Raw genomic sequence first — 144,179 nt, forward strand, 5'->3', positions numbered from 1 at the left:
AAGCGGATCAACCTGTATTTGAAAAAAACGCGTTATGCCAATTTTAGTCGCCTACATGACAAAAAAACAACAAAAAACATCCTGGTAGTTTTCTTGCCAGGACCTTTTCAGGTTTTTTCTTTTTTTATTCCATAAATAAAAACTTTATCCATTGTTTTTACAGAATTGTTTTCTCTAAATCTTTCTCTAATGTGAATTACTCTAAAACGTTGCCAGTTGTCATCAGCGGAGATGTTAGAACTACCTTACCTGAACGGCTCTGATACATACAGTTGAAAGATCCATAAAGAAATTATGGAAAATTCCTTATAATAAATACAGTACTATATACTGTGAATACAGTGGTAAATTTCTCCACTGTGAGATCAATAAAGTCAATCAATCGAATTTACAGACATTTTTTACAGTTTAGTTAAGGACTAAAAAGGGATTTTCAGAAAACATACCCTTTAAGCAACTTTGTCATTCATTCAGATGTATTATTTTGTTTCAGTGTCATAATTTTTAAGATGTTTGTTCATGTTTTTTGGGGATTCTTCTTTGGTCTGGTGGTTTTCTGGTGTTCATGCATTTATTTTAAGTGATTAGCTCTGTTCAAGCATCAGTAATTAAATAGTGTTATTGTTTCAATTTAGTTTATGTAATTAGTTATTTATTTTCGTCTGTGCCATTTTCTAAATATAGTTAGGTTGTTTAACTTCTCACAGGTGAATATTGTTTCTGGTTAGCTAGCTTGCCTGCTGACCATAAACAGTGTAAAGTGAACACCTTTGAGTCCACTCCACAGAACTCCCTCCGGACACTTTGTCCATCTGCAAAAAGCATTTGTGCCTAACCTTTAGCTTCCCAGGCTAATGTTACAAGATGCTACTTCAAAGGAGTGACCGATATCGATCAGGTTGGTGGTGTTCTGTCAAATGAGCATACCCCGTCACACCAGCAAACCCATATCCAATACACATGCACAAGACGTCAGATTTTTGTTTATCCCTTGAGTTTTGTATGAAAAATACACTTCAAACTACCACGACGGGCATGTATCCCTTTAGTCATGTACAAAAAATAAAAAATTTAAGGTGAGATCGCCATATGCTTCAAAAAACACCAAAAACTAAGTAATTAAATATTTTTTTCGTACACAACTAAAAGGATAAACTAAAGGGATGAGCAGGTATTGACTGTGGCTATGCTGATCTGACCGGGTATGCTGAACTGACAGAACAGCGGCCTAAATAAAACTCCCAAGCCTTCCTATACAGCGGGTACGAATACATGAGCAATGCAATGATTTCATACAAGTAATATGTAAGGCTGAATGTTGAGTGTAAAACTATTACTGTTGTATTGTCCTTGATTGGGTCACTGAGTGATGTCTAACATACAAATTAAAATAGCTTAAGGTTTGGGTACTGTTTTTATCGGCTTTGTGGCTCAGTTTAAATGACAGCAGTAGGTTGTTGGATTGATCCCCATGTCAGCTTAAAAGGAACAATTGCCTTACCTTTGATCTTTAAATAAATACAGCTCAGGAGGAACTAATGATACATTTTCTTTGTTTCTAAAAGCAGAGAAGATGTTTTAGCGTCACTAAATCAGATCTAAATTGGATTTAGCCTAGAGACATCAAAGGTATTTAAATTATTAGATTCCTTTTTAAGATAAACCCATATCAAGTTAAAACGAGTAACTTCAGTGTATCTTATGCATCATAACTATAAAAAGAAGTGAACAATTTTGCTGTAGAAGTAAAAAAATTATAAATGATGCTCAATTCATGTTTTTTCAGCTACCCTCAATCAATACATCTGTAGTTGCAAATACACCTGCTTGTCTTTTGGGTCTCCTAAAAAATTAAATATTGCCCTATTTTTTTATTTTAAAGATCTTAATATTATTCAGACTGGATAAAGAGTCAGCAAATACAACATTTCAAATCTTGTCACAGATTCTTATTTCCTTGAATGTATTTGAGGAATTTCACTGGGTCTTTTTATATGGATCTTCTTCCAGGGTTGCCTTTACTTTGTTACAATAAGGAAAAGCATAGAACCTTTTTTTCCACTGCATCCTCTGCTCAACCTATAGTAAATTGCACATTTAACTTATCAGATTTTTGTTTTAGGAAATACTTTCTTCTTGCTACTCTTTTCTAGGCAGATTTGAAAGATTCTGCAACCTGAGCCATGGGCATGTTGGCCTCTTCTTTAATAATCTCCTTCTTTCCTTTAAGTTTAAATAAAGGAACATTTCCTAGAAGGTTTGCAGTTATAAGATCTTCTCCATTTTCATTTGAAGACTAAACAGAGCTTTGAGAGGTGTTCGAAGCTTGCAACATTGTTTTATATCATAGACCTGTCAACAAATCTATCCATAACCATTTAAAGTTTGAATCGTTCCCAAAATGACCAAGACTACTAGTAGATACCAGTGGCAAAAATAAGCTAAGCTTAACTTTTGTTTTTAGAATTTAACTTTATTGTTATTACACTGTCATAAGTACAAAGTAATGAACTTCACTGTCTGCATTTAACCCATCCCCTTGGAGAGCAGTGGGCTGCCATTGTGCTGCACCCAGGGAGCAGTGAGGGGTTAAGGGTCTTGCTCAGAGATCCAGAGTGCAGACTGTGGGGATCGAACTCGGTACTTGCAACCTTCTCAGAGCACAAGCGCACTGCTCTAACGCCTATTCCAACACTCCCCTAACCCTAGGGCAATGGGCTCTATCAACCAGGGCGTTTTAGCAGTATAAATATTATTATGTTATCTGTAATATACAAAAAAGTTATATGAAATATCCCCACCTTTATTTATAGAACACAGATCAAGATAGTTTTATGAAGTGAAAGGTTCAAAAACAATTTATGATGAAAACAAATTTACTATTAAATTGTGTCTGTATAGACATATCCCACTGGTGCTTCATGTGAAGGTTTGAAGGAATCTTCATCACGGAGGATCTACTGCACCGATCTTCTCTTCTGTTTTAAAATACATGTTTAGCATGTATTTTTTTTTATTATGCTTAATATCATGCATGTCTTGAAATATAATAGGGATATATTTTAATCATCCTCAAGTTTTATTTTGTATTGTATTTGTATTTTAATAGTAAAGTTGTATTTACATACCTTAATATTAACCTTTGTTTATTTATTTTTTTGGGGGGAGAGTTTTCTTCTGTTCTGTGTATTTACGATTAAAGGTCATTTTTTAATTACTATTAATGTTTTTTTTAATTTTTCTTCAAACATTTAATGATTATGTACAATGAATATTTTCGTGTTTGTAGCATTGTTTTCAGAAGTGTTTCCTCTTCAGAACATGCAAACATATATGATAGAATGTGTGTTTTCTGTGTTTCTGCGCCATCTATGAATTAATGGCATCTGTCTGTTTATGTTGGATGCATCGTTTTCTTTGGTATATTATTTTTATAGAGAGATTAAGATGTATAAAGAGAAGCTTTATTGCAATTTGCCCAGTGTGAAAAGAGTTAAGAGGTCAGATTGTAGCCACAAAATAGAAAGAGGGTGGTAGCATAACTGGAACAGCTTCTGTTAATAATACTAATGCATTTACTCAAAGAAAATCATATGACAGAAATGTGTCATTATATTGTGCACATATATTTTACGAAGATTGATCTGTAACTGTCCTTTTTAATGAAACGAATAATTAAGTGATAAACATGCAGCCAAATAGAGCTCTGAACTCTTACAACCTGTTCTACTGTATTTGAATCTAAAACTAACAAAAGGTGAATCAGTCTCACAAAACACAAAGAGTAATAAAATATAATTCACCTCCAATAGATTCCTGTTGCACTTGTATGCAAGAACTTATATGCACTTTCCTTGACTTGTTTCTACCCCTGCCGGTTCTCCTGCTGACTAAACTGCTCCTAAATGTGACTCATAATCCATTAAAGTGGTCTTATGCCGGCACGTTGCAGCTTCAGCTCCTTCTCGACCAACCACTGTCATTTGACCTAAACCAACCTAGTCAGCTTGACTGGCAGTCAGTCTGAAACAGGACTTCTGGTTTGACAGCTTTTTATCTGTCATATACTGTGGTTCAGTTGTTGACCTTACTTAACATGAATGTGCAACGCTGGAGCTCGCATACAGGGACGATCCCATTGGTGTTCTCAAAATCAAACTCATAGGGGTAAAACTGAGCCCACATCATGGAGGAGATTTCTGATGGATGACACCAGGACTGAAAGCTCAGACCCAGAAACACCAGCCTGCAGGAAATCGAACAGCAGCACCTCAGGAAATGGTCCAGTTCAGTGGTTAAAGTTCACAGATGGAGCTGGGGCTAAATAAGGTCTCTCACATCAGCCTGTTTAATTAGACATCTGCAGGTTCATATGAGAGGACAAGCTTTAATGCATTTTCCTGCCTGCCATCATACAAGCGATCTAAAAAAAACCATAGAGCTATTTCTGCTGATGTTAATTTGGTCTGTGTTAGGGCTCCGGTTCACAGCTCGGTCAGCCTTCCCTGATACTATATTCCCGTTTGTTTCAGTAAAGGTTCTCCTGTCACATTGCATTTAGGTCGAGGTGCCTCTGAACTGTGAAAGCACCGCGCAGAGGGACCGGGCCTTGCTCCGGCTTCCAGGTCCTGGGCTCCGCTGGTTTCAGGGAGGACGTTTTCCTGCAAGACAACTGTGCTGAATAAAGATGTGGATTATTATGAATATAAATTGCAAAACAATGTATGTTAAATTTTTTATGGAAATCAATTATTTTTAAATATTCTATTTTACACATAGCAACAATGAAGGATTACGTTGGCAAATATTAAATATGTGGAATATTTGACTGCTTTACTGAAAAATCCTGTTAAAAGTAGTTTTATAGATGCAATATTTATAAAAATTAAAAGCATTTTTCTTTACCTAAAGATATAAATGTCATTATAATGCTAAACGTATACAAAAACAGGCATTTAAATTTGTTGAATCACAATAAATAAAAAGAAATAAGTGTAATTTGACAAAAAATATAAAAGTTTGTATTGGAATAGGAGTTACCTGGCTTGTGCAGCTGTATCCAGGCAGCAGCGGCAGCAGTCTGAGCATGTTTTCTAAGAAAAGGCAGCAGTGGCTCCTGTCTTTATACCAATCCCCCCCCTCAGTGGGAAGCTGAACCCTCCATTCTCTAATTTCATGAATTATTCATAAGGCAGTCAGATGCACAAATGAGCGTGCTAATTGGTGCCATTTTTTTTTTCCTAAACCATCACAGTTATTATTGTTATTATTCTAGATTCTGAAGCATAGGATTTAACATGAAATTAAATTAACTTAATGATGGGAGAAATATTTTTTCTAACGATCCCATTTTAACCCTGTTGGTAATTTACAAACACATTTTGGGGGAATTAATTTTAAATTTGAGCACAGTTTGTGAAGATGCAAACTCTAAATTGGCAATTTAGCTGTCAATTTGTGAAATGGTTCTATTTATTTTCCCTGTGGAGATATGCAAATATTTCCAAAGGTTTAATAGCGTTGTCATGCAGCATGGACCCAAATGAATAAATAAAAATAATCACTTTGATTTTTATGAGCACATTTCTTATTGGAAAAAAAAGGTATTGTTATAAATTTTTCTTCAATATGCTACTAGATCACGTTGTCCTCCTATATTCTGCAGTTGCTTAAAAAAAGCAAAGATCCTCTGTTGACATTTAAAATTGATGAAATAACCACACTTACCAGCTCAGGCTAAAGGCCCACTGTTCTGTCAAGCTGCCGGGTAGCCCCTCCTCCCCTCCCATCAGCAGGGAGGCACCAGGTGGAACTAATCTCCCAGCAATTTGGGCGTGCCAGGGACCTCTAAAGGAAAGGACCAAGAACTGCTGCATGGCAGAAATATAAGCAGCTCATGTTTGGAGACAGCCAAAATTCAGCTCCATTGTGACTGTGCATACAAGTCCTTCTACAAAACTCTGAAAGACAACCGGTAAGAGTCTTAATGCCCTTGATTCTCTGGCTGGACTTTCAAATCAAAGAACTTTATTAAGGTTAATACGGACTGTGGTTGGACTGTTGTTGGTTATTATTTGTGGAAATGTTTATGTTGGTAGGTTAACAAATTGATTTAAAGAAACGATGGTTTAAAAGTTGCATTTGTTTGTAGAAGTACATTTTGTTTTTTTAATTTGTATAGGATAACATTAAAAACTTTTGAAAATGTAGAAGTTAAAAACTATAGTTTGCTAAAATATTTAAATTAGCTAAAAATATGCTGTTTAATTTATTGGCTAAAATTTAAGATTTAATTAATTTGGCTAAAATTTATCAACTTAATTTGGCTAAGAAATAAAAAAAAATAAGTTACTTTAAATTGTTGATGTATTTAAAAAATGTTTTTTTTTTTTTAGAACATGGTGGGAAATATTTTATTTAAAAAGGGCTAAAATGCTTAAATTAATGGTGGGTACAATTTTGTATTATCTTAAATGACTAATTGTTTTGTGTTACCTTCTCTTTTTGAGGTTTTTCACCTGCCTATGTGATAAGTTAGAATAGTAGATATTATCAATTAGACCATAAGAGAATTTATTGAATTCATTATTTAAAAAAAAACGGTAATACATTAAGAAGAGAAATCAAAAGTGGGTAATCTGGAAAATCATCTGATTTAAAAAGGGTTAAAACGCTAAAAAGTGGTTTGCCTTACATGGTTTATTTTCTTCCTGATTGTGTAATTTGTGGTTAAGATGTGTGAATTTACAGTTTACGAGGCGATCTTGAACTAGACATGACGCTGTCTGTCTCCGCCCACATGCCTGGAGATGCCGCGGTCTTTTCCTCATTAGAGTAAAAGTTCTCGCTGAGGAAACATCTCTTCTCTTTGTTTTTATTCCTACCCATTTTCAGGTATGTTGTCACTGTTAAACATATTTAGCATGATTTTAGTAATCAGCTAACATGTTAAAGCAATGTTAAATGTGTTTGTTATAATTTAAGTTATTCAGAAGTGTCGTGATGTGTGTAAGTGTGGGCGTGTCAGTTGGCTCCCTGCTAGAACGCACCGACCATCACAAAGTTGTAACGGGTGTCGCCATTTTGAATCGTTTGTAGATGCGCATAAACGCTTTTGGTGGTGTATTTTGCACTTATTTCGGAGGTTTTGCACACATTTATTTTTGTAAGAGTTTTTATTACATTACTAGTTTGTGTTGAAGCATAAAGTTGTTTTTCTAATGTGTGAGGAAACAGTTACCTTTTAATGAACAAAGCTACTTATTAGTTGTTTAATGGGTAATATGATGTGCTTCATTTCTTTTATTAAAATAAACATGTTTTGGTTTTATAATGTTAATCTCAGAGGACCTGTTGTTTGTTGTAGGACTTATGCCTCAGGTAAATACTATATTAGTAAGATGTGTGCACTCTCTGTACCCAGGCATTTTTGCTGTAAGATTTTATAAATGTTAATTGTTGTAAAACCAATATTTGATTAGAGTAAAAGTTCTCGCTGAGGAAACATCTCTTCTCATTGTTTTTATTCCTCCCCATTTTCAGGGGCGTAACCCCTACTGCCAATTTTCAATAAATAAATAATGAAATGACTATTAAATGGCTGTTCATTGAGTGAAATCCAGTTGGAATGTAGAGGACTATCCTTTTCAAGTGGGGAATTGCACAAGAAACCACATTAATACTTGACAGTGAAAAACTTATAAAGACTCGAGGACCAAGTAAAAAAATTCCAGCCCAGAGACAGTTTTGTAAAGCTCACAGCAGAAGCTGGCAGAGTTCTTGAGGCCAATGATGATGTCGAGGGACAATATACTGCAGAAAATGCAGATGAAGAGGCCTTAAGTGAGCACCAAAGGTCTGACTTGGACAAAACAGCCACCCAGTGTGAGAGAAAACTGCAAGAGTTAAAAGACCTCCTACAAAAGACATTGTGGGCAAACTATGGGGAATATGAACTAACACAGGCAATTACAAATGCTGAGGATCAAGCAGATCATGTGGGAACTGTGGACCCAAGTAAAAACACAGAAGCTTATGACTTCATGATAGGACAACTGGACAAACTTGTGAAGTCAGCGAAGGCGATGCATAGAAATTGGAAGTGCTGGGCCCCCCTTGCAGAGCAAGAACAGTTCCAGAGTCGTATTAAAGGCCTTGAAACCATATTACTAAGACTGACTTTAAGAAAAGCAGACTTTATAGAAGCACAAGCCAGAGAAGAGCCCAGCAGATTAAGCACTGCTTCATTCAGTTATTCAGCGGCACCTGCCATTAAACTAAAGCCGGCTGCCCTCCCAAAGTTTACTGGTATCCGACGAGAGTTTCACCGGTGGAAAAAGGATTGGGAAGCGCTCCAGATGCAGGGAGAACCCACTGGATCCAAAGAAATAAAAAAATTCCAGCTACTTGACAGTTAAGATGAAAGGACCATAAGGGACCTTCGTCTTACATCTCACACAACAGCTGAAGAAATGTTCCGGGTCCTAGAGAACCGCTTTGGAAATAAAACCACAATTGCCCTTGAAATAGTGGAGGAGCTCCAGAGACTCCCAGCTGTTAAAGGCCAGCAGCCCAGGAAGATTGTTGAGCTCATACAATCAGTAGAGAAAGCTCTAATTGACCTGAATGAGCTTGGTAAGACCAGCGCCATAAAAAACCCTCTTGTAACAAGAACAATAGAGAGTAAACTTCCAGATGGCCTAAAAAAGGAGTGGCTTCTCCATGTATCCGGCAAAGATGATGAAGCCGAAGAAGACAAACGTTTTGACTACCTCTTGGCATTCCTACAAAGTCAAGAAGCCATCTATGAAAAGCTGGACCAGTTGAAGGAGGAGGAGTCAAAACCAAAATCTGAACCACGGCTAGCCCAGACTAGAACCTCCACTCAACCAAGCAATCAGACTCAAGGATGTGTGGTCTGTGGTGATGTGAAGCAGAATAGAAGATTATACTTCTGCCAAAAGTTTCGCACTCTCAAACTATCAGAGAGGAGAGATGCTGTCAAAAAACTGGGTGCATGCAAATAATGTCTGGAGATTCACCATGACAATGAATACTGTAAACCAGAGTTCCTGTGCAAAAGGCCAGACTGCAGGGAACAACGCACTGCTGAACACCATTATTACCTCTGTGCGAGAGCTGAAGTGTCCAGGGGAAATGTTGCCCAAAGACAGCACAGTGGGAGGACGTTACACCCAAGCCCAAGAAGATTTCATTAAGAGCCTGTCACCTGAACTTGCAGAAAAGTGCCGTCATGTCTTTTGCAACAGTGTGGCCACAACCTCTCTCATGTCTAATCAGCCTGGTCTTCTGTTAGAAAATGGATTAATGGAATGGCCTGTCATCATGATGATATTAAGAGTCACAGCCAATGCAGGACAAAAAGTTGGGACACTAATCGATCTAGCATCGGATACAAACTACATAACTCATGATGCAGCTGATCGAATGAATCTTAGAAGTGAAGCTATAACCCTTGTCGTACATGGTGTGGGAGGAATGAAAGTACAAGTTACAACAAAACGATACCTCCTAAAGATCCGGGTCCGTACAGAAAAGGGCAACTTCAAATCCCACCAACTCCTCTGTTATGGCTTGGACAGCATTGCGGACATCCACAAACGTGACAGCCAAAAGACTCCAAAAGTTTTTTCCAGACGTCCCTCTCAAAGAACTGGAGAGGCCGAAGAAAATACAGCTTTTAATAAGCCACAAGGAAGGGCGGCTTGTCCCACAGAAGATACGTACTGTTGGAGATCTTGTATTATGGGATGGACCATTGGGGGGACACACCAGTTGCCGGGACACACCCTGGTCTGTTTGAAAGGGCCACCATCACAGCGCACCAGTCCAGAACGCACTTTGCCAGGTCCATGAGAACAGCTGCGGTGATGTATAAAGAACATGTCTGTGTCTTACCTGCTGTCAAGCATTCGTGCACCGTGGCTGCCGCTCGCGAGTTTCTTGAGTGGTGGAGGTGGGATAGCATCGGCGCTGCCTGCACCCCAAGATGTGGAGGCTGCCGCTGCGGCAATTGCCAGCCCGGAGGCAAAGAAATGACCTTGGCGGAAGAACGAGAGTTAGAGGTGGTGAAGAGTGTCCTGACATATGCTGGTGCAGACAAACACAGTAATAGCACTCACTGGCATGCAAGATACCCATGGCTCATAGATCCATCGACATTGCCAAACAATATAAAAGCAGTGGAGGCAACCTTTCTCAGAACTGAGAGACAACTAGCCAAAAACCCACAATGGAAAAAGGCCTATAGTGCTCAAGTGCACGAGATGGTAGACCGCCGGGCTGCAAAAAAGTTGACTGAGGAGGATCTACTGACCTGGAAGGGACCTGTTTGGTACATAAGTCATCTCATTGCCCCTAACCCCTACTCAGTTACAACTCCAGTGAGACTCGTCTGGAACAGCAGTCAAAAATACCAAGGCCAGAGTCTAAACGATCTCCTGATGAAAAGTCCAGACGTCCTCAATCCAATCCGGGCTGTCCTCCTCAAATTTCGCCAAGGCTCATTTGCTGCCTTAGGAGACATCAGGAAAATGTACAATTCTGTCTGGCTTGAGGAAAAAGAAGTCCATCTGCACCGATTCTTGTGGCGTGATTCGGAGGATGAGGAGCTTGAACAGTACGCAATTACAAGAGTGAATATTGGTGACAAGCCAGCAGGGTGTATAGCACAACTCGCCATGAGAGAGACAACGAACCTGCCTCAGTTCAGTCACCTAAAGGACGAGCGCCAGGTATTACATGAACACAGTTATGTCGACGATATCTTGACATCCCACAACTGCCGTGAAAGACTTGAGGTCATCACCAATAACGTGGAGCTGATCCTAGCGGCAGGAGGGTTCGCTTTAAAGCCATGGGTCTTTTCTGGGCAAAGTAAAGGACAGAAGGAAGAGGCCTCACCAAATATTGTTGTCCTGCCAAATCAACTAAGGGAAGAAGATAACAAGGCACTTGGTCTCGGCTACATTGTGGATGAGGAAAAGTTGCATGTCATGGTGAGAGTCAACTTCTCCAGACGAAAAAAGAAAATGAGGCTTGGCCAAGATCTGTTGCTGGAAGAAGTTCGAGCTAGGACACCAAATCCACTGACAAGACGTGATTTGCTAAGTCAAGTTGCTGGTTTGTACGACCCAATAGGCCTGACCACACCAGCAAAACAAAAAGGGGCCATCTTGGTCCGAAGAGCATTCCAAGAGGGAAAACCAAAATGCAAAATTGTCAAAGATACATGGGACCTTGCCTTGTCTGATGAGCTCCGCAGAGATTCAATTCAATTCAGTTTATTTATATAGCGCCAAATTCACAACACATGTCATCTCAAGGCACTTTACAGTTCAACCAGATCATACAGTCAAATTGATACAAAGTTTTCTATCTAAGGAATACCAGTTGATTGCATTGACTCATTGACTCAAATACAATCCCTCACACTAAGCATGCTTGTAGCGACAGTGGAGAGGAAAAACTCCCTTTTAACAGGAAGAAACCTCCAGCAGAACCAGGCTCAGTGTGAGCGGCCATCTGCCGAGGCCGACTGGGGTTCAAGGAGACAGAAGCAGAGATACAAAAAGCAGCTGTAAAAGGCGGCCCCGTCCAGGAAACACACAGCCAGGCAGATGAGCTCCAAGGCATCTCCCATGCCAGAGGATGAAGAGAGCAGATCCACCCAGCCACGGCCAGAGAAAAAGGACCACACCTGAAGACAGGCCGATCTCCAACATCTACAAACAAGGGTGTTGATGGAAGCAGCACAGCTGATGTTTCTTTCCTGGATGACGTCACAGCCAAACAGGAACAGACGAGGCAAAGCTACTCTGAGGAAAAGCAGAGAGAGCAGAAGGTTAGAGATTGAACAAACAGATTCTGCAGAATAGGAGAACAGAGAGAGAATGAAGCAGAATGATGAAATGGGGGTCCCTATGTCCTCCAAAAGTCTAAGCCTACAAGTGCTGGTCATAAAATTAGAATATCATGAAAAAGTAGATTGATTTCAGTAATTCCATTTAAAAAGTGAAACTTGTATATTATATTCATACATTACATACAAACTCATATATTTCAGATGTTTATTTTGTTTAATTTTGATGATTACAAATGACAACAAATGAAAATCTCAAATTCATCATATCAGAAAATTAGAATATTACTGAAGACCAATAAAAACAAAGGATTTATAGAAATGTTGGCCAACTGAAAAGTATGAACATGAAAAGTATGAGCATGTACAGCACTCGGTATTTAGTTGGGCCTCCTTTGGCCTGTATTACTGCAGCAATGCGGCGTGGCATGGAGTCGATCCGTCTGTGGCACTGCTCAGGTGTTATGATAGCCCAGGTTGCTCTAATAGTGGCTTTTAGCTCTTCTAAATTGTTGGGTCTGGTGTATTGCATCTTCTTCTTCACAATACCCCATAGATTTTCTATGGGGTTAAGGTCAGGAGAGTTTGCTGGCCAATTAAGAACAGGGATACCATGGTCCTTCAACCAGGTACTGGTAGCTTTGGCACTGTGTGCAGGTGCCAAGTCCTGTTGGAAAATGAAATCTGCATCTCCAAAAAGTTGGTCAGCTGCAGGAAGCATGAAGTGCTCTAAAACTTCCTGGTATGTGGCTGCGTTGACCCTGGACCTCAGAAAACACAATGGACCAACACCAGCAGATGACATGGCACCCCAAACCATCACTGACTGTGGAAACTTTACACTGGACTTCAAGCAACGTGGATGAAGTGCCTCTCTTCTTTTCCTCCAGACTCTGGGACCTTGATTTCCAAAGGAAATGCAAAATTTACTTTCATCAGAGAACATGACTTTGGACCACTCACCAGCAGTCCAGTCCTGTTTCTCTTTAGCCCAGGCAAGACGCTTCTGACGCTGTCTGTGGTTCAAGAGTGGCTTGACACAAGGAATGCGACAGCAGAAACCCATGTCTTTCATACGTCTGTGTGTGGTGGTTCTTGAAGCACTCACTCCAGCTGCAGTCCACTCTTTGTGAATCTCCCCCACATTTTTGAATGGGTTTTGTTTCACAATCCTCTCCAGGGTGCGGTTATCTCTCTTGCTTGTACACTTTTTTCGACCACATCTTTTCCTTCCCTTCGCCTCTCTATTAATGTGCTTGGACACTGAGCTCTGGGAACAGCCAGCCTCTTTAGCGATGACCTTTTGTGTCTTGCCCTCCTTGTGCAAGGTGTTTATGGTCGTCTTTTGGACAACTGTCAAGTCAGCAGTCTTCCCCATGATTGTGTAGCCTATAGAACTAGACTGAAAGACCATTTAAAGGCTTTTGCAGGTGGTTTGAGTTAATTAGCTGATTAGAGTGTGGCACCAGGGGCCATCAATTTTGAACCTTTTCACAATATTCTAATTTTCTGATATGATGAATTTGAGATTTTCATTTGTTGTCATTTGTAATCATCAAAATTAAACAAAATAAACATCTGAAATATATGAGTTTGTATGTAATGTATGAATATAATATACAAGTTTCACTTTTTAAATGGAATTACTGAAATCAATCTACTTTTTCATGATATTCTAATTTTATGACCAGCACCTGTATAGCAGCATAACTATAGAGAGAGCTCAGGATAACCTGAGCCACCCTAACTATAAGCTTTATCAAAAAGGAAAGTTTTAAGCCTAGTCTTAAAAGTAGACAGAGTGTCTGCCTCACGGACTAAAACTTGTAGTTGGTTCCACAGGAGAGGAGCCTGATAACTGAGATGCAGTTTATCTATTTGAGGAGTTTGTCCAGTTAAGTAAAGTCAAGTTTCCAAGAGCCCTCACTCCACAAGATGCAGCATCAGATCCAATCGCAGTCACCTTTTCAGATGGTAGTGAAAGCTCTTACGGTGCTGTCCTCTACCGACGATGGAACTGTCAAGAACAAACAATAGTTCGGCTAGTGGAGTCAAAAGCAAAGCTAACGCCCCTAGACCACAAGGGGGACGCAGTCAAAGCGGAGCTTTGTGGTGCTGTCTTTGCAAGCCGCCTGAAGAAGTAATTTGAACAACACAGCCATATCAAAATCAAGCAGTGGTTCCATTTATTGGACAGCCAGACAGTTCTTGGAGCTATCCAGCGTGAGAGCTACGGGTTTCAGACTTTCTTCGCTAATAGGATCGGAGAGATTCAAAGTAACACAAGGCTAGAGGACTGGTGGTGGATCCCTGGATCATACAACATAGCTGACATCATCACTCAAGCAGCTGGGCCAACAGACCTTGATGTCAATTCAGAGTGGCAGCAAGGGCCAAAGTTTCTCTGCCTCCCAGAGAAAGAGTGGCCAGTTATGTCAGCAAGGGATGTGTCTGAAGCTGCTCGAGAAAGCATTAGCAAAATGCAAAAGAAGTCGTTCGTCGCAGCACTCACCAGAGCCCAAGTAAAAAGAAATAGACAAAGTCCTGAGCGAAGACCTCCCGCTGGTACAGCTGTCCAAAACTTACTGGATGGAAGACACTTCAGTAGCCTAAAAAGCCTAGTCAAGACCATTGCCATTGTCTGGAGAGCTGCTAAATTTTTTTTACCAGCAAGCAAGTCCGTGACAACCCTAAAGTGGGAGGCGGTTCCAAATGAAGGAGTCATCACTGCCATAGAACGTCAGGATGCACTCAGAGACATCTTCCTTGCTGCTCAAGCGGGAATGACCTTCCCAGCTACCACAACAGACCATTTGGTTGTGTACAGAGAGCCAGAGACAGGATTACTAGTCTGTGGTGGGAGAATTCATGGCTTCAAGGAAGATGGCATGGCAGTTCCCCTCCTACCCTCCAATGCATGGGTCTCCACTTTGTTGGCACAAGAGGCACACGATGAGGGTCATGAAGGTGTGGCTGCTACCCTGCTAAAAATGAGAAAGAAAGCTTGGGTCATCCAAGGACGGATAATTGCCCAGAAAGTAGTGGAACACTGCCTTTTCTGCAAAAAGTCCAAGGCAAAGAGATGCCAACAAGTAATGGGTGACCTGCCTCCTGAAAGAAGCAGCCCAGCAGCTCCATTTGAGTTCACCGCAGTTGATCTATTTGGACCTTACCTTGTCAAAGATGACATAAAGAAACAAGTCTCAATGAAGGTGTGGGGTGTCGTTTTCAGCTGTTTGGCCAGCAGAGCAATTCACATGGACCTTGTCAACACAATGTCCACAGAAAGCTTCTTAATGGCATATCAATGATTTACTGCAATTAGAGGGCACCCAAGGAAGATCTGGTCCGATCCAGGGACAAACTTTATCGGAGCCAAACCTGTCCTTAGAGAGTTGTACCAGTTCCTGGATTCTCAAGATAAAGCTGCAATAGAGGAAATGTCTGCTCAGCAAGGTACCGAGTGGGATTGGACAATTCATCCAGCTGACTCCCCTCATCGCAATGGGGCTGCTGAGGCTGCTGTCCGCATCGTCAAGAAGGCACTCAAGAGCCTGAGTAACAACACAAGCCTCAGCTACAGCGAGCTTCAGACAACTCTGCAGCTTGCTGCAAACCTCGCCAATGAACGGCCAATAGATGCTCGGGTGCAGAGCTGTGAGGACTGTGTTCAGTATGTGTCACCCAACACACTTCTCCTGGGTCGTGCCTCTTCAAGTGGTGACATCAGAACGTTTGACTTCGCAAGCTACCCTTACAAAAGACTCAGAGAAATGCAACACCAAGTCAACAAGTTCTGGAGGTCTTGGAGCCAGCTTGCCGGCCCAAACTTATTCGTGAGAAGCAAATGGCACACCTCAAGTCGAAATGTCTCCGTCGGAGATATTGTTTGGTTATGTGACCAAAATGCAGTACGAGGCCAATTCAAGCTGGTACGGGTCGTGAGCGTCAACCCTGATGCTAAAGGCATTGTTCGGGATGTACACGTTAAAGTAGTTCAAAGCTCCAATCTTTCTGCAACAGGACCCACATTGAGCCAACCATCGAGAGTCCTGAAAGAAACTGCCCAAACCACAGTCCTGCATAGAGATGTCCGACGCCTAGTTGTTCTGCTTCCAGTTGAGGAACAAGCCTCCGACTGGAGAAGGTCTTGACCATCAGTTTGCAGTTGCTGCGATCTCTCCATCATTTCCATGGAGAAATCTAGTGGGAGGTGTTCTGTCAAGCTGCCGGGTAGCCCCTCCTCCCCTCCCATCAGCAGGGAGGCACCAGGTGGAACTAATCTCCCAGCAATTTGGGCGTGCCAGGGACCTCTAAAGAAAAGGACCAAGAACTGCTGCATGGCAGAAATGTAAGCAGCTCATGTTTGGAGACAGCCAAAATTCAGCTCCATTGTGACTGTGCAAACAAGTCCTTCTACAAAACTCTGAAAGACAACCGGTAAGAGTCTTAATGCCCTTGATTCTCTGGCTGGACTGTCAAATCAAAGAACTTTATTAAGGTTAATACGGACTGTGGTTGGACTGTTGTTGGTTATTATTTGTGGAAATGTTTATGTTGGTATGTTAACAAATTGATTTAAAGAAAAGATGGTTTAAAAGTTGCATTTGTTTGTAGAAGTACATTTTGTTTTCTTAATTTGTATAGGATAACATTAAAAACTTTTGAAAATGTAGAAGTTAAAAACTATAGTTTGCTAAAATATTTAAATTAGCTAAAAATATGCTGTTTAATTTATTGGCTAAAATTTAAGATTTAATTAATTTGGCTAAAATTTATCAACTTAATTTGGCTAAGAAATAAATAAAAAATAAGTTACTTTAAATTGTTGATGTATTTAAAAAATATATGTTTGTTTTTTTTTAGAACATGGTGGGAAATATTTTATTTAAAAAGGGCTAAAATGCTTAAATTAATGGTGGGTGCAATTTTGTATTATCTTAAATGACTAATTGTTTTGTGTTACCTTCTCTTTTTGAGGTTTTTCACCTGCCTACTGCCAATTTTCAATAAATAAATAATGAAATGACTATCAAATGGCTGTTCATTAAGTGAAATCCAGTTGGAATGTAGAGGACTATCCTTTTCAAGTGGGGAATTGCACAAGAAACCCCATTAATACTTGACACCCACTGTTTGACTACTTCTTCCTTCTGCGAGCACAGATATGCTACAAAGGGGCTGCATGAAACCCTTTTTGTGCTACAACTGGGCCTTATCTCTTATTAATCTTTTTTATATTTTTAAATTATTAATAATTAAATGAGCATGGGCTTTAGCAACATTTCTAAATCCTACATGCACTTTTTTTATATCTTCAACAAGAAAAAGAAAATGAACTGTTAAAGTTTGATAGTTTTCATCTTTTTCAGAACTGCATATTTACTAGAGATCCACCTACAAAGGTTTTTCTTCTATGCCCATGTTAATACTGATTATTTGGACATCAGTCTAACCAATTCCAAATAAGTGTTGCTGTATTTTTTCCCCCCCTTTTTTGAAGCCAATATTTTAAAAAATTTTTCTTCCCCCATTTCCAAAATGTTACACAACTCTACACAAAAAGAAAAAAGAAACATTTACAACCAACTCAAACAAAATATTAACATTGGTTACGAAGGGGAGGCAGCTTCAGTACATGCACTTTAACCAGGATTTATAAGTCTAATATATTCCTAATGATGACTTACACTATCATTTGTTTTTAACCCTTTACAGGGCAGTCAGTGAAATACTTAGAAAATCTAATTTTCAAGCCAATGGTGTTATTGGAATCTAGGAAAAGAACGTATTTACCTTTGTAACATTCAAAAAATATGGATACTTTAATAGCAAAAATTAATGTCAATGTAATAACAAGAAACACCAACTTGCCCAAATATATTAAGAAAAATAGTTAAAGTGCTTCTATAAGAACTTCATGAAAAATACTCTAGGAGTGAAAGAAACACTTTTTTTGGTACAATATAACCTTAGAGGCATTAATGCTGATACTGGCACTTACATTTATTAGTTTATAAACCTAAATATAATTGTTAACAAGGCTTATTAACTTTTCAGCTTTACTTTTTAACTTTTCAATAAGCGTTTTACCTTTTCTTCCTCACTTAACTTTTTTTTTCAGCTTAATTAGGTAATATATAATTCAAGGGCTCATCTAATTGGTCAAATGCCAAAATAAGATGTAAAGCCATGTAGCAACATCTTTGCTGAATGGATATAGATCTTGTGCTTCTAGACCTCACTGAGGGAGGGGGGGTTTCCATTTGTAAAGGGTAAGTAATTGATCAAAAACGCTAAGTTGCCCTATAAAGGGTTAAGTATCCCAAATAAAGTGAGGGTCTAATACGCAGCAAAACATTTTCTGTAATTACGATAATTAATACCATTTTCTATCATAACTTTGACATAAATATTTTTGACACTACATGATTTCGCTCATTATTAATTGTATTTTATTTTTATAATTGTACAGTACCTGCTCAAGGACTAAAGGTCCAACTAATGCTTCTTTAAATTAACAACCATGAGAAGCTGGAATATTCTTGTAATAATTCTTGTAAAAAAGTTCAACTTTGTGTAAATAAACCTTTAGCAAATCCCTGGGTTGCACTGATGGGACAAAATAAATGGATATGGGTCCCCATATAGGAAATTTGTGAAGTCTTAATTGATCTTACAATGTGGTAATTAAAGGGGAGATTAACTTAAAAAGTGAATAAAACATTGACAAAATCTCAATACTACTATGAAGGACACTGTCGAACGCCTTCTTCAGGTCTACAAAACACATATGGACAGAAAGGGCAAACTCAGCAATAAACACAGTGGGGCGGTTTATTTGCTGACTGAGGCAGAATCTCAGAGAGAGATCTGAGAAATTTATCTGAGTGTTTCTTTCTTTCTCTCATAAAGAGTTGAGAGAGATACACTGTCCTTACCTGCTCTGTCTGCCCCTTGTTATTTAGTTTTTCGTGAGGCTCAAAGAAGATCACTATTTTACTACATCATTTTTTTCTCCTACTGAATTTTTTTTAAAATTTGAGATGTTAAACTGCGTTTTCTGTTAGTTTTGCGAGGCTCAAAGAGAATCACTTCTTTATCTGTTTTCCTTCCTGAACTCCTATCATGGTTAAAGTATTCTTTTTTTTAATGTTTCATTGATTGTTTTAGAACAAGTCTGTCCCGCTTGCTGTGTATGCTATGTGCGACTACAAACCAGACTATTTCCCAGTACGATTTACAGATTTAATTTTGCATTTTTGCCCCAAAGCGGATGTGGGATTTCTAACTAGATCTCTCTTCCTGTCAGACCCATGAAATTTCAGCTGAATTGCTGTGTATTTGGAGTAAAATAGACCTGGGGTCTATCTCATTCTGACCTATGGAAGTCTCCTTGCGTAAGATCCTGTCAGGTGTGATCATCCCTATCGACTTTTAATGAGCACTGAACGCCATGACCTCGTCCGACACTATTCTCTGCCAGATTGTACGCAAAATCGGACTAGGTGTGTTCTGGCCTTTATTTGCTAAATGAGAACAAACAGATAATATGTCATCTGCTCTCTATAGTTCGGTGCCTTGCGGATTTCAAATATAGATGTATCTAAATGATCACGGACTGATGTTTTCTATTTTGGATCACTGTGATTGGATTGTTAATAATTCAAAATCAGTGTGCATCAGTATATTTTTACACCCCTAAGTGTCATGGCCGCGGGAAGAGGGGTGCTGGGGTTGCTGCAGCACCCCCTATTGGCGAGAGGGAGATTTTTAAAAAATGCATAAAAAATACAATTCATAAATTTGTGCAAAGTATTTTGACTTTTACTATTACGTGTTTCTGGATTTGAATTTAATTATTTTTACGCCTAATCAACACAAGTTCATGGAAGTTACGTTATAGAAACATCAAGCAAGCTAGTGACCGCAGCGGAATCCCGCTTGCAGCAGCAGACCAGTAAATTAACATAGTCTAATGACAGACATGAGGAGGAAATATGGCACAGAAACACATTTCAGATTTTTTTGGAAAACCACCACCAGTGAAGAAGAACACTAGAGACAGAACAAGCACCCGCAAACCAACCTAGCATGTAACCAGGGCACCCTGCAAGTTCAAAGTAAGAGTAATGTGGCACTGAGCACTTTCATATCTATTTGTGCAGTTTAATGTAATCATAGTATTTTAGAGAGTGTTATTTTGATATCTGATCTATTTTAATCCTGTGTCCTTTGTGTAATGGATGTGGAGAACTCTTCAATAATGTTTACATAAAATAATTATTTCCTTATGGTTTACATAAAAGGATTTCGGAGCTAATAAACTCACATGTTTAGTAAACATTCACCTGAGAACTGATGATGTTTGTGTGTTACAGACCCTGGTTGTGTGCACTGAATTGTTTATGACAATAAAGTAGTGAATCTCATCTATTTACTTATTTATTTTTATTATATTTAAATAGGCCTATAGGGTCATAGGTCATTTGTCCAAAAAAAAAAAAAAAAATCTAACAAAAAATTCACAGCACCCCCTGTTCGAAATGACTTCAAGCGGCCCTGCAAATCACAAAAAGAAAACAGCAGGTGGTTTTTGCCTTAGTACAATTTGTAATCAATAGTCAAGGCAAAAACCACCTGTTAAGGCCTTAGAGCAGGGGTCATACATTTTTGAAAAAGCTCCAGGGAGCCGCAAGGGGGACGCTAAAGAGCAGCATGCAGCGCCGGAGCCGAGGGTTGCCGACCCCCGCCTTAGAGGATGAATGCTATCGTTTCCACTGACCTTAATGCAGCTGTTCAAAATGCACAGCAAAGCATCTATAAATTGAACATAAGTTGTATAGCCTATTCTTGATTAATACCCAAAATATATTTTGTAAACTTAAAAGTTAAACATTTAGTTAAAACAAAAATAAACTTCAAAATGTATTGCTGTTTTAAATTACATTTAATTTATAAAGGATATTGTTGCAGTTTTTCTTATAGTGAGCACTTTGAACATTTGGCTTTGGTTCTCTGATGCAAAGGACATGAGAGACACTTCTTTCCCTCCAGATATGAAAGGACAAAATACATTTTGATGTGTTGGAAAAACACCTATAATAGTCCAGGTGTGTGAGATGATTGAAGAACGAGACCAGAAACTCTCTTGAAAAGCAGGCTTTTCTGCACTTTGTTGGCATCACAGTGCATTAAATTGCACCTGCAGCAATAAAAAAGCCCCACTTACTCATCTTTCCCCCCCTTTTTATCCTTTCCTTCTGATCTGTCAGACAGCAGCAGCATCAGCCCCAGCAGCAGAGGCGGCAGTTGCGATGGCAACAGGAGCAGATGTCGAGGGGTTTCTCCTGTGTGATGGAGTTTGAACTGTTGAACTCTGGAAATAAAAAAAGAGTAATGGCAGTAATGGGTATGGATTTATGGGGTGAGTGTATGGGCTGCAGCTGGATTGGCTCTAACACAGCTTGGCACACCATACAGGTGCTGGTCATAAAATTAGAATATCATGAAAAAGTAGATTGATTTCAGTAATTCCATTTAAAAAGTGAAACTTGTATATTATATTCATACATTACATACAAACTCATATATTTCAGATGTTTATTTTGTTTAATTTTGATGATTACAAATGACAACAAATGAAAATCTCCAATTCATCATATCAGAAAATTAGAATATTACTGAAGACCAATAAAAACAAAGGATTTATAGAAATGTTGGCCAACTGAAAAGTATGAACATGAAAAGTATGAGCATGTACAGCACTCAGTATTTAGTTGGGCCTCCTTTGGCCTGTATTACTGCAGCAATGCGGCGTGGCATGGAGTCGATCAGTCTGTGGCACTGCTCAGGTGTTATGATAGCCCAGGTTGCTCTAATAGTGGCTTTTAGCTCTTCTGAATTGTTGGGTCTGGTGTATTGCATCTTCTTCTTCACAATACCCCATCGATTTTCTATGGGGTTAAGGTCAGGAGAGTTTGCTGGCCAATTAAGAACAGGGATACCATGGTCCTTCAACCAGGTACTGGTAGCTTTGGCACTGTGTGCAGGTGCCAAGTCCTGTTGGAAAATGAAATCTGCATCTCCAAAAAGTTGGTCAGCTGCAGGAAGCATGAAGTGCTCTAAAACTTCCTGGTATGTGGCTGCGTTGACCCTGGACCTCAGAAAACACAATGGACCAACACCAGCAGATGACATGGCACCCCAAACCATCACTGACTGTGGAAACTTTACACTGGACTTCAAGCAACGTGGATGAAGTGCCTCTCTTCTTTTCCTCCAGACTCTGGGACCTTGATTTCCAAAGGAAATGCAAAATTTACTTTCATCAGAGAACATGACTTTGGACCACTCACCAGCAGTCCAGTCCTGTTTCTCTTTAGACGCTTCTGACGCTGTCTGTGGTTCAAGAGTGGCTTGACACAAGGAATGCGACAGCAGAAACCCATGTCTTTCATACGTCTGTGTGTGGTGGTTCTTGAAGCACTCACTCCAGCTGCAGTCCACTCTTTGTGAATCTCCCCCACATTTTTGAAGGGGTTTTGTTTCACAATCCTCTCCAGGGTGCGGTTATCTCTCTTGCTTGTACACTTTTTTCGACCACATCTTTTCCTTCCCTTCGCCTCTCTATTAATGTGCTTGGACACTGAGCTCTGTGAACAGCCAGCCTCTTTAGCGATGACCTTTTGTGTCTTGCCCTCCTTGTGCAAGGTGTCGATGGTCGTCTTTTGGACAACTGTCAAGTCAGCAGTCTTCCCCATGATTGTGTAGCCTATAGAACTAGACTGAAAGACCATTTAAAGGCTTTTGCAGGTGGTTTGAGTTAATTAGCTGATTAGAGTGTGGCACCAGGGGCCATCAATTTTGAACCTTTTCACAATATTCTAATTTTCTGATATGATGAATTTGAGATTTTTCATTTGTTGTCATTTGTAATCATCAAAATTAAACAAAATAAACATCTGAAATATATGAGTTTGTATGTAATGTATGAATATAATATACAAGTTTCACTTTTTAAATGGAATTACTGAAATCAATCTACTTTTTCATGATATTCTAATTTTATGACCAGCACCTGTATGCCGCTGAATGCATATTTCATAATGTCATAAAGGGCCTGTATGCTTGCAGGAGTTGGAAGATTTACTTTACTCACAAGCTTTAGGGCTTTGCAGCTGCATATGCATATCTCAGTCTACATAATATCTTCCTTTGCATGAACATGTGATGCCTTTAAATCTTGATCTCTTCCACCACCTTGAATTATCACAATAAACTACTGTATAATGGAAATAACTTTTAATGTTCGCCTTAAATGCTTCTTGAGACTCCCAAACACATATAGCTGAAAGACATGTCGACCCAATTCAACAGACTTGGCCAAGTTTCATGCATTCATTAATGGCTTTCGGCAAAATGTGAATCAGAGTAAAACTAACTCCCAAGGCCTAGTTTTGTGATTATCTAGAGGCTACAGCATTTGCAATAGCAGCTTTGCTGAGAATTCCAGAAAAATACAGTAATGAGTTGTTCTTTTAAAGCACTTAGCTTTGATGAGTAGTGTTGTTTAAATATCTCCTAAAGCCTCTTGGTTTTACTATGAAATAATCTTTAGTCAGCCAGGATTACAAGACAGAATTAAAAGAAAAAACACAGTTTGGATATTCTAAAAAATAGAAACAGTAGTAGCCATTCAAAATTTCTCTACTTTTCTTGATGGGTCCTTGGCTGGTCCCCTACAATTCCTTTTTAAACATCAATATTTGTACTAAAGTATTATTTCTGTCATGATTTGTGGAAATTAAGATCTAAAGAGAATAATCATCTCCTGGTCAGATCCTGTAATTCAGTGAAAAGGTGGAGTCAGATTAAAAAAATATGCAAGAGAGGGTCACTCCAATGGCAGGAAGTTGGAGTTGGAGGGAAGTGGTCTGCCATTCGGCTGGCGTTTGACTGGGAATGGCTGTTTTGAATGGCTGCAACTGCAAGTACTGGTTATGGAGAGAATGCCTGCCTATAAGAAAAACAAAACAATCACAATAAGTTTTAACAGATTTTTTTCTCCAGTAATTGAATACATCATCTAATGGTAGCCTGGTCAGCCGTACTGCAGTGATCTCTATACACCCATATCAGACTGGAAAGGAGCTGTTAGAGCCTGATTTTAAAAGCAGAACCAGGCAGGACTTAATGAGCCAGTGTAAACAGGTTACAACCAATAAAATAGCTATGGATGTGGTGCAAAAAAATATTTTTTGAAATGAAAAGCTCTTACAGCAGCAAGATGTTGAAATCTTAAAGATATAGCTATGTCTTTTCAGACATAATGTATTGGACTACTTTAACTTGTAAAGTTAAATCCCTTTTCAAATGGCAGCTTCTTTTATTGTTTCTCTTAAATCCATTAGGTTTCTGTTTCTGTTATGTTTTTTTTTTTATATTCAGTTTTGCTTTGCTCTTTGTTTTATAGGTTTTTATGGTTTAATTCTTATTTTGTTGTGTTCCTTGGGTTTACTGTTACTGTCTCAGTCTTGGTTCTGTTGTATTTCCTTTTTAGTGTTCAGTTTTGCTTTATTCATTGTTTTTTTAGTATTAGTGTTTTTTATTTTTATTTTGCTGTGTTCTCTGGTTTATTCTTAATTACTGTTTCAGTCTTGGCTCTGTTATGTTTTTCTTTTGAGTGTTCAGTTTCGCTTTACTCCATGTTTTATAGTCTTAGTGGTTTAGTTCTTATTTAGTTTTTTTCTGGTTATTTTCATTTCTCAGGTTTTTATTTGTTGCCCTCTGCTGCCCTGTTGAGTTCTCCTTTTTTCTCTTGCTCCTTTCTTGTTTTTGCTCTGCTCACACCTGCTCCTAATCTGCTCGTTAACCCTCTCTTTGTTTCAGTCTCCTACAGCTACTCTCTCTGTTCTGTTCGGCCTTCTTCTCACATGCTCCAACTTCGTCTCTTTGAGCCTTCCTCCTTGAGTTTTGAATTCTTAAATTTTGGAGTCCTAGTTTCTTGTTTGTTTTTTCTTTTTGACTTTGTTTTCATTTTGCTGATGAAGGATCTCAGTCATCCAGGTCATAGTCATTCCGTAAAAATTCAAAAAATATCCACTGGACTTGGTTTCCAAGATTTGAAGATGTTTCGCCACCTCTCCATGAAGCTTTCTCTATTCAAATGCCTTGATCCGCAGGGAGTTTGAGTCTTATATAGACAAAGCCTTGTATCGCTTGGAAACATGCAAATGGTAACCGATGAATGGGTCGTTTGGTTTCATCGTTAGCCTGTAATATCTGAGACCTGTCTATGATTCTGAGGGTCGGTCGTTAAAGGGCCCTTTAACGACCAGTGGATATTTTTTGAATTTTTACGGAATGTTTTCATTTTGGTTTTTGGATTCTTAGTTGCCTGTTTGTTTGGACTTTTTCAGTTACCCTTCATTAAACCAACCATATTTTCACCTCTGCCTGCCTGCCTCTGCTTTTGGGTCCTCAACCCTCAAACAAATCCTGACATTAGGTCCTTTTGATACATATTAAACACCAGTCTAATTTTGATTATATTGTTAATACCACACTTATATGTTTTTATTGTTCTTATTTTATACTATGGTAGCATTAATTTCACATTTGTTCTGCTTTCCATTTGCACCAATGAGCTATGAGCTAGACCTTCAGAGACTGTCAAGTCCTGGTACTGCCCACAACATGTCCAAGTTCAGATTTAGCTAATTTTACAATTATTACAATTTGTTATTTGGCAGATCTTTAAATCTATTGCAACAGTTTTTGTTGTTGTTGTTTTAGTTTCTTGTGCTTAAAACAATTAACTTGGACTGTTTTGCATTTCTCTTTACTACACATGTCAAGGTTGGTGTGTGTTGTTGTGGCGTTAGTTGTTTCTGTGACTTTCCATGATCCTGTTGTAATTCTTGACATATCTTTTTTAGTCTGATTTATATGTTTTAGTCTCTCTTTTTTATAACCAGAGCATCCTGACTCATTTGGCTCTGGGGCCTTTATTCCTGTGTAATAACCTTCTTGAATGTATGTCAGTATTTAGAAAATGCCTTGTGGCTTTTCTGTTTAACCGTTTTTTTCTACAGCCAAAGGAACAAAAGACTATCTCAGATTATCTCAGTTAATTCCTTCAACCTTGTTTCCATCAGCATAGACATTTAAACTTTAAAGCAGTATTTCCACATTTCAGTTTATTCTGATCCATACACTTTTTTTTCTAGTGTGAGAGGGAAAACATCATCTGCAAATACATAACAGTTTTTATTTTATTTCATTTCCATACTTGGTGCCAATGAGAAGAATAAGTAGGAAGATAGATCTGTACTGGTGCGTTGTAATGAAAAGAGAGCTGAGCCAATGGTCATCTATGGTCACGAAATATGGGTCATCACCAAGAATGAGATCCGGGATAAAAGAGGCTGAAATTAGCTTCTATTGGAGGGTGGACAGGCACTCGCTTAGAAGGAGGGAGAAGGCTTGAGCATCTGGGAGAGGCTCAGAGTAGAGCTACTACTGTTGCATATGCAGAGGAGGAAGCTGAGTTGGTTTGGACATCTGTTTCGGATACTACCTGGACGCATCTCTCAGGAGTTGTTCCAGGCACTGCCCACTAAGAGTAGGCCCAAGGGATAGCTCAGGAGACTCTGAACATTTAATGCCTGAGACCAAACTGAAGCCAACTGTAAGACAATAGGTGATATCAATGAAGGTCCTCTTTCCAATCTTTGCACAACTTTTGACAATCAACTGATTTTCTACAATACCTGTGGGGAACCTATACTTAAACAGGTAAACCATTCTGAAAAAGCCAAGTTAGGATTCATACGTATTACCCTTTTGCTAGGAAGGCAAGAAGGCTAACAATTATGCCTCAGTGGAACCTATTGCAATACTAACAATTCATCCATCCATTTTCCATCATGGTTTATCTCAGCTGGGGTCGCGATGGGTGCTGGTGCCTATCTATTGCTGTCTACGGGTGAGAGGCTATGCACACCCTTGACAGGTCATCCTAACAATTCCTTTAGAATAAATTAAATTCAAACCTTTTTTATTATTATTATTAATCCATAGAAACTAATTTCTCATGGCAAATCTTCATAATAAGAAAGGAAAGAGAAGATACCACTCTAATAAAGCAGATGAGTGCTGCTGATCTCAGTCAGGAAAAGCCTCCCAGTGTTGTAAGTGGAGGAGATGTAGCACAGAGTGGGAATCATTTTGCCATATTTTGTACAAGGTCTCCTTACTGTTGACCCTAAGGAAGGAGAAGGAACAGGAGTTAGGGGCTATTTGCTGTATCTGGATTGAACCCTTGACTGCATACTGAAGAGGTAATTCTAGCCTTTTATATAGATGTTAGGGAACAGAGACACCTCAAAGGCAGAGGACACCTCCTCTCAAGGACTCCAACTGTATAGCCTGTATCTGCAAGCTAGGAGAATTATATACTATAACTGTATGTTATTGTAATAACTCACTCTGCCAGTCACCAGAACCTTGTTATTCATATAAAGAGTTTGGACGTCCTTTACAAAGCTCTTAAAACTCTGATTGTATGCACCCATGGGTTTTAGGATATAAAGCTCGTCCATTGTGTTAGCCCTCCTCGCTTTCTCTATTTCACTAAGTAATTAACTATGTGGTATTAAGATATTTGACATCCTTTTTCCGCATTGTCTTACTTTTTTCTGCCTCATAACAACCGTGATTTTTTTTTGGAGGTGTCATCATGCACATTGGTAGAAAGTCTCATTAAACCCTCTTTTTGTTTGTAAGTCATGACGATCATGGTTGCTTAGCATTGCCTAGCTCTGCAAGTCTACCAAGATGGTACTATCTGGTTTTAACATTTTACAGGTGCTGGTCATAAAATTAGAATATCATGAAAAAGTAGATTGATTTCAGTAATTCCATTTAAAAAGTGAAACTTGTATATTATATTCATACATTACATACAAACTCATATATTTCAGATGTTTATTTTGTTTAATTTTGATGATTACAAATGACAACAAATGAAAATCTCAAATTCATCATATCAGAAAATTAGAATATTGTGAAAAGGTTCAAAATTGATGGCCCCTGGTGCCACACTCTAATCAGCTAATTAACTCAAACCACCTGCAAAAGCCTTTAAATGGTCTTTCAGTCTAGTTCTATAGGCTACACAATCATGGGGAAGACTGCTGACTTGACAGTTGTCCAAAAGACGACCATCGACACCTTGCACAAGGAGGGCAAGACACAAAAGGTCATCGCTAAAGAGGCTGGCTGTTCACAGAGCTCAGTGTCCAAGCACATTAATAGAGAGGCGAAGGGAAGGAAAAGATGTGGTCGAAAAAAGTGTACAAGCAAGAGAGATAACCGCACCCTGGAGAGGATTGTGAAACAAAACCCATTCAAAAATGTGGGGGAGATTCACAAAGAGTGGACTGCAGCTGGAGTGAGTGCTTCAAGAACCACCACACACAGACGTATGAAAGACATGGGTTTCTGCTGTCGCATTCCTTGTGTCAAGCCACTCTTGAACCACAGACAGCGTCAGAAGCGTCTTGCCTGGGCTAAAGAGAAACAGGACTGGACTGCTGGTGAGTGGTCCAAAGTCATGTTCTCTGATGAAAGTAAATTTTGCATTTCCTTTGGAAATCAAGGTCCCAGAGTGTGGAGGAAAAGAAGAGAGGCACTTCATCCACGTTGCTTGAAGTCCAGTGTAAAGTTTCCACAGTCAGTGATGGTTTGGGGTGCCATGTCATCTGCTGGTGTTGGTCCATTGTGTTTTCTGAGGTCCAGGGTCAACGCAGCCACATACCAGGAAGTTTTAGAGCACTTCATGCTTCCTGCAGCTGACCAACTTTTTGGAGATGCAGATTTCATTTTCCAACAGGACTTGGCACCTGCACACAGTGCCAAAGCTACCAGTACCTGGTTGAAGGACCATGGTATCCCTGTTCTTAATTGGCCAGCAAACTCTCCTGACCTTAACCCCATAGAAAATCTATGGGGTATTGTGAAGAAGAAGATGCAATACACCAGACCCAACAATTCAGAAGAGCTAAAAGCCACTATTAGAGCAACCTGGGCTATCATAACACCTGAGCAGTGCCACAGACTGATCGACTCCATGCCACGCCGCATTGCTGCAGTAATACAGGCCAAAGGAGGCCCAACTAAATACTGAGTGCTGTACATGCTCATACTTTTCATGTTCATACTTTTCAGTTGGCCAACATTTCTATAAATCCTTTGTTTTTATTGGTCTTCAGTAATATTCTAATTTTCTGATATGATGAATTTGAGATTTTCATTTGTTGTCATTTGTAATCATCAAAATTAAACAAAATAAACATCTGAAATATATGAGTTTGTATGTAATGTATGAATATAATATACAAGTTTCACTTTTTAAATGGAATTACTGAAATCAATCTACTTTTTCATGATATTCTAATTTTATGACCAGCACCTGTACTTAGAACCCATTTTTTTATCCTCTGGCTTTGGCAGATTTTGTTTGACATTTACTTTTTATCAGTTTTATGTTTTAATATTTTATTGCTCCAGTTTATCTTTAGAATCAATGGTTCTGTGCATCACTTGTTGTTTCAGCTATGACTTCTTTAATAAAGTTATATTAAGCCACATATATATATATATATAACAGTAACTTCGTCAATTAAGGATAAAAACAATAATGTTTAAAACAACAAGAGAAGAAAAAAACAGGGAAAAGGGAATACAACTTTTAGTCACATTTAGATTCAATGAACTGTCTCATTTCTGCTCGGTTTGAATTACAGTTTTAAACCATTCCAGGCTCTTCTGTTATTTAAGTAGCTTTATCTTGTATTTATTCCCTTATCATGTGCAAGTAACCAACACAGCCATTTAAAAAATGTAAAGACATGCTATTTCTATCAAAAACATACACAAAAGCAGGAGGTGGAAAGCATTTTTTTCCCAAGATGACTTCATTATACTGAGACAATTAATCTTTTATTTGCTCCGCACCTCCACCCAGAGCTGCGACTGGTGACTTATGAAACTTTTATGAGAGTAATGGAGATAACGCTAAAATGGAATAAATGCTCCATCCATTCAGTCCCAGAGGAAAGGTGAAAGAAAGAGGTTTTTAAGGTGTTACATGGTGCTAGACAGCTCTCTGAATAGGGTTTTTCCACGCAGATACGCACCCTAGAGGGTCACTTAATTCTATCAGCTGAAGAAAATTTAATATTTACAGAAACCTAGGTGAACTGTGAAATGCACGCAGGTGTTTCCTGATGTTTCTAAATAAGTGTAACCTATATAAAAGGTTTTTTCTTCTCAGAATCGTGAGGTTTTCCTTTTATCAAGAGTTCAAATAAGGTAAAAAGACTCATATCAAGCTCAGTTGCTGCAGTTGAGATGTCAAATAAGGGGAGTGTGTGTGTGTGTCTTTGACGGATAATTCCCTCTTCATCTGTCATGCAATTCTTATATAATATAACATAGCTGAGGTAGAATGTCCCTTTTCAATGTATTTTTGTGCTCAGTGTAAGGAATAAAAAACAGCATAAGAAGAACAGAAACGCGTTGCGTTTTTCAGATTGATATAAATATTACTAAAATCATTTCTGCCTCAGGACGTACACTCATGCGTGTGTGCATCGTCTGAGCGTATACATCCATGTGTGATGTGCTGCACAATGCATGAACGGAAAGCTAACCATTAGAGGGCGCTCCTCCTCTGTGAACTTTTGACTCCTGCTGCCGGGCATTCACACAGTATCAAATCTGTTATAATCTAATCCTGCTTTGATTAATTAGATGAATGCCAGAGCACACACTGACTCCATGACCCTACGCACGAGGACAGAAGCTGTGTAGGTCGATTAAAGGGTTGATGTAAAGAGGCCAGGGGGGAAGTGATGCAAACTGACAAACTGGGAAACAGAAAGGAAGGATGTAAGAGAAGCCGACAGAGGATTGGCAACAGATTCAACATAAAGATGTGCAGCTATGGATCTGTTTGGAGCATGTTTGTAAGTGTTTACCCCTATGCTCCAACTTTGCTTGGAAGATGAAAAAAAGGGGTTATGGTTTCTGCTGAGGTGTAACATTTTGCAATCCTAAGGATTTTAGAGTGCTAGGATCATTACCAAAGTATGCAAATGTTTAAGCTGTTGCAGAATTTAAGACATCTTGGAGAATTTGTCGAAGTTTGTTTGAAGAGTTTGTTTCGTTTATGAAGTTGAGTCAAACTGATAAAATGGGTTGATCCAGGTTGAAGCTGTTTTGATAGGAAAAAAGAAGCAACCATCTCCAGCCAGAGGCGTAGCCAGAATTTTTTTATAAGGGTGGCCAGGCAATAACCAATGTAAACTAAGGGGTGGCCGAAAGTTGATGACAAAATTAATGGGCATAACATCCATATTTCCTAAAGAAAGACTAACTATACTTTTCTACAACCTTTGCTGACAAATAGACACATAAACATTTAAACATCTTTGCTTTCTAGATAAAAGGTATAGTGGATACAATTCTTTGAGGTTTGAGTTTTGGGCGAAAATCTTTTCCATTGTCATTACCTACCTACTTTTATCATTTCAATTTTGCATAAAATTGATATTTACATGTACTAGTATCTACATAAATTGATTATTTCATACATTTTCTTAAAATAGCTATATATCAATAATTTTCCTGAAGACTCTTAGATGACTAACAGAGACACATCATTTTCTCTTTAAAGCCTGAATTCTGTACTTATCATCTTTAATGTATATTGATGTGCATAATTAACCACAGTGTTTTTGTTGTCAAGTAATTGTTAATATATGAAAAATTTTAACGTTTTAAATATTCCACTTGAGAGTATTGATGCTGCTACCGACTGTATTAGAGGGAGAAAAAATGGTAGGGCCTGGCCCCCCATCTAGCTCCGCCCCTGTCTCCAGCATACTCTTTTTTCCAAATTGTGAGGTTGATATCAGTAAATATGCAAACTTTTATCATTTCACCATTCTCATTAGTTCTCCAGGTTTCCCAACACCTTTCTACTAAAGGTAAGAAAACCACTAATTAAAACTTCACAGAACCTCTTTCTAAAAAATACAATCTTATGTTGCACTCTCCTGCCTCAGTAGATATATTTAGCATATTGGTAAGCTATATTTTTCTGGCCTTCCCACAATGACAAGAACAGGCCAATGAGACAAAAACATAAACATTCAAGCTACCACTAATATGTATATACTCTAAACCCTCTGGACCTGCATCAGTGCATTGCCAACTTATGCTCCAACAAAGTTTATAAACATTCTCTGAAATGACTAAGCTAGACATGTTGACATAATGAAATATGCCTTTATATAAAATCAATCTTTAAAGTTAAAAGACATGCACAAATATTTTATCAACAAATAAGGTTGTGTATATCATTCAAAGCACATTATCCTTCATGCTTTCTATGCAACTTTCTTTCTCCCATCAGAGACTGGATTTCCCCCTCTCCATCTGGGCAACAGCTACACCTTTTGCATCTTCCTCCTCCTGCCATTTAGCCTTTGGGCATCTGCCACCATGGGCTGATCAGAGAACGCCCACTTAGGATCTGAAATGTTCCTCTTTCCCTTTCCTCCCATTCTGACCCTCAGCTGAACTCTACTCACAGCTCCAAGGAGGCCGCTGAGATGGAGAAGCTAAATGTCAAAGCTGGGGTGAAAAAGCAGAAGGTTGGACTTTTTCACATCCTCCGCTTAAGTACATTTCAAATGTCTTGAACTCATAGTACCCCCTTGGCCTTCTTCTTCTCTAAAACACACAAAAATGCATCTCAACTTTTAAAAGAATCTGCATTTTCAAACAATCTTACAATTTCCCCCCAGTTATGTTGGTACTTTCAACCAGCAACTACAAAAAATTTTTGCAAAATCTAGATAAAAAGATTAGCCTTTTCTGAGATAATTAAAAATATTATGTTTGCTTCGTTATGAAGAATTATATAGATTAATAAATAAAATCTATGCTATTGGTATATATGTAGAGAGCATAGCTGTTTTCTGTGAGGTATTTTAATGTATTTAGGTTGAAATCATTTTATAAGGTACACTGTGACTCATTCATCCTAAAGAATGAAGACCAGGAACAGACCACAGCTGCAGGAAAGGCAAAGTTCATTCAAAAGCAAGTGAGAAAATGTGTTAAAAATCATCATCTCGCAAACATTAATAACTACTGTAAAATACTCTCCCAACATGTAAAATGAATAGGGAAAAAAAAGCAGAAAGAATAAATTGAAATGATCCTTTTCATGCATCTTTCTTTGTTTTTCTTTTGAAAACCCTTGAGTGTAAAATCTCTCACATACTAAAGTACATAGCTCCCTCTGCTCATTTAGATTCTTTACTGTGTGCCACACTCGATATGAATACCCCAAGCCTGACATCCAACACGCTTTGACAGTACTCAATCGGCCTATCATCTTTGCTTCTGCAAGCTCCTCAGCCAATAGGAGGGCATGTGACCCTCAGGGGGTGTGTCTCATTAGCTAGATTCCAGGAGCTGGCTCTGGCCCACTGGATGCGCTCAGCCAGAAAGGATGCAGTCCAGAGGGGGATTCATCATCTGCAGCTTCGCTTCTCTTCCATGTTTCAGCTCTCTCTCTCTCTCTAGCCTACCTTCCCTCTCTCTCGCTCTCTCTCAGAGAGAGGAAGAGGAGGAGAAAGAGCAGAAAAAAAATAATAAAAAAGAGAAAAACATGACTGAATTTACTGTAGTTTCTTATTTTTGGGTAAAACTTGTTAAAATTTAAAATGAAAATATATCAATGCGCCTATTATATGAACTAGTTATGATACATATTTCAACTTACATCGAGAATTAATTCAATTTAATTCAGTTTATTTATATAGCACCAATTCATAACACGTTATCTCAAGGCACTTTACAAAGACAATTCAATCAGATCATACAGACAGATTGATTCAAAGTTTTCTATCAAAGAAAAACCAGTTGATTGCATCGTCTCATTGACTCTGCAATCCCTCACACTAAGCATGCTTGTAGCAACAGTGGAGAGGAAAAACTCCCTTTTAATAGGAAGAAACCTCCAGCAAGATGTGGTTTATATTGTTTTCTGGGATAAAAATCACATCAGTTTTTTAAAATACTGTTTACAGCTACAAGTACTTTTACATTGGTAGATTCACCCTGCATATTTGACGTTGCAGAACAGATAAAATGACTAATTCTGCTTTATTAAAACAAAAGGCATATGGATTGAGCTGATCATTTTATATTAATAAGTGCTCCATTCAGTTTATTTATATAGCACCAATTCACAACACATGTCATCTCAAGGCACTTTAAAGAGACAATTCAATCAGATCATACAGTCAGATTAGGTCAAAGTTTTTTATCTAAAGAAAACCAGCTGATTGCATCCACACATTGACCTCCTCACACTAAGCATGTTTTTAGTGACAGTGGAGAGTTATAAAAATTCACTTTTAACAGGAAGAAAACTCCAGTAGCACCAGGCCCTTTTGAGCGGACATCTGCCGAGGCCGACTGGGGATCAAGGAGACAGAAGCAGATATGCAAAAGAAACCTAGAAGCACTGATCCATAAATACTTTATATGCTAGAAAAGGTAACAGTAAACCAGCTCCACAGCTGACTCTTTCTGGGAAAGGAAGCAGAGGAGCTCTGAGCCAGTTTTCATTTCAAAGGCACAAAAGAGAGCACATAGTTAGAGAAAGTAAAAGCTGAGCCCATAGCTATACTTAGGAGAGAAACTGGACTAAGTACTGAAAAAAAGCCTGACTCTATCATCTATAGTGTTATGTTTGATCATCAACTAGCCAGGATTCTAACGCTTTCAAGTTGCTTTTGATTGGCAAGAATTTTAATATAAAGTTTACTTCTGATGATTGCCAGGCCTTGATGGATACGTCCATGGATAATAAAGCTAAGGCAAAAATTTGCAGTGACAGCAACCAAATCTTTTTTACATCCCTTTTGTTTCCAGGAATATTCTCCTTTTGCTAAGATCTATGCACTAGTCCACATACAGCTCAATGCTTTGCTGCAGCAGAGCAAAACACAAACCACCTTTAAAGGACTTTAATTAAGAAGAGACACAAGATAAACACATTTGGATGTGTCTAGATTAACTTTGATTAGTTGCATTGCTTATTGTGGCACACCTTTTTGGACTAATTATTTTGTTGCAATACAATTTAAAGCAAAATAGCGAGAAAAAGCAAAACTGATAATGATGTTTCTTTCAAATGGTGTCAGACTATCTAAAATAAGTTGATTTTGAGTGCGGTAGAATTAACAATGAAAGTTTTTCCCCAAACATTTATTGGTTTTTATAACCCCCTTCTATTTTGACCAGCAGAATGCAGAGATTAATAAAATATGAGCAATTGATGGGAAGCTGTCAGCTTCTAGTTCAAGTTTAGGTGAAATTAGTATCTAGATCCCCCTACACTGTGGCAGAAACATTTCATTAACAGTTTTAACGGATTCTGCACATGAGGAACTGTTCTTCAACAAGGGGTATTTTCGTGTACCATATTAAATTGATCTCACTATCTCTGAATATTTGACTAAAGATAATCCACCATGAGGTGACAGGAACTAAGCAGACAAAGAGCAGGTCTGGACCTCCTCATGGTCCATCAGTTTCAATTTAAATCCTTGCCCTCAAGGGGCCTTGACTGACCTTTGCAATCATGCAAATAACTGTATTTTCACCTACCTAGGTGATACACCTTAGTTCTGCAAGCTTCAAAGAGGAAAGGCAACATATCAAAAATCTGTTTCAAATTAAATAAATGGACCATCTAAAGCACCAAAGTTTTTCTTCGGAATAAGATTTCTGTTAACTAATTTATTGATTGGGGTATCAGGCTAAATCTTTGTATAATTCAACTATTTAAGAGTGGGAGATAAGGCAACTACCATAACAATAAATTCTAAATGCAAGAGTTATTAAAAGTGTTTTGACACAGAAAACAGAAATTATTTTATTTGTTCACATTTATATTAACTTTGAGACACATTCAGAATAAAAAAAGTTTTCTTTTTGCATTGAGCATGCCACTAAATCAATCTGCACACAGAACACTATTTATCATTAATTCTCTACAGGCTGCAATGCTAATTACAGTATTAAACCTGAAGTATTAAAACCACTTGAATATTAATTGAGGTGTTTAAACTGAAACACATTTATTTCCTTTCTGGGTCAAATGCGGAGCATGGAAGAAAAAAATAACACATTGTAGGGAAGACCATTATTCAAATGAGAGTGCACAGACCTTAATAGGAATCAGCCCAACCATTAACTTCTGCTTTAAAACAGCCCCAGTAATTTGGATTCCAGCGTTTGTAGACATGATTGACTGTGCATCGCTGTCTATTGTGTTGCATGTAAATTTGGTCCTATTCATATTTTCCCAAAAGCCTCAATAAGGGCCTTAAAAGGCGGCGAATAAAGAGAAATTAGGGTTACAGTGCTGCTCAAATCTAAGCTGGGGCAAGCTAAAACAAAATTGAGCATTCAAAAGTGGTATTATCAGTTGGTGCGACCGACATTCAGTGTAGGAATCTCAATCTAGAGCCCTCTAAACCCATGGATAGAGTGGTTTTCCATATTTTAAATGGTGTAGAATGGAAAGAAAAGGGGGTTTTATGGGTTTGGATCTCCACAACATAATCCTTTAAAATGCAAACTTCCATTTACATCTCATACTCACATCCACTTTTCCACACTGGCTGGACCTTAAAGAATCTACGTTAAAAACGTAAATTATTTTTTAGCATCTTGCTCTAAATGTAAAAATTGTGAAAGTATTTTTTTTTGCAAAAACTGGTACTGTTCTTACACAATACCAAGCAGTTTTTGTGTGGATTCTACAGAAAGCAGCTGAGAAAGAAAGCAAAAAAAGGTTAAAAAGGTGCTTGAAAACATAAACATTTTGTTTACAAGATAAAGGGTAGTGCTTATCATTGAATATCATTTAACCGTCTTTTCATATTGTTTTTCAGCTAACTTTCACAATCCTAAAAATATTCAATCAAACATTCATTCTCTTTTTAACAGTATTTGGACATAAAACAATCCAGATATGAAATATTAATTTTGAAGCTTTTGAAACTGGTTGGTAGATTTTTTATGCCCTAAACAACGCGCTAGCTAGCTATTTTGCTTTTTAACTGTTTTTAGATGCCCGTTGATGGTTCTTATCAATACTCGTCTTTTTTTGTAAGACTCAACTAAGTTTTTTTTCCACATCTGCTTGCAGTCCATTCCCCATCAAAGTTACCGCTAACTTTTCTGTAAACCTTTGCTAACTTTCAGAAAAACTTGGCCAAATGCTACAACTCTGATAAGAGATGCTTTCCCTTTTATACTCAGTATGCCCCAGTTTAGGGTATGTTAAAAAGAAAAAGTGACCATTTACTTATTAGACCAAATATAAATCATTCTTAAAGTATAGTAGCGGCCTGGATACTATTGCCTTTCTGTCTTTCTACGCCATTAAAATGCAGAGAGCCTTTAGCTTAGCAGGCGTAAACATTAGCTTAAGTTTGACAAAGTAAGATGAACATTTTCCTGGCTGGCTGTAACTGGAGGTTTATGGACTTAAAAAGTCTCGAAAACGACAACAAAACTTCATAATTGCACTTCTACATCTTTAAACCATAATATCTATAGATCTGTTGCGAATAACTGCTTTAACGTTCAGGGTGGCGGGAGAGGCTGGTGCTCCAGCGGTCACTGGGTGAAAGGCGGGGCACAAACTAGAAAGGTCACCAGTCCTTTACCAATTACACATTCTCAATGTAGCATAATGTTCAGAAGGTGTTAAGAGGTCAGGCAGTCATGTCATGTTTATGTAGACGATTTAAGCGGAACGTTGACATTTAAAGGTCATACTGTACTATAAATATACCTTGGCTTACCTGTCTGTCTATGTCGCTTATTTACATCTAGTTTTTTTTTCCTGAAATTGGCCCCATATCTAGTCTGTACACTCCTATCTTTTAGCATGTAAATTCTGTAATATCTTAAATCATTTACATGACGATGCATCTAAGACTGATTTTCTGGCTGGGGCATGGAAACATTATGCTAAGTGCGTGAAAATTATGTCTACATCAACTGTAATTTTCAGAACTTTTTTCCCCTTAATTTTCCGCAGATTCTTTGACAAAGAAGAAGCCCCATCCTGCAGAGATGATCAAAGGAGCAGCAGATCTATCTTGACACTACAGCCTCTCATCTTGCATCTAAAGGCAGCACACAGTGAATGGACAGATTATAGGTAGGAAAAAAAAAAAGGACTGTTGCCATGTTGGATTCAGACCAGCACTCACACTCCATAATTATTAGGCTGATGATTGCACACAAGTGTTTTTTGGATGTTGTATGTGGCTCGGCAGATGATGATGGAAGTTGTTGTATGTATCCCCCCGCATTTTCCCGGCTGTCAAAAATTGCATTTTGAAAGAGGCGCGATGCTCTCATCAAGAGTCATAATTTACTTGTCAAAGCAGGGGTCCTCTCAGCAAGGGCCCGGCTCCCTGGGGTTATAATTGCGAGACGGTTTCTCCTGAAATGCCTCAAGTCAAGATAAAGCACAGAGACCTGCTTTAGTCAGGCTTTGTGTGCTCTTTCCTTTTAAAAGTAACCATTACACAGAAAACCATAAAACACAGTTGAAACGTGTTTGACGGGGCTTCATTATACTTTGGCCATCATGTTTTTTTTTATCAGTTGAGACTTTCAGCAGTGATACATTTAGACTGGAGGGAGGAAATTCTACACTGACTCAAGGTCTCCATCTAGGGGAGATGGTGAGAACAGTAAAGTTGAGGTCATATGAGGTTTCTCTGATGAATCAAGCTTTCAACATATTTAAAGAAAATAATGTAAATGAAAAATGAGTCTTTATAAAACATACAGGAAGCATGATTTTAATAAAGCAGTTAAGTGCATTTAGTTTATTTTTTTTGTACATTATTGAAGTGACTTTTTCCCCTTTTCGCAAAAAAGACAATTCTGACAATTAAGGTGGACTTTAGTGATATATTCAACTGTTTTTATTTGTGAATTATTTTATCCGAAAGAGGCAAGAAAATGCAGGATTACAAATTAAATACAGAGGTAAAAATGAGGAAAGTCCAACTTCATTTGGTTTTGAGTCAAACATATTTACAAATACACATTAAACATTTTTTTTATAATTATTCAGTTCTCACATTCCTAAAGTAAAATCTGCAAGCTCTTCCATCTTTTGCAACAGCCCATCGATCACTGAGTTGTTGTGTTTGCTGGTCAGCACATGGTACCTGCCCCCGCACCTCTCTATGAGCCCCAGTAGTTCCCCGTTTCTCAGAATGTGCTGTTCCACGCTCTCTCCCAGAATCTCCCCCCGGGTAAAAAGCACCAAAGTGCGCCTCCAGACGTCCTCCCCGAGCAAGCCTACATGTTCCTCCACCGCCCTCCTGTACTTCCTCGTGCAGGTCAGAAAGGCGGGCACGAGCAGGAGGACGATGTGAGCGCCCGGATGGCACCAGGAGGCGCTGTCTATAATGCTCTTCCGTTGTTCCGTGTCAGTCGGATCGGGTCCGTCTCGCCACTTCAGACCTAGAGGTTCTGCAACTGCCAGGCGCCTTCCAGCTATCTGACCTATCCAAGGCCTGAAGCCAGATCCATCAAACTTAGTTGCCTTTCCACCTAAGATAGTAACTCCAGCTGGGGAGCGGGAAGACCATGTCTCGCCAAGAACCAGTACTTTCAAATCCAACCCGATGTTGTTTGGTAGGGACCTGAAATTGTTGCTCTTATTGTTTCCTTCAGGCTTCTTAGTTTCCAAAAGTTTTTCGAGGTAGCATGTATTATCTTCTGCAGAACTAATGGTGGCTTCTACCTCTAAATCTTTTCCCTTCCCTCTCCCCCTATTTACCTCTTGGTGCATCAAAGGTGAGTTATTTACAGTCAGTATATGGCAAGAACTTTCATTAGTGCTCTCATTAGACCTTTGCTCCTTCCTGGTCAACTCTTCCTCTCTTTCTCTTAGACTATTCTCCCATTTGTTCATGTTTTTGAGTGACTCCTTTAGCTTTTTCTCTCTGGCACACAAGTCTTCCTTCAGGAAAGCCAAGTCTCTGCGCATCTCGTCAAGCTCCTGTGTTGTGCAGTTGACAAGTTCATTTTGCATCAGTAGCTTGGACTTCCAGTTGAGTAGCTCCTGCTCCTCGTTCTTTAGGTAGCACTCTCTGTCCTTCAGCTCTTTCCCTTGATCCTTTAGACCCCTGACCTTCTTCTGGAGGTCTTGACCATGAGAGCTCAGCTCTTTCTGCTTGCCTTCCAGGGCTCCAAGTAATGCATCCAACTCCCTTTCCTTCTTCTCGATAACCTGTTGCCTTAAGTTCAACTCTTTCCTTTGATTATTTTCTTCCTCTATTTCCTTTTCTCTTATGTCCAGACTAGTTTGGAGTTTTTGAAGATCTGATTCTTTGCTTTGCAACTTTATCTCCATTTCAACAAGTTCTTCCTGTTTTGCATTGAGGTCATTTCTTCTTTTGCTTAACTCTTCTTCTTCTCTTCTTACCGCTTGCTCTCTTTCCTTGGCTACTTCCTCTCTTTTAAGGCATTCTTCTTTATACCTCTCTGCCTGCTCTTTTTCTTTCTCCCTCAGCTCATTTATCTGTGTCTGGCTCCTGCCTTCACTCGCTTTAATCTGTTCTACCTCCCCTCGAAGTTTATCATTGGCTTCTTGTAACATCTTCACCTCTAAATCTCTCTCCTTAACAATAGCTTCTATGCTTTTTACTTTCTCCTCACATGTCGCTAGATGCTCCCTAACCTGTTCCTCAGTCTTCCTCCTCATCTCCTCGCACTTGATGCTGAGATTTTCTGCCTCTTTCCTCATCTTCTCATTTTGCTCTTGCAGCTCTTCTACTTTCTTCTGGCTCTCTTCGTATTTCTCGGTGATGTCCTGAATGCTGTGTTCTAACTGACTGATGCGACTCTCTTTCTCCTTAGCAATGGCCTCTGTGTTCTCAGTTTTGACGTTGAGCTCTTTCTCATACTCTTGAATCATGCTTGTCATCTCCTTCTCCATTCTCTCTGTGAGCTCTTTCAGCTCTGATTTAGTTTGCTCGATAGTCAGCCTGAGCTGAACGACCTCCTTCTCATTGTCTTTGTCTTTTTGCAGCAGATGTTTGAGTTCGTCTTCTTTTTTCTCAAGCTTTTCCCTCATTTCTGCTTCATCTTTCTCTTGCTGTTCATGGCATTGCTTCATCTCCTCTATGCAAATCGTGTTCTTTTCATTGCTTTCCCTCAACTCTTCTATGTCCTTAACGTAATTTTTGCAAACTTCTTTTAGCTGATCAATCACTCCTTCTTTTTCTGTGAGAACTTGTTCTGCTTGCTTTACTTCTTTTGTTTTTTTCTCAATTATCTGTAGGAGTTTGTTGATCTCATTCGCTCCTTTCTCCTCTGTCTTCTTCAGCTCCTCCCTCCATCTCGCCTCCCTGGAGTCAGCCTGTTGTTTCATGCTTTCGTTCTCCATCTCTTTCTCGTTCAGTTTGTTCTCCATGTCTTCCAAAAGCTCTCGCCTCATCTCCTCCATCCTCCTCTCTGTGTCCTGCAGGCGTTGTTCGGCCTCTTTCTTTTGGTTCAGAATGATTTCCCCTCGCTCATCTTCCTTTCTCTGCAGAATCTCTTCAATGTCCCTTATGTGCAGTTGCAGCTTTTCAGTCACTCTCCCGTTTTCTTCTAAAGTTTGTTGCATTTGCTTTTTGTAGCTCAGGACATCTTTTTCTCTTTGCTCCTTTGCCTGCTGCAAATGTTGCTTGAGATCTATTATTTTCTCCTTCATCTGTTCGATTTCTTGTTCTTTTGTCTTCAGCTGTTGCTCAGTTTCTTTTCTGAACTCCAAGTAAACGGCTTCTTTCTCTTCCTTTTCTTGAATCTCTACATTCATTCCTTTAATAGTTAATTTCATCTCTTCAATCTCTTTGTCTTTTACTTCTAGCTTTTGCCCCATTGCTTTGGTGTCATTTAGAAGATCTTTAACTCTTTCTTCTGTTTGTTGTATCTTTTCCTTCATTTCATTAACCCTTTCTTTTGCTTCTTTTGTCTGTTGCTCCAATTCTTTTTTGTATCGTTCTATCTCTGTTTCTCTGTCTACAATTTCCCTCAAAAGTTCATTTTCTCTTTCCTCTTTCTGTTGCATTTTCCCCTTTGTTTCTTTCAATTCCTCTTTCATTTCCTCAATCTCTTTCTTCCTTTGCAACACCTCCTCTGTGTGTCTGTCTTTATCTGCTGCCCTGTTTTTGATTTCCTTGTTCAGCTCACATTTGATTTCCTCAGTTTCTTTCTGCCTCTGCTGCAGATCTTGTAGCATCCTCTCCTGCTCTCTCCTAGCTTCTTCTGTTTGGGCTGCAATCTTTTCCTTTAACTCTTTGATCAGTCTCTGTTTTTCCTGCTCTCCTTCATCTATTTGTTGTTTGAGTTCCTCTGTTTTGCTTTGTCTCTCTTGCTCCAGCTGGCTAAGTATTTTTGCATCTTCTTGCTTGACCTTTTTGACTTCTTCTTCCTTCTCTTTTACTATTTTATCGAGTTCCTTCTTGTAGTCAGTTTCTGTTTCCTCCATGAGTTTAACCATTTCATTTATTTTTGTTGCCATCTCTTCTTGGTGTTTGACTTTTAAGTCCTCCATCTCCTTGTCTTTCTCTTGAATATGTCGTTCCATTTCTTTTTTCTGTTGTAGATGCATTTTTTTGTCTTTTTCATGTTCCTGCAATTTTGCTTCAATTTGAGTGATATGATCCTGTTTCAGTGCTGCTATTTCTCTCTTTTTTGTATCCAAAAGTTCACTCTTCTCTTTTGCAAACTGCTTGTTGAGCTCTGTTATCAGTTTTTCTTGATCTTGCTTCATGCTCTTAAGTTCTTCCTCATGCAGCTGTTTGAGTCTCTCAATGTCGTTACTTTTTTCTTTTAAAGTCTTGTAGACTTCTTGTTTTTGTTGAACTTTCATTGCCTCCATGTTTTTTTGGCTCTCAGCTATTTTGTTGATCATCTGCTCTTGGTGCTGTCGTTTAATGTCATTTATCTCTGTTTCTTTGTCGTCCATTTCTTTCTTATGTTGTTGTTTCAGCTTCTCTGTACTTTTTTCCAACATATTTAACTTTTCAAGTATCACTTGCTTTTCCTCTGCAGCTTTCTTTCTCACTTCTTCCAGCAGTTTGTCTTTATTTTCCATCTCCTGCTTCAGTTTTTCCTCCCTCTCTGCCATGTCTCTGATTTTCTCTCCTTCTTTTCTTAGACAACCATCATAGTGTGTTTCGGTCTTCTCCAGTTTTACTTGTAAAGCTTCAAACCTTTCAATCAGCCCTGCTTTCTCATTCTTAAGCATTTCCACAATTTCCTCTTTGTCTTCCAGTTTTTTCTTCCATTCTTGTTTCTCTATTCTGATTTCCTCCTCCCTCCTCTTCCTCTCATGTTCAGATTCAACACAGGAGCGTTCAAGATCGAGAAGTTTCAGCTGTTGCTCATCGGTCCTTTCCTTCAAATCCTCAATCTCCCTCTCTTTTAGCTCCAGGTTCAGCTCCACTTCCCTTTTCTCCTGTTGACGTTGATTTAGTGCGATTCGGATTCTCTCATTTTCAAGGCTAAGATCTTGAACTTCCCTTTCTCTGTCCTCTGTCAGCCATCTCATCCTCTCCTCCAGGTCGCCGAAGTCATTTTTTATTTCTCCGACCCTCCTGTCCTCATCGTCCTCCTCCTCTCTTTGAACATCAGCTTTTCCTGGTGACTTCACCTTCTTCTTTCTATCAAAGAACCACCTGATGCTCTTCACCTCCCTGTCCCTCAACTTCTTTAACTCTGCCTCCTGACGAACCATCTTGTCTCCTATCTCCTTCAGCCGCTGGTTTAACTTTTCGTTCCTCTGAAGGCTCAGATCCCTAACTTCCTGTACCACGCAAGAGAAGGCTTCACACCTGTTCATTGTCGCCATCTTCTCCACTTTCTCCAGAAGCTCCGCCACCCTAGCAGAGCCCCCACTCCCTCGTCCTCCTCCATCTCCGCTGCTGATCACGTGGTACCTGCCTCTGCATTTCTCCAGCAGCCCCTGTAGGTCCCGGCCTCCGCTCTGGATGTGCCGCTCAATGTCGACCCCCTCGCGGAGCTGGTCGCCGTGGGTGAACAGCAGAATTGTGTGTCTCCAGACTCCTTCTCCAAGAAGTTCCAGGTGCTCCCTGACATGTCCTGCCCTCACCAGAGTGTCCACCCTCAGAGTCAGCAGAAGGGCGTGAGGCCCAGGAGGGCACAGAGCCACGCTGCACATGATTTCCCGTTTGACCCGCTCTGGCGTGGCACCGGCCACTCCTGCCTCCCAGCCCGGGGTGTCCACCACTGTCACCATAGTCCTTGCCACCTCCGCCTGCTGGCGTACACACTCCTCCGTCACAGCTCCTGCTTGGAAGAAGCCAGTTTTCCCAAGTATGGCGTTCCCGGCACAACTTTTCCCAGTCTCACGCTCGCCCAGGAGAACTAGTCTAACCTCGGGTAGCCGTCGAGGAGTCTTGGAGAAGGACTGGTGTGCATCCAGCTCTGATCCCTGGGGTCCATCGCCTGAGAGGAAGAGAGATACAGACTGATTTCATTTTGTGATTTTACAACAGAGCAATAAAAACAATGGATGCTGGACATTTTATCACCTCTTGATTTCTACTTTTACATTTTACTTGGTTGTCCACCTCTTTGGAAAGCACTATAGCTGTCGGCCACAGATGTTCTACATCCACTATGGAGACACTGTGTGCTTAGATTGATAACTATGCCATTTCATTCAGCTCTTTCTGATGCCCATTTGAAGTATGGTATCTTATCAGAAAAGCTTGATGGAAACAGCAAAATTAGAAAAAAATGTTTTCATGTTTGCTTGAAGTGGTTTTCTTAAAAACTTTTGACAAAAATTACAATGTAAACCCCTTTATCGCACCACTATGGGCAAATTCACCCTCTGCATTTGACTCATCCCCTTGGGGAGCAGTGGGCTACCATTTTGTGGCACCCACAGAGCAGCATAACATATATCATAACATAACATAATGTGGATAACGATGAACGACAAAATTACAATTGATTAATCTACTTCAATTAAAATTGGAAATACTGCAAATTTGCATTTCCTTTCCTTCAAACTTTTCAAAATTTGCTTAAAATTCACAATTACTGGAATCACAGCAACTGATGACTCAATATTTTTTTTTTTACTTCTACTGATAATCCACTGTACAAAATGCTGATGAAGGTTCTCAGTCATCCAGGTCATAGTCATTCCGTAAAAATTCAAAAAATATCCAATGGACTTGGTTTTCAAGATTTGAAGACGTTTCGCCACCTCTCCAGGAAGCTTTCTCAATTCAAATGTCTGGATCCGCAGTCAGTTTGAGTCTTATATGGACAAGGCCTTGTATTGCTTGGATGAATGGGTCGTTTAGAACTAAACGACCCATTCATCGGTTACTATTTGCATGTTTCCAAGCAATACAAGGCCTTGTCCATATAAGACTCAAACTCACTGCGGATCCAGACATTTGAATTGAGAAAGCTTCCTGGAGAGGTGGCGAAACGTCTTCAAATCTTGAAAACCAAGTCCATTGGATATTTTTTGAATTTTTACGGAATCACTGTACAAAATTTAATTTTGATTCCCATACAGGTAAAAAAAATGTCATACTTCAATTTATTAACCAATCAAGCTGATCTGTCATTTCTACATGTTTTTGTTTTGCATGTTTGTCCCATTTAGGTGTAGTCTTGTAAATTAGCCTCACCCGCCAGCGGCCAAAATCATTTTGCCTGCGAATTGGTCTAGCCTCAATCAATGCCCCAGGCCCTAAAACTGGCGGGCCAATCACAACGCAGAGATGTGTTTAGAAATTTTGGATGCAAAGCGGACGGGGTTTTGAGGGCGTGACGACAAAGCTGCATGATGCTGGAAAATGCACAACAAGGAAGATGGTAGCAACTATTGAACAGTAGCCGTAGCAGCAGCTTTCAATGGAGCGCTCCATTGAAAGTTAAAAGTTCTCTTTTCTGTTGCTGTTGTTCAATAAAAGTAAGTTTTAAGATCATTTGAGGCTAGAATATTATACTTTAAAGCATCACGATATGGTCCATTTAACGAGTTAATGCGTAATTTAAAAAAACCATTTCCGAAGTTGAAAGGACCGCGGCAACCAGCGGACCTCCGATGCTAACGGCAGCCAGGGCTAACGGCAGCCCGTCTGCAGCGGCCCTCTTTCAGCATAGTCGTGTGTGAAGGACCGCTGGCTGTGATGCCGATTTTTGACTCAATCTGGGAATCAGTTTTAGAAGGATTAGACTTTTTTTTTGTTGTTGAAACGTGAGCATTAATTTTTAAGAAGGACATTTTCGTCATTATACCGACAGGCTGTTTGTTTACACTCCCCCACCAGCTTTCTGTCGCACTTACTACGTCACAGTCAGTTGCACTCATTGGTCAGAGCGTTGGCCAAAAGGCACAGACAGCAGTTTGAAAGACAACGGGTTGTTCTAATAAACAACCTTCTGATGTCTCATGAATTGGGGCCAGACTAAATTACACATTTAATCTCAGTCTGGTTTATCAAGCTAATTTAGGTGTTATAAATATATGCAAATATCTATCAAAGACAACACAAGTAAATGGAAAATGTAGCTTTGCAATAACGTTTTTTTATATATAATTATTAATTAGGGAGAAAAAAAAACAAGCCTTGAAGGCCCAGTGTAAAAACAGTATCTGCTAAAACATATCTCATAAAAGAGTTCACTTTCTCTGGCCACATCCAACCATAATTGTCGTCGCAGTTGTTTTCCAACCAGAATTTTCTTAAATAGGACCTGTCTGACAAATAAATTGCACCAAAAGATCCTCAAAGACTAAACATTGTACTGAGACCCAAAGAACTCCAGGAACAAATGAACTAATTAATGGAGCTCTATTAATATGAAGGGGTTACAAATCCATTTCCAAACAGCAACAGCCACCATGGACAAATGGAAAAACATTAACACAGCAGTGACTCATCCAAGAGGTCACCATGGCCTCAAAAACAACATCCAAAAGGTCTCACTGGCCTCTTTTAGTGTAAGTGTTCATGCCTCCAGCATAACAAAGAGTTTGGGCCAAATTGGCCTTTGTACCAAAGTTCCAGGAGCAAAACCACAGCTGAGCAAAAATAATTTGTCATTTGTTTCAGCTTTTCTAGAAAATGTCTTGGTGATCCCTAAGTCTTAAACAAAAAGTCAAATTTTTGGGAAAGTGTGTCTCTCATTACACCTGGCATAAAAGTAACAATGCATTTTAGAAAAGAAACATTACAGTTTGGTGGTGATAGTGTGATGGTCTGTGGCTGTTTGTCTCCATATGGAAGAATTCCTGTGTTAAATAATAGTTTCTGCTGTCCACCAAAAAACCTTAGAGGATGTCTAGCCATCTACTCATGACCTTAGGATCAAATTAATTTGGGGTCTACAGAAATACTATGATCCAAAACCCAGCAGCATGTCCAACTCTGAATGGCTGGGAGAAGACAAACGTAAGACTTTGGAGTGGCCTAGTCAAAGTTCTGACTGGAATTCTGTTGAAATCCTGTAGCATGAGCTGGAAAAGACAGTACATGCTCAAAAACCCTCTAATTTGGCTCAATTACAAGTTCAGTTCTATAAATGTGCACTGAAAGTAAAAAAACGCTTGTTTGCAGTTCTTGCAACCTAGAACTCCCCAACTATTTGTTAGGTTTAGGAGGCAATTACTAATTTGTTGCTCACTTTCTGAGCATCTTATTTAGATCTTAACGTGTGGTTTTGCAGCACATTTACCTCATTCTATTTTCTGCAATTGCTCATTTTTGTGCTTGCACTTCATTATGCATTTGTAGCTCATTTAAGCATTTGTAGGACATTTTCTCCTCTTGAATACCATACTGTACAAAACAGAGTGGTGACATGATGCTGCCACTCTAGTATAGTTCCTCCAGATTCCAGAACTGTACAATGTCAATTTTACACAATAGAGGGCATTCCCATATATAACCTGGCTCAGTGTTATAATTGATTTGCTTGTAGCTGTTGGTAATTTATCAATTCAGGTCAAGACAGGTTGCATTGGTTCACTTTGGATTGATTCATTTTCCTGTACAAAGGGGCAGTATCTCAATAGGGGCAGGATCTTTAATAATAATGCTGCTACACAGTCCGACTCTGTTGTAATATGGTTTTGCAGACCACAGCAACAGCCTGCTCTTTTTATAGCTGTTGTCAGACTCAGAGTAAAATAACAGTGCCAATACAACATTTGGACAGCTAGAAGCAGGTAAAATATGTACAGGACAGAGAATGAAGAATACATTATCAAAAGGAAGGATTCAAGCTACAACATATGAAGATATGCTAATGCTACCTACTGCTGACTTGCTGTTATAGAGCTTATATATTATGTAAGCCCAGTGTAAAATTACCCTACAATCAAAGATATGTTTTTAAAATAAGCTGTGTCTAGTGACATCCCTCCCTAACCAATTGGTGACCAACAGTCCTCTGATGTTGTGCTGTGTATAACAATAATATAATAATATTGTAGGCCTTTTTGAAGGCCTCTTGACTTGATAACGATGAAAAAAAAAATGTAGTTAAATCAAAACAAAAATGGTTCACCAAACCGACATTTTACCTCCTTCCCTCACCATCTTAGTGTACAGCTCTAGATCCTGTAGAAACCTTCTGGTATGAGCAACAGAAATGAGAGCACAAGAGATGACCCAGGAAAATGGTTATCTAGAGAGGTTGTACAAAGAGTAATGGTCAAAGGTCACCAATATTTGCTCCAACCTTCAAACAGTATGGAAAAGAATTAGTGCTGTCTGTATTCAGATTTAAAAGAAGAGTGCTTTAAAAGGTTTACTCTGTCACTGATGTGCAACTCATTTAACTTGATAATAAAAAGCTGAATGCATGGGTATTCAAATTTGGAGGCCATACATGTGTTTTTGCTTGAGTTCATAATGTAACTGAATATTTTTATGCACTTGAAGTCTCTTGTGAAGTTAAATCATCAAACAAGCTGAAGAACTCACTCATGAGAGCAGCTTTGATGGTCCCTCTCTGCATCTGTGCCTCCATCTGCCTCTGCTTCTTCCTTCTTTCCCTTGCCCTCCTCTTTCCATCAGCCTCCAGTCCCAGCAGAACACTATTATCCAGCTCCAGGTGACTCTTCCCACCCTTCTTTCTGTCCACCATCACCTCCAGCTTCCTTATCAGTTCCTTTACTTGTGTGTCGTCTCCTTTGTTATAGTTGTTTACAATGTGGTATCTGTTGCCACACTTCTGGAGCAGTCTCTGGTGTCCAGAACCACTAGTCTGGATCCGCTGCTCCATGGTTGACAGGCCGAGTTCATCTCCCCGGGTGAAAAGCACCAAGGTGTGTTCCCATACATCCTTTCCTAGTGGCTCCAGGTGCTCCTCTATCTCCTGGATGTAGCTGTCTGTGATGGATGCACAGGAGCGGACTACCAGGAGCACGGCATGAGGTCCAGGTGGGCAAAGGGTAACACTTCTTAGAGTTTCCCTCCTCACCCAGTTGGGGGTCCTGTTGAGTGGGTAATACCACTCCCACCCAGGTGTGTCCACCACTGTGACTTTCCGTCTAACAACATCTGCTCGCCTTTTCACGCACTCCTCTGTGGGCTTCCCGCTCTCAAACCCAACCACACCTCCCAGCAAGGTGTTGCCTGCAGCGCTCTTGCCGGCTCCCTTTCTTCCCAGCAGGACCAGTCGGAGTTCTGGGAGGGCAGGTGGGTAACCAGGGGAGGCAGGAGGGTGTCGTACGTTCATGGCAACCTGCAGACTCTCATCTGTGAAGAAAGGGAGAAGTACTTCCTCAGTGCACCGTAGCGGAAAAGCTGAGTGACAGAACAAAGAAGTGTTGCATAAGTCAGACATCTATCCTCTAGATTAGCATGAAAACCACATTTTAAATTAAAATTTTCATCATTAAACCAACAACTACATCATCAAAATAATTTCAGTGTTGAAAGTTAACCACCTTAACCCTGTAAGCTCGCAGCTATGTCAGAACTTAATGTAAATGTTCTGCAACAAAAACTGCTGAGAACTCACCACCATTTGCTTCTGTGGCTACACTGCAGTCCTCATCAGTAGTTTCCATCTCTTGATCCATTTTCCTCCTCTTCTTCCTCTTCCTCTTTTTCTTTGGTTCCTGTTCGTCTTTTTACAGTAAGAGTTTCTTGAGAGACATTGTGACATAAAACAGACACAAACCAACAATCGACTGATCTAAAAAAGAGGATTCGAGCTGCATGAACTCGACACATATAGTAGCGGACCTGTTCAGTCAAAAGTCACGTGACTTCTGTTTGTGGTTTTTTTAACTTGCTCTCTTAACACGACAGGAAGTTAAGAGGTGGAGGTTGCAGTGTGAGTGATTAAGACACAGTTCAAAAAGGTTGCAAAATGCATATTTGTATTTTAGCATGCAGTACATGACTGAACGAAGTTTCAGTCATATATAAAAATGTGCATGCACGAAATGTTTCTGTAGTTGGTATGCAAGAAAAGCTGCATATGCCTTTTCCCCTGACTTGCACAGCACCTTAAAGTCAGACGTTGCCCTGTGGTAACTTCTGTTTCCTGTGAATACTAGTAAGATGGGGAAACTGCAACTTTACCTTGGTAAAAAAATTCTCCGGTTTGAGAAATTAGCCATGCAAAAACAGACAATATGGAATATATTTATTCTAATCTTTACCCATTAAAAGCCCTACCAAATGAGAAAATACATCTTTGATCAAGTTTATTAATACGCACTCCTCTTTTTAAACCGCCTCATTTACAGTCAAAATATACAGCCAGTGATCACTTCCTTTTTGAGTGGCACATTTTAGAGCCCATTTTCGGGTCCTGGAAGAAGCAGCTGTCTCTGCAACAAATGTAAACCACATATTCTCAGGGTTTACCTTTACCAACATGAAACATATTAATTATTGAAGTTGTGATAATGTGGGGATCCTATGGAGTGTCAACTTTTGAGTTATGCACCAGCATCCTATCCCTTCAAACCCCCTTCAAAATCCAACCAAAAACCTCATAATAAAAGGTGTTAAGTAGGTCTAATGTCTCTTTATAAAGAGCTAAATGTTGCATAAGACCAAGATAAAAAATTTAAAAATGTATATTTTACCTTTTACACAATGTAGCTACTGTTAGTTGCACGTTGTAAGTAGTCACACCCTGAAGTGTTACTTAGCCCTAAATCAACTCTTTTATGTGGATTAAGGTATAGAGGACGATCTCCTATTTCATGGTAGATCATCTAAATAAGTGGTCCTCCTAATTTACAATCATTCTGGTGATATGTTTATGTATTGTGGTCCTACGTACTCGTCCCAGTTAGCTATCTTTTTCTGTGCATGCACACTTTCAGATGTATGTGTTGTGAGCTATGGTTTCAGACAATCACTGAAGCTCACCTTTATCACCCCAGCTCTGTGTCTATATGAAGAAAAGAAAGGCCTTCGAAGGGGCAGATATATCCCCTGGTGCTTTGCACACAGAGCTCTCCGCTATGGGATTTTCTGTCACAACGGCCCGCTGTCACCATAGGCTGTTGCTACCCAACAGCGACAACTTATAACATAGATGGCGCAGGTCCCATGCAGTTTAGAAGGAGTTATGTGACCAGCAGGGAGCAAAAAGCAGTGATCATATGTCCAAACAGTACACTAAGTTAACTGAGTTCTCTATAAAGTCCACTATATAGTGCCCTCTCTATGTAGTGATTGAGGGATTTAGGAGTTAGGGCCGTTGTTCGGACACAGTAAACTAGTATGAACCATGAGAACAGCAACTTTTAAACACAGCATGCACAAGGGCAGGTCTTTTAAAAAAAATTTGGGAAAATCCTCCAAAATACCTTTAATAGTTTAAAATGCTTCTATGGATTATTGCATATTTTTTTTTTTATCTTTTACATTTTCACAAGTTAGTTCTGCTATTTGACTCAAAGAAGTCTTTTTGCTGCTCTGTGTGAGTGAATGAAGGTTTTCGGTGTTCATTTTTTCTGTTGGTTCAAAGTGCACATAAAATACCGGCTTTCATCATTAAAGCCCCGTGTTCAAGTATAAATACAACTGATCCAGAAACATTCCTCCTTACAGAGTTATCCTGTCCTCCACTGCATTGGCAGTACTGATTTGGGTGTTGTTGAGGCAATGAGATGAAGCAAATGGCTGAAACTAATAAGGGTGCAGTCTACTGGGCTCCACAAAGACTCCCTCAACCGGTGGTGTTTAGGGGGATAAAACAACTTCCATCCCAAAATATCTGTCTGTGGTGTAATTATATTCCCACTGCACACTGCTTTAACATGGTTAAGCTAAGCTAGGCTACACAGGCTGCCACTTTTTCTCCTCCTGGCCACTCCCTAAATCCCCAGGGAATCTTAGCATTGAACATTTTGGACCCATTAAAAAAAAATAAAACAATAAAGGGAGTGGTGTCGTGTTTTTAAATGGGGCTACAGTAGTTACACTTTAGAGTAAAAGTATGTCAAAGTACTTTTTTACTTAATGTCACCATTCTGTCTTCTTGGAGTCAGTCAGCATTCTACACCTTCCTACATTTGGTAACATTTGCCTTTTCTCTGTCATGATTTAGTCTTAGACGTAGACAAACTTTATTGCCAGTGTATACAAAACTAAATTTCGTTCAGTACAGCTCTCAAGACATTTCCATTTCTTAAAGTGCAGGAGTGATAAAATGTAAACAGCATGATCAAATGTAAACATAAGACTGAGATATGATTTACAGCTTTTCCAACATTCAGTGCTTTGTCCCATTTTTTTTTCAACATTGAGCGGTCAAAATGCAATCTTAAAAGCAATGTTATAAAGTTTTTCATGTCCAGCAGAGTTTTAAAACATATCTAGTTGATATTCTTCTTCATGACCAGATCAAAATAACTTCTGGACTTGTCTATTCCAAAGCAGTTAATTCAAATGACTGAATTACCTCCCCAGCACGCCATCCTATTCCACAGTAGGCTAATTTTGCTTTGATTCTCTGTGATATAGAAAAGAAACATTAGATTCATTTTCCTATTTAACGTTCTATAACACTTAAAGTCTGGGACATACGGAGTGTACAGGAGATTTTCATTTTGTGATATTTAGAAGAAAACTAATGCCAACCAAATGCTGCAGACTAATAGGTAGAATGTTCTAAATTTTCTTTGAAAATCTCTTCTTTTTAGGTAAATGGTGAAAGGATTAATGTCATATTTAGGGTGGAAAGAGTTTTTAGAATATTTATTATTTTATTTACCTCACAAATCTTGGCCTTAAGAAGCATGCATTGCAAAGTCACTTTACACCACAAGTGTAAAAAACAAGTTGACAGATTAGTTCTCTCACAGAGGGTCATTTATTTTCTTATAGTAGCTCTATTGTGTGAAGCGCCAGTGATCCTTCATCACTCCTGCCCAAAGACCTGCCTCCTGTCACAGCACCATGGCTGTGGGGGCGTTATTTGGTACATGCATGGTACAATATTTCCAACCAACAAGCTGATCCTGTCCAGCCCAAACCATGAAAACACACATGAGATCATGTGCTTCATGATTCATCTTTTCCTCCTGCAGCCCTCTGAGGTGATAAAAACAAACTCTGTTTATGTAAAAGATGGAATTGGTTGCTTTATAGTTTTGGTTGTAATAACCTGGCCAGAGCAGTATGAAGGACCAACTCTGCCATATTTAAAAATAAATACAGAAATAAATAAATGCTCAATAAATGTATAAGCATACAAATAATTGCCAACAAAAAAGTGAGACATAAATGTATATAACTCTTAATTAGCTTCTTTATTTATTTGCCTTTGTAATATTTACCTTATTTATTTTTCTGTCCTTTATAATCTTCAACTTTATTTTTTAATTACTTATATTTTTAAGTATTTATTTATGTGCATGTTATAATATTTTTGTCTGTTTTATTCTTCCTTTGTATTTTTTTACCTTAGTTATTTCTTCGCCGCTGTTTATTTCTCTCTGCCCTTTTTACATTTCTCTATGCCCTTTTTACATTTCTCTATGCATTTCTACCTCATTATGCAAATGAGGAGGGGGTGTGTCCTAGAGAGTCAACTTCTGCTCATTGGTTGGCTTGGCGGCCCATCTTCTTAACTCACAGAGCTCAGAGTACTAAGTTAAATGTTCTCTTTTCTGTTGCTGTTGTTCAATAAAAGTACGTTTTAAGATCATTTGAGGCGAGAACCTTATACTTTTAAGCATCACCATATGGCCCATTCACAGATTTAATGCGTAATTTAAAAGAAAATGTGACGAACTTGAGAGGACCGCGGCAACCAGCGGAGCTCCGAAGCTGACGGCAGCCAGGTCTATAGCCAGGCTATGATGGCGATTTTTTGTTGTATTTGGCAAAGTTTGGCAAAGTCCCTACTCAAGTTCTAATGACTTCAGACTCGACATCAGACTCTCCTCCTGTAGATTCGACCGATGTAGTAAAATGCTAACCAACACGCTTCACACACGGCTATGCCGAGAGAGGGCCGCTGCAGATAGGCTGTGGTTAGACCTGGCTGCCGTCAGCTTCGGAGCTCCGCTGGTGCCGCGGTCCTCTCAAGTTCGTCACATTTTCTTTTAAATTACGCATTAAATCTGTGAATGGGCCATATGGTGATGCTTAAAAGTATAAGGTTCTCGCCTCAAATGATCTTAAAACGTACTTTTATTGAACAACAGCAAATTTGCCCATTGTGGGACAATAAAGGGATTTTCTATACTATAAAAGGGTTAGAAATACATAAGTAAATCATAAAAATATATCTACAAAATCTCTAATATTCAACAACAAAAAATACTTAGTTAAGCATATTGTGCAAAACAACAATAAAAAAATTAAACTCCTATCAGATTTATAGTCCCCACTCTGCAGATCTATTAGAATCTGTCCTTAAATTACAGCCAAACTCATTTACACAATAACAGATAAAAACCTTTAGATAAATCAAACATTACCGCCTCATATCTGACTCAATAACCATTAAAACAACTATTTTCATTCATTTCAGACGGAACTATTAAGAGAGTTGTATTATATTAAACGGAACTTCCAATTTTCACCACTGTTCTGCGCCAAGTAACATTTCCTCTGATCACGGAGCAAATCCCGATGATGAGACATTTGTTCTTTCAATCAACCCCCCCCCACCCCCCGCCGCTCCAAGGTGTCCTGGTTTTCCCAAATGAAAATATGGTCACCCTAGCTTTAAGGCACATTGAATATCAAAATATTCTTTGGACACACTTATTTTTTTTATAAATGTTATGTTTTTTGCCTTTATAAATAATCATGATCACAGACCAGGTGCTTAGCAAAAGTATTGATATCCCTGACTTCTCTTTGTCACACTGCATATATTGTTAGGAATTTATGCAACACACCATCACAAAACAGGACTGATATATGTTTGCATTCAACTCCTTTTGTCTGAGACCCATAGATAAAATGGTGTTACAAATAATCTTTAGAAGTCAGTGTATTAGTTAGTATGAGTGCAGCTGTTTTATGTGGCCTCAGAGGTTTCCTTAAAGCCGTGGTTCTCAAAGTGTGTGGCGCGACCCACTGGTGGGGAATTGAGACGTGACAGGTGGGGCGCGCCAAGTTCCGGTGTGTGTGTGTGTGTGTGTGTGTGTGTGTGTGACTATAAATGTAGAACGTGTGAGAGCAAACTGTCCTTATAGCTGTATGTTGCCGCTTTTTAGACCAATCAAACCCACAAAGTAATCATTAATAGCCTACATGCAGTCTAATTAAAAAAACATTAGATATGAGAAAAATTTCACCTGGAACTGAAGTGCCAAAATAATGATTGACGTGACGTCGGCATATTATTTGTAACGGAATAAACTTTCGCGCCCCAGTGTTGCCAACTCAGCGACTTTGTCGCTATATGTCAGACCCCTCCAGCGACTCTTTATCAAAAAAGCGACTAGCGACAAATTAGCGACTTTTGGAGACTCTTACGTGAAAGCACGTATCGTTCCTTTTCTTGTCCTCCAGTGGCAGGTGCTGCCGTGGGGCGCCTCCTCCGTCCCCACCCCGTTCTCCCCCGCTATCACAGGAGTCCCTCTCAGCGCTGCAGAGACACAGCATGTTTACCCTCAGCGTCCAGACTGCAAATAAAGCGCACGTGCGCCGGGATTGACGGCGCAGGTTGATCATAAATAACTGAATTTGAAATATTTTATCTTAAATAAATAGAACAGTTTATTGAAATGACGTCTGACTCCACCCTGAGGCTCAGGTTTAATGCTCAGACTCATAGTGAATTCTGGTTTGGAGTGGAGAGGGAGTATCCACTCATCGGGCAGAGAGCTGTGTGCATTCTTCTTCCCTTTGCCACATCATATCTCTGTGAGATGGGCTTTTCAACTGTTGCTTCACTGAAAACAAAATACAGATCTCAGCTGAACATTGAGCATGACTTGAGAGTGGCAGTATCAAGCCTGCAACCCCGTTTTGAGAAACTGTGCAATGCAAAACAGGCTCACTGCAGCCACTAATGCAGGGATAAATAGACCTGTATTGCCAGATGGATTTCACTTCTTTTCTTTTATTAACAGATTGCAGAGTGGCACTTTAATTTTTTCTATCTTTGAGCTTGATACAAATTTTGACACAGCTGCATTTTTATTTTCTTTATTTTTGAGCTTGCTGTTATTTGATGTAGATAGTTTGTATTTAGATACTACTTGTTACTTCAATAAAATTGGAACATTTTAAGATTGTTGCATATTTCATTAGTATAGTGTTGGGGCGATGGGGACAGGCGGGGCTTGAAAATTCCCTCTTGTCCAAAGTGGGGAATGACAGAAAAAGTTTGAGAACCACTGTCTTAAGGGCACCGGTGAATAAAAAGCATCATGTTGATCAATGAAATCAGCAAGCAGGGCAAGGAAAGGTTGGAGAAGTTTGAAGCAGAGTTCAGGCAAGGCAAGGCAAATGTATTTGTATAGCACAATTCAGTATAAAGACAATGCAAAGTGCTTTACATGATTAAAATATAGGAAAATAAAGCAGAATCAAAGCATGTGGGGAAAAAATGAAGTAGTAAAAGAAAGACTATGGCAACTATAAACTAACAGACAAAGCTTTTTATCTACACTTACAGGTCGGGTACCTGTGGTACCTCTGGAAGAGCTGCAGAGATCCACACCTTATATTGCAGACATGTGTGTGCTTAGATTTAGGGCTTTCTGGAAAACTGTCAAAATTGTTGTACTGTTAAAATAAAATCCCAGATAACTCTTGTTTACAGGTTGCCACAACTGCTAATGTGAGTCTAAACACAAACTTTTTTTGCATCGTCATGTGAAGCAGCTATCATGTTATGAACACTTGTAGGACCCACGTGCTTAGATTGGAGCTTGCTTTTGTTATTTTTTGTTTTTTTTTAACAGGAAAGATATACATCAGATATAGAAGAAATACATAGAAAGAAACCGTTTGTCTGCAAAATTCCTAAGACTGCAGCATACATTTACTTTCCACAGTAACAGGGATCAAACTGAAGCTATGGTAAGACTGTGAAGATTTGTGGTCATATAGATGCTTCCTATCTTTTCTAACTGAGCTACTTTTCAAAGCAAATTGAGCAACAATATGAAGCTTTTAGGTGTACAAAGTGACAGAGACAAATCTTTAATAAACGTGGTTTATCAGCCTCAAGAAGGGGTTGTGCAAACTATTGGCTCCATGAGGCTAAAACAAATATACACCACACTTTTAGTTTAAAAAAAATGAGACTGTTTTATGTTTACTTTAGAGTAATGCAGTATGTTATGTTCGTCTGTCACTAAAAAACACTTAAAACATTCAAAGGTTTGAGATTGTAATGAGACAAAATGTAAGAAAAGTTCGATGTATGGTTTCAGAAGGTACTGTAAGAGTATTCACTAATAGATCTACATTATAAATAAAAGAATGTGTACTCTACCAGCTCACATTTTTCCCCTTTGCTTTATCACATAGATTAACATCGGCACTTTTGATTACGTTACCCCCGCAGTTAATGTCAGCTGCCAGAATAAGCGCTGATGGTGGCAATGAAAAAACAGAATGCAATGTTTTTTGATTAATTTAAGTGGAGGTCAGGACGATGTTTTGTTGGTTCACAGATGAAGTTCAGTAAACGGTTCTTTTCTTCATAAAAACTGTCTGACTCACAGCTAAATGAAATTGCATTTTATGATGTTTTGTGTGCTCCTGATGGAAATTCTTCTTCACGCTGGAAGCAAATGAAAGAGTATTTGGGATTTGTTTTTTTATTTAATTTTATTACTTAGCTTGGGTTTATTACTTTTTAGCCTTGAACACTGATTCACTGCCAAAGTTGGGGAAAATTTGAAAGAGCTCAATAGTAATTTAGAACTCTCAGGGAAACTAATTTAGGGGCATTTATAAGTCAGAGGAAGCAGTCCTCTTAATTATGAGAAGAGCAATGGTGGAAATAATATAAACTGAGTGATAAAAAGAACAAGGTTTATTAAGACAAAAACATGCTTCTCTTAAGGACAGCCATTAAAAAATCTATTTGCTCTACCTCCAATAAATTGATCATTTTCTTTTTAAAATGTTCTGCAGTGTCATTTGGCAGCTTTTTAATTTTCTAATGATTTGCACAAACTGGTTTGGCTCTCTTTGTTTACAACTAGCAGTTCTTATGAAGCATACTTGTAATTATATTTAAAATATCCTTGTCCCTAAATATTTAATTTTTAAATCTTGGATTGGTTTCCAGACTTTTAATACAATTAAAACATTCCTTTAATTATTTAAATTATTTTGAAAAAACATGACAGATCAACTAAGGGATGAGGGAAAGGGAAACGTAAAGAAAGAACGCTTATTACCGGTATATATTTGTCAAGTAACATTTAGAGAATCGCTAGACTTTTCCATAAGACTTCCAAAGCAATAAGGGGAACTACAAATATAGGCTTTGATATACACAAGAGTAGATTTGCTGTTTTCTACATATTCTTAAACCAAACCAACAGGACTGATCTTGCTCAAGTTGCTGGTTGTAATCTAGTTTTATTAGGTGCTGTAAACCAAGATCTCATGGCTACATTCAATACGGATCCTAAAATTACATTTTCATACCAGAACTCTCAGCGAAATTGACTGGTACTGGGCTAAATTAAATATGATCTCATTTGATGGACCAGTTATGTTGTTAGCTAAATGGAGCCTAGGCGGAAATTCAACTAAAGAAACAATTACTACTCACCTCTGTCACGGACCAATCAGCTACCATAGTTCATCTTAAAAGGACTCTAATCCATTTCACCTGCCCAGAGAGTAGGCGGCGGTAGCCCTGTGTCGGACTTCTACTCGGATGGCCCCGGTTAAACCCACCTCCAGCCCCTCCTCCACCATCGTAGCTAAAGCTTCATCAGAGTGTCATTCCTCCCGGACTCTTACTGCGTTCCCTATCTCATCTTAACCGGTCTGGCAGAAGACCACCATGTTGAGCTTGGTTCTGCCAGAGAATTCTTCCCAAAGGGGAGTTTTTCCTCTCCAATGTCGCTTCATGCTTGCTCATCATGGACAGGTTTATGCAACCTGTATTATCCAGGCTGGACTTCCATCTTCCAGGTCCCAGAGTGATGCACTAGTATCAGCTCACATAGATCAAGCACACTGTCTCGCCAGCCAGCAATCATGGACTGATCAACTTCATCCTCTCCACTCCACCACCAGTTTCAGGCCTGGGGAGAAACATCCCTATTATTTACTCCTGCTTATGCATATCAAAGCAAATTCTGTGCTAATGTTTCCTGCCGAGGTCTGAGTGCCAAAGACTTAAGTAATTGTATCAATAAAACTCTTCTAATTTTCTTTTCCCTGTGAGTTTTTCAGATTGAACTAAAAATTCGATCCAACTAAGATCACATGGGAGTACCTCTAGGCTCCTTTCTTGGGCCACTTTAATTTAATATGTATATGATCCTAATATGATATATCCTACAAAATGTATACTAATGACATAAACCCTTGCACCTCTTTGTCACCAATTGAACATAGTCAACTACAGCTACCCAATCAGTTTGTCCAGAATACCTTTTGGTATTGTACAATGAGTCTGGTTCTGCAGGAGGTTTCTTCCTATTAAAAGTTTTTTTCCACCCACTGTCGCTTCAAGCATGCTTGGTGTGAGGGATTGCCTGCGAGTCAATTAGTCGATACAATCAGCTGGTTTTCTTTAGATAGAAAACTTTGAACCAATCTGACTGTATGATTTCATTAAATGGTCTCTGTACAGTGCCATGAGAAGACATGTGTTGTGAACTGGCACCATATAAATAAACTGAAATTAATTATTTTTTTCCACACTCCAAATACATGACTGTTAGGTCAAAAAGCTTCTCTATATTCTCGTTGGGTGTGAGTGTGTGTGTGAGAATGTTCGTTTGTCCTGTTTGTCTCTGTGTTGCTATAAACTGGCACCCTGTCCAGGGTGTATCCAGTCTCTTGCCCATTGACAGCTGGAGTTAGGCACTACTAGCACCCCTCGCCACCCCAGCAGGGAGAAGCGTGACAGAAAATGGATGGATGGATGGATGGATGGATGGATGGATGGATGGATGGATGGATGGATGGATGGATGGATGGATGGATAGAAATTAGATTTCAATAAGGATCTTTGGGGCTAAAGACAAGGAGGGAGCATAACACATACACACGTGGACAAAATCATTAGTACACCCGTTAAATGAAAGCAAAACCTGAAATGATTACAGAAATAACTTGAAGTTAACGAAAGCAATAATAAGTTAAAATTCTACAAAACTAACCAATAACATGTAGACATTGCTTTTTTAACTATGCTTCAACTAAATGATAAAACAAAATATTCACAGGAAACAGACCTGGACAAAAATAAGGAAAGCCTCAGAAAAAATTTAAATAATGTGACCAAAGGGATATTTGCAATCCTGCAATCATTCTGTAGGCCTATATATAGGGCTACAGGTAGTTACTGTGCTGTTTACTGTATGAATGGTGTGTGCCACACTCAACATGGACCAGTGGAAGCGAAGGAAAGAGTTGTCGCAGGGATTAGAAAGAAAATATTAAACAAGCATGTTAAAGATAAAGGCTATAAGAGCAGCTTGATGACCCTGTGACATCAGTGAGATTTAAGCCATGTAAAATCCTTAGGTCATCAGAGACACCTACACGTTACATGAGAAGGGAAGGGGAGGCAAAATTTAGCTTGAAGCAGTCAAGTCAATTTCTATCATGTCTCAATTTTTTTTATAAATATCACATTTCTTTATTTTCTGTGATTATTTTTCAGTGTTTTTAAGTTTTTATGCTTTCTTTTGTGGCCTATTTTTTATCTATCTTTCTTTGGATTCCTTTAAGCATTATGAATTGCCTCTTGTATGGGTGGTGCTTTCCCGTTACTTTCTTGTATCTCTTCACCTCAGACAAACCTTGCTTAAAAGTATCTTTAGCCTCAATTGGAGTCTTATCCATGCCATGCAATTCAATACCTGGTTCAGTGCCTACCTGGTAACCGCATTTGGATTTGGAGAAAAAAAAATGCTTCCTCAATATCCACAAACCAATAATGAATAACTTTGGAAGTCAACTGTTTTATTTTTATCAAGGCAAGATAAAAAAAAAAAAAACAACAACCTTAAAACTCTAAAATCCACATGATAGAAAGCCCAGGAAAACACAGAAAGCAAACAACTTAATTGGTTTTGTGTGTCCATGGATATCACATCAAAGACAGAAAAGACATAGTTACACTAGCAAAGTAAATATGCCTTCATTAACCACAGAATCCTCAACCTTAAGCAACACCTCTGGCTGGGTATTATAACCCTAAAACAAGACTTCAGAGTTTGCTTAGTCAGTTATTATAGTATTTAACCTAAAATTAGCTGCAAAATGTCTAAGTCTGCAGGGTCAAACCACATGCGCCTTAGTAGAGATGTCCAAATATAACTTCAAAAATATCCCCTGAGTTCAGAATGATGAGGGAGATATGATCAAACACTGTTTGTAATAACTGTGCTCTGAATGTCTGCAGCTCTATAAATGTCTTTAGCTTTATGGGCATTCACGTTGAGCTCATAAAAAGCTGTCCTCTTTAAAGTGAGCCTGTATGTTTCTTTTCTATATCCCAACAGTTGTGATATAGTCAGGTATGAATAAATACACTCAGGAAGTAAAGATGAAAACAGTCTATTCAGTACCATGTAAAATGTTGTACCATGTTAGATTACTTTTTTTTTTTAAGTTACGCCAAAAAAACTAGAATTAGTTTTATTACGATTGGAGGTGATACATCTACCGGATAACGTTTATTTATATGTGGTCTGAATTCAGAACTAGAAATTAAAAGTTTTGCCTTTTTTCCTTGTAAATCTTCACAGCCAATGGAACATGCAAACATAGATTGTTACTTGTTTCCCTGAAAGTCTCAATGTGATTTAGGTCTGATTGTTGATTGAACAAAAAAATAATATCTAAATTAGTGGTGGGGGCTCCATTAAAGTTTTTAATGGAGTTAATTACAGGGTCTCTAATAACACCTTATTTGCTAATGATTTAGCACAGTAACATCTATATTCGTTGTTTTTAATCTGTTATTTATTTTATTCAACCATCTGTCTATTATAAACCTGTAAAAACCCTTACAATCACATTTAAACTTGATGAATTGAGAACAAAATACAGAACAAAAATTCAGTCAAGACACCTGAGCTGCTTTGATGAGCTCCAATAGCTCAGTGTGATAAACAACTGATCCCAGGTTGTGCTTTATTTCCATATTCCTCTACCTGGTTTTGTTAAACTCAAACATATGAGATAAAATGTACTTTTTGGTTGATAGCTTGATTAATTTTTCAATGGGGCTCTAACAAAGCAGAACAGGTCGATCCCGGCCCCCTTGCAATGCACATGTGGAACATTAGGGGTACTAGTACTAGTTTGCTACTCTATAACCACAGCTCTCCATATGCATCTAATTACCAGATGAAAAAGCGTATAAAGCACAAAAAAATAAATCACACTCACCAGAGATCAGGGCCTCTGCCGGGAATTCAGGACCCCATGAAAGACATTGATATTTGGGCCCCCCATAAAAAAAATGCAAGCTTTAAAAATGCTATAAACATGCACTGAAGATTATCATTTACATTTGTAATGTAATTTTTATGTAAAATTTCTAATAAGGAGAATTATCAGATCATGAAAAAAAATTTAATATACCTTGGTCAAGCTCAGAACAGAAGGATCCAGTAATTTAAGGCAGACAAAACAGTTCAATTTCTGTTTGGCTGGAATCAAACCCACCCTCTGGGCTCGGACTGAACTATAAGAGCAGGTTAGTGATGCACACATTTATTATGTGGTCACTAACCTGATGTCTGCTCCTGCAGAGGTTCGGGCCTTAGAAGCCGACACTGTTAACTGCAGTTTTGTTTTTAATAAGAGTTTTGAGAAATATATTTTGAGGTTTCATCCTGTTGAAAAGGAGTTTTCCTCTCCACTGTTGCTACAAGCATGCTTGGGGTGAGGGATTGCCTTGAATTCAATGAGTTGATGTAATCAGCTGGTTTTCCTTGGATAGAAAACTGTGAATCAATCTGACTCTATGATCTGATTGAAATGTCTCTGTAAAGTGCCTCGAGATGACGTGTGCTGTGAATTGGTGGTATATAAATAGACTAAATTGAATTGAACACAGAGCAACAGTCAATGTGTAGCCTCCGTAGCACTGAGGTGGTTTTGAGCTTGTATAGCCCCAGTAGAACGCTTGAGATGCAGCTTTTTGGTCAGATTTCCAGGTGTACAAAAAACAAAGAATACAAAGGCTCAAGCTAGGGACTTTAGTATTTGAAATTTATTGAACACGTTAGAATCTATAGAATGAATTCATTAATCAAAATTAATGTGTTAAATCTGGTAATTTTCAGAACTCAACTGCAAGCTGAAAAGGTGATTCAGCCATTTCATTTAGATGCGGCAGCACAGATAAAAATTAAGAAACCCTGACTTAGATCATTCCACTGCAGTCCTGGCAGTCTCTGCAGCATGCTGCCACTACAGTATTCTACAGAAGTGAAAGTATATTCAAGATTTCACACAGTATCATGTGTCATCCATATAAATAATTTTTTTAATATTCCATCACTTTGTGAGAGAATGAATTACAAACAGGTAAACTCTCTTTACACTAGATATCTTATAAAGTGGTTTAAGTATCGAGTGTTAGAGAAATGCACCCCACACTTTTTAGATTTCTATTTCTAAACAACAGTTAAAGCCAAAGCTATTTTCTATTTTATTTAATTTTTTTATTTTTATTTTATTATTAATTATTTTAATCATTTCTCTCTCTCTCTCTCTCTCTCTCTCTCTCTCTCTCTCTCTCTCTCTCTCTCTCTCTATATATATATATATATATATATATATATATAGATATATATATATATATATATATATATATATATATATATATATATATATATATATTTATATATATATCTATATATATATATATATATATATATATATATATATATATATATATATATATATATATATATATATATATATATATATATATATATATATATATATATATATATATATATATATATATATATATATATATATATATATATATATATATATATATATATATATCCTTCTGTTGATGTGTCACACAGAATACAATTAGAAGACTTCGGGCTTTTTCATTCTTATAGAAAACTTTAGCAAAGCAGTTTCAACTGACAGCCAGATAATGAGCTCTTTTCATCATAGTTTTGCTTGATTTCTTACTTGCTGACAGTTCTTAATAGAATAAACCCATTAGGAAAATGACAGAATTTCTGAAGTCATGGTGTCAAAAAGGCTGTAATGATTTAAATATTATAAAGCTATTATTGATTCATACTTTGCAAGTAGACTAAAGCATTCAGCTTTTTTATTCGCTGTTATCCTAAAAACATAAAAAATAAAACTGGATCATGTTGAATAACAACTAAATTCCCACAATTACATACGTTGTGTTATTTTTTGTTAATCAAGCAGATATCAACACTATGTATGACTCTTTATACAGTGTGATGTTACTCTTTAGTTATGTTTCATGTGGAGTTATCCAACAATTTTTTGTATAATTTTTACATTTATCATGTATTTTTTCCTGTAAAAAAATTGGTTCCTGTCAAAACATTTCTGAGATAAATGTGTTTAGATCATGTCCCCCCGTTTCAAGGCTTCTGTGCAACAGTTTGTTCCGGTACTGTCCTCTGCAAACAGTATGCATGTCATAACAGAAACAGGCCAGTGCTGGTAAAGAAAACCACAGTGTCGAAAGAGTGCGATTCCCAAAATAAGATAAAGTAACAGAGGCTTTATCTGGGTGAGTTTATCGGGCTGAGGCTGGGGGTGGAGGGGGGTTGTCCAACCCACATCCTGCTCCAAACATTTGACACAAGAACAACTTCAATACACAGACACACCCAAACTCCTTTGGCCCTCTTCCTGGGCTGGTTGGGTTTATAAGCAGAGCCAGAAACTCCTGGATGGAGCAGCAGCACTGGATCAACTCCACCAACCAGCAGCTTCTCTCCAAAACTCTAACCGAGGTGCGATCTCAAAGCAGATCTCCATCTTAGCCTCTAAAACCTGACTGGTGAGTAGATACGCCATTTTACTGCAAATTTAGTCGCTTTTTATTTTACAGTGGCTTAATGAGAAGATGCTAATGCAATTACAGAAACAGTTGAGAGTGACTTCAAAAAAAGTTAACTGAATGCTTTTTGCAAATCTGTCCCACAATAATTCAAAATCATGACTTTAAAAAAAGAAAAAATGCCTATCTAAACACATTATAAAATGAATTTCACGAGCCAGCAGAGATATCTTCAGAATTGCATTTTATTGCAGCAACAAAAGCAGACATTCCTCATCTTAAATTATGAAAATATGTGTTTAACTTAGAGCAGATGCTCTTCTATGATGGAACAGATTTTTTTCTCTATGGAAAATGGGAAGGGGGGGCTGCTATGAGTTTTATGATGAAAAATTGCACAAAAACCAATTTATTAAAGGCTGGAGAATATCTTTTTTCTCATAAAGTTGTTTTCATGAAGTATTTAGTCTTTATCAAAAAAGAAAAAATCAATCACAGTTATGCCTTGTAGGAATTTCATTTTTCTTTTGGCTTTTAATTAATGTATAAAATTTAATCATTATCAAAAGCACTTTTCAAAGTGTTTTTCAATATACATATATATCTATATTAACTGATGCCAAAACAGTATTAAATACTGTTATTTACATTTCTAACATCAAATATGGTGAATGCCTTATAATACAAATCTACTTGCTTTGCAACAGTAATTGTGGTGATTTCTCACCCAAAAAATGAAAACATTCTTGTTGTAGTGACAAAATCTCAAAGTATTTTGCATTAACATCATTAGGCAAGATTTAAGGTTGGGCGACAGGAATATTCAGCCTTTTAGGACTGTTTTTGGTCTAAACATCTCAAACTAATACACTGTTTTGCTGGTTTGATATCAGAATCTAAAGAAAACCAAATGAGATTCTAAAGATCAGTCAAAAACAGAAAACAAGATCATGCTAATATAGCATATTAAAATAAGACTGATATCTTATCACTTCCAAGTTTAGGAGCCGCCTTCAAAAAATCTCTAATGTCTAGTTTAAATAGATCTGTTCAGAAAAAAACATCCAGCAAAGGTTTTAACCCACAACACAGGAAGTGATTTTGATGACAGATGTGAATGGACATTTTACACTTAACAATGAGTCAGAGAGGCAGTTCCACAAATATGTGCTTTCTGCTCAATTTTTTACACACTTTTTCTTATAAAGCACAAAACAAATGCAGAGACAAATGCATTGATTTGCCTTTGATGCCAAGCAAAGCATGAACAAAGTTTTTTTAATATTAACAAACCCCTAAAACTCACATATTAAATTTTACATGTATGACAGAGGAGCAAGTATAATAGCAAAAGATAAACATTTTTAAATGGTGCAAGAAAAAACAAGGATCAACAAGCATGACATCAAGGAGAAAGACTTGATTTTAATGTGATTAGTAACTGAACTGAGAACTAAATAAAAGGGAAGTTGATGTAAAACAGGTGTTTAACAGCTGAGGGGACGGTAGAGAGAAATTCAACAAACACAACTAAAAAAAAAAAAATTCAGGGAAATCCAACGACAAACACAGGAGTGTAAAAACAAAGCTCCATAAGACAATAAGAAATTACAGAATATTATACATTTGCACAAATAGTTTCAATATTGAGATCTTAAAAAAAGAGGCCAAATTCTGGTATATACATGCATGGTATCTGGACTTTAAAAAAGAAGTATAGAACAGGAACCCACATTGCACAACTATTGATTTCACCAAAAACCTCTGCAGAAATGTACACTTCAGGTTTTTATCCACATCTTTAGTATCCTTTTCCTGTTTTTTTGTTTAATTTTTAAGAAATAAATCTTTAAAGTAATCTTGTCAAAGTAAATCACAGAGACAGAGAGAACAGTTAAAGCTGGCAAAGAAAACCAGAGCTAAGTTAAAATGAGGAAGTTATGTCCCCTTGAAGGCAGTTGCGCCTCGGGACTTCCCTTCCGGTTCTTTTCCTGGGAGCAAGTTGTTTACTACTCTACTCTCAAACTGGGTAAAACCATATAAAAAGGACTATAAAAACAGGAGTAAAAAAGTAACAGAGTTTATTCCAGATCAGGTCGTTACAGGACAGAGAAAAATGCTTGGAGCTTGCACAGCTGTGGTCTCAAAAATCACGTCCGCGAGCGTCCAGCAAAGATTGAGCCCCAAACAAGGTCATCTCCTGCTTCTTATAGCTCATGAGTCTATGTGTTGCACCAGAAACTGACACGTCATCCAAGCCCCAAGATTACAGATAGCTCTCCTCTATCAGTCCGGCTCCAAGATGTGCCCGTATCTTGTGTATCTTTAAAAGACAAGAAAGCTGTTCTATTTAGATGACCAACTTACACAAAGTGACATCCACAATGTCAAGGAAGGCCATCTACTCTATCTGGCTAACAAAGTAACAATGCACATGATTTATAAAAGAATAAACCTAACAACTATAATTAGTAATACTCACACTTTTAAATTTGATGCCAGTTAACCTACATTAACAAGTAACTACGCCTGCTGGGGGGAAAATCAATTTCTAATTCTTAAAGATCAGGTTTTTATTTTCTGCCTTTTAACTAAACAGACACACAGACTCTGATTGTGCTCAACATCTTCGTAAATGTGTCTAAAACTTTGTACTCTGATGAAGGTAATACCATTTAACAGGTAGTTTAGTTAATCCAAAAATAGTTTAGATGACCTAATGTCAAACCTGCCATTGACTTAATTAATGTCACATTTTAAATGTACCCCAGTTTGTTAAACCACCAGGCAGGGCAAACAAAGAGCAACAGTATCCTCTGTGTGATTCATCAAATCCAGAGAACCTGAAGCATGGCTAAAATGACCTCAACTCACATGGGGTTCACATATTTCCAGCTGGCAGCAGAGGCCAGATGGGCACGAAGCCGCAGCGTTGATGATGACAGGAATACGTTTCCAGTTTGGAGAAAACCGTCGAACAAATAAAAGCTGTTTTCATTTCATGCAGGGCGCTCTCAGCTTCCAGCTGGTGTGGCAGACACCTGGCTGAGAGTTAGAGCAGCTGTTATATAATGTGGGTGTTACACAGAAAGAGGGTTGGGGCGAAGTTTGGATGCATTAGTCATCATTTAACACAGTGAGAGCTCTGTTTTCTAACAAAACAACAACAACAAAAAACACTAGATCCACATTTATGGACTCTATGGGATGCCTTGGCATAGTGGGGGAAATATACAGGCAGAAGCTTTCATTTGGTTAAACATTCATAAATAATAGCAAATAAAAGTCTAATTTTTATAGCAGAACCAAATGTTGCAAGTTTGACTGGGATTTTTTTAGACTGAAGTCAAACAGGACAAAAGACTACGTCATAAAGAGACTACATGCATCTGCAAAAACTCGTCTGCTGTCAAAAGATGCAAATGCTGCTTTCAAAGACACCTTATAGCAGCACAGAGACACTAATTATTTTCAGTTCATCTGAGACCTCTATGGTCCTTCTGAGAGAAACCTAGGTTACTGCATTGGATTAAAGAAAACAGAAACACAATAGACAGACTTGTCTAAAAGTACTTAAGCCCCAGGAAGTTTCTAATTTTCGGTTACGCTACAAACTGAAAGTTTCAATATTTATCTATTTTAAATCATGAACCAAAACAAGGCTTAATTGTAAGGGGAACTGGAGAGGAACTATCGTTTTCTTGTGTTTTCGTTAATAAATCTGAACTGCAGTGTTTTATTGAAATATTTTACAACTTATATTTCTACCAACTCTGCATATCTAGCATGTGAGTATTTTGCTCATTCTTCTTTGCATTGGAAGCTGTCAGATTACATAAGAGCATCACTAAATTGGACTTTGACTGAGTCATTCTAACATACATGGTTTGACCTGGGATTATCCCTCTGTTAGTCTGGCTCTATGTTTAGATTTGTTTTCCTGCTGGAAAATTAACCCCTACCGCCATGATTTAGGAAAGTCTTTTACACCTACCTATAAAATCTTAATACATTACCCACATCTCCACAGATTAATGCTGAAATCACTATGTGACATCCTCAGCAGTAGTTTTTTGCGATACAAGTATTTTGCATACTTGCTTAAAAGTTCAGTTTTGGAAAAATCAGACCAAAGCATCTTCTTTAACGTTGAAACCCATTACCAATTATGGCTTTCTGTTATCATTGGCCTTCCTTCTGCCTCTTTCACATAAAAAGGCCTGAGCGCAAATGTAATTTTCCTGTTGACACATTCTGCTGTCTATTTCTTTGCCTTGCCAGATAGCAAACATAGATGGCCATCTCTTAGCAGCCATTAATACTAATTTAGATATTAACTTTTCCTAAATTTTATCCTTGCCTAGTTTGGTTTCTTACTTGAAGTTAATGATGTTTGTTCATTTAAAATTCTCTAAAAAACAAACAAAACAAAAAAATAAAGATTTAATAAAACAGTTAGGTTATTATATGATTAAGCTATAAACAAGGGACTTTTTTGCTTATTACATGATTGTCTTGCCAGTAAGTTTTATTTTGGGGGAGGGTAAAAATGTCCCACAGCAAAAAAATGTATCTGTCAAGCCCTTTTGGAATCATGTATCATTTTATTTCACAATGAAATAATATTATCAATGCTACTAAAAGAAGTTAAAGCTGCTGCAGAAATTTCGAAGTAATTTCCCTATAGCACAACTTGCTGCTGCAGGAAGTTAAACATTTTTATGAGTTGTGTTGCAAATTCTCTCACGGATAAGCATTTATAAGATGTTAAATTAAACTTATAATGGTTTTATTTTTTTTTCAATCTTTTTTGCATGTTTCATGAATTTGATGATTTATCATGAGTAAATAGTGCATATTGATGCAACATCCTCTCTTCTCTGACAACCAAACAAAAGAAAACACAATACTTATTAACAAGCACACATTTGGAGTTCTTACAGGAAGGGGAGTGACTGTACAGCAAATGCCTCCAGCCGAACCACAAACACATATGGTGACCACATGCAAGGCAAAAGCTTGGAAACTGCCATTGTTTCATCACTGACTTTAACTTAAAATCTGAACACTAGTCTTCATACTCTAACAATTAAATAATGAAATTCTGCTCTTTAAACTTTGATTGTAGTGATTCCTTCTGATCCATTAAAATCCATATCATCTGTTGTCAGCCTGGTAGAAGCTATGCTTATACTTCTCTCTCTTACTACCTCTCCCAGTCTTACAGTGTTTCAACCTATCATCAAAATGTCTGACCAAGGAGCTTCCCCAACCCCTTCTGCTCCTCCACCTCCTCCTACTGGACGTCCTCCTAAGGTTGGCATCCGTGGCCGAGCCTCGGCTCCCTTCGATAGCTCAAACCTTGAGGCAACAGACATGCCGGAGTTAGAGTACTTTGTGGCAGCAGGGCCAAGAGGATACCCTCCTCTGGCAGGTGAGGACCTGAAACAGTAGCATCTGTTAGGACATATGCAGTAATAAATAGGAATATTAAAACTCCATGGCTTAAAATGTGAGAAAGAGAAAGGGTTAATGCAGAAGAATAGACTGCTTCCTCAGAAGCTCTGTGAAGATAAAGACTTCTGCCTGTAAGTGACAGTTTTTCCGTTAGTCTTTGGACATGATTGATGGATGAGTGACGTGCAAACTAGATGAAGAGTGCAGACTTCCTGCTGCTGCAGATCTCTGCCAGCAGAGATGTCCAGATGAAACAAAACTTTATAAATAGACTAACTGGAAATTTATTCAACTGCTGCAAATAACTACATGTGAATATATTGGCAGAGGGTTCAAGGGCAGAAGATTTTAATTTAGCAGAACTTCAATTTTTATTTAGTTTGAAGTTTGGGAATGTTTGCACAAGAAAAATATAATTTATATTTATTAGTAGATTAAGTATTGAAAGGTTTTTTTTTGGACTATAATTTTTCAGTAGCTTAACCATTGCTTTTTTAAACACCTCCAATTTTGTTGACTCTTCAGAGAGTCCTGTGCTCTTGGAGCCAGAAAAAAATTTAAAACTGCACTAAGCAGTTCATTATTAGGCATTTAAATGAATATAACTTGCACAAAAAGTAGTTTTCTTGCTTTTCCTTAATCAGAATCTTTAAGAAAAATTTTTAAACTTTGTTTTTTTCCGTTTCTTCCCCTTCTTGTCCATTCAGAATACCTGGACATCTGGGATGTGGACATGATGAGGGGGCGTGATCAGAGCAATAAGATTGAACACCACACCAACCTTTACCAGTCTGACAATCTCATTGTCCGCCGAGGTCAAGAGTTCACGGTCAAGATCACCTTCAACCGTCCATACAAACCTAACCAGGACAAGTTTGCTGTCGAGTTTGTCATTGGTAAGATATTTCCAGATAGAAGTCTCAGTGTGGGATTGATTTCCCCGAGATTCAGTTAAAGTAGTCAGCAATTAATGGCACCACAACTTCTAATTCAGAAAGATTATATAGTACCTGGAATCCTTAAAAAAGAGACCTTCAAAATATATATTCCCTGAAATATTCTTCACTAGTTTTAATTTAAGTGCTTTTATTTAATGGGGGAAAACAACAACACTGCACACTAGATGATTGTTGCATAGTCACCAGTGCTAAACCTTCTGCCACTATGTTAAATTACTTGATTGATAATTCAGGAGTTCCTGGAGGTATCCTTCTAATCCCTCTGCAAAAAGGGCGAGCTTAGATAACCTGCTATTTAAGTAAGTGTGTAATGGTGTTTGCAAATAAAGGAAAAGGCTGCACAGAAATAGCTGCTATTTAATTTTAGCCATGTCTATAGTCAGACAAATACAAGCTTAAAACTACTGGAACTGTAAGCAAAACTGAAGGACTGAAATCTATCTGACACACATGGAGGATGATAAGAGACATTTAAAAATTCTCTACACAGTTTAATCTTGCAAAGCGGCTGCAAATGGAGGCATCTCGTGGTTGCTATATGTAAAAAGTTAGGCACAAACTATATGGAAAATACTGTGATAGAGTAATAGAAGAAAAGCCGGATTTTCAGTCTGCATAAAAATAACAAAATAAGTGAGTTAAGAATTGGAATAATTGTACTGTACAGTGCTTTTACAATATAAATACTGTGCATCTAGAAAGAATAAATAACCAATATACAGCTAAAAACATTTTTACAATAATTTATATGTGAAAAATAGCAGCATGTTGTATAAGTGACTAAGAAAACTGCAAGAATCAGCATGAATGTAACAACTTATTGAGGATGTTGGGAACAGTGATGGTGTTGCAGCTGCCTAGAGGAAGGATCTGTGAAAACGCTCCCTTTTTTGCATTTAGGGTGCAGCAGTTTGTCACTGACGGAGCTCTCCACTTTAGCAACAGCTTCATGCATGGGGAGGGAGACATGATCCAACAGAGATGTTATTTTAGTTAGTGCCCCTTTGTTTCCCACCTCCTGCACCCAGTCCAGGGGACATCTAAACACAGCGCTGGCCTTTCTGATTTGGTTTTGATAAATTTACCTGATGAATAGGAAAACATCTTTTGCAGTAATGCCAATAGTTGTGAATGTTTACTACCCCATGCACTAAAAACCCTCTGATTCTTCTTGTTCTCTCAGGCTCCAGCCCTCAGTACAGCAAGGGCACCTACATTCCTGTGTTTCCCACCAGAGAACGTCAGAGCACCTGGGAAGGCCGCATCACACATACCAATGACAATGTGGTCACCATGGCCATCACTCCTCTGGCCAACAGCATTGTGGGCAAATATCACATGTATATTGCAGTGCAGACTCCTTTTGGCATTCGTAGGACAAAGCGGGACAACAGCAGAGATTTATACATCCTTTTCAACCCTTGGGTAGCAGGTTTGTTTACCATACGATACATTAGGTTTGATTTTGTAGGCGTTTTTGAAGTGCAACGTTGGACTATTGTTCTTCCCATAGAGGATGCTGTGTTTCTGGATGATGAGGCGGAGAGACAAGAGTGTGTGATGAATGAGATGGGGATCATCTATCATGGCTCCTACGACGATGTTTCTGAGAGAAACTGGAACTATGGACAAGTAGGAGGAAAATATATTTACATATTTTCTGATTTCTTCAAGGCTCTGATTTTTTTTTTTCTATTTCACCTCTTAGTTCAACTATGGAGTTCTGGAGGCCTGTCTGTACATCATGGATAGGTCTGAGATGCCACTCACCAACAGAGGAGACCCCATAAAGGTGACCAGAAAGGCCTCTGCAATGGTGAGGAAAACAAAAAAAAAAAACGTCTCAAGAAAATGTTAAGTTTTAAAAATGTCTTTGAAATGATAAAAAACATTTTCTCTGCAGCTGAACGCACGTGACGATGATGGTGTGCTGGTGGGGAACTGGACCGGTGACTACACCTACGGAGTAGCGCCCACTTCCTGGACTGGCAGCACTGACATCCTGCTTGGCTATGCCAGCAGCAAGATGCCAGTATGCTACGCTCAGTGCTGGGTCTTTGCTGCCGTCTTTAATTCCTGTGAGAGCTTGTTTTAGATGTTTGAGTATTGTCCTGTTCCAATTATTATTTTCCACTAGAGCTCAACAAGACAAAAATACAGTGTGCCTTTGTCAGTACTGATTCTTAGGCTTAGGTCCTCTCATTATGCTCTGGCCCTATTTTCAAAGGTTTAATGATCTGAAATTAATGTGTAAACTCATCAACATCTGCATATTCATCAATATTATTAACAGACCATGTATAGTGGGATAAAGAGTTTACAATTAATGTCTTTTTGAAAAAAAAAAAAAATATATATATATATATATATATATATATATATGTATATATATATATATACATATATATATATAACTTTGCATACCAAAGTCTGAGTTTATGACTAACATTACGTTCAGTTTTGAAAAGGCCGCCTTATTATGATCTGAGAGGGTGCCTGAGATAAGCAGAATTTGGTGATTATCTTTGTTAATAATATTCTTTTATTCTTATGAAACATGCTTTTTTCTTTTATTTAAAATTGAAAACTGACTTTCAAGAGAAAAGTAAATTATACCTAAGCAACAACAACCACTTCCTAAGCTAAATGCTTTCCGAAATATATGAAACTTATCAAAGACAAAATCCTTTAAGGAAATTCATATGTATATTTACACCAAGTACGTCATCCCTGAATTATATCTGTTAAAATTTGGTCCCATTTCTGTGTTCCAGTCCTGCGCTGTCTGGGTATCCCATCCAGGGTTGTCACCAACTATTACTCTGCTCATGACAACGATGGAAACCTGAAGATGGATATTATTTTGAACGATAACGGCAGCATTGATCGAAAACGCACCAAGGATTCAATCTGGTATCAAATGCTCTCTTCATAGATCTTTAAGTTTTATCTAATCTGTTCTTGAACTCCGTTAGATGGAGGCAGGATGTGATGCTTGTTAGGATCTTGCTTTTTATTGTGATACAGATCCTATCTAAGTGGTTTGTTGTTTTTGAAGGTCTGGCAGTTTTCAGGCTTTGTGTGACAAGATACATTAGATTGTTGATTGTAGTTACTTGCAGTATAATTAATAAAGAAGGTGTTTACTTATAAATGGTGCCATTTTTTCCTGAAGTGATTGAAATCATTGTTAAAAGATGCTTTTTTTTATTGTGTTATCTTTAATATTAAAACGCGTTTGATGATCTTAAACATTTAAGTGTGCATAAAAACAGAAAAGGACCTGTGACCAGTTACCCCGGCACTGTGCTCTCAGTTCACTTTCATATCTGGACTTCATTGAATATTCTCTTCTGCTTTCCTGATTAACTAGTTTATGTTGGAAGCAAAGATCCATGAGCTGGATCCACTGGTCAGGGTCAATCCATTGCATTATTGAGAGCAAAGGACACTTTAGTTAACAGATAATCATCTTACTAAAGTTGGACAATTTATAAATTTTCTACAATGCAGAAATCACATTAATGAGAAATTTGTTTTATTGTATTTGCAGATGCTATAACAATTATTTCAACCTTCTTGGGGCATTTAGGGTTCCTAAGAACATGTATTTTAATGTATTAACTGAATTTTTCACACTGTCCTCAGTGATGTAGAGAAAACCAAGGCTGACAGAAAAGGTCCTGTGTAAGAAGTTAGACTGTTGGAGCAAATCTTACTTTCTTTGATTTAAAAAATATTTTCTCTTTTAGGAACTATCACTGCTGGAATGAATGCTACATGTCCAGACCAGACCTCCTGCCAGGTTTTGGAGGCTGGCAGGTTGTGGATGCAACACCACAGGAAACCAGTGATGGTAAATGGTCTTCCTATGAAACTAGCATACAGCCTTCTGCACAATTATTAGCCTAGAGATGCAACTTTAATTTAAGTAATTGGTTGATGCAGGAGAATATTTTCAGAATCACGTTAGAAAAGTCCAAGCTTAAATCTAAACAGATTTACAACATTAAAATAAATGCTTTGAGCCTAGTGCCCTGGCTCTTTGCAGCCCTGGTGATAATATTTTGCAAATGATGCAACAGGAAATGTTGCTCTAATCTGGTTGGAGCTTACAGAGATGGTGATCAATGTCATTTATCTTTGTATATTCTCTTTATACTGTCCTGAGTGTTGAATGTTGTCCCATGCTCTCTCTGTTGAGTTTTCTTTAAAAAATAAATTATCAGAAGAGTTTCTCCAATGCCAACCTATCTGTGATGTCTTATCTACAAAAAACACATGTGCTAATAAAAACATCAGTGGAATTTGGAGTTGTGGGATATAATGCTTTTACACGGTTATGATCAGTCATTGTGTTTTTGGCAAGATGCCTGAATTTCATGAGTGAAGTGTTGATGGTTTTCTGAGGGCTTGTTTACAGTAGCCTAGCCTCTGTTTGGCTGTGACTCGATCCTGGAAAGAAATATCAGCTGTGCTGCCATCAACACCTTTGTTTATAGATGTTGGAAATTGGACTGTTTTTCAGTGTAGTCCTGTTTCTCTGACTGTGACTGGCTGGCTGTGCTCTCTTTATCCTCTGACATGGGAGCTGGCTTGGAGCTTGTCTGCCTGGCTGTGTGTTTCCTGGACGGGGCTGCCTTTTACAGCCGCTTTTTGTATCTCTGCTTCTGTCTCCTTGAACCCCAGTCAGCCTCAGCAGATAGCCAACTGGTTTTCCTTCGATAGAAAACGTTTAATCAATTAGACTGTATGATCTGGTTGAATTGTAATGTGCCTTGCGATGATGTTGTGAATTGGCGCTATATAAATAAACTGAAATAAACTGCATTGAATCCTGTCAGCATACCCTGGATCAGCTGTTGCTATAATGTATCAGAGATTCAGGGATTTATTACCACTGTTATGCTGACGATACTCAGCTGTATTTGTCTATAAATCCAGATAAGTGTGAACATTAGTGTGTGGTGTTAATTTTTGACACTTTGAACTATGTTTAGATAAATTCAGCCCTAATAAGTTTTGAATTTCATTTTTTTTCTTCTTTTCTCTTTTTGATTATTCATTAAGAGTTTTGTTCCAACTCTCTCACAGTGTAAACTGTTTAGCAATTTTAAACATGTTATTTCAACTCAGTCTAGTCTGGCGAATATAGAACATGTAAAAATTGATTATAAACTGCCTTGGGGTTGAATTAACGCCTCAACCTTGGGCTGGAGGTAAGGTGTGGCCTTTCACAGAAGGAATTTCACACACCTTCCTTACTTGTTTTGAATTAGAACTAGTATGCTGGTTTCATAAAGCATACGCCTGTCAGAGGCCAAACAAGCAACCAAGAACCCCATCATGTAGATAACACTGTCTTTTCACATCACAGCAGTTGATATGTCAACATCACAGGTTTCTCTGAGCTTACACAGCATGCTCAGAGATTGAGGCTCCAGACAGGCTTGGATTTAAACATCCTCGACCTAATGTTGCCTACATCATAATTAGCTAGGCCGGATACATGTCAGATTACATGAACTCTGAAAGAAGTTTTTTTTTTTTGCCTTGGTATGATACTACTACATTTCACCTCTTCATCATTGCCCTATAAAAGTATTTAATTATGGTTAATTTAAGGTATGGATTTGTAATAAACTACTGAGGTTGTTTGAGAGCTTAATATTAGTGGGACGACTTCATCATCTCTTCCTTGTCAGGACATTTCTTTGATCATGAAACATACGAAAAACATGAGGCTCTCAAAATGAAAGGTTTCCTAAAAATGGGGCTAAATCTAGTTTGACAACATTAGAAAAAAGTTTTGATAAATCCTAGTAAAATGTAGGAAACTCATCCTTAAACTTTTGACTATTTTTTACCTCCCTGACCATCATCATTGTGAAATGTGAAATTTTAAGGTCTTTTGAAGATCTGCACTAGTGGTACCAATAGGCGATGAAGACACAGAACTTTGCAAATTAACAAAGTATGTTTGGACCTTGAATGTATATGAATGCAAATGTACTGAATCTTGTTTTCCTTGCTGCTTTATTTGTGAAGGGATGTACCGATGTGGACCTGCATCAGTCCTGGCCATCAAACATGGACAAATTTGCTTTCCATTTGATGCACCCTTTGTGTTCGCTGAGGTTAGTTTATTTACCTCTAGAGCCTTTAAGAAGTATTTAAACTTTCTGGAAAATTACTATAAAAGTAAATATATTCAACATCCATATTATGTTTTGTGCCCAACAGTCATAGATTTAGCCAATTGTTTTTTACCTGTCTTTCTTCCATGCAGGTCAACAGTGACGTTGTGTTTTATGCACGGAAGAATGACGGCACCATGGAGCCAGTTAAACTGAACCAAACTCACGTGGGTCGCATGATTTTAACCAAAGCTGCGGGAAGCGAGGGTTGCAGAGACCTCATTGATCAATACAAGTTTCCTGAAGGTCAGTGATCACATCGAACTCAGGTGCCAGTGTTAATTGGAGCAGCAGCAGAAAACAGTTTCTGCTGCTGACAAACAAAACAAACCTCACACAAGGCAACACAAAGAGAAGATTAAATTAACAAATTATTGTAGGTAAAATGCAAGAGTGCAAGTATGAAGTCAGAATATTTTTTCTAAAACATTAAGGTAGTGCATAAAATCGATAAAATTGGCTGCAATTGACCATTTGTGCAGTTTTTATATAAATACTGCATGTCATCTGTTGGACTCATTGTAATATTTGATATATAAGAATAATTCTGACATCATTTCGAAAAGATAATTTGGACCATTTTTATCCACAACTACCTTTTCCAAAGCCTTTTCACATATAATATAAATGAATCCCTTCCCTTTATTAAAGATTATACCTGTGTTAAACACTTCAATCTAATATAGGGAGCCCAGAGGAGCGGACTGTCCTGGCAAAAGCAGAGGAGTTTGGCTGTAGGCGGGAGAAATCCAGCCCCCCAGAGGCTGATGTGGAAGTGGTCCTGCCTAACCTGGAGATCAGTGTTGGGGATGATCTGGAGCTCAGTGTGGAGTTTTCAAACTGCAGTGACCAGAAGCGCACGGTGGAAGCCTACGTCAGTGGGAATGTGGTTTATTACACCGGAGTCTCCAGCAACGAGTTCTTGTTCAAGACCCCCACTGTGACCATTCAGGCCAAAAAGAGTGAGTAGAGGCTGACATGAGAGGAGAGGGGAGCGGGCTCAAGAGTAAGGAAAGAGACAAAGACATATCACATAATTACAACTTCTAATTTGCATAAAAGCATATGAGCACATGGGGATGAGCATCATTGCAGTTTAATGATAATAACACAGAGAAAAAATTCCATATGTTGCACAAGGAGAAACAGGTTATACTGTATGGACAGGTTAAGAGAATTGCATTGAACAATGACAGCAATTAATCTTATACTAAGGGATACATGGAGAATAACACTGAATGCAAGTGAAATTTTGAGAAACTGTGGAGCAGCTGAAACATAAGACAAAGAGGAGGATAAGGGAGGAATAAATATATGTATTTATTTTAAATCACAGAAGTTAAATTTTTGAAAGGCCATGGTTTTTAAGAATATTTTAAGAGGGGAGGGGGATACTGTAAGCAAGAAAAGAGACAAAGACATATCACATAATTGCAACTTCTAATTTGCACAAAAACCTGCAGACCAAATCCTGGGGATGAGCATTATGGCAGTTTAATGATAACATAGAAAAAAATTACATATGTTGCAAACAGAGAAACAGGATAGTATGGACAGGTTAAGACAATTAAGCATTGAACAATGACAGTAATTTATGTTATACTGAGGGATGCATGGAGAATAACACTGAATGCAAGTGAAACTTGGAGAAACTATGGAGCAGCTGAAATATAAGACAAAATGTAGGATAAGGGAGGAAAAATATAAATATATATATTATATACATATATTCAATCATCGCAGAAATAAAATTTTTGAATGGCCATGGTTCTTAAGAGCAGTCTTAGAATTTTCAGAAGGGTTTACCATTTATTGTTATATAATCGTAAAATGATTAGGTACTAAAACACTCAAACAACATCTGATCTGCTGATACTCATGTCTCCCATATGTTGAAATATGTTTTTTTATTCCACATAGAAAGAACTATTGGATCAATGTGGACTGAGAGGGTGATGACCGAGAAAGTTTTCACATGGTCAAAAAAACTTTTTACAGTAAGAACAGACAAATGTTTAACTGTGTGTAAACAATGGCTATAAAGAGATTTAGAGACTCAGGGTGAGAGAAAAATAATGTAACTCTACCAACTGCGATGCAGGGTAATGGCAGCACCATGCAGTGTGTCTACATCACTGATTACAGGTGTATAAGGACTTCTTAATCAAAGTGTAACTGTTGCAGGTGTGAGGGAGCTAATTACGGTTCAGTCGAAGGACTACATGGATCATTTGGTGGAACAAGCCAACCTCCACTTCATTGTCACTGGGAAAATCAAAGAAACTGGCCGTATCGTGACTGCCATGAAAATCATCGCTCTGCACAACCCCAAACTCACTGTCGAGGTAAGATAATTGGTACAATTTGTATCTGTTTGAATTCTGAAACTATGAGGACATCTTTGGAGTCTGTGATCCTTCTGTATGTTGTATAAACTGCAGCTGATCGGCAGTGCCAAAGTGAATGAAGAGATGATGGCTACTGTGCAGTTTACCAACCCCTTCTCATTCAACCTGGAGGAAGTGTACCTGCGCATGGAAGGAGCTGGGGTCATGGAGCCCAAATCCAGATATTACAGGTGAGCATAGCAGGCAGAAAATACATAGGAATTTTCCTTTAAATAAAATGTTTTTATTGTAATCTGCAACTACAGCCTTGCATTTTATCTATATCAAAACATATGATAACATTTTATCCAACATTCCCTTGAGTTTATCTCAGAATCATAATTCGTTTACATTACCCTATAGGCTGTGCAAGAATGAAGAAAGCTGGACTTTAAAGTTTAGACAAATCCTCAATCAAAATAGATGACATTAAATTTAAATTTATACATAGTAAATGTATACATTGTTAAATTTGTATTATTTTTATATTTCTAATAAAAAACTTTTGAGCTAACACACTAAAATTAAATACTGTAATGAGCTTCTGATTTATGCTTCTGAGTTTTATTCAATATTTCCAAAATATACATCTTCTGACAGGAGTCTGGTATGTCTGGTTTGTAATGAAAAACCTTGCCGTTCACAGTCTGATCCCCGGAGGCTCCTCTCTGACCTGGACTGAGATGTTTTCTCCACAGAGGACTGGGAAAACTAGAGTGATCGCTACTCTGGACTGTTCTGCTCTCAGACAGGTGTCTGGTCAGGCGTCCATCACCATCAATCCATGAAGATAACCAAGCCATTACTGATACTCTGTTAAAGCATACAGTGCTGTGCAGAAGCTTTAAAGCAACCTTTATTTCCTTTATTCTTAGCTAAGTAAGTGAAAAAAGAAACCGAGGCCTTAATTAAAACTTCAGAAAGTATAGAGAACTGTTGATACATTAACAATTGCAGGATTACAATCTCAAGATGAAGAAATTAGTGATGACTGAAAGCCTTTGTACAGTAAAGTGCTTCAGCCTAATTAGAGGAATTTACATTCATAAGAATTGACAATAAATTTGATTTTTACCTTTAACATTCACATAATTTCACAAATACATTTTATGTTTTTAGGCAGTATAGATCTTGACTTCAGGTCCCTGTTTTGTGTTCTTGTTATTTGACCACTAGGGGGCAGAGTGACTTTAAAAATAAAAAGGGAATTGTGCTAAATTTTGAACACTTTCTTATTGGACAAGTTAACAGAAAAATAATTTCAGGCACAATTCTCTTTAAATATGCAGCAAGTCCAGTATACTGCTATATGTATTTAGAAATATTTAAGCAGACATATAGTCTCTATGCAATATAACAGCACCCAGTTTATATCTATGTGCTTGCTGTGGCAAAGACAAGAGGTATAAAAGCGGTTGCCTTAAAAATATGTACACACAAAAAAAGTATACCGAAAGCTTTTCTGTACCTTTATTTGGTTTTTGCAATTCGTTTTTTTAATTTTCTGTAAAACCTACATTAAATCATTTCCATATGTTATATAACTCTGTACTGAAGAAGATATATTTATATCAATCATCATATTCATCATCATCCTTTCTTTGCCTGGGAATTAATAAACAATTCAAAACAATAAAATATTAACAACAGCGATATTTCATGTGTTTTATTTTACCTTATTCACCTTCAGCAAAATATCTTTCAAAACATCACACAATAGACAAATAAATTCTTCAGGAATAATTTGAATATACCCACTTTACCTACCAGAGGGTAGGGTAGCAGTTACCAGTAACTGCCTTGTTTATTTCATACATAAATTTATAAACAAATCAGTTTGAAACACATCCTCCATTTATATATTTGTTTTAAGTTTTGTTAGTTATAAATTCTCTGCACCCAATGATCTTTATACCTTTTAAACATCCTTACTTTAACTATTAACAGATAACAACATATGGCTGTAAATTAAACTTAAATCACAAAGAGAAAATACAATATCTTTAGACCAGGAGAACCTGTCAGCTCGTTCTTAAAGAAATCTTCCTTGTAAGGATTTCATCTGGCATTAGAACAACTTAATTTCATAACCTTACCGTTTAACAGCTTTATTTTATGTCAAATGGCACCCAACTCATATCAACTTCTACAGCAAGACTGATTACAGCTACATAATAGATCTAAGGAGATTGGCAGGCATTGGCATTGGCATTTCTGGGTATGGCCTCAAACCCCCATGCTGCTGCAGCAAAAAATTAAACTGGACATACCATAGAGTCAAGGTGGAAAAGGTTATAAAAATGAAGGTCAAAACATAATTTCATTATATTGAACATAGAGTCAAAAGCTTGCCCTGTTGAGTCTAAATCTATTTACTGCACCATCAACCTAAAATGTCTACCATTTTCTGCAACTTCATCGTAGTTTATACAACCAGCACAATATCATCAGTAATTCACAAAACATTAAACAATAGATAATAAATTAAATCTAGCTTAGCGTAAATATTTCCTTCAGTTAGGTTATTAATATAAATAGCAACTAATATTGGTGAAAATACCCCACCCTGTTTTTATTCTAAAAGGGGAAGCAACAAAATGTGTTTACCTGTTTATATGAATGTGGGGTATTATAAAGAGCTTTAAAAGCATTAATTAATTTCACACCAACATCATGATGGAGTAATTTAGATTATTTTTGTTTGTTTTAAACAAAACAGGTCTCTCTTGTAAATTAGATTTTGGATATCAAGCTCTATAAATAAATGTGAATAGAAAGTATCTAAAAAAAACAGATCAAGTTATTTTTTTTTTAATCAGCAAAATAGTTGAAAGTAGTTTTCCTTTCATATAATCCTGCTATCACTACTGTGGAAAAACAGAAATATGATCAGTAAAGGCTTGATTCTTTTGAAAGCAATTCTGCTCATAGACCAATTCACCATATGCTTCCAATAAATTGACCTATTCCACAAAAAATAAATAATACCATTAAAGAATCATGTTTGAAATAAATAATTGAAAATAAAACTTTTTTTTTTATTTAAAGGGAAACGCCAGTTTTTTGCATGGGCCCCTTGATTTTATGTTATTACATCCTTTTCTACTCACCCATAGGAGTTTTGTGTCATTTGGAGCTGTTCTGAAGATTTTCCATTAGGTTATATCCAAATGACTTGAAGGAACAAACTAAACTGTTCATAATGTATTCTTTATGGTACGCCAGCATTCATAACATGTAGGCAAATCTCTGTCCCCCAGACATCCGTGGTTGTATTTTTTATATTTATATTTTTTTAAATCAAAGCGGAGTGTGTATGATGTCATCCGCTCCAAATGACACAAAACTCATATGAGTGAGTAGAACATGGTGTAATAACGTAAAATCAAGGGTCCAATGTAAAAAAAAAAAAAAAAAAAACGCTGTTCCCCTTTAAGTGAAAACTTAAACTGGAAGAAACCTTCAGAAGAATCAGGGAGGGTGCTGCCTTCTGCCTAAATCAAATGGGATTCAGATGACAGATCATACAATAAAAAGAAGCTCAAATTAAATTCTATGTGAAAGAAATATAACAAGCTAACCCAGAGTTTAAGTAGCTCATTTAGTAGCTTCATCTATGAGGTAAACATAGCTAAACAGATGAGCTCTAAGATACTGTTCAGGTCTAGAAGATGAAAAGAACAGGGCCAGAACAGTGCGTCTAGGGGAGAGACAAAATTCAGAATCATGAGACTATCATCTATAATAATGAAAACATGAAGTTGCCACCAGTAGCAGAAAGACTGATCTTATGGACTTAATGCCCAGTTGTTATTGAAAAAGGTAGCTAAAAAAACGGGTCTGAACAAAAAATGGTGTCTTAAAGCTGAAGTCTGTAAGTTTTTAAAAATCACTTTTTTGTCGTATTGGCTAAAACTGTCCCTATGCCCAGACAGCAGTACATGTGATATGTAACCTGTGAAAAAAACTGCTTCAATTGGTACCGCCTACTGCCTGTATTTCAATCTGGAAAGAATAATTCGGGATGAGTCAAAACAACCAATCACAGCCAGAGGAGCGTCTGATGGAGTGTCAATCACAGCTCACACACGCTGAATATATAATATAGAAAAAAATTTCTTGCAAAAACTCAAATATTAAACCAAAATTATAAATTGCACTCGTACTTGTTGTCTCCCGCGTATTCCAGGACCAGGTCATGGGGTAGCAGTGTCAGTAGAGACTCTCAGACTTCCCTTTCCACAGATACCTCCTCCAGCTCTACTAGGGGAAGCCCGGGTGCTAGGTCATCCCTTGGGCCTCCCTCCCTGGGGACGTGCCTTGGGAGCCTCCTGAGGGAGATGTCCAGGAGGAATCCGACAAAGATGATGGAGAAACCTCAGCTGACTCCTCTTGATGTGGATGTGAAGTGGCTTTACTGTCAGCCTTTCCCGGGTGACTGAGCTCCTCATCCTATCTCTGAGGGAGAGCCAAGCCACCCGGAAGAGAAAGCTCAGTTCAGCCGCTTGTTGCAAGGATCTCGTTCTTTAGGTGATGATGCATTTTATGACCTTAAGTGAGGGTATGAACGTAGACCGGCACTCCTCAACACCCTGCACAAAAAGTCTATGCAACTATTACTAAAAAGAGCCATTCCTGAAAAGAGTGTTTGTTTACAGAATTTTTTTTTTTGAAGCAATTGAAACTGAAAGTTTTTTACGTACGAACAAATGATATACAAAAGCTACAAATGTCACATTCTTTGTGTTAAGCCTTCTTAACCAAAGATTTGATTATTGCTCAAGGGTCAACTTTTTTTTTTTTTTTATGAAAGTAATTAACATAATTTCCATTTCATTTGTATATTAAGGGTGAGGTGAGGGTGAGTCCCATCTACACAATTGAATTCACTCTGCAGACTGGATTCACCAGGTTCAATGTCTGGGCAGAAATAATACATATAATAATACATAGAGATACAGTAATTTCCTGGTTCCACATCACCCAACTCTGGCTGCTTGTGTTGATAATGTAGCTATCTACCAGGAAATTTTCAGAGCACTTTGTGCTTCCCTCTATCACTAATCACTGCAATGTTAATTTCATTTCATTTCATTTCAGTGCAGGCCAACACTGCGGTAATAAAAGCTGGTTTAATGACCATGGTTTAGTGAGCTTGATTGACAAGCAAACTGGACCTACCTGAATCCCACAGAGAAGCTGTGGAGTATTGACAATAGAAATGTGAGACACTAAACCCTACAATGTAGATAATCCAAGAAATTACTGTAATTTCTAACAACCTAGGCTTCCATTACACCTCAGCATGATCACAGGCTGATCGCCTCCATGCAATGCCACAGCCATGCCATAATTCATGTAAAAGAGGCCCATATACTTCAGATGCCTGGCATTTCTATATAAAAATTCCTTTTTTTTTAAATCAGTTACTTTTGATTTTTCTGAGACATTAATTTAGTGTTTTCTTATCCATATGAAATAATACTCAATGCATAAAGGTTTAAAAAGTTCATTGTATTAATCTTAATGGATCTATATACAGTTCCTTTAGTAAAAGAAACAAACATTACAATATTGAAATCTTTAGAGATCCAACTGTATAACGTACTACTCCACTTCACTAAAGCAGTTTCACATTCAGAATTAGAAAGAAAATTCATTATTAGTCCTATGGTGATTATTAAAATTAGATGTTAAGCTATTATGTTTTGTTGTTTTACCCAACGTATATTTTATTCTGTTAGGTGAAGTTGCAGAGGACTTTGTAGTAACAAATTAATTCAAAAATAACCAACTCGTTCTGTTGAGAGAAATATGGTTTTATTTCTGCGAAAATACTTTTAGTGAGATCAGAAATTCCAGGAGTTCAACATAAAAACATCTCTTTAGCTGAAAGATAAAAATTCTAAGATTATTTCAAACCATAACACCCTTCAAATATACCAGGCAATGTTAGATGTCAGGGAATAAACAGCTAAATATAAGATCTTACCATATAACCCTTAAAGTGCCGAAAATATAAACATTTTGAGAAGATTCTCTGGTTTGCTTGATGGATCATGCTTAAGTAAAAGTAAACTATGAAGTTAAAAATCAAACTGGTACTTTTCACCTTCATCCGATTAAGAATTACCTGTCCATAGAAAGTTATTTTTTAACCCTTTGCAACAATTATATGTTTATATTTATGAATTTACTTGTTTTTACTCTATATCTACAACACTAAAATATTTACCCAACTCCATATTTCTTTATCATTGATTCTGTTAAGTATGAGCTGTTTATTTTGGATATTTCTTCAATTCTAAAAAGCTTCTTTTAACATTCCCTGCTTTTGCTCTTGTTTTCTCTCGTGCATCAAAACTATTGAGTGCCATCACTTGAAGGTGATGAGGTAGTCTGGGTAAGCCTGGTTATCGTGGAACACAACAAACATGTTGGGTCTGTCCATTCTATCCACCACACTATCATAACGTAAGTGGGGGTGCTGTTCGTCACGAGGTGGAGGCACCCTCATACCGCTTTGGCCCAGAGTGTAGACCCCTGCCAGGACTCTGACCACAAACATTAGCTGAGAACCATCAGCAGCTGGCCTGGAGTAGGTTGGATGGCTGGAGTAGCTGGCATCTACAGCAAAGTAGGTTCCCTCTCCATATGCTGTTGCTGTGAGTTATAAGAAAATAAATATCAAAAAGCAGTATATCTAACTTTATGGCTGAATAGATTTTCTCTTTTGTCTGAGTTTTTCTTTTATTTTGCTTTCAGTGTCAATATCTGGGACTTAATTCTTAGTCTTTCATATAAAAATGTTTTTACCATTTTGCCCGGAGAAGCGCCTGTTGAAGCCAGTTGTCATGATAGAGTTACAGTTGTCCTGCGTCGTCCCATGATACAGAAACTTCTCATTTGCACCCCCCTCATGTTTGTTCTTCTGCGATATTTGTTTCTTTTGTACCTCGTAAGCACGACGTAGATGAATGTTCTGCAAACGATCAATCTACCAGAATAAACAGAGAAAAGCTGTTAAATCACCCTTCAGAATAACTGGAACCTCTATTGAAGATGCTGTTACGGTTTCAGGAAAAACTACTTTCATGTTAGACATTAGATTATGGCTGTGCTTTCACAAAGACCATCCCGCTGATGTCACACCACTAGGACACAGTGTATATAAGCAGTTCACACAAATATGTCTTCCCCCTGTACTTGACATTGGTTTGATGCAAGGAGAGGCCCAACAGTCCAGCTGGACATCATATTATCTGTGGTGCAATCCCAGGAACCGTGGTCTGTTTTTCCTGCCAACAAAAACTATATCCTTCTTCAAAAAAGAAGCTTTGAGCTAAAAACCAGCTGCAAGCTGGTCCAGATCCCATGAACCCAGCTGGCCGCTGCCACTGCCTGTGTTCACCGCCTGTGAGCTTCTGCAGGAACAAACCCCACTGAGCTGAGTCCATCATGAAGATGCTCTCTTACCAGCTCCGTAAAATGTCCAATAGCTTAAGATTCTACAATATCACCTGTGGCCAAGACAGATATAGGGATCCAGACCCGGTGGAGTGAGGCGGTCATCGTTACAGCTAAACACAATGGAACCAGACTAAACCACTTTGTGTAAGTAAGCTTGGTTTATGGCCAAAAGGTATATTCATGACCCGGTTTTGGCATGGTCTTGCTTTCCTTTTTTATTACCATGCTTTCTGGGACCTTTATTACACAATCTATGACTTCCTGATTATCTGAGCTATAAATACGGCCTGCCACACAGCCCTATTTATATAAGCCACACTCTTCAATGGGAAATTTGAACTTCAATCAAATTTAGAGCAAAGGTGGTTCAATATAAAATATTTTAAAATTCAATATGAGACAAATCCTAAACTTTTATTATACATATACCTGAATCCTAATTATCTTAAAAGAGAAACGGATAGAAACTGCTTAAAATGGTCATAACATAACATTCTGTAGACTCATCAAATCAAAAACATTTAATTTTAAGTACATGTACAATATATATATATATAAAAAAATTATTTCAACATTAAACGTGTAGAATTCAAAGGGGAACACTGACTTTCTAATATGTTAAACTTTACACTTTTGAACAGTAAAGAGTATTTTTAAGCAAATGTGTTATAAATCATATCTGGTGTGTTACCAGTGTTTCAACAATGGGCCAGAACATAATTACAGATGTAAAACATGAATGAGGAAGTGACACATTTCTGGTACTTAAATAGAATGTAGTCAATATTGATAGGAAAACCAGAAGGAAAACTAAAAAAAACGGCAATTATAAAACTTACAATACACGTTTGAAAATTTAAATAGCTTTTGAGGTAAGCAGCAGACAGAATCAGAGATTTTATTAATATATATTAGTTCTTAATGGGAACCACCAACCTTCATAACAGTTTTGCCAGCAGTCCTTTTGAATCCTTCTTTCACTCTTTTGTATTCTTCCGAATTAGGCTGCAGAGGTACCACCTTCATGTCTTCATCGCTATCCATGCTCTCCCAGTACAAAGGAAAAGTAAAGTCTAAAAGCATATTAGAATGAGAACTTAGAATTATTTTTTATTTTATTTAATGAACTTGTCTCATAGCTGAAAATATCCAATATGATAGTTTGTCATAGTTTTATATCATGATGTACCATTAAGTTTTATCCAGAGCGTTGATAAGTGAGGAAGAATATACTAAAAACACAATACCAGCATAAATTAATCTTATATTCAAGTGGACTTAAAAGTCATCATAGTTTACTTAGTATAGACCTAGCTCCCACACCAACTTTTTTTTAACCACCTGAGAAGAGTCTGCCGTTATTAAATTACTTATCCGATATTTAATTCGGACTTCACCTACAACACAGAGAGCTGCCATCTCCAGAAGTTTTCCGATGACTTGGCCATTGTAGGCTTTGTTTCTGAGCGAAACTAGCTGGAGTATCGATCGGTTATCATAAACTTTGTCGACTGGTGTGAGAAGAACCATCTGTCTCTTAACACAAGTGAGACCAAAGAGATGGTGACTTCAGGAGAAGACCCCAAACTCTCTCCCCCGTGAACATCCAGGGGCAGGATATAGAAAGTGATGAGAGTTTTAAATTCCGAGGTGTTCATGTCAATAATAAACTGGACTCCTAACATCTACGCCTTGTATAAGAAGGCCCAGAGCCGCCCTCACCACCAAAGGACCTTTGGAGTGAGCAGCCCCATGCTTAAAACCCTAGTAAGAGTCTGTGGTGGGATCAGCCCTCCTCTATGCTGTTGTCTGCTAGGCCTCTGGCAGCGCAGAGAGAACAGGAAGAGACTGAACAAACTAGTGACAAAGTCCGTTTCTGTCCTTGGCTGCACTCTGGACTCAGTGGAGGAAGTGGCTGGTTCTCTTTTTTTTTTTAAACATAAAACAACCTTTTTAAGTTTTATTCGACTAAAACTGACTAAAACTATCACCTATCATAATGGCTAAAATGTGACCAAGACTAATAATAGTTTACATCCTGAAGACTAAGACTAAATCTTAGATGGCTGTCAAAAACAACAATGATTGTGTAGCCTACAAACACAATGAGAGAGGACATTTAACAATGCAGTGTTCATCATACAGAATCGTTTCACTGCTCTTCACCATGATGAAAGCTCAAAGTTTATCTCATCTTAGACACTCGGGTATCATAACATTTTTTTCAGAGGATTGATACCACATGAGGGTAGCATAAGAATTCTATTGAAGGTAGGAAAGGAGCCCAGAATTGCTGTGCTGAATTCCGATAGCTATCAGTCTTAAGGACATATTTACACAATGGAAACACATTTTTGTGTTTGCATTACTTTATATATTTGCAGAGTGTTTGTACATCTTTGCCACTGTATAAAGCAAATTAGACAGTTGGGCACACAATGGCTCTATCTAAATGCTCTATCTCTCTATTCATCAGGAATGGCATACAGTACCTGAAGAGAATGCCTGACTTTGATTTTCAGTAATGAGTAGAAGTAAAACATGATATAATTCAGTCAGTCTACATCTGTATAGGGTCAAGTTTGGATACATTCTATGTTTTTTGGCCAATTTATCTGGCTAAGATTAAAATTAAGCTCCCAGCCTGGTTCATTACTATAAACTCCAATCATGGGGAAGACTGCCGACCTGACTGCTGTCCAGAAGGCCATCATTGACACCCTCAAGCAAGAGGGAATGACACAGAAAGATATTTCTAAATGAATAATCTGTTCCTAGAGTGTTGTATCAAGGCACCTCAGTGGGAAGTCTTTGGAAAGGAAAAAGTGTGGCAGAAAACGCTGCACAATGAGAAGAGGTGACCGGACCCTGAGGAAGACTGTGGAGAAGGGCCGATCCAGACCTTGGGGGACCTGCGGAAGCAGTGGACTGAGTCTGGAGTAGAAACATCCAGAGCCACCTTGCACAGGCGTGTACAGGAAATGGGCTACAGGTGCCGCATTCCCCAGGTCAAGCAGCTTTTGAACCAGAAACAGCGGCAGAGGCGCCTGACCTGGGCTACAGAAAAGCAACACTGGACGGTTGCTCAGTTTTGCACGTCATTTGTAAATCAAGGTGCCAGAGTCTGGAGGAAGACTGGGGAGAAGGAAATGCCAAAATGCCAGAAGTCCAGTGTCAAGTACCCAGAGTCAGTGATGGTCTGGGGTGAAATGTCAGCTGCTGATGTTGGTCCACTGTGTTTTATCAAGGGCAGGTCAATGCAGCTATCAGGAGATTTTGGAGCACTTCATGCTTCCATCTGCTGAAAAGCTTTATGGAGATGAAGATTTCATTTTCAGCACAACCTGGCACCTGCTCACAGTGCCAAAATCACTGGTAAATTGTTTACTGACCATGGCATCACTGTGCTCAATTCACCTGCCAACTCTCCTGACCTGAACCCCATAGAGAATCTGTGGGTTATTGTGAAGAGAAAGTTGAGAGACGCAAGACCCAACACTGTGGATGAGCTAAAGGCCGCTATCGAAGGATCCTGGGCCTCCATAACACCTCAGCAGTGCCACAGGCTGATTGCCTCCATGCCACACCGCATTGAAGCAGTTATTTCTGCAAAAGGATTCCCCACAAAGTATTGATCGCATAACTGTGCATAATTATTTGAAGGTCGACTTTTTTTGTATTAAGAACACTTTTCTTTTTTTTGGTCGGATTAAATATGCTAATTCTGTGAGATAGGAACTTTGGGTTTTAATGAGCTGTATGCCAAAATATTCTGTATTAAGACAATAAAAGACCTGAAATATTTCAGTTTGTGTGCAATGAATCTAAAATATATGAATGTTCAAGTTTTATCATTACATTATGGAAAATAATGAACTTTATCAGAATATGCTAATATTTTGAGAAAGATCTGTATACTGAGGTAAGGGCGGAAACCACTGGTGAATGCTGTCCAGTTTCACAGTGTCTAATTTCAGACAATTCCCTATCCAAACTTAAAGTGTGCAGCCTTTGAATTCAGACAGCTAAAAGATTTTATTCAATTGATTGAGTTGAAGCCTATGATATACATTAAAAAAGCTTTAAAAATCTGCCTTCCTCACCTTCCAGATTCTCAAGACGTTTGAGAGAAGTTGTTTGTCTTGAAGTTTTGGCTTCTAATTTAGACAGAATCACCTGCCATGTGACTCCATGTGCATCAACAATTCCTTCAGCAACATCCTTCTTTTCCAGTTTGTAATTGGCTGGCTTAGGGAGTCTCTCCCAGTTTCCATTTTGTCCCAGGATGCACCACATCACACGAATATGCAAGTCGTCCTCATCTTTCTCCCTCACCTCTCTCCTGAGGTTTTCATGCAGTAATGAATTAAACAATACGATTGCTTTGTTGACTCCATCTTTCATACCATTCATTATCAGGTTTCCGGATGGGTCCTTGGTCATGTACAGACCCTCTGACTCCACCAGTTGTTGTACATCTACAATGTCATCTTCTGTGAGACTCTGAAGCTGCTCTTTTGCAAAGATATGATTCGAACATTGAAGCTTATACTGATTTTTCAATTTTTTCATAGCATCATCAACATCCTTTCTGCTATGACCAAGGAACATGAAGACAGACTGCTGGCTCGCAGTACTGATATCAAGAATGCTTTGGTCTGCTCTCAGAGGTGAAGGTGCCCATGGTTGCACCTGAGGCAACTGTACTTGTGATTCTGGAAAATAAGTGAAAGATATTTGTGAATATTGTGATACAGTATTTGTCTCGACTAAAATCTCTACGACGCCATAAGAAATTCTTAAAAAGCACTGTAAAACAAAGATACTTGTAACAAAATTCTGTCACCTCTTCTTCGGAAAGTGGAGAACATTTGTGTTGCTTCTTCTTTAAAAGCCAAGAAGACATTGATCTTAATAAGGACAAGACGAATGGTGGTGAGGGTGCAGCCAGGACCAGAGGATGTGGCAGTGTTAATTCCTCGTAGGATTGCACCAGCAACGACAGCAGGGTCCAGCCCACCCGCTCCTGCAGAACAGTTTTATAAAAATTTAACCAAACATTGCAGTATTTATTATGGTTTTTTTTCTAATGACCACTTTGGAAACAAAAACATACTTACCGGCACAGATAGCAGGAATTGCTACAGATGCAAACCCAAGTTTTTCACAGTACTCAATAATGCTACATGCAAGTTCTTCAACCAGACTTGCATCTTTCTCTCCACATACATGTAAAAGTTTTTTACAGGGGAACCTCCCAGGCTGTGTCATAAAAACATCTCCTCTGTTCACATTAGCTGTACAGATAAAGGACAGGAAATTATCATACAAATTAGCTCTGAACCTTTTACTTTTAAACTTGTGTTTCTTCTCTCTTACCTGTTTTCAGTTTAGCTTCCACGTCTGCTCCAGCTACCGTTAGAATATCTTTACAAACCCCCTCTTTAAAAAACAACAAAAAGAATTATATATATCTATCTATCCACATATCTACCTACATACCTATCATATATATATATATATATATATATATATATATATATATATATATATATATATATATATATATATATATATATATATATATATATATACAGTGGGGCAAAAAATTATTTAGTCAGCCACCAATAGTGCAAGTTCTCCCACTCAAAAAGATGAGAGAGGCGGGTAATTTTCATCATAGATATACCTCAAGGATACCCGAAACAAAATTATAGACCTGCACCAGCTAGGAAGTCTGAATCTGAAATAGGTAAACAGCTTGGTGTGAAGAAATCAACTGTGGGCTCAATTATTATAAAATGGAAAACATACAAGACCACTGATAATCTTCCTCGATCTGGGGCTCCACGCAAGATCTCACCCCGTGGGGTCAAAATAATCACAAGAACGGTGAGTAAAAATCCCAGAACCACACGGGGGGAACTAGTGAATGACCTGCAGAGAGCTGGGACCAAAGTAACAAAGGCTACCATCAGTAACACACTACGCCGCCAGGGACTCATATCCTGCAGTGCCAGACGTGTCCCCCTGCTTAGGCCAGTACATGTCAAGGCCCGTCTCAAGTTTGCTAGAGAGCATTTGGATGATCCAGACGATGACTGGGAGAATATCATATGGTCAGATGAAACCAAAATAGAACTTTTTGGTAAAAACTCTACTCGTTGTGTTTGGAGGAGAGAGAATTCTGAGTTGCATCCAAAGAACACCATACCTACAGTGAAGCATGGGGGTGGAAACATCATGCTTTGGGGCTGTTTTTCTGCTAAGGGACCAGGACGACTGATCCATGTGAAGGAAAGAATGAATGGGGCCATGTATCATCAAATTTTGAGTGAAAACCTCCTTTCATCAGCAAGGGCATTGAAGATGAAACGTGGCTGGGTCTTTCAGCATGACAATGATCTGGTTTGGTCTGCCGCGGTTTCCGTAGGCTCGTGAACTCGCAGGCGCGCACTTTTAGGAAATCCTATACACTACTGTTTATGCTCTAAAAACATTCTAAATTACTTCGTTTCAAGTAAATTCTGCTACCCACTCAGGATACTTGGAATACATTGGACGAGCAGTATGGAGGAATATTGACATGTTTTTTGTGGACTTTTATGGACCTTTCTGCCTCGGGCGCCATAGACCTCCATTATTTAAACGTCAGCATACAGCAAGAAGCCTCCCAGATCTCCAGATGCATTTGAGATATCAAAAAAGTACTCCAGAGTGTTGTTCAACATGGGGGTGAGTAGAAAATGAAGGCTAATCATGTTTTGGGTGTACTATTCCTTTAAGGCCTACTATGAAATTGCCACATCAAACGTGACGTGCTGACATGGATGCAGCTATAAAGCTGTCGGGTTTGCTTCAAGGAAAATTCATTTTGAAGAAATTAATTGTTCTAACACACCCTCCCGTTACCTCAGGTCAGCTGATCAGTTGCTTCTGAGAGTCCCAAAGACAAAATGCAAGCTCAGAGGGGCCCGTGAGCATAAGACAGGCCTCTTCTCTTGCTATTTTTAAGACCCTTCTTAAGACTCATCTTTTTTCCTTGGCTTTTGGCACAATTTGAGAGGTTTTACTTTGTTTTATTCAGTTTGCATACTAATAAGTATTTTATCATTCCAGTTCTAAACAAAAAAATAAAGCTAATTAAAGCAGATAAAAGATGATTTATTTAATTAGTGATTGGGATCAATCAGGTCTAGACAGAAAATTGTACTTTGACTGATACTACCATAAGGCTATGCCTCTTGTCTTTGCTGCTATGACTTTATTTGTAAACGTCTGTTTTTCACCCTCTGCTCTGCTATGTAATCTGTCCTTGTGTTCAGCAATGAAAAATCTAATGATTGCAATGTACTTCTTTACTTGGACTTTCACAGGCTATCTCTGCATTTGTCACCTACCATTGTGAAAATTAGTAAAGTCGGTGGTGTTCACTACAGCATCAGTGGTCTCATTGGTGATATCGCCAAACACAAACTGAAGTGTAGCGCCGCCTCTTAAAGTTATACTGATATCATCAAGGTCACTGGTGAGGGACCTGAAGAGTGCTAAAAGAAGAAAGCCGTCACATGCAGTTGGAAGACTGACAATAACACATTTATTGACCAAAAAGCGTATGAACTATCAATAAAGTGTGGTTTACCTCGACCTCCCTGGTTCATAATTAAGCTGAGGTGTTTGTACACTTCATGGTAGTTCCAGAGATAACAAAAAATAATCAATACTAAGCAACATTGTTTTGAATTCCATAGCTTTCCTTTAAGACGTACCTTCTCTGAGTCAGGGTAGCCAGGTTTAATAACGATGTGGATGCTGTTGACATTTTTGCAACGTCCAGACAATGCAAACTGCTTAATGCTTTCCGTCAGAACTTGAACGGCTTCACTCAAAGGGTATTTTAGGAGCAAACCTGGTCCAATAATAGGGATGGCCACTGAACTGAAGCCCTTCTCTGCACAAAGGTCCAAGCATCTTTTTAACCCTTTTGCAAGAGCCTGCAAGACAAAAATGAAATATTTCCCTGGATCTTTAAAAAAATTCCATCCATCTGTTATAAACTGTGTTCATTTCCTGGTTCCTAAGACAATAATATGAAAGATCCATTGGTCCCCAAAACAGAGCAAAGCATTTGGTATTTCAGTTTGCAAAAGAGCAGCAGTTTTGTATGTTGGCAATGTTATTCATTGCTCCTTTAAAACAAATGGCAAATTACCTAACCCTGTTATTCTAAATAGTTGCATATGCTTGGTATTACATTTCAAAATGTCTGTTACATTGTTCACCTCCTCATGAACAGATATTTAATTTTAACTTATTTTACCTGCACACTCATTCCTCCAGCTCTGTCCCAAGATAGGCACTCAATGCAGAATATTTTGGAGCACCCCAGAGATGCGCTGGCACCAACCTGAAGAACATCACCAGGGGCAAGGCCAGATAATGGCACCAATGTGTCAAACATTAATTGAAATGTGTCTCCACTTTTTTTTAGCAAACATTTCCCAATATTTGTTGAAGACAGGTTGTTATCATGTGTGGGGACAACCAAAACATTCACCTGTGGAAACATTTAGAGATAGAGTCAATAGAAAACTGACAATAGCCCTCCTATAAAATATGAGAATAAACTGAAAAACAACAGACCCGCTCATCCTCTAAACTGCAGATCTTGATTTCTAGATTGATATCACTGTACGCATTAGGTTCCACCATGTTGGTGCGACTCCTGGGTCTTGGTGTGATACTGCTGATGCTGCTGAGGCTTAGTTGTCTGGCTGCCACAGATGGAGAGCAAATTTTTTGCTGTTCCCAAATAATCACCTGGCATTTACTTTCGACCAGCTCCTTGCTTTCTTTCCCTTCTCCTTGGAAGTATTGCAGAGCTCCAGGACCATCCAGGACTAATGTGTCAAATGTCATGCTGGCCAGAGCGACCATAAGGGCCTGCTTTGTCTCCTGAACCCGCAAACGGGGTCCAGACAACAGTACACATGGGTTTGGAAAATGGGAGGGTGAGAGTTTCACATCAGTCGGCTTCATGCCAATTATTCCTAAGATTTTATCAAAGCAGTCAACTAGTTCAGGACACTGCAGGCTGAGGACATCTTGAACTGATACCTGATTCGCCTGATAGTCATGGAGAAGATCTTTAAGCTTGTTCACTTGTTCAGTGTAGCCCACCAGCTGTACTTTAATTGATGGAGTACCACTGTATCCAGGGACAAAGCTAACTTCCACTCTATGCTCGCCACGGTTTGCTTCATTCTTTGCTTTGATAATAATTTCTTTGAGTTGGTCTAGATCTGGAGGTTTGGCTGCAGCACCCTGAAGATTCACACTTGATACATTTAGATCTCTCAGCAGTGTTGTCTCAGCTTCATTTAGGGCATCTGAAGACAAACTAGAAAGAAGCAGCTCTGATCCCACCTCAAAGTAAACTGGACTTCTTAGACTTTGTTGAAACCGAGTTTGGTACTTGGAGATGGCATTGCTGATGTCCATAAAGGCAATCAAATCTGCAGGAAGATTCACCTTCTTTTCTTGGATCTTCATTATCAATTCGTTAAGTTTTGTTGATCCAGACTGTACTTTCTCTTCAGGCCCTTCTAAAATTATCATGTTAACTCTCCTGCTGATTTTTACCTCTGGGTAAAATGTGCTCATCTCTCTGTTGAAATCCTCTTCAATAAGTTTGAACTGCTTCTCCACAACTCGCTGCTCCTTACATACTGGTATGCTTTTCACCAGAACTGCAATTTTCCCCTTTACCACGTCAGCTTCCCCAACCATCACAGCATAACCACTGAGTAAATTTTTACGTCATCGGTGACAAATAAGGGATCCTGCAGAACCTTTTTGACCTGTTTGGGCTCAAGCACATGATGGCAGCTGTAGCTCTCAATGAGATTAATGAAGATCTTATCCACTTGGAGTTCCCAGTGTTCTGCTGCACCGTCAAAAGCTCCCCCAAGCCCCTTCTCTATATCTCCACTTACTACTGCCTCTTCTTCCTCAAAATCTAGCCGCACTGTGCAGCCGATTGCAGAGAGCTGCTTTTGCAGGACTTTGAACGCTTTAGGATTGTCTCTCAGGTAGAACAAGAGGAAGATGTTGGGAAAATCTTCTCTAGGGTTTTCTTGCTGAGTTTAGTAGTTGTCTACAAAAAGAAAAAGAAAAAAAAGATTTTGTTTTATTATATAAAAAAGGTGGATACAGGAAATGTATATACTACAGGTGCTGGTCATAAAATTAGAATATCATGAAAAAGTAGATTGATTTCAGTAATTCCATTTAAAAAGTGAAACTTGTATATTATATTCATACATTACATACAAACTCATATATTTCAGATGTTTATTTTGTTTAATTTTGATGATTACAAATGACAACAAATGAAAATCTCAAATTCATCATATCAGAAAATTAGAATATTGTGAAAAGGTTCAAAATTGATGGCCCCTGGTGCCACACTCTAATCAGCTAATTAACTCAAACCACCTGCAAAAGCCTTTAAATGGTCTTTCAGTCTAGTTCTATAGGCTACACAATCATGGGGAAGACTGCTGACTTGACAGTTGTCCAAAAGACGACCATCGACACCTTGCACAAGGAGGGCAAGACACAAAAGGTCATCGCTAAAGAGGCTGGCTGTTCACAGAGCTCAGTGTCCAAGCACATTAATAGAGAGGCGAAGGGAAGGAAAAGATGTGGTCGAAAAAAGTGTACAAGCAAGAGAGATAACCGCACCCTGGAGAGGATTGTGAAACAAAACCCCTTCAAAAATGTGGGGGAGATTCACAAAGAGTGGACTGCAGCTGGAGTGAGTGCTTCAAGAACCACCACACACAGACGTATGAAAGACATGGGTTTCTGCTGTCGCATTCCTTGTGTCAAGCCACTCTTGAACCACAGACAGCGTCAGAAGCGTCTAAAGAGAAACAGGACTGGACTGCTGGTGAGTGGTCCAAAGTCATGTTCTCTGATGAAAGTAAATTTTGCATTTCCTTTGGAAATCAAGGTCCCAGAGTCTGGAGGAAAAGAAGAGAGGCACTTCATCCACGTTGCTTGAAGTCCAGTGTAAAGTTTCCACAGTCAGTGATGGTTTGGGGTGCCATGTCATCTGCTGGTGTTGGTCCATTGTGTTTTCTGAGGTCCAGGGTCAACGCAGCCACATACCAGGAAGTTTTAGAGCACTTCATGCTTCCTGCAGCTGACCAACTTTTTGGAGATGCAGATTTCATTTTCCAACAGGACTTGGCACCTGCACACAGTGCCAAAGCTACCAGTACCTGGTTGAAGGACCATGGTATCCCTGTTCTTAATTGGCCAGCAAACTCTCCTGACCTTAACCCCATAGAAAATCTATGGGGTATTGTGAAGAAGAAGATGCAATACACCAGACCCAACAATTCAGAAGAGCTAAAAGCCACTATTAGAGCAACCTGGGCTATCATAACACCTGAGCAGTGCCACAGACTGATCGACTCCATGCCACGCCGCATTGCTGCAGTAATACAGGCCAAAGGAGGCCCAACTAAATACTGAGTGCTGTACATGCTCATACTTTTCATGTTCATACTTTTCAGTTGGCCAACATTTCTATAAATCCTTTGTTTTTATTGGTCTTCAGTAATATTCTAATTTTCTGATATGATGAATTTGAGATTTTCATTTGTTGTCATTTGTAATCATCAAAATTAAACAAAATAAACATCTGAAATATATGAGTTTGTATGTAATGTATGAATATAATATACAAGTTTCACTTTTTAAATGGAATTACTGAAATCAATCTACTTTTTCATGATATTCTAATTTTATGACCAGCACCTGTATCTAATGAAAAGTTGCACCCCCACCTAGTAAAAAAAATAAATAAATACATCAATAACATTTATACATTTCTCTTACACAAAATGGTGCCGTCTAAAGGCAGCGATTTGCAACAGCTCTCGCAAATTCCACAAAATATGCGACATAGAACGCTACAAACTATGTAATGATCCTGTATCTATTATCGCCAGTGCCTGGTGGAGCTACAGTCAAAGTGTTTTTTTTTGGACTTGTAAATACAGCCACTCTTGACTGCTTAAGAAGCTTTGGGGTGCTTCAGGCAGATGCGCACAGAGTAGCCGACACATGGAGCAGAACACACAGGAGAAAGAGCAAGTGGAAGTTGTGTGCAAGACTGCTTAAGCAGGGCTACAGAGGTGGGCAAACAGGCTAAGAACAAATCCCCACAGACCATCACTGCCTTCAATTCTGCTCTCCAACGTCCACTAAGTGGACAACACAATGGATCATCTTCAACTCAAACTCTAATAAAATAAGGAAATTATTGACTGCTACGCCGTCATCCTGACAGAGTCATGGCTTAAATTATTAATACTGGATGATGCTGTTATCCTGGAGGGAACTCTAAACTCTGCGGTAAAGGCTGCTTTATCCTTCGAAACCAGGTCGTCTGCGTAGGTATCGCAGTGAATAAAAAAACGTCCCCGCCCCCTCCGCAGACACTCTGCCGCACCTCTCCCAAATAGTAGGTGACCGCAGACAGTGCCGCAGACAGGAGGCTGGCTTGTTTTGTTTTTTTGTTGTTGATCATTTATTTCGAACACTTAATAAAAAGCAAATATAAGTAAATTAATAAAGTCATAACAAAACAAAAAAGAAAAAGAAAAAAAACATATGTACATACCATCATGTTCGAAAAGGAGTAGGAAGAAGTAATACAACTTATTAAATCCTACCCCTGTTGTATATTAACATCTACCTATGTTTAAGCATACATATATATCGACACACACATATATATACATATATATGTGTGTGTGTGTGTGTGTGTGTGTGTATATATATATACGTACACATACTCAGATACCTATACATACTTACGTTCCCAAACACTTCCATTTTCTTATAATACAGCTGACAGTTGACTGTGGAATATTTAGGAGCGAGGAAATTTCACGACTGGATTTGTTGCACAGGTGGCATCCTATCACAGTTCCACGCTGGAATTCACTGAGCTCCTGAGAGCGACCCATTCTTTCACAAATGTTTGTAAAAACAGTCTGCATGCCTAGGTGCTTGAATTTATACACCTGTGGCCATGGAAGTGATTGGAACACCTGATTCCAATAATTTGGATGGGTGAGCAAATACTTTTGGCAATATAGTGTATATATATATATACATATATACACACACATACATATATATATATATATTTTTTTACTATTTCATCTCTCTTGACTTCTTATCGATTTTAATTCATAGTGGCAGAGCAAGTTCTATTCCCCCTCAAGCCCCGTCCTCCCTGTATCTTGTAAAAATTACTTGTTTATATTTGTTTTTAAACTGGTTGATGTTTGGACATTGCTTCAAATCCTTGCTCAGTCTGTTCCATAGCCTCACTCCACTATTTGTTATACAAAATCTTTTCCTTGCAGTTCTGTATCTTTGAATCTTAAAATTAGTTATCTCCCTTAAATCATACCCCCCCTGTTTTTGTGACTGCAATTGCGGAAAACAACTCGTTAAGTTGGACCAGCTAGAAGAGTGAGGTGTGCGAGAATGCTGGGACCCCTTTTCCACCTTGATCCCTGCTCTTTTTCGCCATCATGGCCCTCTGTTGTCAGACAAACTCGCCCCCACCTCCTCACCGCCTCAGCCGTATCTAGACCCACATAGCGCAGACCACGCTCAAAATTGAGGATAGATCAAAGATGTCTGCCATAGAGGCACCCTAGGACTGTTTTGAATGCTCTGATTGGAATATGTTCAAAGCTACAGCCACATTTGACGACAAGATCAATATTGATGTGTATGCCATGGCTTTATCAGCCTATATCAACAAATGCATCGAGGATGTCAACACCACAAAGAAAATCATCACCCGGGCCAACCAACGACTATGGATGACTGGGGAGGTTTCGAAAATTGTTCAAGGCACAGAACTCAGCCTTCAAGTCTGGTGACAGAGAGGCACTGAGGACAGCGAGAGCCAACTTGAACTGTGCCATCAGACCAGTGAAGCAGAACCACAGCAAGAAAATACAGGATCTAATCCACAATGCCAGAAACACCAGGAGGATGTGGCAAGGTATATGGGCAATTACGGACTACAACACACCCTCCCCTCTGGTGGGTGCAGCTGATGCTGACTTCCTAAATGGACTAAACAAATTCTTTGGAAGGTTTAAGGCACTAAACAGCACTCCAGCTGTCAAAGCTTTTCCCCATCAAATAGAGATGTCATGATCCTGGCACTGGTGGCTGGCTTGCTCATTCCATTTACCTGTTTAACTCCGCCGTGTTTCTCATTACCACTTATCCACCTGTTTCCAGCCCCTATATATAGTGTTTGTTTTCAGCCATCAGTGTCAGATTATTCAAGCTGCTGTGAGAGTAACTCTAGCAATCAAAGTAAGTCTGTCTGTTATCCTGATTCTGAGCTGTTTTCTGTTCTGGATTTTTGGAATTTTTTTGCCTTGCCCCTGTCTGCGCTGTTTGCTGTGTTTTTGCACTGTTTTCCTGGATCCTGCTGCCAACCGATCCTGGACTGTTTCCTCGGCTTGGATTCTCCTTAAGGACACTGTTGCTCCCTCGGTGTCAGCTACAATCAGCTCATCTTTTGGTGTGCTGGAAGCGGCTACTGCTGCTAACCATCTCCCTTTCATCTGTGATCGGACTGGACTTTGAACCAGGTCAGTGACTTTGCTCCTTCTCATTATTAGTCCTATTTCTTAGTCACTGACCTGTGTTTTCTACCTCTGCAGTGAATGCAGTTATCCGCCCCGCTGACAATCAGCTGCTCGCTGAGTTATTGGTTCTAAAATAAAGCTTGTTGTAAACTGTCCTGAACTGTCTGATCATTGGGTCCAAATTTCTGAGGTCACTACAAGAGGAGGCACTCGTCCTTGACAAAGCTGACATGTGAAAGACTGTAAGAAGAGTGAACCCGAGGAAGGCATCAGCCCCCAATGACATACCTGGGCGGGTGTTCAAGGAATTTGCAAGTCAGCTGGCTGGTGTCCTCAGACATTTTAACACCTTGCTTGAGCAAGCCGCACTGTCAGCATGCTTTAAGTCTGCCTCTGTCATTCCCTTCCCAAAGAAGCCTAAAGTCACATCACTTAATGACTACCGGCCTCCAATCATGATTAAATATTTTGAAAGGCTTGTTAAAGAACACGTCGTCTCCAGACTCCCCCCAACATTCGACCCATTCCAGTTTGCCTACCAATGAAACCGCTCCAATGAGGACACCATCTCCTCCCCTCTTCACCTGAGCCTAACACACCTGGGGCAGAAGAACACCCACGTGCTGTTGCTGTTGTTGGACTTCAGTTTGGCTTTCAGCACCATCATCCCATTAACCTGACAACAGCCAGATGCATGTCTAGCTCCGCCTAGCTCCACTCACATACATCTGGGACACCGCTCATTGAAAGCGATTTCCCCAACCAAATTTATGGTCTGGCCAATCAGGACGCAGGGTGGTTGTTTCCTGGATGTGACGTAGTGGAGAAGCGAGTTCTGTAAGTCGTTTGTCTATACTTTTTTGGTTGGCTTCTTTTTTTAAAATAAGTCTGCTGTGCACAATGTTGCCTTTTATCCGCACATTTTCATGGCACAAACGACATTGATCATTTACCGACATTGCGCTGATTCCACTGTTGCTATATCCAAGATGTCGGCTGTTCTGTTTTGTTTTTTTCCTGCGTAGCTCTCACAGCGTCACGGGTTAGCTTCGATGTGAGTGGTTGAAATAGCACGTCGATAAAGATGACAGACAAGTGGCTTCTCCAATCATATGCAAGGAGTTTTGATAAGGCCCAGCCTTCAGTAAAGGCAATTCCTATGGCGGTGTCCCAGATGTATGCGAGTGGAGCTAGGCGGAGCTAGACATGCATCTGGCTGTTGTCAGGTTATCATCCCACAGCATCTGATAGAAAAACTGAAACATCTGGGCTTCAGCACACCCCTTTGCAATTGGATTCTAGACTTCCTCAACAACAGACCTCAGTAAGTCTGGGTCGGACAGAACACCTCAGTTGTCATTACCCTAAGCACAGAATCCCCTCAATACTGCGTCCTGAGCCCCCTGCTATTTACTCTGATGACATAACACTGCGCCCCCAGTTTCACCACCAATCGCATAATTAATTTTGCATACTGACACTATAGTGGGGGCCACTAACCAGAACAGAATTTGTGTACTTGTACTTAAAATTTGAACAGGTGTAAAAAGAAATTGTATTTGTGATTTTTTTTTCTTTAATTCGACAAATACACAACTTCAAATTCACATTTACAATTAACAAATAGTTTTGAAACTAAATAATGTTCATGTATTGGCACCATATCCTTCAGATCACTGCTGCACTTTATAAATGGAAATGTTCTTTTAGCTGCTGTAAGCTGCTCATTCAGTGTTGAAGAGCTGTATGCATTGAAATTTCTTTTTGTATACACTCAGTGTATACAACATTACAATAAATTTTGTCTAAGTCTAAATGGTATGATGCTCAGTTGTACTTGGTATTCATAAAAAAGTAATCACAAAAACATTTATGAAATAACAGTTGGTTAAAAAAAATTATTAAAAAAAGTGAGTTGCATTTGTGTTCTCCTGCTTAAAGAAATTGAAACAACCCATGCTCCTCCTAATGCTTTGTATGCACAAAGAACCAAACTGGTTAATGAAGAATTTTATACATGTCTTTACATGTATCCTGGCTATCTGTTCATCGTGCACTAAGCAGTCATTAATAAGCTAAAGTTATGATGCGTTTATCTATAACGCCATTTATATATATATATATATATATATATATATACACACACACACACAAGTTGCAGCTTTTGAGCACTTGAGTCAGACATATCCATTTGAGATTTTCTTTTTGCAATTCCAGAAAGTTGTTCTTCCTGATTTATATGAAACATCTCTCATCCATTTTCCTAAGAGATAAGACAACTGCTGCTGCCTTTGTGTAAAGCAGGTAAAGACATAGACTGAAACACATTAACAACAACTGTAATTACAATGAGAGGTGGGTCTTAATATGGCTGACATAAGGAATGTGTGTATTAATGTGCAAAACACTGTTTACTTGTATTAGAAGTAATGACTGAAGTTACCGAATGTATAATTCACCACAGAGTGGCTTAAACCTGTCAAGATCGGAAGTAAAAGGTAAACAGGTTTAGAAGATTTAAAAAAAAAAAAAAAAAATGTATAATTGACAAAAGTAAACCAGGTAGGTGCTTGGCCCTGACTATACAAGATACAGGTTTTAGCAAGAAACAAGAACTCACCTGCAAATTGCTTGTCGATGGCTGATCGAGGGCCTGTGGTGAACTGCTGCGACTCACGGTCAGATGTAAATCTCCACCAGGGAGGATAATTTTGTGAGTTTTTCTCTGTAAAACTCTTTCTTGATCTTAAACATGAAAAACATCATAAGTCACATATCTATATTCAGAGCTGCAAATGCTTTAAAGGACATACCTTCTTTTTCATTAAAGGTGACTTTATAGATGTTATCTCCAACCTTTTCAATAACTCCACAATCGCCTCCCCCAGAGTCTCTTCTTTTCTGAAAGTATCTCCTGACCCTTTCCTTCTCTCTGTCTGTTAGAGGCCTAGCCTCAAAATACAGGGAATGGGAAGATTCAGCCATTTTGAATCTTTTAACCAAGAGAGCACTGTCTGTGCTTGCTCCTGTTCTGTCAACAATCCTTACTAAAGAATTAGTTTCACTTTCACCTGTTTTTCTCCTCTACCTTGACACACCCAGTTACAATCCGGTAATCGCTCCGTCTGGAGAGACATTTCCTGGATTGGTTTGTTGAATATTTACATTGCAACTGTAAACAAATACTTATAAAACCACTGATAATGACTTGATAATAACCTTCATTAATTTAAAAACAAAGTAACATTCCTTTCAGAGATTTAATCAATTAGGAGCATACAACTGAGTGCATATAGTTTCTTACATTCATTGTTTTGAAAATCTAGATATTTATCCCAATTTAAAGAAGTTTTTGTGACACAAATGTTTGGCTCCCATCCTTTTTTTTACTGCAGTTTTCACTCTTGTTCACACATATCTACATTTCGAGCCCCATCAGACATCATAGAAAAATGCAAATAAGGGATAAATGCATGTGATTATCTGTTTGAAGTGCAGGCCTTCTATCTTGGGTAAAGTCCACTGCTGGCTGAGATTTCCAGAACAGGCCAAACCTCTAAAGGAATGGGTTATGATGTGGAAGTGGTGTCATGTTACAGTTCCCGCCCATACACGTTTCACTGCTTTGGCAGGAATCCACCTTTTCTATTTTTGTGTGCATCGAGCTAAGTGAAAAGAAAACTCAAACAAACCTTGAAAGAGTCACTGCATGAAAAGTGGGATTTTCGTCAATATACGGCACTGTAGATTGTCGTGGAACTTCAGGTTAGCGGCAGTATACGGCAATTTGCAGGCTTCGACGAAAACTCCCGTAAATTGTCAGAAATTGACGTGGAATTTCTTAGGCAGTGTTCCCCCCATGCCTCCCCCCCATGGAATTCTAGGGGAGGCTTTAACATGTAAATGAACATGCTGTGAGCTATACAAATGCAAACCCCCCCTGCAACCCTGGGTAAGAAAATCTCTGATACAAAGAGATCAGGTATAGCCTCTTACATTTTAGCTTGAATTGATTTATTTAATTAAAGTATAGAGACAAAAACAGATCTTTAGCTGACAGAGCAATACATTTAGAGCAGTAATTATTTTTTTTTAAATTTGCATTTAAGATAAAAAATAAAATGTTGTCTGTCAATATGCTCAATTCACAATTACTTAAGTGGAAAAGTTTCAAGAAATGATTCTGAGATGATTCACTTTATAACATGGCGCATTATCCTGTTGGAAGTAGCCATCAGAAGATTGGTACACTGTGGTCATAAGGACATAGGTCAGCATGCTAAATTGGTATTAAGTGGCCCAAAGTGTGGCAATAAATATCCCCCAAATAGATGGTAGCTTGAATTGATTTATTTAATTAAAGTACGCTAGATTACTGTGTATGCAAATGTTATGTAAAAAAAATACACAAAATAATTTACTTCAAAAATTAGTTTTAATCAGAATCAGTTGGCTGTAATGGTTAATTTTTTTTTTTAGATTTCCACTTTTTTTTTTTGTTTGTTATTGAATATATAAGAAAACAATAACAATCTCAAATAACAAGTCAATAACAAATATTCCAATACAAGAAGAAATATCACAACTCCTGCTTTTGAAAAATAAAATTAAATGCACAGGCTGGAACAAAGTATAAAATAAAATAAAATAAATAAAAATAAATAAAATAATAGTAGTTAAAGTAAATTAATCAGTGGGGACTACCAACTGAAATTCTTCAATTAACTCAAACAATTTAATTGCATTTAAATTCTGCATCTTTCTCAGACATCCTTTGAAAAGGGAAAGTTCATTTTTGAGAGCAGAGATTGGGAGGGAGCATTTTGCATAGCGACATTTATGGATATAATACTTTGTTACAATTATTAGAATATTGAATAAAAATTCCAAATTTTTTTTTCTTTAATGGATAAACCGAATTGAATGTTTTGCCAGGAAATAAAATCTAAATTTATTGTTTTAGTTTTTGGGAATATATACAAACTATGCTCTAATTTCTAGATACCGATCTGTTTTTACTATAATTTAATTTGACAAACCGGGTCTTCTCTACATTCTTTTTTCTGTTTGGTGCGATTGCAATAGCGGGTCTTGATCTGGACGGACCGGAGGGGAGCAAAAAATAGCTCAGCTCCGTATTTTGACGGTGAAGGACGGAGAAGACGTACGTGGGCGGTGACGAGCGGAGGATGTGGAACAGCTCTCATTGATTTACATGACAGACAAGTAATACAGATAGTAGGATGGACATTTTATTAGAAATAAATCATACACTGTTCAGAATACGAAACATGGGGCTGATAGTTACATTTGTGTGGGTTCCAGCACATATTGGGGTGGAAGGAAACGAGAGGGCAGATAAAATGGCAAAAAGGGCAATTAAACATTCTATTAGTTTTATAGTTAAAATAAGTAAATCAGAAGGAAAGAGTATTATTAAAGAGAAACTTATGGAAATTTGGCAAAAAAGGTGGGATGAAGATAAAACAGGAAGATGGTTTTATAAAATTCAGAAGATGGTAGGAGAAAGAAGAAATGGAAGAAGAAATAGAAAGGATGAAAGAGTGATATCAAGGTTAAGATTTGGTCATACAGGACTTAATCATACACTTTTTAAAATACAAAAACATAAAACGGGCAAATGTGATTTCTGTGATAAATATGAAACCATAGAACATGTTATATTAGAATGTCATAAATATGAAAAAGAGAGAAGATATATGAGAAGAGAGTTTGAAGACATTAAGGAGAAGGTTAATTTATTAGATATACTGAGGAAAAATTTAGGGAGTAAACACATACAAATAATTATTCGATTTCTAAAGAAAACGAAATTATTCCATAGAATTTAATTATAGTAAGTGTGTTTGTGAGTGAAGGAATGATATACAAAGCTGTGCACAAATATGTTTATATTTTTAAGTGTGAATGTGTGAATGTATGTTTAGAAGAAGTTAGGGTAGAATGTATCAGGATCAATATTTAAACCATCACGAACCACACTCCATACCAGTAAGTGGCGGTAATGCTACTAACAGTTTGTTGCCAACCGCCATAAAACTCGACAAGAAGAAGAAGAAGAAGACAGAATTAGCATTAAAGTTAAAACAAGTAAAGCTGAAGGAAAGAGTATGGTTAAGGAAAAACTGATGGAAAAGTGGCAGAAAAGGTGGGATGAAGAAATAACAGGAAGATGGTTTTATAAAATTCAGAAGAAGGTTAAAGAAAGAAGAAAGGGAAAAAGAAATAGAAAAGAGGAAAGAGTGATAACCAGGATAAGATTTGGGCATACTGGACTTAACTACTCACTTTTTAAAATTCAAAAACATGCAACTGGTAAATGTGAATATTGTGGAGAATGGGAAACAGTAGAACATGTTATTCTAGAATGTGATAAATATGAAAGAGAGAGAAGATGTATGATAAAAGAGTTTGAAAGTATTAAGGTAAAATTTATGTTAATAGATATTTTGAGGGAAAGTTTGGAGAGCAAACATATACAAATAGTTATTAGATTCTTAAAGAAAACTAAGATATTCAGTAGAATTTGATAGAGTAGACATAAGAGTGAATGTGTGGATGATAGTGATGAGTAGAATATAAATATGGATGTAAGTTTGTTTGTGTGGGTTGGTAGGTGTATGTATGAGTATATATAGATATATATATACAAAAAGAGCGTTAGACCAACGAGAGCCACACTCCATACCAGTAAGTGGCGGTAATGCTACTATTAAGTTTGTTGCCAACCGCCAATAAACACAACAAGAAGAAGAAGAAGAAGAAGAAGACAGACAAGTACTCCGTACGTGAGCGGGGCGGAGCGCTGACGGAGTATGTGGAATCTGGGGGTAAAGGAGGACAAATACACGTCCGGCTGGGTGCAACGCCGGACAGTGCAATGAAAATCCGGACTGTCCGCCCTAAAGCCGGACATCTGGCCACCCTATCTGCAGTCGAGCAACTTTGCGGGATATACGAACTCGAGGAAGAGAAGACGGGTGCACAACGCCACGCTAGCGGTAAATATATGTTCAATTACTGGTAGCTATGCTAAAAGCAGCCTAGCTTAGCTAGGCAAGCTAAAGACAGCCTAGCCTAGCTAGGTAAGCTAAAAGCAGCCTAGCCTAAAGCTTTACTAAAGTGTATTTTTTGTGATTCACAGGAAGCATTATGCCGTCTTAACAACTCGGAGACTAATTGCAGGCGCTATGAACCGGCAGGGGTAAGGTTTAAAGAATATGCTTTCATTCTGCGGTAAAAGGACATGGATACGGATGGATACCGACCATAGCTGTACTTTTTTTTTTTTCACAGACTACAGTCGCCTCACAATGAGGCGGTGACCTCCTATTTGCTCGGATTTGCACGATGTTGATAAAGACGACATTGTGTGTAAGTGACTTGTTTTAATGTTTTCTCCTTCCTTGTTACTGTGACTTGCGTTTGATTTTTTAAATTTTTTTATTCATACCACTCTCATTTAATTGTTTTCCAGCTGCCTGTAAGACGTATTATGAGACGGTATGCAGGAGCTTCAGATACACGCTGCTAGCCAGCACGCTGCGTGCGGAGGCCGCCAGGCTATCTGACAGACGAAAGAGGGTAAGACTTTATTTGGTGACTATTTTTCGGGTGCATTGATAGATGTGTTGTGTCCATATGCAGTGCGCTGATTCATGTTTTTTTTTTTTCAGCTGCTGAAGGCGAGGCAGAGTGTGCTGGCAGATGAGGAAGTGGAACTCTGGAAGTCCGCCATCGTCGACCTCATGTCCGACGAAGAAGATGGCGTCGTCGGCGGTGTCTCTGGATGGATTGTACGGTCGCCGCCATTTCGTAGGCCGGATCTCACTGAACTCTGTGTTAAGCTGCAGTCCCGGTTAGAAGCGATGCCGAAGTACAAGGCCACGCACAGTAGGCGTCTGCACATCGGACCTGCCTCGGAGGGAATGCTGCCTGTTACCTCCAACCCCGAGGAAGCAAACGGACCGTTCACGGAGTTGTAATTTTTAGATACGCATGTGTTTGGATACGCGTTGTATATAGTTGTGTGTGTTTTAATAAAGCTCTTTCTTTGCATAAACAGCTTCCTGGCAAATCTTAATTTCCTGTATAAATTCATTCATGTCCTTGATGGTAGCATAATAATTGTGTAGTAGTGTAGGATAACATAAATACACAGCATATGAATGAATAAATATATGAATGAATAAATACATGAATGAATAAATATATATATATATATATATATATATGAATAAATATATATATATGAATAAATATATATATGTAAATATATATATATGCCAACCAATCACAAGCGACTTCACTTGTTTAAAAAGAAGTGGTTCTGTCCAATACTCAGTAAGAAAATTAAAGCCTGGCGTGGCCACGTGTGGTTTTGCTGCCAATCACGAGCGATTTCATTTGTTTGAGAATAGTGGTTTCAGCCAATACTGAGAAGGTTATTCAAGCCAGACCTGGCCAGCCGCCGGGTTTGCTGCATTCATATGCTAATTAGGGCCATTAGTACAGCTGATCGCTCTCCACCTACGTCACTGTCCGTTTCCGACAATTTGTGGCACGACAAACGCGGACAAGCACGGGTTGCAAATTGTCGGAAACTGACGAAAATCAGGCAGATCTGCGGGAGTTTACGGGGGTTTACGGGGACGAAAATCTCACTTTTCATGCAGTGAGTAAAAAAGAAGTATTTCATTTTCTAAATGAATTTATAACCAGACTATCAACATGCTCATTAGACCGGATATCACGTACAGTGTTATTTTGTACAGGAGATGATTTGGCTGTTGCTCATATTTCATTGTTGTTTGGAAACTTGTGTCCAGGTTTATACCATCATGTCATGATGGGTCTAAAGTTTTTTGCCCACATGCAGAAGCACTCACTGAGGCAAGGAAAAGTTTAACAGTTTATTCAAAACACTGGAGCATAGAGAGACAAAAACAACTGGTTTCTCAGCTAGGGGGAAATCCAGCGGTCTCATGAACCAGAAGCGGAAGCTCTAAGAAGAGATCAGAGTGGTGAGTTCAAGGTCCATAGGAAAAAGGCCCATACTGAAAAATAGCTAGACAAGGACAAGAGCTGGAGCTAGTGGGAACTGCAGGATTAAAAGATGTCAGACATCTATGGGTCAGTCCGCCTTCTCAGTGAAAGCATCACATCTCTGGAACTCTTTGCCTCTGGAGCTTAAAGGAATAGTACACCCAAAACATGATTAGCCTTCATTTTCTACTCACCCCCATGCTGAACAACACTCTGGTATTTCCTGAAAGCGCGTTCACGAGTCTACGGAAACCGCGGCAGACCAAACCAGATGAAAGTGCGCATTCAACTCAGCAAAGAACTCATGCTCTTCCTCAACACTGAAGTCCTCAGTCATTTTTCTTTCGTTGTTTCTTTCTTTGCACAGGTAAACAGCACGTTTCTTCTTCTACGCTTGCATTATTGGCAGAGCAGACGCTGAATGCGCACTTTCATCTGGTTTGTATGGCAAGCCAAGAAGGTCATATTTCGCATTGAATTCTCGCGTTAAGATTGAAGTTAACCCGCAAAAAACGCGCGTTCCCCCGAGATTACGCCGCTTTTTACGCCGTCTTTTACCAACAAGCGCCGCCTTTTACGCGCGTCATGATAGTACCGCAAGACGCGCGTTAAATACGCGCGTTGTGTCGGTCAGAACGCGCGTTAAATACGCGCGTTGTGTCGGTCAGAACGCGCGTATTTAACGCGCGTTTTCCTAATATGATAATGATGTCCTTCCTTCTTTTCCCACAGCCAATGCATTTGAACTGGTTGCATCCAATGGCTGATCAAGGCAGCCAGACCAAGAAAGTTCAGCATAGATCTGCTTTGTGGAAAACTGCACAGAGCTCAAAGTTGCAGCATTGCCAAAATTCACTGCATTGCCGTTTCACAAAGACTTAATGTGAGGAATATATCCACTACATACACTTTGCTGTTATTTTGAATCCATTCCATGCCTATTTTCATGTAAAAACGTTTTGCATCGCCAACTGATGTTTTGTATTTACCGGGATTACTAGGAATGTTTCACCACTTATCATCACCGAGAGGCGGCGTAGTGGGTTAAGTAACCGCCTTCAATGCGATATTTTTGCTTCGTGGCAGGTTCGAATCCGGCAGAGGCAGTCCGACTTTTCCCTTTATGTTCTTTCTTGTCTCCAACCAAGCCCATTAATTTATTTATTTTTTTCTGAGAATATAATCATAAATGTAGCCTACTTCACTGTTTTTGATCCATCGCCATGCATTCTGTCATGTAAAAACATTTTATATTGTACTAATAAAATGACAATAAAGGGGACACTTGTCTTCCAGAAAATTTGCCGGTCTGACTTGTTTTCTGTATATTTTCCTGCATATCACCAACCTTTTCCCATAATGCTTTCTACAGCCATGGAGCAACTGCTGTTAAAATTAAATTAACAGGAACATTTCTTATTAAAAGTGTTATTAGTGCAATGAGAAAAAACTTGCTTAGTTGAGCCAGTGGAGGTTTGATGATCCCCATAGCTCATGTTCTCTGTCTCCTACATATACACACACATATATATATATATATATATATATATATATATATATATATATATATATATATATATATATATATATATATATATATATATATATATATATATATATATATAAACCACGTCACATAAATGTTCTTTCAGTCTACAATACTTTCAGTCTGCAGATGGCGCCATATAACGGGTAGGCTACTGGCAGAGCAGCAAACAGGTGTTTGCACCAAAGCTGGGGAACAATATAGGCAAGGTGTGTCTCTTTTTCAAGAGAGAACTGGATACTGGATTCTTTCATCTTTTTTATTTATTATGAACTATTATTTATCTATTTCCCACTACCTTTTACCACTAGTCAATACCTTTACTTATGTGTACTGGAACAAGATCCAAATGTGCAAGAGTCTAATTACATTTTCATTGTGGAGTAGGAGACAAGGTATGGGTGCAGCACCTTCCATTGGGGGTGTATCCAGAAAACAGGTACTACGTTATTTAGATGTTACATTTAATTTTAACAGCAGTTGTTCCGTGGCTGCAGAAAGCATTATGAGCTTGGGAAAAGGTTAGCGATATGCAGGAAACATACAGAAAACAAGTCAGACAGACACATTTTCTGGAGGACAAGTGGCCCCTTTATTGTCATTTTATTAGCACTATGTAAAAAGTTGTTACATGACAGAATGAATGGCGATGGATCAAAAACAACAGAGAAGTGGGCTACATTTATGGATTATATTCTTGGTTAGAGGCAAGAGAGAATGTCAAAGGCATAGGTTTGATTTCAGCTTTGGCAAGGACACTATTGGTCTTCAGTTTCATTGGTCTAATGTCATTGGTCCTTTGCAAAAAGATGCATACTCTTTTTTTATGCTTAATGTGAGCATCAGGCTTTGATGTGTTTAAAGAGAACAGCATAATTTCTTCCTAGATTAATACAAATCTTATAAGCACTACACTCACTAGATGCTATTTAGCAATGTTTGAAGCATCACTGGCTCTGATCAATGTGCAATTAGGACTTTTTTCCACTTTGAAAATGTTTGCATTTAAACTTACCAGCCACTAAGACAGAAGTTAAATACATTCCTATTTAACCAAATATAATCTAAATATGCCTGTTATATGTTGACGTATCATGGGTTTTCTTTTGAAGATATATAATTGTGCAGAGGTAAACAGGTGAAACCCACTCTTATTTTTTTATGTAATATGCTCTCTCTGTGTCATGCAAAATAATACATTCAACGGACGGCAAATAAATTTATTGTATTTACATGTGCACTGGAACTATAAGAGGAACTCACACTGAGCATTTTGAAATATTAACTTCACTATACAAGTTGTACATCTGGGCTGTAGTTACTCTATGTAGCCCATTTCATAATTTTTTTTCTATGGCTAAAACAATTAATCATATCTATCAATAATTTAAATAATTGTCAACTGATTTAGTAATTGATTAATAATTAACTGGAGTATAGAGCCACTAAAATGTGCCTTTAGCCAATAGAGCGACCCACTTAGAGCAGGAATTATACCAAGATTATGAAAAAATATGTAAACATTTTGCATTTAAGACAAAAAAAAACTTTTAGTCTGTCAATATTCTCCATCCAGAACTCCTCAAGAGGAAACGTTTCTGTTTCACCTGGGGTCATTTCGTAAAAAAATCTACTTTTAGGAACCTTTGGGTGATCTGAATATTAATCAATTCATCAAAAACATAATCAACAGATTAATCAATTTGCAGAATAATCATTAGTTGCAGCCCTAATTTTATGATAGCATTCCAAACACATTTCTTCCATCATGCAGCAGTGAAGGGCAGCTGCTTCACCCTGAGGCTGCCCTGCATCATTATATCTGTTTCCTACAATCATATAATGTTTCTATTCTACAAGTGCGTCTATAATAGTAAAGGATTAAATGTAACAACCTTTTATCATCATCCTATATTGCTTGCTGTTTAAAAGCTCCTTATGTCTATTTTCTTTTTTAGTGGCATCATCTACAAACACAACACTAAGAATCAGCCAAAGTTTATTAAAATATAAAATCACTTTAAACAATTATTATCTGTAATGTAATAGTATCCAAAATAAACAGCCAGATTCAAGCATTATTTACCAGAGATTAATGTACTAATTTACTTATGGACCATGTGGAAATCTAGAAAAATAGAATCAGTGTAAATAGAGTTCCTCTGTGTGTCTTTATCCTATTTCTAGAAGTAGAATCAATTGAATAGAACTATTTTTATGTGGAAAACAAAAAAATAGAAGAACGTCAGCATCCTTCTCGTGTTGTTATGTTCTACAAAATAAATTAACAGCTTTTATATACACCTGAACTGCCGTCAAAAAACAGAAAACAGTAATAGAAAAGAAATACTGGTGAAAGGGAATCAGAAATGTTGATAGATTACAGACTGCTCATTTTGACAGCAGTTTTCAGAACTCCTGTCTGACTCAGAATATTTTGTTTTATAAAAGAAATCCTAACTTTGGTTACTTTCATTTCTCAAGTTCCAAAAATCCAAACTATCTCCTGCTTCTTCATAGAACTGCAGTCAGAAGTTTCGCCTGTTTTAGCCTAGAGTGTCCCTACCAAAGCTGAATTAAAACCTATGCCTTTGATATTCTCTCTTGCCTCTAACCAAGAATATAATCCATAAATGTAGCCCACTTCTCTGTTGTTTTTGATCCATCGCCATTCATTCTGTCATGTAACAACTTTTTACATAGTGCTAATAAAATGACAATAAAGGGGCCACTTGTCCTCCAGAAAATGTGTCTGTCTGACTTGTTTTCTGTATGTTTCCTGCATATCGCTAACCTTTTCCCAAGCTCATAATGCTTTCTGCAGCCACGGAACAACTGCTGTTAAAATTAAATGTAACATCTAAATAACGTAGTACCTGTTTTCTGGATACACCCCCAATGGAAGGTGCTGCACCCATACCTTGTCTCCTATTCCACAATGAAAATGTAATTAGACTCTTGCACATTTGGATCTTGTTCCAGTACACATAAGTAAAGGTATTGACTAGTGGTAAAAGGTAGTGGGAAATAGATAAATAATAGTTCATAATAAATAAAAAAGATGAAAGAATCCAGTATCCAGTTCTCTCTTGAAAAAGAGACACACCTTGCCTATATTGTTCCCCAGCTTTGGTGCAAACACCTGTTTGCTGCTCTGCCAGTAGCCTACCCGTTATATGGCGCCATCTGCAGACTGAAAGTATTGTAGACTGAAAGAACATTTATGTGACGTGGTTTATATATATATATATATATATGTGTGTGTATATGTAGGAGACAGAGAACATGAGCTATGGGGATCATCAAACCTCCACTGGCTCAACTAAGCAAGTTTTTTCTCATTGCACTAATAACACTTTTAATAAGAAATGTTCCTGTTAATTTAATTTTAACAGCAGTTGCTCCATGGCTGTAGAAAGCATTATGGGAAAAGGTTGGTGATATGCAGGAAAATATACAGAAAACAAGTCAGACCGGCAAATTTTCTGGAAGACAAGTGTCCCCTTTATTGTCATTTTATTAGTACAATATAAAATGTTTTTACATGACAGAATGCATGGCGATGGATCAAAAACAGTGAAGTAGGCTACATTTATGATTATATTCTCAGAAAAAAATAAATAAATTAATGGGCTTGGTTGGAGACAAGAAAGAACATAAAGGGAAAAGTCGGACTGCCTCTGCCGGATTCGAACCTGCCACGAAGCAAAAAATCGCATTGAAGGCGGTTACTTAACCCACTACGCCGCCTCTCGGTGATGATAAGTGGTGAAACATTCCTAGTAATCCCGGTAAATACAAAACATCAGTTGGCGATGCAAAACGTTTTTACATGAAAATAGGTATGGAATGGATTCAAAATAACAGCAAAGTGTATGTAGTGGATATATTCCTAACATTAAGTCTTTGTGAAACGGCAATGCAGTGAATTTTGGCAATGCTGCAACTTTGAGCTCTGTGCAGTTTTCCACAAAGCAGATCTATGCTGAACTTTCTTGGTCTGGCTGCCTTGATCAGCCATTGGATGCAACCAGTTCAAATGCATTGGCTGTGGGAAAAGAAGGAAGGACATCATTATCATATTAGGAAAACGCGCGTTAAATACGCGCGTTCTGACCGACACAACGCGCGTATTTAACGCGCGTTCTGACCGACACAACGCGCGTATTTAACGCGCGTCTTGCGGTACTATCATGACGCGCGTAAAAGGCGGCGCTTGTTGGTAAAAGACGGCGTAAAAAGCGGCGTAATCTCGGGGGAACGCGCGTTTTTTGCGGGTTAACTTCAATCTTAACGCGAGAATTCAATGCGAAATATGACCTTCTTGGCTTGCCATAGGTTTGGTCTGCCGCCTTCCGTAGCGTCCTGAACGCGCTGGCGCTCGCTTTCAGGAAATCCTATACACTACTGTTTATGCTCTAAAAACATTCTAAATGACTTTGTTTCGAGTAAATTCTGGATGCTACCCACTCAGGACACCTTTCTGTCTCGGGCACTGTAGACCTCCATTATTTGAATGTCAGCAGACAGCAAGAAGCCTCCCAGATCTCCAGATGCATTTGAGATATCAAAAAAGTACTCCAGAGTGTTGTTCAGCATGGGGGTGAGTAGAAAATGAAGGCTAATCATGTTTTGGGTGTACTATTCCTTTAAGTCACAGACTGATATTCGACTTTTCTCCACAAGATTGAAAAAATGGCTCAAAGACAATCAAGAGTGTGAGCACTGAACTGGCTTGTAACTGTACATTTTTTTAGTTTTAACTTCTCTTGGTTTTTTTATGCATCTGTGAGTCGTTAATAACCTCCCTCCCCCTTAATGCTAACACCTTTTAAAAGCCTAAGGGGAAGAAGGCAGCAAATTAGCCCATGGCTACAAGCGTTATGTACTTGGACATCAGCCACCTGTTTGGTTGCAATGTTTAATTGTACTTGCCCTGTCAAAAAAACAAATAAATAAATACATTTTAAAAAAAAGGACTCAGTTGTGGTTTTGCGGTTACTACAAGGTTCCTGTTTGTGGAGGCTTCAACTGTTATGGAGATTTCTTTGCTGGAGGGCGGACAGGCAGACTATGGTGGTCCTGAGGAGCAGCGGAGCAGACTGTCACTAGTTTTCCTGAAGTGGACGGCGTTCTGATAAGGGGAATTCTTTCCCTTTCTCAGCGTGATGAGATGATTTTTTTCCAAGGCTAGAACGACCAGGCGTATCCAGTGGATCTGAAGAAATCCTGCCGGAGATTTACAAGAGAGAAACGTGGTTAACGCTTGACGTCTCAAAAAACAAAACAAAACTCAACGCATAGACTCAGCTAAACTCAGAGGGGGCTAGAATACCCAATACCGGCAAACACTCCGGCGAGGAGATGGGTACATTCTGCTACTCATATACTCCTCAGACGGTGATGACCAACGAGCTGCAGGTGTGAGTAGTTGAGAGCAGGAAGAGGCCCTCCAGGCCAACAGAGAAACAATGGCACCATCCGGTGGATGCACGGAGACACTAAAAAAGAACAAAAAAACAACCCCCACAATCTGGAACCCTAACACATAATGCTTGTAATGATATAATTATTCTGGCTTTTTTGCATATAATGATTTTTTAACTGTCCCTTAAACATTTGAGCAAAGAATAAAATATATTGACTTGGAAAGTTCCTTTTCAGCAGCAATCAGGTGTTGGTAGAGGATTTCTGCATCCAAACATTTGAAACGGAACCCTTAAGTCCTATGACCACGTTGTGCTAATGATTCTCCAAGCAAATGTCAAAGCAAAATTAACATTTTGTTCACTGACTTCAATTCAGATGTGCAAGTTTACCAGAATATTATGAATATATTAAATAACAAGAACTGGAAATTATAGTCAATTAATAGGTGGTTCAAATCAAGGGTAAAACAATTATTATCAGTTGAATGATTGTAACTGTTATTTGCGCATTGACCAGGGTTCTCTTACATAAGATGTTGATCTCCTAATTCTGGCTGTTAAAATTTCAGTTGTCCTTCACCAATTTAGTAATTTAGACTATGGCTATCAGCAGAGTTATTCATCAACAACCAATTAAATCTGTCTCTTTTCAGTCAGATGCTACTGAAAGAAGAGGGAAACAGGCTTGAGTGAAAAATCATTTTACTGTTTAAAATAAACACAAAACACCATGGGTTAAAATACAATAGTACCTTTATTAGATCCGAATCAAACAATATTATTATATCTAACTACTACACATACACTATACACTACTGAAAATAAGGGAAAAAAAAACAAATAAAAGGGTCAAGAGTCTCTGTGGAATGTTCAAGTTTTAAGGTTTAATTCATTGAAAGTGTAATTTAAAACAGAAGCAGGTACATTTAAATAAACCCTTACACAGAGATGTTAAATGCAGTAAAAACAGTGCAGTCTCATTCAGTTTGATGGTAAAAAGTGAACAATGACTCAGTAATGCATTAAACTGTGATGAAGCTAAAAAAGAATGGTCCATATGGCCTCTACAGTGTGGCCGGCATGAGGTAGCTGGAGCTAACGATGCTGCCCAGTCCAATCTAGCAGTGTCTTCAGACCCATGTTGCCAGTCTGATCAGTAAGCATTATTATCAGTCAAAACTCTTAAAACCATCAGCAGTTGAATCGGAAAGTGTATTTCAAATAAACACAAACACAACTATCTATTCTACAGGGTCCACCCAAGCAGAGTACTTATTAACAGTGATGGGCAGTAGCGTCGCTTTCCAGTAGTGATGTTATTGTTTTTATCAAGTAGCGACGTAGCGTCCACAAACGCTACAAAATCCAGGGCAAAACTATTTTTTCCAGGTTTTCTATTTTTGAAACAACAATCTGAGTTATTCGTTGGACATTCATGCATGAGCCTCTATTCTGCCTCTCCTGTCTGTATCTACCGAAACATGCGCATGCTTACTGCAGTGGAACTCAAAGAATGACACACACAGACACACGCAGACACACAGAGCCACACACACAGGATGGAGGAGGAGACACGAGCAGAGCGAGAAGAGCAGCCAACTGTCCCTACCACACCGTGGCCTTATCTTCAGAGATTTTGAAACTTGTTGAATCCTCAGATAAAAAGTACGTGTTCAGATGTCTGCTTTGCAATCCAAAAACCAAACCATTGTCAATGTCCAGGACATTGAACACCAACCTAAGAACTCACTGTTGGGTTTATTCAGTGATGATTATAAAATTAATGTGTGTTTATGAAACATTTGTGCAAGGGGATGCTCCACTCCTGTCTCATGATCCAGTCAGGATGATGAAGTAAATTAATCTGCACCAATGATTAGAATATATTGGATACATGGTTTACATATTGAATAAATGTTTTACACTAAATACATTTATGTTATACAGGTCACAGAGTCCAAAAGAATGTGCGCCACCGAATATGGAGAGACAGAGAGCAGTGTGTGTGTGTGTAAAGGCTCTCTGCAGCTGCAGCTTTGGCGCGCGGCCTTGAAGTCTGAGAGATAAGACCAGGGTGGGAACACACCAAGAATGAGCGGGAGAACAGGAGCAATTGAAGGGAGTCCAAGGCCATTTGATGCCTTTGAAAACCAGGGTGCAGAAATGAGACCTGTTTGTAAGACAGACGCATTGAGAATGGGTTGTACAGGGTTGCACAGCTAAGCTGAACTAATTGTAATATATTGAGTTGTCATCTCCAAAGCATGCGGTGCGGTACTATCGCACAAAAAGGGAGGTTTTACTGGGACCTTGAGTTTTAAACAAATGCTGACCTTCTTTGATGTAATGTTATGATCATAAGTCACACTGGATGAAAACATTGTTTTGACATATTGATGATTAAGACTATGATGTGTTTTTGATTTAACTGCACTAAATGTCATCATGATCTACAAGAAATGTCACTATGACTTGTGAAGGAAAAAGCTTTGATAGATCAAAGAAAGGCTTCAATTAAAAATATAAAATATGGTTTGAAGGTGGGTCTTCCACCAAGATGAAAGAGCCCCAAGCCCTGGGAGTGAATAAAAGAGGGCCCTGTTCTGCTTGTAAGTCAGCTGTTGTTGCTCATGTGTGTTCTGTAAATAAAATTCTCCGGATCTGGACTCAGTTGCCTCTGCCTAATTTTTGATCATAGTTTGAAGACTTTTTCTACAGCTTTTTGAGAACTTTGAATTTTTATAAGACTTAGCTTCAATTTTAAGTCGTAGGGAGAACAGTTTCCACGACAAGGAGACCATCCTGCCTTGTCATTCTGATGGAGCATTCTGTCTTCATGAACTGATCAATTGTTCTGTCAGAACAATACTCTTTTTGTAACCATGCATCATGTTCTGTTAATAAATGCTCTGCAGAGGAGGGCCAGTGGGAGACAGTATGTTTGAGTCTGGGGTTCAACTGTCTCTCCTTCCTGCAGGAATAGTATCGATAAGTCTGTATTTCAGTTCTTCTTAAGAAAAAACCTATTCATGAACCTGACACTCACATTTAGGTGAATCACTGATTTCCCTCCTGCAGTATGCAAGTAAAAATATCTAGCATTAGTGTAAATCCCAACTAATTTTAGCCAAATGCTATATGTAAATTAGTAAAACCAAAGCTTCCCACCAGGGGAGGATCTAGGATTCTAGGAGATCAGGGGCTTAGCCCCGAGGGTGAAGATGACTGTGTAGACTTTCTGCTAAATCCCGTTCTAATGTAAAATATGACAGATTACTGGATTAAAGAAATTTCTAGTATACTACATGCTATCACACATAATTCCAGCTCCATAACATGGGAAGAAATTCATTTACCTGCAAGTCTTTAACTGTGTTTATTTATTTCTTCAACAACAAGCTCTGTAGAGACATTTGATCATTATTTGCCAATGTTATGAAGGGGAAATCATATATTTTAGCCACCTGATATAATCTGCTCCCCCATAACATGGGAAAAATTAAACAAATCCTGTGAATTTTGAAACTGTCATTATTTTTCTACATTATGTTTGAAACATATATTATTTTATATTTTGAAATCTTAAATAGTTATTAAAAATATGTCAATTCTCAATTCAAAATGTCTGGAATAGCATTACTTCAGACATTTTGAATTGAGAAAGCTCTCTGGATGGAAAACGAAACATCTTCAAACTTGGAAAACAAAGTCCAGCTGTTTTGGTTTGAACTTTTCTTTTGAAATATATTTGTAAAATGTTAGATAAACATTTAAACAGAAAATAAATTTCATAAAGATCATCAAAGGGGAAACGGATATCAGGTGGCTAAAATACACGATTTCCCTCTCATAACTTTGGCAAATAATGATTTAATGTCACCAAATCCACAGGATTTGTTGTTGATGATGAGAGGAATAAACACAGTTAAAGATTTGTAGGTGAATTAATTCCTTCCCATGTTATGGGGGAGGAACGGAATATTCCAGGCAGCTGAAATATCCATTCTCTCCTCTCCTCCTCCCATATGTTTAGGAAATAAACAGCAACTGTTTCCAAATTCTCAAAAAATGTTATGTTTGATAGCATGTAGTAGAAATTTCTTTAATCCAGTAATCTGTCATATTTTACATTAGAACGGGATTTACCAGAAAGTCTACTCTCTCATCTTTTCTGGAAATCTTAATTTTTGTGTCCTGCTATCAGCCAGTTTCCGTTCTCTTATATCAGCAGTGAAAAATGATAAATACTTCTGACTTTTATTTCTGTCAGGCTTAACTGACAGAAGTTGGAAAAAGACAGATTCTCTTGGCGTTTAAAAAATAACACAAAACAGCTTAAAAGGACCTCGTCTATTTATTTATTTTACAATTTTATAGACAACAGCTGCTGATTAAACTGGATGTTACAACATTGACCTGAATGAAAATGGTCCCATCCGCTATGTTCGCCTCTCCGGCTTCAATGCGCGCTCCCGACACAAGGAGAACAGAATTTTATACAACTCCAGGACAAAGAACGTCTGGAAGTCAGTCAGAGCTTCACATACCTGGGGCTAGAGTCCTGCAACGGGTCGGGTACCCGCGGGTCCCCGACGGGTCACCCGCTAAAATGCTCTTTTGCGGGTGAAAAATACATAAATAAAAATAAACGGGACGGGGGTCGGGCGGATATTTTTTTAGTGCGGGCGGGTAGTTGGTGATTTTTTTTATTTTTATGCGTGTGTGTTGTTATGGACATCAGAAATGTTATATTAATCAGGCACTGGGGTCACCCTTGTTGTAGCTTAAAGCCCTGCCGGCAGTGTGGGCTTCCCTCCAAAAAGGCCACAGTCAGTGCATACACGTCTGCTGCAGTTTTAATGGCGCTGTTCTGCTGCGCAGCGTACTATAGCCTATTACTTGATGTGTTAACGGGTCGGGTTGCGGGTTAAATATCAACAGGTCGGGTCGGGTTCGGATTTGAATTGAAGATATCCGCGGGTGACGGGTCGGGTTCGGTAGTCATCCTAACGGGTTCGGGCAGGTGCGGGTTGGTAAAACTCGACCCGTGCAGGACTCTACCTGGGACATCAGTCTGTTTAGCAACAGCTAGTGGGGACTTCTTCTGCACAGGAATGCTACAGGCTGCTTTCCTGCACATGCTGCCACTCTCTGGTGAATTCCAGTACTGCACATTTTACTCTGATCAGCTCAGAAGCGAGATCCGGGGCTCTTGGGGAAACATCCGGGGTTGCAGCCCAAGTAGCCACCCCCTAGATCCGCCACTGCTTCCCACCTACCAACAAGCAGTGTGTGATGGAAAGGGACTATCCAAGCGGCTAAGAAAAAGTGTTTAAAAAAAAAGTTTATGCAGTTATTATAATTATAAAATTTGATTAGCCTGGTGTTTTATTATATTCAGTTATTCAAACATGAGTGATTTTCAAGGTTCTTGGCCATAGAGAGCTCATTTGGCCAAGACTAGCCATTTGTTTTACATAGCCAAACACTCATTAAAACAGTCAACTGCAGTCAATCTTTTTTAAATAAAAATGAGAAAAATATATCAGCTTTAACTTTATAGGCCCCTTTAATTTCCAGATAGTTAAATCTGATGAGTACCACTAAGATATTCTCATTAGAGAGCAGTAGCCAAACTTAGACATTGTATTTTCATGGCCTAATCTACCAGACAGGGTGTTTACATAAATCGGTTTTAAGGCTTATTTGCACAGATAAGATTTTTTAGGTATGGAGGAACAGCTCTCCCATATATAAAAATAAATACATAAATAAATACATGCTCAATAAATAAATAAGCATTCAATTAATTACCCCCAAAAATACAATGAATAAATATGTAGGTAGAAATTAAATTATACAGAGAGACATAAATGTATATATATCTCTTAATTAGCTTCTTTATTTTTTCACCTTTTTTGTAAACAGTTTAATTTGTTACTTGAATCGACTGTTTAATTGAGGTCTGAAGAAGTTTTCTCTAAGGGAGACCCTAAAGAAATAAGATGCCTTTTGTAAGGTTTTGTTTTCCCTAGAGATGTCCATTGAATGTAAACTCATAGCCATGTCTCGATGTGTAGAACAATACACAGTACCTTTCATTTGGTTCTAATAACAGCAGATTGTCTATTTTTTTGTCTACTAGTAAATACTTTAGTTTTTTTATTATGCTGATCATAAAGCAATGTTTACACTGTGTTATGTCATTGGCTGATCTTTAATAAATATTTAAACCAGTGTATCAGACTCATTTTGAATTGATATTAGGTTGGTACAACGTTAAGTAGCTTCTGATGTAGTTAAGCTACTTTTAACACATTAGTGTAACTTAGCTTGCTATAATTCTTTAGGTGGTAGCTTTGGTGTAGTGAAGCTTAATTTATTTAAACAGAAGAAGAAAAGAAAAAAAAGAGAAAAGATGAAAGAAAGAGGAGATAGAAAGGAGACAATGACAAAACATTTTCAGTCTGCTTCATCACCTGCAACGAGATGTAAAGAGAACAGCACAACCAAAAGACATGGTATGAGATATATAATAAAGCAACACCTTGAAACTATCGCTGAAGTAGAATTATTAAGTCTGACATGTACTACCTGAAGATATGAATGTGGGCTTTCAGAAAGCCCACAGAAAGCCTATAACTTCCTCATTTAACACGAGGTCTTCAGAGAGATCTCCCTATTACCCCAGGTTGGCTTACAGCAGAATAGTAACTGGTTCTCTGTTTATTGACTAGAGTAAAATTAGCTGCGGATCAATAGACTGAAAAGCGGCCATTTTACCGTTGCTCTTCTGCAGACTACGTTCAAAATGTTGCCTGTATAAGGGACCAACATCAACAGAAAGATGAAGACGCCCACCTGAAGATGTCTGATCAGCTTTGGCTTTTTGATCATTTGATTATACAACATGAATAAGAAGGGAGATGTGTTGTAATGTGTTGTATTTTAATCAAAGATGACATTTTTAGTATCTAAGTGTTTGATATTACTTTTTTTTTTTTTTAAAGAAAGCCCAAGTGTTAGATGACCACCTGATGGCTGATGGTCAGTATTGGCAGAGATTTCTGGAATAGAGAATGAACTCTGATGATCAGGTCATGTCAGCTACCATTGGGGAAGAGGAACGCTGATATTAAATCCTCCAACTTTTCAATGTGTGCTTTGACTGAACTTGATTCTGAAGAGCTGAACTGGTCATCTGTGTGAAACATCTTATGATTTTAACATTTTGCATAGAGATTGATCCTTTTTTTTTTTTTTTTTTTTTTTTTACTTTTAATGAAACTCAGATTAATAATATGACTTACCCTTTGTAGAGATGAAGGGGTCTATGGTTTTGACTGATTTTAACTTTTCTCTTTCCAGGGAAACAAAAAGGGTAACTGATAATGATAAGAATTAAAAATTTAAATTCTTAGCAAATAGATATTTTAACAATAAAAAGTATCATTATGAGGAAAAACAGTAAATGTTTTTGCCAACTAATTCCAGGGCTCTATTTATTGGCAGCTATCATAATCTTTCCCATGATTTTTCCATCTATTATAATAATTTAACATTGTCCACTGACTTAATGCAGTTGTGCATTTTTTTTTATATTTTTTTCATTATTTTTAATTTTAGTTTCTTTTTTTTACTTTCTTACAATTTTAGTTTTGTAGTTTTTAGCTTTCTTTACATATACTCACAATTTTAGTTTCTTAGTTTTTTTATATTCATAAATTTTCCTTTTTTTATATCAATTACACAAGGATAATATCCTGTTATAATCGAAAGGGTGGTCTGTTGTCGGAAAATTTTGATTTCTCTTCTGTTATATATTAATTTATCCTATTTACTCACTATAAACGTTTTCACTCAGTCTGTTTCACTTTCAAGGCCACACAATTCTCTGCAGGATGGTGTTTGTAGACCAGACATAGCTTCTTCCCATAACAAACTAGATTCTTTCTCAAGGTTTATTCATTACATGTTACTGTTTAACCAAAGTGTCTGTAAATTTGTTTTGACTCTTGGCTGCTTTCCATTGTTGTAAGTAAGGGGAAACAAACACTGTCCAGATCAGAACAGAGCAGAATGCTGTGCCATAAGGGCTGTATGATAAACTGTTCTCTCTTTGCAAAGATATGAATAAATGTGCCAACTGAGTGAAATCCATCGATCTTTGTTTATTTAACATGGATGAATAGACTGAATAGACTGATCCCAGGTATGTGGAGCTCTGACAGACTTCCAGACGTTATTTGTCCCGGTGTTGTATTAAATCTGTTTCCCTTGTGTCATGGGCGCTCACTGAAGCCATTGAGGCGGACATGGTGGATCTGATCATTTTCACAGTTTCTGATCGATTTCTCGCTAAAAACAACTGCTATAATCATGTCAAGGTTGTATTTTCCAGTTAAATCAGCTGCTGCTGTTTACAAAATTGTAAAATGAATAGATACAAAAGGTCCTTTTTAAAGGGGAAAACCCTTTTTTTTTTTTTACATTGGGCCCTTGATTTTACGTTATTACATCGTGTTCTACTCACCTATATGAGTTGTGTGTCATTTGGAGCTGTTCCAAAGATATTCCGTTAGGTTATATCCAAGTAACGTTATCCTATGGGCAACGAGCTGAAGGCACAAACTAAACTGTTCATAGTTTATCATTTATAGTATGCCGGCATTCATCACATGTGGGCAAATCACTGTCCTCCAGACATCCGCTGTTATATTTTTTATATTTATATATTTTTTTAAACAAAGCGGCGTGTGTATGACATCATCCGTGTGCACTGGCGACCATTCATTCTTCCTGAACTGCTGCTAGTTTTACTCACATGCCTGGAAGATGTCTAGTGCTACTACCACAGATGATCTCGCTCTCGTAATGGAATTGAACGATTCAGATTAGCTAGCCGAATGAATAGAAAGGGTAGAGCGTAGCCGCCCGTGGCCCGGGCTGCCTGTAACGATTCCAGTCCGGCGCACAGATCACGTCATATATAGGCTACTTTAAAAGATATAAATATAAAAATATAAAATATAACCGCAGATGTCTGGGGCACAGTGATTCGCCTACATGTTATGAATGCTGGTGTACCATAAAGCTGCCTGAAATAATCCGTTCCCCCTCCATAACATCGGAAGAAATTAATTTACCTGCAAGTCTTCAACTCTGGTTATTCCTGTCTTCCTTAACAACAAACCCTGTGGTGATGTTTGATCATTGTTTGCCAGAGTTATTAGAGGGGAATTATATATTTTAGCCACCTGATGTAAGCCGTTCCCCCTTGATGATCTTTATGAAATATATTTTCTGTTTAAATGTTTATCTAACAATTTGCAAATATTCCAAAAAAAGTAAAAAAAAAATAAAAAATAAAACCCATTGGACTTTGTTTTCCAAGTTTGAAGATGTTTCACTTTCCATCCAGAAAGCTTTCTCAATTCAAAATGTCTGGAGTAGCAATGCTCCAATTGAGAATTAAAAAAAACATTTCATAAAGATCATCAACCACCAGTCATATTTATTTGAACTATTTTGGATTTCAAAATATAAAATAATAAATGAATTGAACATAATATAGAAAAATTAACAGGATTTGTTTATTTTTTCCCATGTTATGGGGGAATGGATTTTATCAGGTGGCTAAAATATTTGATTTCCCTCTCATAACTCAGGCAAACAATGATCAAATGTCACCACATCCACAGGGTTTGTTGTTGATGAAGAGAAGAATAGACACAGTTAAAGGCTTGTAGGTACATTTATTTAATCCCATGTTATAGAGGGGGATGGATTATTTCAGGCAGCTAAAATATATGGTTCCCCCCTCATAACGTTGGCAAATAAGTAAAAAATGCTTCCAAAATCACAGGATTTGTTGTTGATGAAGAGAGGAATAAACACAGTTAAAGATCTGCAGGTAAATTTATTTCTTTCCATGTTATGGAGGGGGAATTGTTATGTGTGATAGCATGTAGTATGCTTAAAATTTCTTTAATGCAGTAATCTGTCATATTTTACATTAGAACTGTCAGGAATCCAGTTTTTGTTGGTTGTTTCTGTGTTTCCTTTTCTCCTCTACCAGGTGGTGCCCGTCCTCATTGGGCCTCCCTGCATACCTGCAGCTCGTTGCATCATTACCTGTGGAGTGCTCTTACTGTAAGCTGCTGACTGCCACTACCTTGAGGCCAGAGTTTTTGCCAGTTTGGGGAAGTCATCCTGCAAACTGGACGTTTCGGACCTTCTCTCCCTGGAAGGATCAACTGAGCCTCAAACTGAGCTGGGGAACTGGAGGTTGGGATCCACTTTCCCCCAAGAGGTCATTTGAGTTTCACACTGAGCAAGGGATTCATCTGCACCACAGTCCGTTCAAGTACCGCAGGAAATCTGAGTGGCAGTCAGCTTCTCCGTTCACCAAGGAACAACCGCAGTCTTAGTAAACCCTGTCAGCCCACCACCAAACAAGACAATCACTGGAACATCCCACACAGACTGGATTCAATATAGGACACTTTTTTCTGGAAACGTGAGTCTGCAACCTATTCCTCCTCTTCAAGTCAAATAATCTAATTTCCCACTGAGCCTGAACTAACCGCAGTGTCTTCCTCTCACCTTTCAGTTCTGTTTTTTCCCTGGTCTCTCTGTTTGGTCTTCTGTATTTTGGGTCAGATCTTTTATTAAATCATGACAAGAACGGGATTTACCAGAAAGTCTACACTCTCATCTTCACCCTCAGGGATATGCCCCTGATCTCCTAGAATCCTAAATCATCCCCTGACTCTGATCGAAACGGAGCGCTACTTACAGGCACGGTCCTCTGCCCTGACTGTGCCAGCTGTTCACCTCCAAGTATTCCAGGGACGTGCAGAGGGGGGGGGCGGAGGGTGCTTGAGCACCTGCCCCTTTGTCCCTGATTCTCAAAGTGCCCTTTTGTAGGGTTTATTATTATTATTATTATTTATTTATTTTTATTTTTTTTTTGCGTGTGTGTGTGTGCGTGTGTATTTGTGTGTTTGTGCATGTCCAAAACAATTATAATTTAGATCTACTGTTCCATGGTAACCGTGGCCGGTCACATGATATACTGGATCATGTGACCGGCCGCGTCAGCTTCACACAACGTGCCCTCAAGCTAACCTTACTACCGTGACGTGCCCTGCTGCTGCGGATAACCACTGCGACTCCAGAAAAAGTAAACAACTGGTCAGGTAAGTAGGTGCTGCAGTGGTGTTAGTTTGTGCAAGGTTTATTGTTGCAAGATGAGTAGACTGACCGAGTAAAGTAAGCAATGAGCATCCTCTCTGCTGTGTGCAATTTGCACACACCTCTCACAAGTTATAGCCCTAGCCAGCGGCGCAAAAAGTGGGTATGCACTATAGGTCACCGGTACTGGAGGAGGCGCAGAAACGATCATGGTAAAATGATCCCGCCAGTCATTTTTAAATGCTTTGATAATACTTTCATTGCCCCAGAATGTAGGTAGGTAGTTGCATCCCTGCCGCTATCTAATTGACCACCACACACGCACAGCGTGCTATGGGGAGGAAGTACGTCAGGTTTCTGTTGTTGTTACTGTCTGTTTCACCTGCTATGTGAAAGTGCAGAGAGATATGTATCTTACTCTCAAGCAGGTGTGTTTTCTTCCTGTTTTATTTCACTAAAACTGTGCAGTATGCATATTCACATCATTTTGGACCATTACAAAACAAAAATAATTAGAGTTTTGAATTTCTAAACCTCTCCTTTATTTACACAAAAAAATAAATATGCCCATATAGGCTAATATGCATACAGACAAATTGTATAACTTTTGGACCCTTGCTGTCATGCGCAAACTTAATAGTCAAACTAAATAAAAGCAAAAAAACATTTAAAAAAGTTATTTCTATATCATTTAATAAATTTTTATTTTATAGCATTAGGAATAATAAAGGGCAAAATATTAATGGGTTAAACTTGTGGCTATGCAGTACAATTTTTTTTAAAAAGGTATGCAATGTCAATTTTTGTTTGTATGTGTGTTTTATGTGGATCAGATTGTTTAAGTATCTTATTTCATTTTGCAGAGATGCCTCGTAAGGAGAGGAGGTTGAAACAAAAACAAAAGGAGCTGTGTGAGGCTGCAAAAGGCAGTGGATCACTCACCAGCTGGATGACAAAGAGCACAAAAGGTAAGATCAACACATGCACCAGTTATTTATAGCCATATTCAGTTAGAGAAAACAACATTAACAAACAAAATTTCAATGTTGTTCTGTTACATTGTAAAAAAAAAAAAAAAAAAAAAAAAAACTAAGGCACAGACCCTGACAGAAACTGACAGAAAGACAGAGCCACCTTCTCTCTATTGTCTTTCTCCCACGAATAATGTTACCCTTTCAGTTACAGTTACTTATACAATGTGAATATGTGTTTGTTAATAAATACAGGTTGAAACCTTTAAACTTGAAGTATTGTTTGTGTTTGTGGCTTTGAATGAGCAACTGGTTTTTAAGCAGTCAGCCTTGGCAACAGACTCTAGCAATTCAGCAGTGTGTCAGGTCAGTCAGAGTGAGCCATTTTAAATGTTAGTTATCTTTGCATCTTGCATGAACACACACCACTTGTTTAATCAGCTGCTATCTCTCCCATGCTCTTTTTAGTGTCTGTACCATCAGATTAATACAGCCCAACTCCAGCAACACAGAAGCACCAACCCCCTCAACAGAAGCTGTTTCATGAGGTAAAACACACTCATTTCGCTTTGCACTGACCTCAAACAAATATGTGAGTATGTGTGATAGGGTGTATTTTGATTCTACGTTCCATTATTTATAGTATGGGTTGGTACATTTCAACCAGTTGTACAGCAAGGTATGTTTCTGTATAATGTTTTAAATCCGTGCCCCATGCGCCCTCTTTTAACTTTGAGCACCCGCCCCTCCAACGGTCTCTGCACGTCCCTGAAGTATTCTGTGCCTGGCGTGCGGATCTCTCCTTTCCCTTGCTCAACAGCGTGTCCGTCTCTTACCTGCAGCAGCAGCACCGCTCCTCCTTCCATCCAGGCTCTTTTTATTTTGGCATCAATCAGCCTCTGCTGACACCTGTAGTCTGTAGTTGTTTTGAGTGTTCGGTCCTTTTTGGTGTTGCTCTGCTTTTTAATAAATTCCTTTTTTTATAGTACCTCTGGCTGAATTCCGGGTCCACTGCCGTGATTCATCACAAAATGTTTACATTTCTTTATACAAGACGTGATTTTTATTTGAAGGCAGTATTGTTTTGTCTGTGTGCCATCGATTTTTTTTTTTTTTTTTTTTTGTATCTATTCATATTTTTCAGCTGAATGGACTCGGGGAAAAATGCAAATAAGGGCCATGGTAGAGAATACAACAGATTTTTTTCTTTTTTTTCTTACTTTACTATTTCAAAGCAGTGATCCATAGGATCATAGCGCAGCACAGCAATGCATTTTCGGTATATTATTATATGCATGCACTTTCATTTATCTTTATAAGTTTATTAATATGTACTGGCTACCTTGACCGGGTCGGGTTTGGTCGCCCGCTGGCTCCCTGCCCCCAGCCACCGGGGTTCCAGGACCAGCCCCGGAGCTCACGGCTTGGTTCGAATGCCTGTGCTTTCGACTACATGCTGACGATTTTGAAATTCCCGCCGGACATTTTTCTAGGTATGAAAAGTAGGACATGTCAACCATTACCAAGACTTCTATAATGCAGTTTCACTGGCTTTGGGTATTAACACGGACGCAACAGTGGCTGCTTATGCGTAACGTCCCCAGTCAGCAGGGTTACAAGATGTCACTGACTCACGTTTTTAAGCCCAAAAAAACGCCTGGATATATGAAATCTCTCCCAATTTGAACCAAAGTCTATTGATCTTAGCCAACCTGGCAACAATGCACGTAAGATGGGAAACGTTAGCCTTTAGATGCAAAACCCCATCATGCACCACAACATATTTTTGCAAAATATTCAAACATAAATCTGCCAAATATAAGAGGAACATCGTAGTTTGGTTTAAAGAAAGCATTTTAGTTTTATTATAATTTAGTTTGTTGCAAGGATTTTACAGTTTGAAGAAGTACAAAATTACACCATATGCCAACCGTCACAAGGATGTGCATGACAAGGAAGGGCTATATATACTGCATGCATCAATTTAGGTAGTTGATATTATATTATTTCTTGAGCTCCTTAAGCTACTTACAGATATGACAGCAGTCACATCTATTTGATTACCTTAAATAATGAACTTGTATAAAAGACTGTAATTTGTTGTTTCAGCCCCCTTTTTTCTTTCAATGGAAGAGTTCACTGTGTGGTTTTAATTTCTGCCACTAGATGGCCCTCGGACAACATTATTGCATAGATTTCACTATAGTGTTGTTTGGAGAGAGATCAGTATGACATTTAATCCATACTGGTAACTGTGTGCACCATTCACAAGTGAGTAGTAATACTTGTGCTTTAACCCCGTTTTAATAAAGTCTTAGAGTTTTATTTTAGATAGTTTTAAACAGTTTTATGTGTAATTTAGAGAAGCTAATTGCTAGGCTTTGTTTGTTTAGCTTTATCTGAGTCTGTTAGTCTTTGTAGATCTTATTCTCCATTTAACTTGGCTTACTTGTGCTGTGTATCTTATTACTGTTATTTGCAGCTTTTTTTGGTGTTTGTATGTATAGATACTCACATTATTTTTAAGATAACTTAGGCTATGTTCACATTGCAGCCTGAAATGACCCAAATCTGAATTTTTGGCCCATATGCGATCTGGATCTGATCTTTTCATGACAGTCTGAAGAACACAGATTCTATTTTTTCCAATGCGACCCAGGCCACTTCGCTATGTGGTCCTGATTCCAATATGAATATGATATTATCAAATGCGACCTGTGTCTGAGCAGCCAGGTCACATTCATCCAACTTGAACGCCATTAGTAACCGACAAAGGTCACTATTCTGCTTATTGCTACACAGAAGCGGCAAGAAAAACAAACACCATGGCAGACAATGATGCGGAGATAAGTATTTTTTTTTAATCATCTTGAAAAGATTGAGGTTTTAAGGTTTGGAAAGGTTTCTAGATGCGCTCCTGCACTACATCCATGTTTACTTCCGTAAACACGAAGCACAATGGCTTGTGACGTCATTGCGTCCTCTACTGCACATGCTGGGACACTGAAGTGTGAACGTAGCCTTATATTGTTGTATACTATGAGTACATGTTTACTCCCCGTCAACAAATTTTGTTATCCTTCTGAAAGAAGTAGTCACAGATTAATACTAGAAATTGTTTATTGGTTTGTTCTTCTTGTAGAAACGACACACAAACTCTATACCTGCACAATTAAACCCATTCTCATGCTGTTAGCTGTATTGAGGAATACTGATCCCCAATTAAAGTTTAGAGTAGATAACTTCTGGACCTGGACATTCTGTTATGGCAATATAACTGTTGTCCTGACCATTTGCCACTTCATTTTTTACATCCTTAATAACCTAATGTAATCAACTTCTTTAATTGATAGGCAACTGTAAGGGAGGAAAGCACCTGCTCAGGTACAAAATTTGCATTTCATTGAACTGACTTACAATCTTGAATTGGAGTACCATAAACTCATAATATTAAAGGTATGAAATAGAATTTTTCTCAGAAATTAAGTGTCCAGATTAATCTAAAATGATTTGAGGGCTGACATCCTTGCACCTATGGTCTACCTATGGTTTAAACTATCTTGCTGTCAGTTCGAGCGGAGTAAATGCAGTGAACAAATTGTTTGTTGTGTTGGTCTGCATAAGAACATTGGTTGAGCCACTTCCATATAGCTTGTTAAGGACAAAAATCTAAATGACGATGACGTTTTTATGGTTGGATCATCAAAAGGTAAGTGGTCCTCCTAATTGTCTATCATTCTGATAATATTTTTACGTAAGGACGTCCTTCGTGCTCGTCCCCATTTTCATTTACCGGTGGTCAATCTGACATAGTGGAAAAATTGCAAATCTTCTTTTGGAAAGAAAGCTTGTAGGAGAGATGCAAACAGCAACTTTTAAACAGAGCGTGCACAAGGAGAAATGGGATCTTATGAAACACATGCAAGAGCATACATTTAATAAACGTTTAATAAACCTTCCCACTCGGGAGCAGGTACAGGGTTGTGCATCTATATTTTCTGTGGAGAGTGGGGCGAGGTTCCCATAGACAGTGACGATTTGGACAAACATGTCAGCTGTTTGTGTTGGTTCACAGTGTTTTCTGCAGTCTGTAGTCAGTGCAGCTATCTACCAGGAAATCTACCAATAATCCTGATTTCATTCTGTCAGGTTGGGTGGAGGTTTGAAGAGGACCCAAATGCAGACAATGAAGTAGTTTCTTGTATATTGAATAACAAAAAGGGTAACAGAAGCAAAATCCACAAACAAACCACAAAATCCAAAAATACTGAAAACCAGGAATACTAACAACAAGGAAGCAAAGAAATTATGAAAAAGCAAGCAACAGTGACTGAGCGGGAGGCGCATATATGGGAGAGAGAAACAAAGACCAGACTATACAGCAGATTGAGAGCAGGTGTGAACAGAAGAGTCAAGAAAGGAGCTAGGGGAAAGCAGACTGACACCAGAGGGCAACAGAGGGCAAACAAGAAATACCAATGAACTCAAATGCAATCAAAAACAACAAGAATAACCCAAAATTGAAACCAATGAAAACTCAAAGATAAGATAACCATGGGTTTCTTTGTTTGAGTGGCAAGCAAATTGGACCGATCTGAACGCCATAGAGAAGCTAAGGAGAATTGACAAGAATGGCTGAGAGACACCAAACCCAAAAAAGTAAATAACCCAAAGGTTACCATCTCAAATAACCATAGCTTATGTTACACCTCAGCAGAACCACAGTCTCATTGCCTCCAGGCAATGCCACTCTCTTGCAAAAGGAACCCTAACCAACTGAGAGATCTACTTAATTACAGATACCTGGCATTTCTGCTTAAAATCCCTTTTTTTATGTGCTATTTTCAAATTTTCTGAGACATTTATTTTGTGTTTTCTTATTTGTGAGAAATAATAGTCAAACAAGTTTTTAAATACTTCAGACTATAAACTTTTATGGATTTATATAAATTTCCTTTTCTAAAGAGGGGGACACAATGTAAAACTTTTCCGATATTGAAATTTTTAGAGATGCATCTGTATAAAACACTTTTTGACTTTATTAAACTAGTTTCACATTCAGAAATATAAATGAAAACGCTAAATCAGTTCTATGATGATTCTTGATATAAGATGTTAAGCTTTCATGTTTTGTTTTTTATTTTAATCTATCAGGTCAAGTTGCAGAGGGCTTTTATAGACAGTAACAGATCATCACAAAAATAACCATCATGTTTTGTTGTGAAAAATTAGATTTTATTTTGAGGAAAATGCTTTTTTAGGTAGATCAGTCATTCCAGATGGTCAACAGAAATGGCCAGGTATAAAAATGAGAAAAAAGATCAAAATTCTAAGGCTAATTTGCACCATAACATCCTTTTATATGACTTGAGTTCAGATATAACAGACAGTATTAGATGTCTGGGAATAAACAGCTTTATAAAACATCATAGGCTACTGTACAACATTAAAAGTGCTTCAGAAATAATACAAACTTTGAGAAGATTCTCTTCTGGTTTGCTTGATAGGCTCGGACTGGTGTCCAATGAAATAAAAATATAACCAAAGCAACATCTGCAGCATCCGTATTCCCATGGACCAGTGCCACCCACCACATCAGCATGGTTGACAGATGTCACTGACTCACGTTTCCAGCCCCAAAAAGTTTCTTAAAACCACCTGGATACACAAAATCTCGCCCAATTTGAACTAAAGTTTATTGATATCTTAGGCCATAAATCTAAAGAAAAAAAATGTTTACCAATTTTTTAGCCCATCGTGCACCGCAACATATTTCTGCAAAATATTCTAACATAAATTCACCAAATATAATAGGAAAATCGTAGTTTGGTTTAAAGAAAGCATTTTAGTTTTACTATAATTTAGTTTGTTGTAAGGATTTTACAGTTTGAAGAAATAGAGAATTAGACCATATGCCAACCATTGCAAGAATATGCATGAAAAGGAAGGACTATATATACTGCATGCATCATTTAGGCAGCTAAATTTGTAATGCTTCTTAAGCTCCTACAGTTATTTACTGTCACAGGTAGGTGCTTCGGCCACAGAGTAAGAGTTGGGGCTGGTATGATTTAAGAAGGGCTGGTCCTTGCACACTGAAATTAGGGCCTGCCCACCGGACAAATGCCCGGTATCACAGATAAGGAGTCCAAGCCGGCTTGAAGGTGATGAGGTAGTCAGGGTAAGCTTGATTATCGTGAAACACAACAAACATGTTGGGTCTGTCCATTCTATCCACCACACTATCATAACGGAACTGGGGTTGCTGTTCGTCACGAGGTGGAGGCACCCTCATTCGTTTATGGCCTAGAGTGTAGACCCCTGTCAGGACTCTGACCACAAACATTAGCTGAGAACCATCAGCAGCTGGCCTGGAGTAGGTGGGGTTGCAGGAGTAGCTGGCATCTACAGCAAAGTAGGTTCCCTTTCCATACGATGTTGCTGTGAGTTTGAAGTAAATAAGTATTAAAAACACTATATCAAACTTTACTGCTGAATAGATTTCCTCTTTTTCTTAGCATTTCTTTGCTGTTTTCCGTTTCCATATCTGCCATTTAATTCCTCAAATCTTGCATATGAAAAAGTTTTTACCATTTTGCCCAGAGAAGCTCCTGTTGAAGCCAGTTGTCATGATAGAGTTACAGTTGTCCTGCGTCGTCCCATGATACAGAAACTTCTCATTTGCACCCCCCTCATGTTTGTTCTTCTGCGATATTTGTTTCTTTTGTACCTCGTAAGCACGGCGTAGATGAATGTTCTGTAGACGCTCAATCTACCAGGATAAACAGAAAAAAACTTTTAAATCCTCCTTTAAAATAACTGGAACCTCTTTTGAAGATGCATAAAAACCTTTAAAATATAGTCAGTTTCTTACACACTTCCAGTCGAATTTCAATACTAATAATGAATAAACAATCTGTGACTGCACAGTAGGAATTCAAATAATTCACCACTTGTCTTTGTGTATCATCTAATGGCATAAACCATGCCATTATGTTTTAAATGTAATCTTTTAATCTATTTGATCTCTAAATCACATTAACTTGCCTATTGTTTTCTGAATGACAGTTTAACACTATATTTTTTGTACAGGATACCATGATTTAGGAGAATCTCTGCCTCACTGAATCAGGTGATATATGTATTTTTTTAAAAGCATGTTCCAACAATGAGAGTTAACCCTAAACACGGTCCCTGGTACGTTATGAATTAAAACATAATTACTTGTTGCAGCAGAGGTTGCTTAAGGTAAGTTAAGTTTATTTAATGCAAAACCAGCCTGCCGTTTAATGTAGACTTCACCAGAACATACGTCTAATGGTTGTTATTATAATGAGCAGTTAAACTACTAGCCATGATCCACAAGCTTCTCTGACCATTAACTCAAGTGCAAATCATTTAACGTGTCACCTGTTATAGTTGCATTCTGCAGCTTAGATATGATATTGGCTGACATTTAGTCGTAACTAAATGTGAGAATAACTGTCTATAAATATCACATCTCAGACAGTAGTTATTTAAGTCTAATGTTTGGTGTTTCCTAACTGCAGTTTCAGTCCAAGACAAATTTAAAAAGAAACTCTTTGGTAAATTAGCCAAGAATGAGAAAATAGGTGTTGAGAAATATTTTTCTACCAGGTTGTTTTTCATTATCAGGTTTTTAGAGCTTTTAATATGCAATCTATGACTTACCATTTGTCTGGAAAATAAATATGACCTGCCAAACAGCCCTTTTTATACTGTATGTTAGGCACTGTGTGGTGTCATGGGAAGTTAAAGTATACATGTCTTTTAACCTCTGGTGGACATTAAGTGGGGGTAATAACTCAGAATGCATAAAATTCCATCGGTAAAATTTTTACCAGCAGGTGGAAACCATTGCGTGTAGCTCCAAGCTGACACCAAAAGTTCCATACCTCACAGCTCTGGAACTGTTATAGCTAGAGGTTTGAAGTTTTCTGCCTTTGTGGTTGACATGGTGTAGAACAAATATAATACAGTAAAACCTGCCTTTCCTCAAGAATATCTTTATTACTGCTGTTGAAAAAAGACCTATCATTTCAGAGAATAAAAAAACACACTTTGAATCATGTTTGAACTGATGCAGGTTGGTCTGTGTTCTAGTCACCCAATTTTAATGCATATATCAGGAAACTAGAGGGTGTTAGCTTTTAAATAATATATTAGACATGTAATTTGGGCAAACAGTTCCTAAGTTATTTGCTTTTCCATTTGGGTATGCAAAATAGGAGAGGATTACCCAAAATGAGGTAGATGTTCAGAGGTTAACTTTGATCAAAGTTAGAGCAGATGTGCTCCGATCTATACTATTTTATATTCCAATATGGGATGTCATAAACTTTTAGTATTACTGTTGCTGAATCGTAATTATTTTAACAAATGAACTAATAGAAACTAATCGTACAAACATTTGACAAGTCAAATTATCAACATTTAAAAGTATCTTTGAACTTTTTCTAAAAGGATAGCTGTGAATAACAACAACTAAAAATGGTCAGAACGTCCTGGAAATTCTGAAGGGTCATGAAAAACATTGCATTTTAGAAATATAATTTAAAAAAAATCTTGTCAACCTTAAAACTTTTAAATGCAAAGAGGAAAATGGGTATTTGCTAATATGTTGAAATTCACACTTTTAATCGCTGAAGAATATTTTTATACATATATAAAATATGTTACCCAAGGGGTGTAAGGGGCCAGAGCATGATATACAGGTGTAAAAAATGAATGAGGAAATGGCACATTTTTGATACTTAAATAAAATTTTGTCACTATTAATAGGAAAACCAGAAAGAAAACTTACAAACCGCGGTTATTAAACTTACTATACCATTTGAATCGGTTTGAGGTACGCAACAGACAGAATCTGAGATTTTAATAGTAGATATTAATTATCAATCAAAACCACCAACCTTCATAACAGTTTTATTAGCAGTCATTTTGAATCCTTCCTCCACCCTTCTGTACTCTTCCGAATTAGGCTGCAGAGGTACCACCTTCATGGCTTCATCGCTGGCCATGTTGTCCCAGTACAAAGGAAAAGTGAAGTCTGAAAAGCATATTATATTGACAAACTTCAGAACACTCAGCTGGAGGCACCAACAATCGCCTTAATATCTGACAAACAGACTACAGTGAAGGTTGAGTTGTCTTATTAAGTAGTCAGGAGCACCACAGCTTTCACCATTTCTCTCACAATTCCTTTTTACTCTGTACACGTCTGGCTTATAGAGCAGTTTGTACTTCCAAAGGAAGCTTAGGTCCTATGATGTTTACAACAAGAGGCTAGATATCTTATATAAGTCTGTTCTGGAAAGAGGATCTCTTCTGCCATCATCTGCTGCGATAATGGTATCAGAGCTAATGACTGAAAAAGGCTCAACAAGTTAATTAATAAGGCCGGCTCTGGAACTCCTCTGGAACCACTGGAGAAATCATAAAGTGAAGAAAATTACGGACAACAGTGAGCATCCCCTTAAAAACAATCTTAAACATCAAGAGAGTATCTTCAGTCAGAGGATGTATTTATACCATCAATTGGTATGGAGTGTGAAACTAAATGACTTATTTATATGTATATTCTTTTACTCGTTTCTGTAAAAGTCCCATTAAAGCTCTTACAAATCCCAACCTAGAGAACCATCAGGCATAGGCACCCCTCAGTGGCTGGGAGCCTAAGAAGGAAGAGGAGACAGTCTCATGCTTGGGGCCTAAGATGTTCCATTAGGTGGGAGGGGAGCCAAGCACTCACCCTGACAAGTAGACAAAGACACAATCACACCCCTAGACTCATACAGACATATACAAGCACTCAATTGAGACACACAGGAGCAGATATTGCTCCTGTGTGTGAGTGTATTTGTGTGTGTGTGTGTGTGTGTGTGTGTGTGTATTGTTACACTCCTCATACATACACTATTCTCCCTGGTCTAGGGGAACCAAGCCCCCAGACTCAGGAGGAGATCCAAAGCCCCCCAGTGTAGGAGGGGTGCAAAGCAGCTTGAGCTCTTAAAAAAGCAGGTTGGAATGGCGTGCCACCCAAGTGTAGCCCAGGTCTAGCCCCAAACACCACCCAAGACACCCTCTTAGAAGGTACACCTACCTCCACGGCACCAACCATAGTTCCCCATTAGCCTCACACCCACCCCCAGCCAATCACAATCTTCCCAGGCCCACACACTATGGACAGGCAATAATAATCTGGTTAGCCAGCCCCCCTAGGCCAAGCACAGAAAGCTAGCCAACTGAGTCCATGTGCTAGATATGCCCCGGCTTCCACCGAACCGCCTGCAGGGACAGGCCACACCCAGGGTTAGGGCAAGCAGCCAGGCAGATCCACACCACAAGAGGCACCTGGGGACAGTAAATATATCCAACCAGCCCAGAACAACTTCTGTTGTCCAGAGCTAGATTGCAGCTTTTCTTAGGTGCACTAGTTTACATTTTGCTTGTGTTTTGTTTGTTAGTATTATTTGTGTACTGGCTGCAGGCTTTGCATTAGCAGTTTATTTTCACTTTGCTACACTCTGCACACTCCCCTTTTGCATGTGTTTTTTTATAAGTCATTTTTTGTGTTTTCTAGTCTAATGTTTGTGTTTGCAGTACTTTATATATTTGCAGGGTGTTTATACCTCTGCCACTGTAGAAAACAAAGAAGGGAAAGCTAATACTACCAAGTTATCTAATAGTTGCACAGAGAAAAAGCTGTCTCTAAATATAGGGGCTTCATTTTTCATTATTGATATAAGCTTTCCAAACTTGAAGAGCAAGTTGTCAATTCTCCTGTCTTCTAGCCTATTGTTTTCAAAGTCTTACTCACTGCCAGTAATGAGAGGAAGGTAAACATGGATATAATTCATTCCATCTACATTTTTACAGGTTCATTTTGGTTTAATACAGTGTTCTAAGGTTAAATCTAAGGTTAAAATTAAGCTTTGAATATTTATTGGTTTATTCGTCTTTCATGTCTTACAGGAGGTTAGGAGAATATCTAAAAAAAAATAATAGTGTCCCCGTCTTTACCACATCAATTGGTGGACCTCCTCAAGGGTTAGACAGACAAAAATATAATTGAGAACAGTTTAGGCTCTGTGCCTCACTCTGTCAGGATTGCTAGGTCAGAAGTTATGCTGAGGTTAGGGTGAAAACAGCTGATGAATGCTAGACTGTCCAATTTACAATGGCTTGTTTCAGACCTTTTCAGTCTCTCCATTAAAACTTAAAGGATACAGCCTTTGAAGTTATACAGCTAAAAGAACAGATTCTGCAAAATGCTAAAGCCAGGGCAATTTGTCTAATTGAAGCCTTTTAGCCTCTTTACCTTTTGAAATTAGCAGATTATAAAAAGTTTTTGAAAGATGGGTTTAGGGCTAATAATCAGCATTTGACTCATGTAAGGAAGCCATGGCTTAGTGACGAACGGTTTGTACTGAAACTGTAATTTCCCTCTGGGATTATTAAAGTATGTGCTTTATTGTTTTTCTCTTTTATCTGTCCGAATCTCTCTTACCCATGCTGCACCATGTTTATCAAATGTAAATAGTGTTGTTTCACCTTGTTATATCAGACACGACTGGCACGGTGTGTTGACATCCATAGATTGTGTTTAGTGATGTCATGTAAACTACTGGGTCGAACTGGGTCTGGTGTTCCCACAGCATGACGGTTAATGCCAAGGAGATTTTTACACGCGTCACTCGCTGAGTAGTTTGACCTGGCTAGACATCAGTCAGTGAGCTGTTCCCAGTTTCACTAAAAGCTGATTGTTCCTGGGTTCGTCGGCTACATACATTCAAAAAGCTTTGAAAATCTGCCTTCTCACCTTTCAGATTTTCAAGACGCTTGAGAAATGTTGTCGGAATTAGAAGATGAGCAGGTTTGTTCTTTTTCAGTTCATTCTCATATTTTTCAGCAAGGCTATTGTCAGTTTTCTATTGACTATCTTTAAATGTTTCCACAGGTGAATGTTTTGGTCCTCCCCACATATAATAAATGTTGAAATGTTGAGAAATGTTGAGGATGTCGGAGTTGCAGCAGCTGCTGTCTGCATCACAAACAACAGCGACTTGAGCTGGAAAAGTTGAGCTCGCTGTCAGAATGACGGCGCGCACTGATACGAACAGAGAGAAAATAGGACCAAGTGATAACGACGTGTGACTTTTTCCACTACAATGTTTTTGGGATGCAAAAATATCACTCTTTTGAACACATAATGTTTTGGGAAGAGAAACGTTTTATTTCGCTGGGTCTAGCAAACCTGCCGGACTACTTTCGGCTTGACCAAAGCTGGACGAGAACTCTGCTCACAGGATGCTGCCAGGGGTAAGTCAGTGTGATTGCATGACACTGGTGATGGGGATGCCATACAGATTCATGTCAAAAATCCCGAACTATCCCTTTAAAGGAGCATTAAGTAAGACAATTTAAAATACATCTTTGTCAATTGCCTAGAATGGATGTAACATTCCCAATAAACAATCTGTGAGACACAATAGGCAATGTCTTAGTCAATTTTTTCTCCTTTCAGAACTAAAGGTAAGGGGAGGAACTACGTTGGTGCTGTTTGTAGCCTGTGTTTATTCCCCGGTTCCTAAGACAATCCAAGTGTTGCCAAAACACAGTACAGGATTTGGTATTCAAGGTTTGGAAAAGGATGAGAGCCTGTTTGTCTCTTGTTCTACTTTCAAACATTAGATGGCATTATTATTTAGTGCTCCTTTAAAACAAATGGCAAATAACCCAACCTTGATTTTCAATCAACAAATCGGTATGACACATTTTGCTGGGTATTTAAATTATAACTTTTCTGTGTGTTCTTAAAAGCTATGAAATAACTGCACAGTTGTTTATTTCCCATAACAGAATATAAATCTTGACTTATCATTTTACCTTCTCACTCATTCCTCCAGCTCTGTCCCAAGATTGGCACTCGATGCAGAATATTTTGGAGCACCCCAGAGATGCGCTGGCATCAACCTTGAGAACATCGCCGGGGGCAAGGCCAGATAAAAATACCAATATGTCAAACTT

At 38.4% G+C, this 144,179-nt stretch overlaps 4 protein-coding genes and 1 long non-coding RNA gene across 10 annotated transcripts in view; 2 read left to right on the plus strand and 3 right to left on the minus strand.

Annotated features, from left to right (window-relative positions):
• Window positions 1–38,963: 38,963 nt before the first annotated feature.
• Window positions 38,964–59,506, minus strand: si:dkey-185m8.2 (trichohyalin). Of its 4 annotated transcripts, none has more exons than XM_038270343.1 (4): window positions 59,306–59,506; window positions 50,093–50,200; window positions 49,051–49,827; window positions 38,964–44,536 (listed from the first exon to the last, which is right to left on the minus strand). In XM_038270343.1, exons 2-4 carry the CDS (start codon window positions 50,151–50,153, stop codon window positions 39,147–39,149), a joined length of 6,228 nt encoding a protein of 2,075 aa, XP_038126271.1. In that variant the 5' UTR covers window positions 50,154–50,200; window positions 59,306–59,506; the 3' UTR covers window positions 38,964–39,146. The 4 variants fall into 4 exon arrangements, with proteins under 4 accessions (XP_038126271.1, XP_038126268.1, XP_038126269.1 ...); XM_038270340.1 differs by having other exon boundaries at window positions 49,051–49,875; window positions 59,306–59,323; XM_038270341.1 differs by lacking the exon at window positions 59,306–59,506 and having other exon boundaries at window positions 50,093–50,336.
• A 6,069-nt stretch (window positions 59,507–65,575) lies between these two features.
• Window positions 65,576–82,399, plus strand: f13a1b (coagulation factor XIII, A1 polypeptide b). Of its 2 annotated transcripts, XM_038270405.1 has the most exons (15): window positions 65,576–65,746; window positions 70,966–71,180; window positions 71,911–72,099; window positions 73,346–73,594; window positions 73,676–73,794; window positions 73,871–73,978; window positions 74,066–74,240; window positions 74,937–75,075; window positions 75,915–76,018; window positions 78,211–78,299; window positions 78,452–78,605; window positions 79,046–79,321; window positions 80,544–80,704; window positions 80,801–80,937; window positions 81,393–81,534. In XM_038270405.1, exons 2-15 carry the CDS (start codon window positions 70,994–70,996, stop codon window positions 81,532–81,534), a joined length of 2,229 nt encoding a protein of 742 aa, XP_038126333.1. In that variant the 5' UTR covers window positions 65,576–65,746; window positions 70,966–70,993. The 2 variants fall into 2 exon arrangements, with proteins under 2 accessions (XP_038126333.1, XP_038126335.1); XM_038270407.1 differs by lacking the exon at window positions 65,576–65,746 and having other exon boundaries at window positions 70,994–71,180; window positions 81,393–82,399.
• Window positions 82,400–86,544: 4,145 nt separating this feature from the next.
• LOC119773318 (protein mono-ADP-ribosyltransferase PARP14-like) lies at window positions 86,545–106,049 on the minus strand. The gene is made up of 15 exons (XM_038270273.1): window positions 105,993–106,049; window positions 105,735–105,868; window positions 105,542–105,666; window positions 96,860–98,372; window positions 96,537–96,773; window positions 95,986–96,210; window positions 95,859–95,913; window positions 95,617–95,763; window positions 93,596–93,658; window positions 93,337–93,513; window positions 93,063–93,242; window positions 92,320–92,931; window positions 89,153–89,289; window positions 87,563–87,743; window positions 86,545–87,409 (listed from the first exon to the last, which is right to left on the minus strand). The coding sequence occupies exons 4-15, from the start codon at window positions 98,003–98,005 to the stop codon at window positions 87,123–87,125; spliced, it is 3,447 nt and encodes a 1,148-aa protein (XP_038126201.1). The 5' UTR covers window positions 98,006–98,372; window positions 105,542–105,666; window positions 105,735–105,868; window positions 105,993–106,049; the 3' UTR covers window positions 86,545–87,122.
• A 23,898-nt stretch (window positions 106,050–129,947) lies between these two features.
• On the plus strand, window positions 129,948–131,903 carry LOC119773429. 2 transcript variants are annotated; one of them, XR_005279383.1, is made up of 4 exons: window positions 129,948–130,163; window positions 131,022–131,126; window positions 131,598–131,677; window positions 131,867–131,903. It is a non-coding gene; the product is annotated as an uncharacterized LOC119773429 (long non-coding RNA). The 2 variants fall into 2 exon arrangements; XR_005279382.1 differs by lacking the exon at window positions 131,867–131,903 and having other exon boundaries at window positions 131,598–131,834.
• Window positions 131,904–144,044: 12,141 nt separating this feature from the next.
• LOC119773437 overlaps window positions 144,045–144,179 on the minus strand; it is an 8,362-nt gene continuing 8,227 nt past the window's right edge. The window contains exon 5 of the mRNA XM_038270443.1: window positions 144,045–144,179. This exon is cut by the window's right edge and continues 96 nt beyond it. The gene's annotated coding sequence lies outside the window, so the exon portion shown is untranslated.

This window comes from Cyprinodon tularosa, unplaced genomic scaffold (assembly GCF_016077235.1).
Source record: "Cyprinodon tularosa strain WSP-4 unplaced genomic scaffold, ASM1607723v1 ctg76, whole genome shotgun sequence".
NCBI classification, from domain to species: Eukaryota; Metazoa; Chordata; class Actinopteri; order Cyprinodontiformes; family Cyprinodontidae; genus Cyprinodon; species Cyprinodon tularosa.

Bases quoted from the DNA above. Each gene is read 5' to 3' on its own strand.
- f13a1b (XM_038270405.1), top strand. From the start codon at position 70,994: ATGTCTGACCAAGGAGCTTCCCCAACCCCTTCTGCTCCTCCACCTCCT. The intron at 71,181-71,910 runs GTGAGGACCTGA...TTGTCCATTCAG, and splicing joins AGGATACCCTCCTCTGGCAG to AATACCTGGACATCTGGGAT. The intron at 79,322-80,543 runs GTGAGTAGAGGC...TAACTGTTGCAG, and splicing joins GACCATTCAGGCCAAAAAGA to GTGTGAGGGAGCTAATTACG.
- si:dkey-185m8.2 (XM_038270340.1), bottom strand. From the start codon at position 50,153: ATGGATCAAGAGATGGAAACTACTGATGAGGACTGCAGTGTAGCCACA. The intron at 49,876-50,092 runs GTGAGTTCTCAG...TCTGTCACTCAG, and splicing joins AGCCACAGAAGCAAATGGTG to CTTTTCCGCTACGGTGCACT. The intron at 44,537-49,050 runs GTGAGTTCTTCA...TCTTCCTCTCAG, and splicing joins CATCAAAGCTGCTCTCATGA to GCGATGGACCCCAGGGATCA.
- LOC119773318 (XM_038270273.1), bottom strand. From the start codon at position 98,005: ATGGTTGGGGAAGCTGACGTGGTAAAGGGGAAAATTGCAGTTCTGGTG. The intron at 93,514-93,595 runs GTAAGAGAGAAG...TTATCTGTACAG, and splicing joins GGAAGCTAAACTGAAAACAG to CTAATGTGAACAGAGGAGAT. The intron at 89,290-92,319 runs GTGAGGAAGGCA...ATATGCTTTTAG, and splicing joins ACGTCTTGAGAATCTGGAAG to ACTTTACTTTTCCTTTGTAC.